The sequence below is a fragment of the Ambystoma mexicanum genome, chromosome 12, assembly GCF_040938575.1.
Source record: "Ambystoma mexicanum isolate Mex_15411 chromosome 12, UKY_AmexF1_1, whole genome shotgun sequence".
In the NCBI taxonomy this organism is placed as follows: Eukaryota; Metazoa; Chordata; class Amphibia; order Caudata; family Ambystomatidae; genus Ambystoma; species Ambystoma mexicanum.
Window position 1 is genome coordinate 615,269,761 of NC_090936.1, and position 132,307 is coordinate 615,402,067.

A 132,307-nucleotide genomic window follows, 5' to 3' on the forward strand; every position below is an offset into this window, starting at 1 on the left:
GCCCCTGCACTGCTGGGGGGTGGGGGTGATGGTAGACATGAGTGGGGGCCTGGTGGAGGCTGCCCCTGCACTGCTGGGGGTGATAGGGGACATGAGTGGGGGCCTGGTGGAGGGGGCCCTGGATGCTGGGGCGTGGGGGTGGTGGGAGACATGAGTGGGGGCCTGGTGGAGGGTGCCCCTGGTGGCTGGGGGTGCAGGGGGACATGCGTTGGTGGGCAGTAGTGCAAGGTGACATGTGGGTTGGCTGGGGGGCATGGCCATGGTGGATGGGGTGCCTGCGGGACATGTGCAGGGTAGGCCCCTGTGGTGTGGGCCACCTGCAGGGGACATGGAGGGTGTAGAGGGAACACCTGGGAGGACCCACATGTGCAATTCACGTGTGGTGCTCCCCGCGCACCCCTGGAATACACGTACCCTGATGGAATCGCTTGTGATACTTCCTGCGCACCCCTGAAATACACGTACCCTGCTGTTTTTGCGTGTGATACTTCCCGAGCACCCCTGGAATACACGTACCCTGATGGAATCGCGTGTGATACTTCCCGCGCACCCCTGAAATACACGTACCCTGCTGCTTTTGCGTGTGATACTTCCCACGCACCCCTGGAATACACGTACCCTGCTGTTTTTGCGTGTGATACTTCCCGCGCACCCCTGGAATACACGTGCCCTGATGGAATCGCGTGTGTTACTTCCCACGCACCCCTGATGTACATGTACCCAGGACAATCGCGTGTGGAACTTCCCGCGAACAACTGAAATACACGTTCCCCGCTTGGCGTTTGCTGTTTGGCAGCCCTGTGAACTGGTCCAGGGTTAGCGCAGCCCTTTGCGATGATTTGGGGATTTTGAAGGCTTTTCCTTGCGCGAGGGCGTTCTTGGGGGCGTAACTGGCACTGCTGCAGGGTCGCTGCGCCACTCTGCGCTACGGCTGGTTTCTGAGGCTTGAAATCCATGAATACGCTGTGCGATGGAAAGGATTTTTCCGCACGCGGCTGGCGCAGTGTATCGCACGGGGACACTGTGCGCCAGCCGCGTGCGCCATTTTTGTGCGAATTTCTATGAATTACCCTGAAAGTGTCTCTTCAAATGTCAGTAGAGTTTTGTGGGTGAAACATAATATACATTGCTTTTGTTAACCCACCCATCACGTTTTGTTTTCCTGACATTTTTCTGTGAGCAGTGATATTTTTAGGCTTTTTAAAGCAGTTTTTCATTTGCACACACATGTGCAGGGTGTTTTTGCTTTCAATGTTTAAAAATCCTGTTTTCCAGGTCACAGGGATCTTCGATTCCTCCTTCTTTTGTAAATTATACTGCTGCTTGTCCATTGATAATGACATGTAGGCCCCTTTCCACCTGGCTCTTTAATTTTATGTGAAAAAGAAAAGCAAAAGCCAGGCCGTTCTGTTGCAGGGTTTAAATGCCTGTCATTCATGTGAAAGGGACTTCTTTTTGTGGCCTTTAAATGCACTGCACAGTACGAAGTGATTATTTCAAATGCAGCAATCAAAATTGTTGGATGTAGAATAGTGAATCCAGCAACCTTTAAAATATTATTTTTTTTCCTAAACGTTTTTCCTAAACGTTATATATGAGTAGGGAAGGCTGCGGGATGCCACCACCATGAGAACAATAAAGGGTGATGCCAGGGCAAACTGTGTGTAAGGCTCATGGAAATTTACTGTGCACAAATATTTGAATCCCTTTAAATCTCTATAATATATTCCATTGCAATTAAATGGTGAACAACATGATACTGAAGCTACACAAATCTACAATGGGAGAACATTTTATACCATGAATACATGCAATCTTTCAGCAGCATCAAAAAGAAATGCTGCAACTTCCCAAACCCAGCATTGCAAGATCACAGTTCAGAAGACATACTGCTGTTTTTATCTGATTATTAAGACACTTTTCTTGTTTAATCTTAAAAAGGATTGCGAATACAACAGCAAGGGGCCTGGGGAATGTCTTTAAAAATTATGACATTTGCACCACCTCAAAACGCATTTGGTGTGAATGGATGTTTGCATCAAAAGGCTATTGCTTTGAAATGTACCAAGGTAGCGATGCCCACACAGCAAATGCCAAAACCAGTGTTCATTCCCAAAGCAATGGTGGGTTTGGAATAGCACCCTGATCATAGAGTCGTGTCTCTGTTTTTTTTGTTGTCTTAAATGCACGTCATCTATGTAAGAAACACACACATGAATGTCCATTTTCTATTGTTAATTGGCTATAATAGCTGTGGCAGCATGCAGTTTCTTTGCAAACGTACTTTGCACAATTATTTGAATCCCTTTATATATCCAATATACTTCATAGGATTTAAATGGTGAACAACATGACACTGAAGTTACCAATTTACAATGGCAGAATATTTCAAAACCGCTACATGCAATCATACAGCAAGACCAAACAGCAATGTCACAACTTTCCAAAACACTGGATTACAAGATCACAGTTCAGTAGAAATTCTGCTGTTTACTCCTGATTATTAAGCCACTTTTCTTGTTTAATCTTAGAAAAAGCTTAGGTGTATTGCAGTGCACTGAGACAAAGAAGCTTGAAAGACAGGTGCAATAGAGACAAGCACCAAATGAGGCAGCCAGCAGACCCTGGGCAACAGGATGTGGGGAGGAGGTTTTGATGTCACTCACTCCCACCCAACAAGATACTGAGAGGAGGAATACTAGTGAGTTCCCATTTCAATATTCACTTAATACTGAAACGAGGAAGAGGACTAGTGAGTTATAATCTCAATGCTCACCTGGTACCGAGACAAGGAGGGAATGCAGAGCAATACCGAGTCCACGCTGGAAAGAGGTCAAAGAGGTTATTGCAAAAGGCGGAGAGGCGAGTCTGGGACTCACACCCAAACTCCACGCTGGAAAGAGGTCAAAGAGGTTATTGTAAAAGGCGGAGAGGCGAGTCTGGGACTCACACCCAAACCGTACATGTATTTGTACGAAGGCTGGGCATGAGTGTGACCAAGTCTACAGAAAGTGAGAATACAGCAGGAATGGCGAGTCTGGGACTCGTACCCAAACAGTACACAGACTTGTACTAAGGCTTGGCAGGAGAGTGAACCAAGTCTACAGAAAGTGAGACTGCAGCAGAAAGGTGGGTCTGGGACTTGCTTCCAAACAGTACACAGACTTGTACTAGGGCTTGGCAGGAGAGTGAACCAAGTCTACAGAAAATGAGAATACAGCCAGAAAGCCAAGTCAGCGACTCGCACTCACATCATACATGGACTTGTACTAAGGCTTGGCAGGAGAGCGAACCAAGTCTACAGAAGGTGTAAAGCTGCAAAGGTGAGTCTGGGACTCGCATGCAAAATCATATATGGAACTTTACTAAGGCTTGGCAGAACAGTGAACCAGGTCTACAGCTTGGAGAGAGCCTCCATGCAATGTCTTTACAGTGCATCACTTAGTGAGAGGGAACCAGGACTGCACTCAAGGGTCAGGCATCCATGCAGCTTGGAGGGAACATCCAGGCTGCACATTAATAGCACATCACTTGGTGAAAGGGAACCAGGTCTGCAGACAAGAGTCAGGGACCCATCCAACTTGGAGAGAGCACTAGCTGGTGAGGGTAAACAAAAGCTACTAACCACGGTCTAGGTTCTGCTGTTTTCTCCTCATTATTAAGCCCCTTTTCTGGTTTAATCTTAAAAAGAAGTAGCTAGACCGGAAATAAGTCCCTAGTATGGGTGGTTGCGCACTACTTAAATAGTTGGTCTGAAACTGGATTGGACCAGGTGGTTAGCTGCAATAGTGAGGCAAAGAAGGGTAATTTTCCCGGTACCCCTTCCAAAAAGAGTGTACTCATGTATTAGGAAATGTCTCACGAGTTGCACTCACCACCACATGTATGTTGGAGATGGTTTTAACATCGGTGCATATACATCCAATTTATGTTTACAGAAACAAGTGACAAGGAGCTGTATAAGTAAATATAATATCCATCAGGTAGTTTTAAAGGTTTATTCACAAGCATCACACGTCATGCCAACATGTGTTTCAGCCCTCTCTGGGCTGTCCTCAGGGCGTTTAGATGGGTGATAGTAAGAGTTCACTATTAACATACATTGTAACAGAGTCAAGTGGCATTGTAAAAGTTGTCACGTAATAGATTGAAAATGCTGTTAAAGTGGTCCCTTCATCTAATCTCTTAGCTGATTTTCTTGTTCTTTTTCCCAAAGTTAACAGCAGGTGCAGGTTAAATGCATATTGCAAAAAGTCACGCACTGCCGTTTCCGTGCTGCAATTTGGTTTTAATTTCTAAGTCTGATTGTAGCTGCTTCACTTTCGCCGCTTCAATGCGTTTCTGGTGCTGTCTCCAGCACGTCCGTGAGTCGTGTGCACATTAAAACCAAATTGCAGCACGGAAACGGCAGTGCGTGACTTTTTGCAATATGCATTTAACCTGCACCTGCTGTTAACTTTGGGAAAAAGAACAAGAAAATCAGCTAACTAAGAGATTAGATGAAGGGACCACTTTAACAGCATTTTCAATCTATTACGTGACAACTTTTACAATGCCACTTTACTCTGTCACAATGTATGTTAATAGTGAACTCTTACTATCACCCATCTAAACGCCCTGAGGACGGCCCAGAGAGGGCTGAAACACGTGTTGGCGTGACGTGTGATGCTTGTGAATAAACATTTAAAACTACCTGATGGATATTATATTTACTTATACAGCTCCTTGTCACTTGTTTCTCTAAACAGAAATTGGATGTATATGCACCTATGCTAATCCTAAAAAGAGCTTAGGTGTATTGCAGTGCACTGAGACAAAGACTCTTGAAAGACAGGTGCAGGAGAGACAAGCAAAAAAAAGAGGCAGCCAACAGACCCTAGGGAAGAGGTTGTGGCCAGGTGGTTTTGCTGTCACTCACTCCCACCCATCAAGATATTGAGACGAGGAGGAGTACTAGTGGGTTACCATCTTAATATTCAGTTAGTATTGAGATGAGGAAGGGGACTAGTGAGTTATCTCAATACTCACCTCGTACTGAGACGAGAAGGGAATGCTGAGCAATACTGAGTCTGCATTGGAAAGAGGTCAAAGAGGTCATTGAAAATGCCAGAAAGGGGAGTCTGGGACTCGCACCCAAACCGCACATGGATTTGTACTAAGGCTTGGCAGAAGAGTGAACCAAGTGTACAGAAAATGAGAGTGCAGCCAAAAAGGCGGGTCTGGGACTCACACCCAAACAGTACACAGATGTGTACTAAGGCCTGGCAGGAAAGTGAACCAAGTCTCCAGAAAATGAGAATACAGCCGGAAAGCTGATTCGGGGAGTCGCACCCACAGCATACATGGACTTGTACTAAGGCTTGGCAGGAGACCGAACCAAGTCTAGAGAAAGAAGGCGTAAAGCCGCAAAGGCAAGTCTGGGACTTACATGCAAAATCATATATGGAACTGTACTACGGCTTGGCAGGAGAGTGAAACAGGTCTACAACTTGGAGAGATTCTCCAGGCAACGCCTTCACAGGGCTTCATTTGGTGAGAGGGAACCTAGTCGGCACTCAAGGGTCAGGGTTCCATATAACTTGGAGAGAGCATCCAGGCCATGCCTTAATAGTACATCACTTGGTGAAAGGGAAGCAAGTTTTCACCCAAGTGTGAGGGACACACAGAGCTTGAAGAGAGCGTCCAGGCAACTCTTATACATTGCATCACTTGGTGAAAGGGAACCACGTCTGCAGTAAAGGGTCAGGGACCCATCCAACTTGGAGAGAGCATCCAGACCATGCTTTTCCATGCACTTGCAGGCCAGGGTAAGCAAAAGCTACTAACCACGGTCTAGGTTCTGCTGTTTTCTCCTGATTATTAAGCCACTTTTCTTGTTTAACCTCTTAATTGCCAAGGACGAGGTATCTCATCCTTGACATTACTTCCGTGGTGCCAAGGACGAGATAGCATGAAAAAACTGTTTCTGGCTGAGGGACAAACTTCACAAAGGAAACCCCCACTTCCAGCTAGGATGTCACACCTCCCAACTAACAACCCCCCACAATAGAATTTTGTGCTGAAGGTGTCGAAGGCCCACTGTTCCCCCTACTGGCTGGCCCTGAAGGCAGTTAAAGCAAGGTCTTCAAGGAAATGTCATCCTTGGCTGGAGCATGACTAAAATGTGTGAAGACTGGGGGCACCAACTTCAAAGAGATTCATTAAAAACATCTGGTCACAGGCTGGCCCAGGGAGAAGGCCCAGGGAGATGGATGGCTGTGCTGGATGGAGCAGACCTCCCGTTTGCTGAAGAGGAACACTCCCAATTAATTTAAAAGACTTATCATTTAGGAACTTTGTGCACTATTTTTGTGTAATTTCCAGGCGATTTTGGGGATGTAAAATGCATCTACCTGTATCTCTGTGAACTGTAATGGCCAGTTAGACTAGGTTTTTGGCTGCTCTGAACATGTTCAAAAAGTGAGAGTTGGTGAAAAGGTGGAACATGAAGGTAGGGATATGCTTAGTAACTTACATCTTCATAACATTTGCATCTTATGGAAACAACATAAATGTGCCTCATGGCTATGCTAGATCATACATATTTGGCGGTCAGCTAATCTAATTCTCCATGATCAGCTAAAAAAGAAAATATGTTTAGTATGGCAGTTGCTAGTACAATTATGAAATTGTAATACATAACTAGTTTTTGCCAACAAGTTGAAAGGGGAACAAAGGATGATGACAAATGGGAATAGACAGATGGTGCTTCAAACCTCTAAACCAATCCTGACTTGGAGGTGGGGTTGAGAGGAGAGATAGGAGTAACTGTCCAATCCTAGTTGCAGGGATTATTGCAGGGTATTTGCCCAAGATTGTAAAATTGGTGATGTCATTTTTGCTATATAAGGGGGACCGCACTAGGACAGGGGACACACCAAAACCGGGGAGACAGAAAAGGGAGAAAGACAGGAGGGAGGCTGCTGAAATGTACCATCAGACAGCTGTAGGGAGACACCAGAGAAGATTGCTGAGAGTGCCTCTGGGTGGAGCTGTCTATTTCTAGGAAGGTCTCAAAGCTGACTGGGTCCTCTGGTGGAGAGCGGGTGGCCATCTTTGAGGGTGGAGTGAACAGACCACTGCCCTTTCTTTCCAGTGTGTCCTGAGATGCAGCTGGCTTTCCCGGACCTTTCAAAGAGGCTTGCTATGTAAGTAGAACTAATCCCTGGAAAACCAAAAGGTCGGAGGAGTTTGCTTGCCTTGAATCCTTCCCCTTTATAGTGGCTGCAGTGGATGGAGGGGTGGGGGTAAAACTATGTAGATCCTTAGACTATGTAACCAAAAATATTAATTTAATTAATTCCCCATTTGGCAGAACACTATGGGGTGAATTTTGTTAAAATTCGAAATGAACAAAGCTTCCTTCCCAGTGTGCGCTGAAAACTATAGCCTATAATTTTATTAGGTAATCCTTGTTGTCCAGCTGACCCCGACTTCTTTAAGCAAGAGGGGTGTCTTTGTTCTTAAATCAGTCCAACTCTTTATATCCAGCATCCCCAACCCAGACCTTTCAGTAAGGTAGGTCTTGAAATCCAAAATTCCCCAAAGCATTCCAATTTTTCTGTCTGACCTCCCATCCTAGACCAAAGCAAGGGGATTGGGGGGAGGTTAAAAACAAAGCAATAAATCACCCTGTGTTTCTTTTAAACCAAATTTGTGGGTCAAATTATAATTGGCATATATATTTTTACCAATCTTGAAATCCTACTGCTAGCCTTTGAAGCCTGCAGGAAAATCAAATTGCACAACGTTACATAAGAGCCTTCTTTATTGATCAGTGTCATTGTTTTGTGAAGTGAAATTTATAGAAATAATTGTGTTAGTATTCTTTTTAACTTACGTTTGTGATTTAATTTTGCTGAGACAAGTTGACTGTGTGTGCCACGGATAAAGTGGAGTTTTTGACATCTTCATGCTAATTTCTATTATTTTTAATTTAAATAAATACCAATATGTTTCCCGTACACTGGCCTGGTTCTTGGCTCATTGTTAGCTCAGGGGCGAGGGATCCAAGGGGCACGATATGTGTCTGAGATAGGGCTAGAAAAGAATCTGTTAAACAGTTTGTTGAACAACCACTTGAGTGGGGAAGGAAGGGACTCCCCATGTTGAGGCTGACTTCTCAATAAACCGTTACAGTACCCTGACACTCTTTGTGTCGTCAATGTGCTTTTGGGTTTCTCCAAAATGGCAAATAAGATATGCTCGATGAATAACGTCATTGAACACCTCATTGTAATACGTGCAGCTTTTTCAATTGCGAAAGCAGGTGCAGCTAATGCTTGTTCACAAGGGTAATGCCCTTTCATTACTGGGTCTAAAATCCCACTATAGTAAGCTAACGGTTTATGTCAATATCCTAATGTTGTTGTCTGTGTGAGTACTGCTGTCATCACTTCTAATAATTAATAATAATAACATTTGAATGTGAGAATAAGTAGAATTCCTCATTATAGTCTGTAATCCCTACCACAGGGGCTGTACAAATTGCCCTTTTAAATTCTTCGAATCCTTCAGTCATCTCATCTGTCCATGTTATTTAACTTTTACCTATGTGTGCTTCCTTGAGTCCTTTTAAAAGTGGTTGAATATTTGTACTGTAATCAAAAACGCAGGCCCTGCAATAATTACATAGGCCTGCAAATTGTTACATTCCCCCTACTGTCTCAGGTTTTGGGGGTTTTCATGATCACTTCTGCTCTCTTAGGTGTCACCTTTCTCCCCACTTGAGAGATTCATTTCCTATGTACAACAATTCTTGCTGGAAATATTGTAATTTCTCTTTGTCTACCTTGTATCCTTTCTCTGTTAGTAATGTCATTAGTCGAACTGAATCTTTTCTGCATCTTTCCTTTGTCTCACTGCACACTAATTCATCTATGTACTGCATTATTGTGCTCTCAAGTTGTACATTACCTGAGTCTATCTGAAGAACCCCATTAAAGATGGATGGCGAATCACAGTACCCCTGAAGTAATCTTGTACGTTTCCAGTGGTGGTTTCTATATAAAAACAAAGTCAAATTTTGTGAGTCTTCATGAAGTGGAATTGAAAAAAAAACATTTTTTAAATCTATTACTGTAAAATATTTGGCTTTGGCTGGGTTGTTACATAATACCGTAGCTGGATTTGGAACCAGCGGAAACTTTGCTTCAACAATATTGTTTAGATGGCATAGATCCTGAATAAATCTCCAAAAAAACCCTGTTGCTTTCTTCACCGGGTACACAGCCGTGTTACACAGCGATTTTGATGGTACCAATATCCCCTGCTGTATTAAAGCAGAAATTGTTTCAAATTTGTCTTCATTTGCTTCTCTGGAGATGGGAAGCTGTTTTGCTCATGGCAAAATTGCTCCTGATTTGAGTTTTATTTTAACTGCTCCTGCTCCACTTAATAGACCCATGTCATATGGACTACTCCCTTTTCTAGATCTTCCTGGAAAAAGGGTGGTTTCCTTTTTACCCATGCCATTCTCTGTGGTATCTCCCTATTCTCAACTTTAATCCAATAAGTGAGACTTTTGAAAAATACTAATTCCTCATCTGAATAATCATCTCTTAACCATTCTTCATCTGTCACGTCTGTTAGTCTATATCCTTCACTAAGTGCTATTACTGCTCTCCACCCTCATCATCTGTCCCATGAACAACCACCCTTTCCTCTCTTACCACTGCTGCTTCTAATTCTATAGGGATAAGCTGTCCTTCCTTGTCATCCATAGGTATTTCTGGCCTAAATAAAAATTTGTCAGGTATTCTCCACAATTTACAGACCAGTCTAGGAAGCCATGTCAACAAAGTATTTACTCCATACAAAAATACTTCTGGCTCTAAAGAAACCCCTCATAATGGCTTGTGGCCTGTAAATGCTAATATGAATTATCTTACATTTATGTAATGTAGGCCTGGAGTGGAACACAATCCCTTTGTCAGTGAAAGATATTGTCATTTTTAGTTTTGTCAACAAATCACGTCATAATATGTTAACTGGTGTCTGCTGAGAGTACAATAGTGGCATAGACATGCCATGTTGTCCTATGGAAAGCGGTAATTCATCAGTAAAAGGAACCAAACTTGTAGCCCCAGAGAATTCCTGTACAATCATGGCAATCCCAGACATTGGGTACTTTCCCCCTCGAACACAGGAATAAGTTGCTCCTGTGTTTACAAGGAATGAAACTGACTTGCCTCCTACCGTTACCCTGAACCTGGGTTCCTCTTGTTGATCTGGTGTTGTCACAGATAGTACTGAACACATCGATTCATTCTGTGGGCTTTCCTATTGTGGGTATAACTTGACCTCTGTACCTGTAAAAGGATTTCCTCACACTATGGTCACACTCCCTATCCTGGATGTGGATACTTGTAGGGCTTCTGTATTTGCCTTCCATTATGGCATCTTTGCTTTTTGCATTGGAGTGTACCTGGTTGTTGTGTCTATACTTATTGTGTTTACATAGGCGCTTGCTGTGGTTGCCCTTCTGGTGATTGTGTTTGCAGCAGTATCTGCTGCTTTTGCGGCACATGTGTCTGATACTGCTTGTGATCTTGGGCATAAGACTCCTGCGGTTCTATATTATACTGTGGAGAATAGCCCATCCCCCCTCTTGAAGCTTGCCAGTTCTGTTGCATGCCCCCATACTTCTACATGTGTGGGCTATATGTCCTATGCCAGCATTGCTGTGGTTGTCCTCTATTAAATCTTCCTCCCCCATGATGGTTTTGAAGTCTATCTCATCCTCTAGGTCCATTCCCTCTACTTCATGGCCAAAAATGGTATCCACCTTGATCTATAGGGTACCCTGCATTGCTTGGCTGAACTGGCTGTAATTGTTATGTGGCTACGCCTTCACCACTTGTTAAAACTGCTCCTTTTATGAAAAACTTTGACAACTTTTTCTGAACCAACTTTGCTTCCTCCTGCTTTCTATTCTCAGCTTTTTTCTTATTCTTCTCTTGTAATAGTCGACAATGATGTACGATGGTCAACTGTATTTCTGACCATGTCTTTGCTTCGATCCCTACCTGTTTCTTCATCTGCCATTGTACTGGCACGGGCAGTCTGTGACATATAAAAATAAAGCTACTGTTTTATCACACAGTTCTCTTGTCTTAAGACACCAATGTTCTTGAATCTCCTTAATAAAAGCAACAGGGTCTTTGTCCTACCCCATTTTCCTTGTCATAATCGCACACATGTCTGATGTGTCTGGATATTGTACTCTGAGCACCCTCCATATATCTGCTCTACAATTGTTAAATGGCACTTCATCATGTGTTGTGTTTTGCGCTGTCAAACTTGCATATCACGCTCGTCTCCAAATGTTGTCAGCTCTCTCCCCTAAAATAGCTGCTAGTAGGCCGTTTACATCTGCTAACATCATTCCCGCTGTCATTCTTTCTAACTCATTAATCCATTTCCTGCACCTGCAGTAAAACTAGGAAATTAACATTTCAAATGTTCTTTATCCATTTGTTGCCCTGGTATATATTGTGGTTGTCGTCCCCCTTTCTCTAATAATGGAAATTGCATAAATCCTGGCCCACAAACATATCCACCTATGCTCCTTGTCTTCGAGGTGGGGCTAGTTTCACCCCCTGCTCGTCTTCATCCTGGCAGTGACCTTAATCTACTTAAATAAGGCGGGGACATATCCCCTGCAGTATGCAACCATGCTTGTGGTCATTCAGAATATGGTGTAGGTTCTGGTGGGTTTTGTTTTGGGTCTTCTAAGTCTGACCACTTGTGCCTCCTCTTTGTGCTTTCTTGTGTTCTTCCCTTTCTTCATCTGACATCATTATACCCCAAATGGTTTGACTGTCATCCCTTTCCTTATAATCAAGATCTAGTTTGTTTATGGATAGTATTCTATGCTTGTCCATCATTACGTCATTCAATCTGCCTCTTGTTTCTTTCGGTGGATATCCTTCGATATTCCTTCTGGTCTCATAACCCTCTTTCTCCCTCATTTGCCCATGTAGATCCCCAATCCTTTTTCCTATGCCTTCTGCATTATGCTGATCAGCCCATGTTTGTATTATTGGTATCCACTGCAGCTCCCTGCGGGGCTGTTGTGACTCTCTCTCTTCTTCCCATTGCTCTAGTGCTTCAATTGGTATTATACATCTATTAACAATGTAGCCTACTTCGTCATCCCTTTGTCCCCAACTCCTTCTCATTTCTTCTTCCCTTTTCCTCAACTCCCTTTTCTCTTCTTCCTCTTGCCTTCTTTGCAACCTACGTTCTTTCAATCTTTGTGCTTCTATGTCTTCACGTTTCTTCTCCTCTATTCTCTATTTCTCTTTTTTCTGTTCTTCATACCTTCTTCATTCTTCCCTTTGCTACCTCTCTTTTTCCATCTCCTCGTTATATACCCTTTCTTGTTCCTTTTCTCGTTCCTCTCTTTCTTTGACATTGTCAATACACTTTCCATCTAATTTGACTAATATCTGTCCTCCCATCCTCTCGTTCTGCACTATTATCACTCTGTTATCTCTGTCTTTCTCCACTTGTTGTCTCTTAGCTTCTTCTATCTCTATTTGCCTGTCCCTTCTTTCATCATGCTCTTTATGTTCATCTCGTGTGGACATATATTTTTGCTCCTTAATTTTGATCTCTTCCATGTTATCCTCACTACTATAAGCCTGGGGGGGTGTATGTTGGATTAACATACCACACCGCTGTTTTTAACCCCTTTAGAGGATAAATTCCCTCTTTGTCTTCAGCTGTACTATTGTTCTTAGGAGGAGTCGAGGGCGTTATGTTCTCCTCTTTATGCTTATTAAGCAGCCACTTCTTCTCAGGCGGGTCTTCTCTCTCGCTCCAATACATTTTCCATAGCTCTCAAACAGCTAAACTTTTCTGTAACGTCTTCCCTGATTATGCAGCATCTAGGAATGTTGTCATGTGTTGCAATACTGTTCTTGATAGCGAACCTTCTTGAGGCCAGGGCATGAACATTTTGTCAGCTGTGCCTTTTACCCACTCTGCATGGTATTTCCTAAACTTAGGTATGCATCTCGATAATGTTTTACACAAGTGTAAAAAGGGAGTGCCCCCCAAGATGACAAGTTATTTTTTTAACTGTCAATACTTAACAGTTCTTTTGTATTCTGTTATTACTTTGATCACTTACACCACAACAATCAATTAGGGAAAGCACCATCAATCGCCGCCCATTTCCCAAAACAATTCTTCAAACAATTTTCGAGCCTACACAATAATATTCTTTTTACTTCTTTGTTTGTAGTTCTATCGATTCTTACTATCCTGTTTTTAATATTGACAATTTAAAAATCTTATTTTATTCTATTTTTCAATTACTGCCCTCCTATGATTGATTGGCACCAAACGCTTGTTTTTTTAGGATCTAATAATCAATCAAATGTATAACTATCATTGTACACTTTGAGCCTACAACCTATATTACCACACCTAATACCAAATGCATCACCTTTTAACATTAATATTTTCACTACCCCAAACAAAAATGTGCAAAATTTCTGCTATCGTCTACCTTACTCTTTCTAGTAAAAGTATCTCATCTCTATTTTCCTTCACCTTGGAGTGTGTTGCACATCCTTCCTTGGCTTGGCCACACTAATCACTTAAATAACACTCTGTTCCGGAGTTTGATGCAGTCCCTTCCATTCTCCTTGAGATTAGGAAACAAAGTATCTCTCCTTAATCAAATCCCATTACGTTTCCCACTATATATATATATATGCAATATGATCCCTCCCCTTTTATTTGCCACGTTCAATGCTTCTACTTATGTCAGTTTGTTCAGTTCGAGCCCTTCGGTATTGACTCTTCCCCAATCGACCACTTTGCCTTCAGTGCGCATGGCACCCATGGGGACTGGACAGGATTTCTTCAAAGGGGTGCCTGCCGACCGTCTCGTTTTACATGTTTTTCTCCACTCTCCACAGGAAACTCAGTAGTCTTCCGGCTGATGGGGGAAGACGTCAAGAATCCGAGGGTCTGGATCTTGAACCAGTTGCACCGCTACCGCAGTGTGCAGTAACAACTGGAGCATATCAAGTGCTGGACGGGATTACCACAATAACCGTTTTCAGGCCCAAATATCCCGACATACTCAAAGAATATGGCAAAGTACTACCTTATTATCAGTTCAATAAAGTAGGGCAATCGGGCATGCATAACAAAACGCCGCTCACACACTCTCGAATGCATTTCAGTTACGCGAAGGCTTTATACCTCAATATACCTCAGCTATGATGTCACCCTACGTGGCAAATAGTGCAAACCTATCGGGTGGAGGGATAGGTTAAGGGAACATATAAACATATATATATATAGCTTATTTAGGTGTTAGCAACATCATTGGCTGCCCCTTATCAAGTAGGCATGCCTGGAACAAACGCTAACTATGTATAATACAGATAATGATATGATATGATATGATTGTGTATAGGCGCTATATAAATAAACTATGTGTTTCAAAGGGCTTCAAGGCAAGGGATGGAACAAGGGAAAATACAATGAAATTCTTACAGGCCATGAACAGTAAGGATGTGAAATTAACGATCGTACTCGGCCTGACGATATTTCAGATAGTGCAAGAGCTAAGACATAGATAAGGAAGGGAGGGGGATAGTGGGAAGGAAATGGTAACAGACAGGCGACTACCGTACAAGGCCTGACAACATTTCTGGTAGAGCCGGAGAAAAACAAGGAGGTGAGGGAGAGGGGTGCAGAAAGGTTGGAGAGGAACAAAACAAACGACTATCATACTAGGCTTGACGGCATTTCAGATAGTGCTGGAGGGGGAGAGGGGTTGGGAGGAAAAAACCACTAAGGGGAGGAGGGGGAGGAGACAGGCAAGGTTGCTATCATACTAGGTCCAGGGACAATTCGGATAGAGTAAGTGCGTAGAAGAAGGTAAGGGGAGGCGATAGGAAAAGGGAGAAGGGAAAGGAGGAGAGAACAGAGAGTTAGCAGTCAAAAGAGTGGAGAAGCAAGAGGGGAGAGTGAATACAATTGCAGAAGTCAGTAGTAACACATAATGTTGCAAGCCAGGATACAAGATGAAGATGGGAACAGCATGATTCAGAGCCACCATGAGTACAAAGGTGCAAAGATGCAAAGGAAGTCCAGCATGAGAGTGGAGAAAGGGTGACGCACCGTGAATGAATGAAGTCCATAAAGGTCAAATCCAGCATTGGCCACAAGACAGTGATGGTGAAACCAGAATTTATCAGGACAGACTCCTGCAGACCTAGGCTTGAGAGGGGTGAAGGGGGAGCAGAGTAGAAGAATCAAGCAAACAGGCAACACCTGTGTGCGAGAATGGTGGATAGTAGAATAACAGCAGTGGATTGGCTTCTGCAACACTGTATAGTCCATCATCACATAGGCAATCCTGATTGGTTGGCACCCTCTTCCAACCTTGGACATTCGGCTTGTTAGCAACATGTATGCAAAACGAAACCCAGGTGAGGGGAACAACGTCAGACAACTGCCCATTTGGCTGATTAGCCTACAATCTTTTCTTTACTTTATATTTCTACCACGCACCAGGTACTTGAGGGCTTAAGGGCACCAACATAAAACAAAACAGACATGCACAAAACATATGTAAGAGTGGAAGATTGAATTCACACTCAGAGAAGAGCGGCCTAGAATTCGCAGAGAGAGCCGTGAAAATTAACAAAATAGTAAGGTTTTCAGTTTCTTTTGAAGAGGTCAGTAGATTTAATGTCCCTGAAATCTGGTGGGAGGTTGATCCAGGCTATAGGAGCCGCTATGTTAAATGCTCCCTGAAGAGCTTTATTTGTTCTACATTGAGATATTTTCAAGAGGTTCATATTGTTGGATCTGAGCGATCTCATGCTCTGTTTCTCAACTATGGTCTTTCTCAAATAGGCTGGCATTCGGGCCATAACGCATTTATGCATGATTAATAAGATTCTAAAGACAATTCTGGATTTAATGGGGAGCCAGTGCAGGCTCCGTCTGCTGGCCTCTGACACATGATCTCTCCATTTTAGGGCCTTCACCACCTTGACTGCGCCATTCTGGATGACCTGCAAACGGTTTGTCTCTGCCTGTGTAATGCCAATAAGTAGGCTGCAACAATAATCTATCTTTGAGCCAACTATTGCTCTTGCAATAGTCTCTGCATTTATTTCTGATATAAGGGGCCGGAGGTGCGCAAGCAACTTGATAAAGTAGGTCAATGCGGATACCAAGTTGCTCACCTGAGCTTTCATGTTCATATTCCGGTCAAGAATGATACCTAATTTTTTTTACTTTCTTTTTTACTTCAATATTGCAGTTTGCAATATTGAAGCTGTTAAACAATGGACCTAGCTTGGCTAGCCCTTTATCTGTTCCCACAATCATAAGTTCTGTTTTATCATTATTAAGAGCTAAACCATTCAATACTATCCAGGTGTGAATGGTATCATAGGCTTTATTGATGTTGATTTCGTCTGTGGTGTGTGAGCCTGTTATGGGGATGACACATTGTGTGTCATCCTCACAGTTAGCAAATTGGATGCCCTCAAGTTCAATCAGACTGAAGAAAGACACCATAAAGATGTTGTAGAGACACAGTGAGATACATGCCCCCTGGGGCATCCCATAAACCAAAGAAACAGTTTTTGCCTCAGCCTCCCAACTGGTGACTCTGCACTGTCTTCCCCTCAAGAATGATGTAACCCATTGGGCGGCCTGATCAGAGAATATGGCAATTTCCTTTAACCTGGTGATCAGGATGGGGTGAACCACAAGGTCAAAGGCTGCCGAGACATCCAAGATCATAAGTATGGAAATCTGGCTGCTGTCCATAAAATCCAACAACTGCAATTTCAGGGCAAAGAGAGCGGTCTCCGTCCCGTGACTTGATCTAAACCCTGGTTAGAACTTGTGTAAAATCTTAGAACTGTTAAGATGTAGTAAAATCTGATTGTAGGGAACCCTATGCAGGATTTTTTAAGAGAAACTGAGTATTAGTGATTGGTCTGTAGTTTGTTGGTGTAAAGGGTCAGAGGTCTGGCTTTTTTTAAATAGGGGTGATACATGCCTTCTTTAAATCCTCTGGAACATAATTTTCCACAAATGACGTGTTATCAAATTTGGTGAGAGCGGAATTAACACGGAAGAACATTCTTTAATAATCACAGAAGAGCAAGGGTCGCCGTCGCATATGGTAGCTCTAAGCTGCATAATAACCTTAGTCAGTTCCAACTCAGAAATGGGTGAGAAGTTAAAGGCCTGCTGGGTGCCAGAGTTGGCTGAAGGCTCGAGGTGCTCTGGATCTTTATTTAAAGTAGGTTTTTTGGCCTCAATGCTGTCTTTGATTTTCTCTAGCTTACCCATCATAGCTGTCTGGATAGCTGCACACCATGCCCCATCTTTCAACAGGGGTTTGCTGTTTGGCCCTTTTGGATGTTCTTGTTCTTTTAAGAATTTAAAGAGTTCCTTACATTTTGAACTTGAGTTTATGATCCGATCATTAAATGACTCTTTCTTGGCCCTCAGGATTGTGATTTGTAATGCCTCACTGCTTTTTTGTAAGTTTCCAAACTAACGGGATCACGATTATTCCTCCAGGCATAAACATATTCTATTTTTTAGCTTGGAGCTCTAAAAGGTTTGAATTAAACCAGTTGTAACATTTTTGTCCCACCTGGCAAAGTTTTTCCTTTAGTAGTGCCAATGCTTCTCTGGTTTCCTTTCAGGATCCAAGAAGCGAACTAGTCATCTCTTGTAAAGATTCTGATTTCAGAATCTCTGCAGTGAGTGTAGTGGTTTTAGGTTCTCTGATGTTAATTTCCTACAATTTCTTACTAGAATTGAGACTCTATCAACCCCTGTTTTTTGTGAAACATTCATTGCTAGTCTGAAAATAAATGCTAAAGTGGTCAGACCAAGGGCAGGGCAAGATTACGAGGTTGGAGATGTTCATATTGTGAGACGCCACCCAAGTATGTCCCTTTATGTGAGTGGGAGCTCTACTTGATTGTACAAATCCTAGAGTATCCAATGTCTACTCCAGTGTACCTGCCATAGCATCACGGTCACTGCCTAACCAAAGGTTGAAATCCCCTAATATAATCATTTTCGTATTGGGTTTAAGCAGGGGTATTAAACGGTTGCTCAACTGATCAGGGAAGTTGAGTCCTGCAGCAGGTGCTCTATATAGCAACAAAAAGGTTAAGGGTCATTTCAGTGCTAATACCTATTTTCACAACTAGTAGTTCAGATCCTGGGATGTCTTCAACTTTGATCTCCCAAATCTTTATGACTGATTTAAAGATCAATGCCACGCCACCCCCTTTACTCTCTCGCCTGTCCGGTCGCAGAATGCTATACCCTTCTGGTATGGCCAGATTTAGAGATGGACCAGCTGCCTCTTGGCTCCATGTTTCTGTAAGAGTGCATATGTCTATCTTGCAATCTTTAATATGAGTAGCTACTTCCAAGGCGTGTTTAATAAGCGACCTGGTATTCAATAATATTATTTTCGGAATGGGACGAAATGTATGAAAAAAAATTACCGACCCCACCAAAAGACCTAAAACACACACCACGAAAAGTTCTAACTACCAAAAGTTAAAACTTTTTGTGGTATGTGTTTAGGTGTTTTGGTGGGGTTGGTGTGAAAATAAAATTTAAAAAAGGCTGTGGGGGGCTGGGGCGAGGGGGGATAGAACAATAATTTATTTTTAAAACATCCCGCTCACTATACTCCACAGGACACGCCTGCATGTTTGCATGGGAAATGTACGAACATTTTGTATTTGTGCATTTCCCATGTAAGCATTTCCGTTGCTGCAAAATCAGCTGCGAAAAAATCACATAGATCCATTATTTTCAGTGTACATGTAGGTTGAACGATTATGCTCCTCATTTTATTTTCCAAAGTGACTGATATGGAATTCTCTTGTGGCCCGCTGCTAATGATGCGCTCACGACTGTGCACAGTAGATTGCTGTGCTACTGGGTGGCTCTGGCCTATTACCAGGGAAGTCAACAACTGCAAAACTCCTCCTGTGCTTTCACCCTCACACTCAATATGGGCCTTGAAAGCAACCTCATATGGAGGTGAGGGTGTGTGAAGCTACTGAGGTGGAGTCGTGAGGGTGTTTTTACTAGTACCAACAGATGTATTCACTATGCACTCTTATTTGTCATAGCTAAAAGATGGTTTTATGCTCATTTTTGTAGCACATATGCTTTTTGTGGATTTAAGGTGCGGGTGAGATAACAGTCAACCCTGGCATATGAGCTTTGAAATATATGAAGACAGAATAAGTTCCTAATAGAGGAACTCTCGTCCCCTGCACTCTTTCACTAGCTCAAATAATTGAGCCAAGCAGTTTAGGGTATGTTTTGAAACAATTTTATGTAACATGTATAATTTTTCAATTATTCAATTGTCAAAAAAAAAAAACACATTTTTCAAATGATAATGTCAATGAATAATTTCAAGATCACTATTCATTATAGTTTTCAGATATGTTTTCATTTTCAAAGGGCCCCAACGTGTTTCGAGAAATCATCTCTTCTTCAGGCGCATTTTATACATTCCATTAACATCTAGAAAAGAAATTTCAAAATACATACAATTACTTTTTTCTAAATAATATGTTTCTAATCAATTCTTCACATTTTTTATGTCAAATAAATATTAGATACATATCTTTCCTGTATTTTTGCTTACACATGATTAAAGTTCATATCAACAAATTCTGGTGTTTGGTATCCTAATTAATCAACTGCTGTCTATCATGTACCATATTCCAATACAGAGAGTCCAGTACTAGCCCTTCTGTAGTTGTGTTATGTTTCTATACTACTGGCCTGGAGGGTCTATTGCATAGACCAAGGTAATCGACTGCAATATAAATTTACATATTACATTAAATTGTGTCAAAACATACCCTAAACTGTTTGGCTCAATTATTTGAGCTAGTGAAAGAGTGCAGGGGACGGATGTTGTTACTAGTGTCATATACCGTGGTAGGAGGCACTGGAGCTTTCCGTTGGTTCAATAAAATGGATGCATCTCGCTTAGCCGGTGGTTTTCTGAAGGCAGCCAGTCTAGCTTTTGCGGCATTGATGACGTCTAAGACTTCCATAATGCCCATAGTAAATTCTAGTTGAGGAAGAGCAGGCGATAAAGGAAAGGGATAGAGACCTACTTCCTTCCCTGCCCTTCACGGACTGCCACAGACCGCTTGATGTTCTCACAACGGTGCTCTTGCGCCTGATTTGCACATTTCAATGGTGCAAGAACTACCAAGCCACCTGGGCAGGGTAGGCCAATACAATGCGTATGAAACAAATGCACACAACAGAAGAAGCGTTCAGGAATAAAAGACCTAGCTGCACTATGAGCTTAGCTAAGGACCCTAGTATTTCTAAAATACAATAAAATTGAACGTCGCAGATACTGGAGCAAACATCCCTATCAAAATGGATTTAAAAGGCACGATGTGGCATCCTTAATCTTTAGCAAAACAAATAGCCTAGGTCTCTCTCCTTGGGGTGTTTAGCTTACTATTAAAAAAACTACGTCCATTGTGTCATCATGGCCGCTTTACCTGTGTTAGATTTTCTACTGTAGCAAGCTTCCATATTTCTCATCTACCTTGCATCTCTTGTCACTTATCTTCTCAGTATACATGATTTCTTCATGTCCACATGTTCGTTTTCTTTGTTACTTCAGTCACATCTTCATTCTTTAAGTATTTGTATATCGTTTCAGTGCGCCATTGTGTCTTGTCTTCATGACGTTACTTTACTCATGTCAGACTTTACTTATAGTTCTTCTATGTCCCGTGGTGTCTGCACACTTCCTTCTACCACTCGGTTCGAGGGTACATTTGGTACGGTTGTCTGAGCGCATAACGTCTTTCATATCTTCGATGCGGTATTGGGATGATACCAGGTGTCATTCACAGTGCTTTCTTGCTGGTCTTTCAATATAACAGAGGTGAGGAGGTGGGCTCTATGAGTGACGTGTACATCTGCTTCTCTACACACCCCTGGCGAATCCCTGTCCTCCTTCCACGTTCAGCTTAACAGTGTTGCAGCAACCACTTATAATTTGCCCTGATGACATGTTCAACATGTATCCTTTTTGTAGGTGGTCCCAGGTGGAGTTACTCAATATCACTGGACCAATTAGAAGACTAATCCCATGTAGAAAATATATGCTACCATACACTCACCCAATTGTATGCCCCCTAGGTTTTTATCAATGTATCATTTGTTTGTGACATCATATGACAGTAAAACTCAGTGGCAAGCCTGTGTTTGGACGGGAAAGCACTGGGGATCAGCCAATTTCCATGCTTACCCCTGTTTTATTTGGGTATTATTAATAAAAACAGTATTTTTGACACATTGTTAAACCATATTCGCATAATACCGTCTGGTTATGAACATTGACCTAAGCACATTCGCATTTTACAGAAAAAACGCGTTTAAAATGCCCTGAACAAAGTTGACTTTGCCGCCATCTTAGAACCATCTGCCATTTTGATTCTAACTCCTGCTTTCTGTCCTAAAATGGTAAAATGTGTTTTTGGCTGCAGCTGAGCAGACTTAACTTTGAGCTATGTCAACATTAAGGCTGCTGAGAGCAGAATGTTTGTTCAGTGCAAAGAAACCTTGTAGCCAGAATGAACTGCAATCTGAGTGTTGTCTGCACCCACAGCTTCATCCTCATTCAAACAATGGAACAGAATACAAAGTCACTAAAACCGTGTGCTTTGGCAGAAACCCTTTGTGTTAATCTCTGGCTTACTTTAAGTTCAAGAATAAGGAAAGATCAACATGGCCGAGTTAAACAAAGTTGTTACTATTATATTGTGTCTGTAGGAAAAACATGTCTTAAGCCTGAAAACAATATTGTTATATTTGTCATGTGAACTGGGCATGAACCCTTGTATGTAACTTGTTTGGAGAAGGGCTGGGTAATGACCAGGATGGCGTATAAATAGAGCACGCTTTCAGATATCCAGCACTCATTCCCCTCACGGTGTCTACTGGCACACACAGCGAGGTGTTGGGAGCCCAGATAGCTATCTGATTTTGCCTTTGAATCTGTACAGAAATAAAGATACTTGAATCCGTGATTGGTGTATTTAATTTTGTGGTACTAAGCCTTGATATTTCTTTGGTCTTTCAGATGGGGCCCGAATAGGGACCCTCAAGATTGATGTCCCCTCGCTGAAAAGAAGACGCGGCTATCGGACCGGGATCGGAGAGTGAAGGAGCCCCTTGCAAGAGACGTGACACCTCAGCAATATTGCACAATCCGATCCCTGGATGTGAGCAAGCGGTTCGAGAGGCTATCTTGATGAGGGTCCCCATATTGAGGCGGGCTCTTTGCCGAAATCGCCAACCACGAGGATCCTTTGTAATCCGATCGGACCTCCTTTGATGTTGAAATCAGGTGAGTCGTGCCCTGATTCCTAAGAATCCTGATATTGGTTGCAGTTTTGTTCTCATGAGTACAAGCGACACCAGGTAACACCAGTAATCTGACATGTCTGGGAAATTGTCTTCCTGTTTCAGGGTATTATTCCGCAGAGATAGACAATCTTTGGGACGAAGCCAACCGGCGCCACCCGTTGGGTCGCCGGCTTGTTTAATGTATGTAAGTACGGCCTAAATAGTATCGTAGAATATTTAGAATATATATTGTTGTAGAAAAAGGCTAGGCCTGCAGCATTTGATGTAATTAAAGACTGGAGAAAGGAAGCTATGTGGCAACTCAGAAGTAAAGAAAAGCATGCGCGTAGGCACATGACTAATGCTGAAAAAGCACTATTGTATGATCAACAGAAACAGTCAGAATCTATTAGAAGTATGGAAAGGGCTTTTTCACTTGATGTACAGAACATATATCCGTCTCAGGATTTTCATGCAGCAGATGAACTCATTAACAAATTGTTGAATGAACATAGAACTGTTGCAACTGCACTTCCTCCCTATGTGCCTCTCCTGTTTTACCTATTCCCGCTGTTGCGCCTCCTTTTGCTGCTGTTGCTCTTCCTGCCATTGTTCCACTTCCTATTGTTGTTCCCCCTTCTGCATCTCCACCCTTACCGACAGTTGCCGTTCCCTTAATTCTATCTCCATCGCCAGAGGTAGTGTCTCCACTACCTATTGAACAAGATTTGCCTGAACTTTCTTTTCCAAGTGGTTCTGCTCCACTTGCAGTGATTGAAGGGGTGGGAGCTGATTCAAGAATAGTAACTCGTAGCACAGTATCCAAAGCTAGAAAAAGAGAATTGTATACATGGGCTAAGAAATATATAGATGAAGGGGAAGAATCAGCGGTTTTAGTTGCAATTTCTGCCCAAGAAAGTATTCCCGAACAGACTATTTTGATAGAGTGGATGGGAACGCATTTAGCTGATATTTGGAGTGATCTGACAGACATGAATGTCCCACAGGGGTTAAGGGATTTGAATGTGCTTGCTCGCTCAAGGGACACTGCAGAGAAAGTACATGAGCATGTTGAGAAGGTATTTGAGTTCAGGAGGGAGCTAGATCGGTTACAGAATGATGAAATAGATGGTAATACACTGGAAGCCTCATATGTGCAGAAATTATTTCCTCCTTCGTTGAAACCAATGAGTGAAGAAACGCGTATTTGCACAAGAGACGCTCTTAGATGGATTTCAGATGTTTCAATTTCTCCCATTGAAGTGCATGACACATTTAGTCAGTATGCTCTGGCAATGCAAAGGAAAGTGTTACAGGTGATGGTAGAGTATTTACAAGATGAGTTTATGAAGAGAAAGCTTTGTTGTCCCACAGATTTGATGGTCATTTATAAAAGAGCATTTTCGCCCGATACTACTTTGACTACTTTGACACTTTAGCTTTGTTGCTTAATATGTGTTCAGAATTGCCTACTTTACAATTGTCGATGAGGGAGGTTCCTCCAACATTTGTTCCTAAAGTAGAAATTCCAGCTAATGCCGCAACAGGCTCATTCCGTGTGTGGCAGTAAGGGATTAACGGCGCCGGTAAGGGTTAATGACAAGACAAGACGTCCTTTGCGGTCCCGCAAGGGGACCAGGGAGCTAATAACAGGCCCGTTATTAGCTCCCTCCCCATTCCCATTGAGCCCTATGGTGGCTCGAACGGGAATGGGGATGGGTTCCTTCAATGAGGAATTACCGGGTCCTCCAAGGTTGGAATGGCCCAGTAATTCCTCATTGAAGGAACCCTGACCCAATGTGGAGGCAGCCATGGCGCTAATAGCACCATGGCTACCTCCAAACTCGTAATGAGGCTCTATGTCTCACAGTTTGTCCATGTCCCATTTTCTAGACAGGAAGTGAATACCATTAGACAAACAATTCCTGATATTAGGAAGAATCCAACAGGATTTTATAAAGAAATTTAATCTGTCTTGCATTCATCAGTTTTCACGTTGGGTGATATAGATTTATTGCATCCCATGATCCTTCCTGCTGATTTATGGAAGCAGATTAGAACTATAGATGATCAGGTAGGGATGGGTGATACATGTGTTAATCTGGTACGGATAGATGGAGAAGGGAAGGCTGGTGAGAAACCACCACAAGTGATACTGATGTTGCCAGACAGAATAGTAGCTAAATTAAAGACTCTGGTTCCTGAGAAAAGAATTATATGGGATAAACTTTCAGCTCGAGTACAACTGAAGTGACAGGGTGCAACAGAATTCTTTAATAGATTTGAGCAAGCATTTTTAGACTTTAGTGGTCAAGATTGGAGTATAGAGTCAGGGAAAAGGCTATTTGTAGACAAGTTTGTACGCAGATTATTGCCTACCATTCAATCGCAGGTTATGACTTCTGAAACCGCTTGGCAAGCGAAAGCACAATCTGAAGTATTACATATGGCTCAGTACTATGAAAATAGAGTTAATTCGGAGAAGGAAAGAGTAGAAGAGAAGAAGGGAGACTTCGAAACTAGAGTACTTTTGCAGCAGATCGCTAGAGGAGCCAGAGGTGGGAATACACAGTGTAGAGGCCAATTTACACCACAGAGTAATGCGCAAGTGGGTCCTGTACACATGCACCAATGTGCCTATTGCAGACAAGAAGGTCATTGGCGAGCACAATGCCCGATCCTTCAGCAGAGATCAAATAATACATATGGTTTTATGCGTAGACGGTCCAGAGGCTGTCCTGGTAAAGGGGGGCCTGGTAAAAGTCAGTTCGCTCAGAATCAGCAGTCATCTTTACAGGATAGTCAGCAACATAGTGTTAATAGTGGGAACATTTTCGATAATCCTTCGACTGTTTATTTTTCTGAGGATCTTGCATTTGATGACATACTGTTCTGTTAGGACATCCCAAAGCAGTGTCTGGAACCAGTATCTATTCCCGTCGATCAGAAAGGGCCCTACGTTGAAATGAAGGTGGGGAATAGAGAGCATCTATTTTTGATAGATACAGGAGCACAGAAGTGTTCTATTGATCATTCATGGGTTCCAGATATTCCCATGTCAGGGCAGAAAAACATTTCTGTAGGGTTTTCTGGTATGCCAGTGGTTAGTCCGGTCTCTCAGCCAGTACTGATTTCACTGGGGCCATTTACTGATTCATGTCCATTTCTTTTGACAACAAATTGTGGCGATAATTTGTTGGGATTGAATTTGTTAAAAGAATTGAATGCTGTAATTTACTGTTCTCCCCGGATGGAGTGCATTTAACGATTTCGCCTCAACAAACTTCTATTCCACAATTTTTGTCTAGACCTTTACCACCTGAATTGAATAAGGTTCCGACATCTCTATGAGCAGTCAATGACAATGATGTAGGTATTTTGCAAATGGAACCAGATAAAATTGTATTGAAACCAGGTGTTAAATGACCGCGTATTCTGCAATATAAGATTTCGGTTGAAGGTGAACAGGCTTTGAAGAGTATTATTTATGATTTTGTACACATTGGTGTGATTGAGGAAATTGCAGGGAGCGTGTGTAATATTCCGATTCTACCTGTGTATAAGAAAGGGGATAATGCTATTCCTTTTCGTTTTATTATTGACTTACGCGTTATTCATAAGGTTGTTGCCCCACAGTTTCCGATTGTACCTGATGTTACTACAATATTGACCATGATTCCAGCCCCAGCTACTCATTTTAGTGTTGTGGATTTAAAGAATGCCTTTTTCAGTATCCCTGTACATGTTGACAGTAGATATTTGTTTGCGTTCACCCTAGCGGGACGCTCGTTTACATTTACTCGTGTGCCACAAAGGTACACTGAGAGTCCAAGCATTTATACTAAATCATTGAAGGAACAGCTTGATACACTTGAGTTTCCTTCCACCTGCACGTTGTTGCAGTATGTCGACGATCTACTTCTAGCTGCAGACTCTGAGGTTGCTTGCAAGGAGCGCACCGTATTGCTGCTTATTCATTTAGCAGAACATGGGCATAAGGCTTCATTAAAAAAGTTTCAGTATTGGCAACAGGAAGTCACCTATCTAGGGTACCTCCTATCAAAGGAGGGAAGAAGACTGACACCTGAATGGATACAAAGCATTTCTAGCATGTCTGTCCCAAATACACAGAAAGAGGTCAGAGCCTTGATAGGTATGGCTTCATACTGTAGACAGTGGATCCCAAACTTTTCATTAATGATAAAACCTATGTTGGCATTGACAAAGAAGGGCATTTCTTTGCCTTTACCGTGGAACATGGATTGCCATAAAGCTTTTGATCTGCTCAAAGCTGCGTTGTGTTCCGAGCCAGTTTTGGGCACACCAAATTACGAAAAGGCCTTTGGCCTCATTACCCGGTAGGCGGTGAGCCATGGCGCTATTAGCGCCATGGCTCATGCCGGTAAAATACCGGCACCGCCTTGGCGGAAATGGGATTTACCGCCCCATTCCAAGGTTGGAGGGGCGGTAAATCCCCTTTCCGCCATTGCCCTTCCCCATTCCCATTTCTGCCCCATAGGGCTCTATGGGAATGGGGAAGGCGCTAATTACGGCACCGCAATTTTGCAGTGCGTAATTAGCTCCGAGGTCCCTTAGCGGGTTGGATTTTAACACCTGCAAAAAGCAGGCGTTAAATCCCCCAACCCGCAAAGGGACCTCGCAGTAAGGCGGTAGGGATTTACCGGTACCGGTAAATCCCTACCGCCATCCGTGTAATGAGGCCCCTTGTGTTGTATGTGCATGAATGTGCTCTGGCTGTGTTGACACAGGAACATGGGGGCAAAAATAGACTGCAGTTATTTTTCCTCCACGTTAGACCCTGTTGCATGCGCTTTGCCGAGATGTTTGAGAGCTGTTGCTGCTGCAGCTGCATCTGTAAAACAAAGTGAGGGTATGGTTCTGGATCACTCTTTAACCGTGATGGTACCTCACTCTGTACACATTCTATTAAACAGAATGCAGATGCAACATCTCACATCAGCACGACTAACAAGTACGAGCTGATTCTATTTGCACTGCATATCCAAATTAAGAGATGTTGCTCATTAAATCCGGCTGAAGTATTGCCTCTAAGGCACGAAATTGATTGCAGTGACAAAATGTCACATGACTGCCTCTATACCACAGAACAAGATACTAAGGGCAGAATTGATCTAACGGATACACCTCTAAAGAATCTACCAGGGGGAGCTGTTTTGCGATGGCTCCTGCTTCAAACTTCCAGATGGTACATCCCCTGCTGCTTACGCAATCACTACATTAAGCACTATAGTGGAGACCAAACAAATTCTGCATAATCCTGCGCAGGCCGCAGAGATTGTTGCGTTGATTAGAGCTTGTGAGCTTTCTGAAGGGCGTAGTGTGAACATATATACGGACAGCCAATATGCATTTGGGGTAGTTCACAACTTTGGTCGATTATGGGCATAGTGAGGTTTCTTGACCTAGCATGGAACTAAGATACAGCATGGCACTCTAATAGTTTGGCTACTCTCAGCACTTGCGCTTCCTACTCAGTTAGCAATAATGAAGTGTGCAGCACACCAGAAAGTAACGGATGATGTGGGAAAAGGAAATGCTTTTGCTGACAGAATAGCCAAACAGGCTGCCACCGATTTGCATTCCAAAATGTATGTGACAAAAGGGGTCACTAACACTTGTGTGATAGATGTAGGAATTGGTTGCATAAAAGAAATTCAGGCTGACGCCACTCCAGATAAAATTAAACAGTGGACTGAGGGTACAGCAAGTTTATATGATGAGGGTTGTTGGGTAGACACTGAAAAACTAAAATGGATGCTGCCCAATGCTTATGTTACCGCTATGGTGACGATGGCTCACGGTCCAACTCACATATGTGCCAAAAAGATTTGGAAACTATTAGAACCTGTCTGGGTTAATGTAAATATTCCAAAGACTGCTGAGCGCCTTGTCTAAAATTGCATGGTATGCTCACAGCATAATATTGGCAAAGGAACACCGACACCAAAGGGTAGTTTTGGTCCCCCCTCTATGCCTTTTGAGGTCATACACTTTGACTTTATCAAAATGGAGAGTTGTCAGAATTACAAATATATATTCGTAGTCATCTGTGCCTTTATTAAATGGGTTGAAGCTTTCCCTCTAAGAGATGCCACAGCAATGTTGACGACGAAAGTCATGCTTAAGGAATATTTTCCTAGGTTTGGCTTGCCGAGAGTCATATGGTCTGATAATGGTCCACATTTTATCGCTGCTGTCATCCTGTAAGTATGCGCAGGATTACAGATCGATAAACGGTTCCATTCAGCCAGGCATAAGTGCCAGACTTATAGAACGCCATATTAAAGAATAAGATTGCAAAAGTTTGTGCGAATAGCAATTTGAAATGGCCAGACGCCCTACCAATAGCCTTATTGTCGATGCGGACGACCGCACAATCAAAGACAGGGCTCTCTCCTTATGAAATATTAATGGGGAGACCAGCCAATATATGGAGGATCCCAAAGCCCAATTACTGAAAGATGTCGAAAATGTACTTCTTTCTGACTATTGTGACCAGTTAACTCAGAACTTGTATTTGATTCAACAGGTGCGAGAAGCCCTCCCAGTAAAATACGAGGGTCCAGGTCATCGACTCCGACCTGGTGACTGGGTGCTTGTAAAAGCATTTTAAAGAGCCTCCTGTCTCGCACCACGCTCGAGAGGACCGTATCAAGTCCTCCTGGCCACACATACTGCTATCCGAGTGACCAACAAGAAGAACTGGATCCACGCGACCCATGTGAAGAAGATTCCTTTTTCTTTGGCCTACGAAAAAGACGAGGAGAAGGGAATTGTTGACCTTGATGGTCACAACAAGCCTGTGCTAATTGACACTGAGGGTGCCCGGAAACCCTTCCTAAGCCCGTGGGGCCTGCAGAGATTGTTGCTTCTTCTGCAAGTTCTTCTTCACCATCGAGCAATCTTGCTTCTGCCTCTTCATTGTCTACATTGCCCTCAGGAAACAACGACACTCTGTTTGCAGATCACACCGTACCTGGAGTCTTAAGGTACGATCTGCGACCGAGAAACCAAATTTACAGCACAGCATCGGCTGTGCCTACAAGAGACCATCATTGAGCCAGTCCCTCGTCACTCTTCTGCTGAAAAATAATAAGAGGCGGGGACCGGCAAAGTTACCTTCAAGCAACATAGACCACGTGGTCTTGAGCCACATGACAGATGAACTAAAAGAGCCTAACGGAGAGGCTTCTAAACGGACTCTGAGAAACAATGCCCATTCCTTAACCCACTCGTACTGGAAAATATACTGGTCACTTATCTAATGATTAATTGGTCCATCGAATGTCATGGTCCCTGAGGACCCACTGTTTGCTGGTCACAGTAGTAATTTGTTTAATAATTATATTTACACTTGGGTTTTGGTACCTGGAAAAAGTGCATCCGCTTGATATTCTGCTACCCACTGAAAAAATCCCCACTTTGTCTCCACCCTTCATGCATCTGCACACTCGTCCTCCTCGAGACTTCCAACATAGAAAGGGTTACCGTAATAATACTCTCTTAATGATTATGAACGCTGCCCATGAGATTCTGAACAAAACGAATTGCTGGGTGTGTTTGCGTTTGCCACAACATGGGGAAAAGGGACTGTGCTGGTATATTCATCCTCTCCCTTTAACTACTGCTTGCTATGCCTCGCTTAGGACATTATTCTTTGGCCGTTGGAATGATAGTATTTCTGGGAACTTTGACGGGACAAATCTAAATGAATTTGAAAAGCGAGTCTTAGCACCTCTGGGATGTTCTCTCTTTGCAAATAGGAGCAAGCTCAATGTTGCTTCTATTAGGCCTTCTGACAGATTTTCTAGGCCTTTCCAATAACTGATTTCCTATACAAAGAGAAGGTTCTCAGCCAATGGGTACCTTTGAGGGTTGTATTAACATTGTGAATCTAACCAGTGAGGAAAGACTTTGTATGTAGGAGATCCTGTTTATTTTGTTTGTGGCAATGAGGCCTATCCATGGTTAACCAGAGATTGGCAGGGTACTTGTTACTTGGAGATATTGTTGCCAGGAGTATATGTTGCTACCACCTTTGAATCTCTAAAGCTTGTCCCAGGCGGGATGAGAATGGTGATACTCCTTCACAAGTCATGGGTGATGTTGCAAAATCCATTGTGCCTTTCTGGGGACAGATAATGAATTCTGAGGATATCAGAAGACTAGCAAGGGTACTGTAGAAGACCATCAATAGGACCACTGATATTTTATACAGCATGACGCTAGAGCAAAAGGGGTTACCAGACATTTGGTCGAAAAAAATTGCTCGACCAGACAAATGGTCGAACCAATTTGGTCGAAAACCAAATGGTCGAATTTTTTATTTTTTTTATTTTCACCCCTTTTTTTATTTTTTTGGGGGGGTCCCCCCCAACCCCCTTTTTTTCTCTAAAAACCCCTTTTTTTAAAAAACGAAAACCCGAAAAATAAATATATAAATAAAATAAAAATTCGAGCATTTGGTTTTCGACCAAATTGCGTCGACCAAATGTCATTCGACCAGTTTTCAGTCGACCAAATGACTGGACACCGCAAAAGGCAATTAGATTAGTGGCCCTCCAAAATAGGATGGTGTTAGACATCATCCTAGCTGAGCATGGTGGGGTATGCAAAATGGTGGGATCTGCATGTTGTATTTTTGTACCCGACTCCTCCCCTACTATATTCAAGCCAATTCAAAATCTACATGCCTTGAGTACTGAAGTACATGTCCCATAGGGAAACTGGAATCTTAGTGCTTGGTTCTGGGACTTGTTGCGATGCAGTCCATATGATAATTCTTGGTATTATACTGTTTTGTTGTTGTTGTATGCGATGTCTCCCTGTCATATGTTCTATGATAGGAGGATGTTGTGCACAAACAATAGGTACATTAGGACCTGAGATACATATGCCTGAAAAAGCTACCAATGCCTTAGTAATGCAGGATATTACCATCAAAGAGTTAATCGCGATTAAAGTTTTTGAAGAATGTGATTCAGGATATACCGACATTGATGCATGGTTTTTGAATAATACGAATGTTTGAGTAATGCTCTTGGTTTAGGCCAAAAGGAGGGTTTGTTAAACCATATTCGCATAATAGCGTCTGGTTATGAACATTGGCCTAAGCACATTCGATTTGTACAGATAAAACACGTTTAAAATGCCCTGAATAAAGTTGACTTCGCCTCCATATTAGAACTATCCACCATTTTGATTCTAACTCCTGGTTTCTGTCCTAAAATGGTAAACTGTGTTTTTGGCTGCAGCTGAGCAGAGTGAACTTCGAGCTATGTCAACATTAAGGCTGCTGAGAGTAGAATGTTTGTTCAGTGCAAAGAAACTGGTAGCCAGAATGAACTGCAATCTGAGTGTTGTTTTCACCCACAGCTTCATCCTCATTCAAACAACAGAACAGAATACTAAGTCACTAAAACCGTGTACTTTGGCAGAAACCCTTTGTGTTCATCTCTTGAAACTGGACTTACTTTAAACTCAAGAATACGGAAAGATCAACATGGCTGAGTTAAACAAAGTTGTTACTATTATATTCTGTCTGCAGGAAAAACATGTCTTAAGCCTAAAAACAATATTGTCATATTTGCCATGTGAACTGGGCATGAACTCTTGTATGTAACTTATTAGTTTGGAGAAGGGCTGGACAATGACCGGGTGCTGTATAAATAGAGCACGCTTTTGGATGTCCAGCACTCACTCCCCTCACGGTGTCTGCTGGTACACACTGCGAAGTGTTGGGAGCCCAGCTAGCTATCTGATTTCGCCTTTGAATCTGTACAGAAATAAAGATAATTGTATCTTTGAACCTGTCATTTTGTGGTACTAAACCTCGATATTACTTTGGTCTTTCAACATTATGGGTCTCTTTTGTTTTTTAGTTTGGGATGCTCCTTGCCTGTCCCCTGCGTACCCGCATGGGGGGCGTATTCCCCAACCTCAACAACAATATTAACAATTGCACTATTTAGTGTATTCCGTTTTAGCAACAGGTAAACCCCAAAAGATGAGATCTGAACTATCTTCACCTTCTGAAAGGTGCAGAAGGTGTGCTATTTTGGGACTCCCTGGTACATCCACTTTATCTGATATCGAGTAACTGTACTTGCCTACATAGGTCATCAAGGGGCCAGCAAGACGAAAACCAGGTTTCAGGAAATTGTCTGATTCCCCAATTTGGAAAGTGGGGTGGATTTCTCCCAAATAGCAACTAAGTGGTGCCAAGCACCTGGTACACATGGAAGACACCACCCATTGAGTCACGAGAGAGGACTGCAAGCCCCTGCAAAGATCTGAGGATAGACTTCTCGAACTGTCCTTCAGCCAAGGCACTTCTTGGTGATACTGGCTGAATTTCCTCAGTACTCAGAGGTTAAATTCATCTCCTCAATGGGCGTGTGAGACATTGTAGTGGTGATGAAGGACCTCTTTGCAGCTAGTGGCTTGCTAGAGACAGCTAGGTCCTACAACGGGCTGCCATTCCGAGGCAAGGAATTTTAGGATTTCATGAAACAGTACGGAATCAGGCTGACCCTGGGCCAATGGAGATACAGAAAGATTCATGAAAACTATCAACAAAACATTCTGCATCACCTATCGGCAAGGGGAAGCGCTGGAGGATGCTGCTCTCACAATATTAATTATGGCCTATCTTAGTATCCCACACACTGCCAAGAGAGTGGCATAAACTGTGGGTTTGTAGAATCGAAAGATACAATCTATCATACCTGAATGCCAGTCAAGAGAGAGCATAGAATTTGACGCAATGTTTGGCAGGCAAAAACAGATAACAATAAAGAAACTGCCAGGCAACACCTGAAGGATTTTCCGGGTGCTGATTTGCAACCATAATCAGAGACCTAGGCTAAGCCTACCATATGAGAGGACCCCATGGGTTGTTATAGAAAAAGATAACAGCCTTGGATGCATAGTCTAGGATAATGAGAAACTGAAACCGGTTAAAAAAGTCGCTGAGACCCGCGGAGGACCAGGAGAGTGAGGGCCACCAGAGTGAGCATCTGCAGGGTGGAGTCCAGCATTACTCGGACAAATTAAGATGACACAATGTTAAAGTACATTGGCCAAGAACATGAAATACCCCTGAGGAGTGATGGAACACCAGGTGAAGAAAACCTGAGAGAGTTTGGAGGAGCAACCCAGTTCGGTTTTAAGGCATATTCTAGAGTTACATATGTTTCAATTGTTGTACCCGGGATGGGTTGTTGTGAAGGAAGACGCGTGAGTAAATCACAAGAGTTGACCAAATAACGGGACTTGTGCCATGCTGGCGCGGCCATTATCCAGCTCCCTGGTGCCTGCAAACTCCTTTGGTGAAGCATAGACCCAGCTGGCTATGCTGCGCCTAGATCATGGAGGAGTTTTCTCTCTGTGTTTAGATGTTATGGGGGGAGGCTGTACCCTCAAAGGGACGTGGGAAGATAAGAGAAAAGGTGTGGGAAAGACAGACATGCATGCAAGAAATCAGCACAACTGAGTTGCTGTTGAGAGAAAAATACATAAGGCAACTATAGTTTCTGCTGTCAGAGCGTAGCTTCCTAGACACATACATGCAGAGGACGACCCACACACCTGGCTGTGCTGAAGAAAAAAACATATAGGGCCTCATTATAACATTGGCGGAATGGGTTAACGGGTGCCGCTACTGAATGCGGACCTGCTAAACCCATTCCGCCTCGTTATGAGGTCCCCTCTCGGGACCCGATGTGGATGTCTGGTTTTACCAAACGTCCTTACCGGGTCCCGTGAGGGGACCAGGGAGCTAACAGGCCGGTCGTAATCGTCCCGTTGTTAGCTCCCTGCACCCATTCCCATTTGAGCCCCTCTGGGGGCTCAAATGGGAATGGGGAAGGTCCGGCCCAGGGTTCCCTGTAAGGGGGATTACTGGGCCCTCCAAACTCGGAATGGCCCGGTAATTCCCCATTCAGGGAACCCAGACCCGGTCCCGGTTTTGGTGGCAGCCATTCCCTTATTAAGGGCTGGCTACTTCCAAAGCAGGAATGAGGCCCATTGTCAGAAGCTGCGACCAGGAAAGCGTGTTTAATTAAATAAGGACAATCCATTGCAGCAATGGCGCGTGTAAAGTTGAAACACCCTGACACAGAAAGGGTTACGATTGGAAAGGAAATATCAGTACACAGTGATTGCGCAGCAAAATAATATCTGGACAATGCAGCGGTTTCTTTCCTGCCGTTTCCTGCATATCAGCGACTCTCTCCGAACGCACGCGGAAGCAACACATGTAGCAAAGCCTGTGCAGGGCTAGCGACGGGAAACGATAACCAGTCCCTTCCAGGCAGGTCCACGAGCGGGCGTGGCTGCCCTTGCAGGCAGCGGAAAGCTGGCTCCCATGGCAACGGGAGGGGTGCGGGGAGGTCATGGGAGCCAGAGAGCCTGAAGCTGCAGGTGGGAGCTAAAAGCATACTGAAACAGGCGCGCACGCGCAGGTATTTCTATACTTGCGAGGATGAAACAAGGCAAGGTAAGGTACAGCCTGACATGTTAACCTGCTGCCAAAATATGGCAAATCCAGCATCCAATGTGCAGGCACTTGCATGTTATGACTAACTTGCCCGGTACAGTCATTATACATTAGGTACGCCTGAGCTGTATGTCACGCAATGCAGCGCTTTAAGTGGGCTGGGGCCAGCCGGGCCGGGCCCCGGCAGTCTCCAAAAAGTAGGGCTGAGCCCGGGCGCTGCCAGGGGCCTCGTCCCATCACATCACGGCGGGACACATTATCCCACCACGGCCGCAGCCACGATGGGAGATGCGCCCGCCATTGAGTCAGTCAAGCTGACAGAATTGCCAGCCCGCCACAGCGCTGCTGTGGCTGGCTGGCACTTCTGTCAGTCACTGTAATTTACACTGTGACCCTCGGCGAACCTGGACACTGCGTGACATATTTCTATATTTTATAAAAGATGGCTTGAAAAGTACACAATTCAAGCCATCTTTTATAAAGCTTTGCCGACGGACAAAGACTCTTCGGGCTTTGTTCGTCTGCACAGCTTTATAAAAGATGGATTGAATAGTGTACTTTCAAGCCATCTTTTATAAACATAAAAATATGTTGCATATTTCTATGCTTATAAAAGATGGCTTGCAAAGTACACAAACCATAGTAGGGTGCGCACATAAATATTTAAATGGTTACTTTTCAAGCCATCTTTTATAAACATAGAAATATGCAACATATTTCTATGTTTATAAAATTGTCCTGCAAAGTATACACACCATAGTAATGTACACATACAAATATATAAATGCTTACATACATTTATGCATTTGTTTGCGTACCGTGTTATGTTTTGTGTAGTTCTCAGGCCACGCCCATCATGCAAGCCACGCCCCCAAATGAGGGGCCCAGTTTACCCCACTTAAAGCCCCGATTCTATGCCACAGCTATTCGAGACTCCACCCACCTCCCTCACCCACATGTTAAAAAAAAACCTTCAAACGCAGGATGAGTGATCAAAACCATAATCTTGATATAATGTGCACGGTTAGACTTCTCCTTGCCCCCATTGCACCTCTAAGGTGCACCCCTTCCCCATGGCCAGTAACCAGCAGCTTGCACATGAGCAAGTGTACACCCCTACATATGTTGCCACAGGTGCTGATTGCATTATTTTGCTGCAAAACAGCCCAAATATCCATTAATGCATGAAAGAAAAATACATTGGAAACTCTTTTCGTTCGCAAATAGTTTTATTTTTTATGTAACCATGCCTCCATAGCGTTCCCTTTTAAATCCACGGGTCTTCATGTGTCCTGCTCTCCTGTTGTGATCCACTGCCCTGCCTGCTCTGCCATACAGGGCTCCTGTGAGCTCTTGTAATGTTATTAACACTCGCAAACAGCGGCCATCAGTCATAACAAAAGCGGGGGACGGTCCTCGCACAGGGATCGACAGGGCCCTGGTTCCCAGGTTGGAAAACAGCTTTTGATGTTCTTGTGAATGTCTTTAATACCCGCGAGTGAAGCCAGTTTGCAGCCGTGCACCCCTAACCCTCTTTACCTTGAAAACCCAGAGGTTTCACGCTCTTCCCTGGAGAAGAGCTTTAAAAACGGGAGGCTGCGGCTAATCCCAGGCGGTGGGCAGGTCTGATGCGAAGTGCTGATCCAAAGGCTCCAGGTCTGCCATTTCATGCCAGTGGGGTCCTCATATGTGTGAAAGGCAAGTTTACGTAAATGCACCGTCAGTGGCAAATTCCTCAAAACTGTAGAAAAGAAAAACGTGTCAAAGATTGGAAAACTGCTCTTCAATGAGTGGGTGAGGGGACGTGATTGTGCAATAAACGGCATTCCGCACTGCCATCAGGCACTTTTCTTTTGCCATCATGTCCCTGACAAGTGTGTGGGTACTTTCTTCAATACATGATGTGTTGCTTTAGGTCAGTGCAAATTGTAATCCTAACGTATGTGAGAGGATGTGACACCCTAAAGGGCTCCAGCACACGCAGCTTGTAAGGTGATCACTGCAAAGCGCACATCCAAAGCCCCAAAAAGAAAGTAAAATAGAAAGGAATAGATTGCCATGTTATAACACTGCTGACTGCCAAATGGGGGTAGTTGCTCGGGGCCCACTGAGACTCAAGGCCCCTTTCAACTGAAAAAGTTGAAAGGCCCTGATACCGTCCCAGTTAGTATGTGGGACTTCGACCTTGACCGGATACTGGTGGACCTTTCTGTGGAGGATCTTCTGTGAACATGTAAGGAACATTATTTTGAATATATAATGATATGTGTACTGCTCTGTGAATCTTGCTGTTGCAACAGCATACACATTGTTGTACGGGGGTTTTGGAGTGGGTGACGCTGTGCTTTGCTGTATGCTGCGAACCCGACCTGGATCATCCTTGACGCTCACTAGCCTGCGGGGGAGTCAGGGTATTCCACCCTCACTCTCCATATTGGGAAACTGGCTTTTATCCCTAGTTCTCGCATTTGCCCCCATGCACCAGAGGCCTCCTAGTGTTCCTGCCCTCCTGGTGTTACCCAGCCCTGCTTGTCTGTAGCATTCTGCCTCTCCTTTTGCCCCAGCCTAATCATGCTCTCTCCTCGTTACATCGGCCACACTGTACCGGCACTTTCCTATTTTGCCCTGAGTCTGTCCTTAGGCCTGCATATTTGGTCTTGTGTTTTTTCTTCCTCTATCATGAAACGGGGGCTGGCACCAGGACCTCCCCCTGAAGGGCCATACGCTTGACACCAAGACACACTCACCTCGCTCCAGCTTGTGGTATGTCTAGGGTTGCTGCTCGATGCCAATGTCTTGTTCTGGTTGAACGGCAGGGAGTTTGTTGACTTTTTGTCTCCTCTTCATGGCTGCATGTATGGATGCTCTCATTAAGTGGGATTTGCCCTTGAAGACCACTCTGTTCCGAGGGATACTGATCAGGGAACTGCAAAAGGGGTGAGGCCGGGTGGTGGCAAACTATTCAAGTGGAGAGAAGGAGGCTTGGCCCGCACAGGGGGCTGATCACTGCATCAACCGGGAATGTATTGTAAAGGATCTAAAGAGGAGGCTTACTATGCCACCAGGGGATTTGGCAAACGATTTAAGTGGAGGAAATGAGCCAGTCCAGCGGAGAGGTGGGGTTGACCATTGGACCACCAGGTTATTTGTGTGTGAAGCATTTAGAGAGGAGGCCTGCTATGCAACCATGGGATTTTGATGGCTATGAAGAGGAGGTGCAAAGAATGGGGTGGGGGGACAGCATTGGAAAGTTGGCATTTTAGAATTAAATGGGAATGAAGGACAAGAAGAGGATCGAAAATTTGATTGAAAAGGATTGAAAAAAATCAGATCATATCTCTAAAACCAGAAGAGATGCTCACTGGCTTCCCATCAAGGCTAGAATCCTGTTCAAGACTCTGTATCACATTCAAATGCCACCATAGCAAAGCACCCATTTATCTGAACAAATCCATTGCCAAAAAAGAATCGGTCAGAACATAAGTTCAAATAACCAACTCCTACTAGGGTTGCCCCGTTTGAAGAACACTAGAGCAGGAGGGAGTAGCTTCCAATACCTAGCGCCGAAACATTGGAATACCATCCCGCTTAGTATCAAAAAAGAAGAAACACTATCTGGTTTTAAAAAACTGTTAAACACCTGGTTATTCAACCAGTAATGATAGATCGGATATAGCCCGTTTCGCTGTACAGTGTAATTATTCAGTGATTAGTGATCTTTACTCACAAATGCATTTGTATATGTCTTGTTTCATAAGCTGTCTGTAACCTCGCCGTGATACCTCAGGGTCCTGGGCGTGTAATAAATGTAATAAATAAATAAATAAACATAAATAGATCCCACTGGGCCATCAGGGTGGAAATGCATGGCCATTATTTAGAAAGGAACAAGAAAACCACCACTGGGCCACCAGGGAATTTTGGGACAATATGGCAGTGAGATGGGCAAAGCTGGGACCTGTGAGTTATTTGATTTCACATCTGCAAATTATTTGTTTTTTTTATGACGCTGCAGCAATAGACTGTACATCGCTGTTGATTCGAACCGCTGATAACGACGATGGCCTAGGGACGGCATACAATCCACTTTGCATGCATTTCCTGTCCTAATATCACTGCCCCATGAAAGAACCCGTGCATAAAACATATTCCACCCTCAATCGCACTCCTCGTAGGGATATTTCACATAATCATTGTTCATGCATCAAGATACCCATGATTGGCGTGCTAACAAACCCATCGCTTCCCTTCCTTGTTGATGCTCATACAGCTCAAACCTCAAGCCCTTAATTGGCAGCCTTAATACCGCAAATGCTGATAGACCATTGGAAAAGGAGTCTCATCATCCCAATTAGTGTCAAGACATTCATTGTGCAATTTACTGAAACAGTGCATAGTAAAGGAACAAGAAATATTGTATCGGGATAGTTGCCTGGATTATCGTGGATTAGTTGGGAAATGGCTGGGCAAAATTGTTACATACAGTTCCACCAGACGGGGAAGCAAACTCTCTGATTTCATTCCACTTTTCCCCAATCCGCTGTTCTGCTACCCGCGCTTATTGAAAGGAGTTGAGTGAAGTTTCTCATGCCGCTGCGCAAACTGAAGCGCTGTGTGAAGTTTCAGTGCCGCTGCACGAACGGCACAGAGGTGCGTGAAGCGTCTCATGCTGTTGTGCGAACCCCACATGAATCGAAAAGAGCTGCCCAAAGGTTCTCATACCGACGGCACAGAGGTGCGTGAAGCGTCTCATGCTGTTGTACGTACTCCACAAGAATCGAAAAGAGCTGCCCAAAAGTTCTCATACCGGTGCGTGAACCTAGCACGAATCAAAAAGATCAGAACAAAGTTTCTCGTACCACTCTGCAAACCTAGTAAGAATCAAAACAAAAACTGTGCAAAGTTTCTCATGTAGCTGCGTGAAACTAGTATGGATTAAAAAAAAGCCAGCGTAAAGTTTCTAATGTCCCTGCGAGAAACTATCACGAATCAGGGAAAATCGTGCAAAATTTCTTGCGTTGCTACATGAAGCTAACATGGATCGAAAAAGAACTGCACAAAGTTTCTCATCTCGTTGCTAAAACTAGCACAGATTGCAAAAAACCTGCACAAAGTTTCTTGTGTCGCTGCGTGAACCTAGCACAACTCAGAATCACACACAAAATTTCTTGTGGCACTGCGCACAATTAGTACAGTTCAGAAAAACCTGCACAAAGTTTCTTGTGTCACTGCACAAAACTAACATGGATTGAGCAAAAAGACCCATGCAAAGTTTCTAGACTCGCTACACAAAACCAATATGGAAACGAAACACTATGCTCTGCAGGAATCCGCACAAAACTGGGTAAAATTTCAATGGCGGCAGAACCGTAATGCTGATTTCGCGGAATGGACTGAAGCGGATTCCAGTGCGAATTCTGCACTTTTCCCCTACATGGGCAGAGATTTATCCCACCCCTAGTTGGGAATTGGCCAACTTTCCCAATGCATAAAAGCATTATATACTGGGAAAGGGCCAATATGTGGTGATCGAAATAAAGAATTGATGAACACACATTATTATTAAGTAGCTCAGAAAGCTGCGTGGGCTTAGCTGGGTAGGATCCTCTAGGGTAAGCAGCAGTTAATAACTAGCAGCAGTTTCAATCACTGAGGTCTTGTGGTAATGATAGTATGCACATGGACGGATAAGAGCAAGTCCCGATTAGGCAAACTATGCCTACAGCAGACCAGAAATGATGCAGCAATCTTAGCATATCAGCTCCAGGGAATAAATATCATGGGGGTGTTACTTTGTTGTCAATTGCTCGCCAGGTTATAATGTTAAACTTCCATGCAGATCTTGAAGATAGTGGAGAACTGATCTGGGGCGTCTCAAACCCCTGTGGAAGATATGAGTAGCAGAGTTATAGCATGTTTGTTACATATCAGGAAAGGAACTGCACATCGGACTAATATCAGTCTGGAAATATGCTGTGGATAGTAAGCCTCAGCACTCAACATATTAGCCACACAGGAGTTATGCTGCTGATGTACAGACTTACTAATGCTCCAATGGTATATGGCATCACATCGGGCTTGGAGGCACAGTCATGCTAAGCAAAGGGCAGGGGCACAGCTCCCATTTGTAAGTTCAGTGGGCATGCCAACCAGATGCTCATCAGGGCTGCTGGAACAAGCCAGTAGTGTGCTGAAGTGAGTACATGGGGTGCGGGAGGTGGGTAAAGGGCGGACTGAATTATTCCAAGACAATTAGAAACACACTGGGACAAAATTTATGGATGCAATAGTAGGTTTGGGGATGGGGGAGGAGGGGTGTAGCAAAAGTAAATAGGCTGTATGCTTAGTCCCAGTGTTCAAATAGCTCTGCATTCTCCTTGACCCAGTCGGTCGCCACCAACGGGGCCCCAGTGCCATTCCCACACACCCACTTTCCCTCCTGGGTGTATGGTTTCACCGCAGGCCAGGAGCTGCTTGTAGGTGTACAGGCAGCAACAGACTTGAATTGTAAGCCTACAGGGCCACAGACATTTGGAAGTGCAAGATCTGTCCCCTCCAAAGCGGGTTCTTGGAAAAACTGCGCCAGTAAGAGAGCCACCTTTTGTGGCACTCGGAGTGGAGCAAGTGAAGCTCATTTGAGCAGCATGCTGAACGCCTGATGTATGTGTTATGACTCTTAGTGTTTAGGAGAGTGTATCTAAGATAGTCTAGAGTGCCGTTGGGGGGGTGCATTGAGACTGAAAGAGGGTTTAATGGCTTAGTGGCTCTGGGGGCACCAGCTGAGGCATCTAATCTGGTCACACAACTTCTCCAGAGTAGGTAGACTCTATTTAGCCACCTACCAGGGTAGGCATGTTGCGCTCTGGAGCTATTACCTGGGCTCCGCAAGTCCCTATTGTGCCACCTAACGTGGTCTGCCCATCGGGTGAAATAGAACAGAGATTAGCACCCTGGCGAGGGGAGCCAGCCAATTAGGTGCATAGAAATGTGGGTTTGAACCGCTGGTGAAAGCCTGCGTACCATCCCATCTGACAGCTGGCACCCCCGCCGCACCATCTTTCTCCCACCCTCCATTCTGTTCTTCATTTTTTCTCCCCCTCCAAACCCCCAACGCACCGTATCTCTGCGCTCCTTTCTCTCCACTCATGCAGGCCACCATGGAAAGGGCTTCCCTTTCCATGGCGGCCATCTTGGAAAATCCTTTCTTTTTTAGTACCCCGGGTAACAGCTTTAGCAACCCCGGGTGCTAATAGCCTTAATCCCCACTTCAAAGGACTGGAACGGGGGTAATGGGCTTCGTGTGATGTTGGGCAGTTACCTCCCGTTCCAGCCCTTGGAACGGGGGATTAACGCCATATAGGTTAGAAAGGTCTTATTGCGTCACAAATGGACCGCTAGCCAATTTATAAGTAACGTAAACTGTACTTTAGGTGACAAGGAGGGAAATATGGACACATGAATGAACAGAGGTTTTCCCCAGAAATAGGATAAGCTACTGGGCGTCCCTTCAGGCGGCCACCATGTTGGTGGCAGGTGGATGCAGGTGCACTCTCCTAATGTTGCGGCATCCTTCTTAGCCCGTGAGTTTAATTATTTCTGTGTTCGATTGCCCTTGTGTGTTTGTGCGTATGATATTTTGTGAGTTTGGACAATGAGGGGTGGAAGGACAGCGGGGCCATGAGGGCTCCATGACTTCCCCACAATTCCATTGAACTCCACTCGTACCTGTTTGCTATTTGTGAGTAATAGATTCCTGTCAGGCCGCTGGGTCTGCTGGGACTTCAAGTACCACTTTAGGAATTAAACGGATGTGAAAAGGGCGCCACACCCAGCATTCCCGCACGCGGGTAGGGATTTTTGGACATCAGCCCCATGGTAACATTCACAGGGAGATACTTGCCTCTTTTGTAAGTCGTCATTCATTTGCGGGTCAGTTTACTTATTTCCGGGCTGACCGCGCAACCATGTACAGGAAAACTTAGCATCGTCATAAGTGTTTGGAAAACCCTGAAACACAACAGTATGCGCCATCTGCACGTGGAAGAACCCACTTCTCTTTCTGTCGAAGGGGGAGAATATCAGCGGAGTCAGTTCCCTGTCTTGCCTTTTCAACAGGACTGGTATTGCGCTTTCACCCTTACATTACCCTTACTTTTAATCTTCCTTCTCCTCCAGGTAAGGGCTCCGCCCGATCCAGTATTTGAAGGGGATTTGGAGTCCCTTTTCACGTAACCACACGAGGCCCTATTATTTGCCCCAACATGTACTTTTGCCAGCAATCCAGTCTTCTTTGAAATCTAGGGTTTTAATTGGGCTGGGGCTAGCTGGGGCTCAACCCCAGGAGGCTCTAAAAATTGTGTTCGAGAGCGACAGGGCCCTGCCAGCGCTCTGTAAATTCGCCTGCTAACCCCAGCCCACCATGCTCCTAGAATCCAAGGCCTTTTCACTAAAGCCTGAAGCTCTCATGTGTACGTGAGAGCTTAAGGCTTTATTAAAAAAGCCTTGCCTTTTCATTGTATCGCCGCGCCAACCTCGTGCCAGACACCGCTTTCATTAGAGATGCATGGGTGATGATCCCTGCATATCCAATGAAAAGGGCGTCTGTCAGGGGGTCAGTGATACAATGAAAAGGGAAGGCTTTTTTTACAGCTTGAAGTTTTTGCATATAAGCGAGAGCTTCAAGCTTTACAAAAAAGAGCCTTGCATTTGCATTGTGTCGCCGCGCCGACCCCCTGTCACGCCCCTCCCTTTCATTAGAGATGCAGGGATCATCACAAGGTGCCAGGCAGGGGGTCACCATCACAATTAAATGACGACGCAACAACTAATAATAATTTGATATTTTATAGCGCTTTGATCCAAAGCGCTTTACGCAGCACAAATTTACATACATTATTATTATGACCTTACCTGACTGCTGCCTGTTAGGCCAAGGCCCTGGTCATGTCCAGCCCTAGCTTTGCTAGCGCCCGGGCGAGTCAACAACATTTGTCGCCCCAGCCCCCTGCCCCCAAATTTGTAGTTGCTCTGCAAAACAGAGTGCTGCTGCCAAACCAGCAGCTGCGCTCTATTTAACTAAGTGATTAACTCCCTGCTCCCAGGAAGTCCACGTGGTGTGTGTGATGACGGAATAAAGGTAGGAGACGCACAGCACAGGAGCGCGGCTGGTTTAGCACCCCGCTCTCCTGCTGGTACGCCCAGCACCGCAAGCAGAGTGGGGCGCATTTAGCGACTTCACCCACTACGCCAGATCGGGGGGAGTCCTTGAAAGACTCACTAGAGCTAGTGTGACAGGTGGGCTTTTGTGGCAGCCCGGCCCTAAAGCCGGGCTCGGCTCTTTTGCAAAATCGAGCCGGGGTTCTTACAGGGATGTGGACTAACAGGCAGCATTCAGTGTATCCCTTCAATTGCAGCACCGACCCCCCCTGTCAAGCCACGCCCCCTTAGAGCCCCGGCTGAAGTCTGAAGGTCACTTAAAGCGCTGGGGTTACAAGATGGAACTAGAGTCCGCTGGCCGCCGGCGCCATGATACATTTTGCTGATTTTTACCACTAGGTTATAGCACCCCTTTAACAGAAGGGCCAACTGCGAACATTTCCCGGTGGGCAGCCGGACTTTAGTCGTCAACATTAGGTAACCATATCGTGATGAGTGTGGGAAGGGGAGGGGGGGTGTGCTAAAATGGAGCATGTGTGGTTTGGGCGGCCCGTGTGGGCTAACGGCGTGTGAATGCCGGATAACCAAAAGAGTGCGTGTATGTGTGTGTAGTAACTTGTGTGAAAGTCGTCTTTCTAACCCCTATGCATTGGCAACGGACGGTCCTAAACTGCTTTTACCCAGGAGATGTTACACGAATGTTCAGTACATCCACAGATGCTGATGGTTTTACCCTTTTGATATTGTTTTAATGTCTCAGGTCTACGTGGTGGTATGTTTCCAGGCATCCTAGCACCCGTGTACACCGCGGCCCTTCAATTTAGGAAGCATCTCTTCAGCTTGTGCGGTGCATTCTCTTATTCCTTCCCCTATCGTCATCTTTGGAGTGGATCCGACTCGTTGAACAACCGCGACCCCTACTGGACATTTTAAGATTTTTATTCTAGCTGGAGCTCTATGAGCTGGGAGCTTCCAAATGTCGCATTTTGTCTCCTTCGCCTGCTGGAACAGGTCCTGTTTTCAACGGTGTCCTTTTTTGGATTGTTAGGACCTGGATGTGTAATTCCCATCGTGCCTTTTTCAAGCAAATGCCTTATTTTGGAATAACACTGCCACATATGGCTTCTTTAGTGCTGCTGCATTTAGTATGCTGGGAATGGCTGTACTTCCCGACTGTATCCCATCTCGCAGCTGTTTGTTTGTTTATTTCAGTGGTCGAAGTGTACGAAAAGAAGTAGTGGAGCTATGTTCCCTGCTGGCCTGCACCCACTCCCCACAAACCCATCATCACGTCCCCTCCCACACACGATACACACCATCAAACACTTGCAACTGCTGTTTAAGGGAACGTTCAGTACACAGAAAGGCAAATTTCAACTTCTTCCTACACTTATATTTTAAAACAAAACCATTCCGGAACGGTTTCTTTTAAAAATAAAAGTATAGGAGCTGTAAAAGGTAATTCAAAAAAGTAGAGGAGCACCGCTCCCGCTCACTTCGACCACTGGTTTATTTATACCGCGCGGCGAAACCTGAGGTAGCTGGGCGCTGTAGATGTCACCTTTATTTCTTATCCCTCCTTTCACTGTATCGAGTGCTGCCATACTTGGTGCTAGTAGAACCCTGCCTGCCGTTACTCCTGTACAGGGGAGCCGACTTATGATTTTCCCGTGGGGGGCGGGCGGCGTGCCCAAATACAGAAAGTGACATCACTGGCAGTTATATGACCCAATGTGCATGTAGTCGCCAACTTGGTGCGATGGCGTGAGGGTGCGGCGCAGAACAATGGAAAACATTGGCTAGTATGTACTGTATATACTGAAGTCAAGTAAGAAGGAGATTTAAGCCTTCCAGTTGCATTCCTGTCCAGTAAGCCATCATCATCCAGGTTGTAGTAGCCCTCCCTCACAAGGCAGAGCAACACAACTAGGATGGGAGAACGAAATGCTTGCTAAATAGAAGGTACAGCTGCAAGGTGGAGTACCACAACCAACACCAAAAAAAAGTTCACGATATAAGGGAAAACAAGAAGTAAAGAAGTTTCCTGATTAAAAAAGGACAACAGTGTTTTGTCATGATCTACACCATAGCCTGCATACCGCAGAATCACCATCACCCCAAAGCTGGGCTAAATGCCCACCTGAAGATATGGCAGGTTTTTAGACCGTATTGCTGTACCAGAGGAACCCTCTGGAAGTTGGTCACTGTAGTGCAAGATACTACTACCCCTGAGAACGGGGCAGACTTACTATTGGACAGCAATATTGTTTTGGGCCCACCTTCTGTGTGAATATATATATAGATTATGATTTTTACCCATTAGTTGTGTTGGCCTCTAGACTGCATTGCTGTTGCTAAAGTGGGGCCTGGGGGTCCGAGAAGATGGCTATTTACAGAGACAAATTTATAAAATGCCCACTTCCTCACCATACCAAAAGGAGAACCAGCCACCCAATCCTAGTACCAGCTGCTCATACATCCCCCCCCCACCTGGACCTACAAAAAAATAACAAATGCTATTCCTTAAAGCACAACAAAGTAGGCCACATCACACACTATGGAAGTCATGAAACCACGGAGCTGTTCCCAGAAGGAGATGTTACCAACCAAGTGACCCAACTGCTGATCAGGTCTGTAATCTCGGCTTTCACACTTAGCGCATAGTATGTGTGATCCCGTGCACATTAGCCCATAGTATGTGTAATCCTGTACACATTCTCGGTGTGCCTTGCTACTCTTATTGGCAAACCGTAAAAACATAAGCAGTGTATTAAACAAAAAGGGGGCATAGATTGCTTTCCTCGCAGTCTGCCCGCGTTTCAAAGCATCTGTTGCTGAGTGCTGTTTTTCCTTCCACTGCTTATCCCCCCTATTTCACCACACTCGGCTGCTGAGCCAGACAAATGCTTTAAGTGTCTAGGATTACAATCTTGGGAGTGGGATGTGGGGGCAGGGGGAAATATCCGTAAAACTCCCTCCCCTCCCCACTTCCTCGCCAAGTGCATAAACATATCAGTAAATGATGATGAGGATTAACAACTGTTAATGTATAAACCTGTTTGAGCACCGACCATTATATAGTAAACACGTAACATATATTGCGATGGAACGTCAAAATTGTACGAGGAGCCAGGGAGCACAATACACTTCACGGGCATCTTTCAGGTGGCGTGTGTATCTGGCAATTTTAGTGAGAGACTAGTGAGTGAATGAAAGCGCGCCTATTGCACACATCACAGTAATAAGTGGTCTCTGTGCGCTATTGTGTAATAAGCAGCGTGGCCCCAGTGTGGCTCCTGTAAGAACGATGGAGTTGTTGAAACTGCACAGCGCGCATTCGCAGGCTGTGATGTACCTGCTCTCTTAATAAGGATCTCGAGCGGAAGAGTAGTGACCAGACAGCAAACATATCAGATATGTCCAGATACTCGTTGCAGGCTCCTGATGCAGTCAGCACACTGTGTACCCTACCTTTGCTCGGGTACAGGACTGACACCTCACATACTGCTGTGCCAGCCCTTGGTGTCGCGAACAACATAGAATGTGTTCAAAGCACGCCATCAGTGCGGCAGAGAACATGTATAGGCCTGAACAGCCGTGAAATAGAAAGACTGTTGTTTTCATTATATGAACTTAAAGGCTGGGTACATCTCTCTCCAGCGTGGGGGGTGGGGTGGGGCGGCTCAGCCCTGACTTGATTCTGCCGGCGGGTGCCCGGGCCCCAGAGCACCCGTGTACTCGGCGTCCCTGCTCCTGTCCTAACTTAGAAGCCGTTTACACGGGTTGCATCCTATGATTACATCTGTGGATGTCCTTTTCCATTACCTCCTCCCAATTCTCAGCCCAACCCGCGGGCCAGCGACCGCGTCGCTGCTTAATGATGCCAACTCCCCATGCTTAGCGTGTTAGCGCGCAACTGTAACCCGTCTGTATTGCTCTGGGCCTGTTGTTCGAGTAGATCCACCCCTTTTCCAGTTGAGCTCTCCCAGTACACTCACTCGGGCTGTACTACTGCTGTGTGACTAAGACCCATGTACAGCTGCGCTTCAAGTGGGGCGTAAAATCGAGGGTTTGGGCTTTACTAAGGGGCATGGCTTGAATGTTAGGTGTGGCCCTAAATAGTGATGGCCATGGCCTAAAAAGGGCACCTCCGGACCCAAACAATAATCCATGGGACCCGGCAAACATTTACTTTGGGCCTCTCTGCATTCTCTCAGACAGCACCGTTTGCATACAGTCTGCATATTGTAAACTCATTTTATTTATTTATTTATTCATTTGTATTTGTAAAGCACACTAGCAACCCAGAGGCATTGAGGCGCTGTTGCAAGAGAGTGTCTTAGTTACATTATAATTCTTTGCTCAGGGTTACAATGAGCGTGGAGCCAACAGTGTAGGGGCAGAATGGTTACATACACGTTACATTTAGGGTGATTAAGTGGTTACATTTCCCTGGGATCTGTAAATTCATCACTGTCTGCATATATGAGCAATTCATTCAGTGAGTAAATCCTCCTCATTTTGTAAATAATGTACCTATGAGAAAAGGGAATGGGTACAAAAAGCAACGGTGTGGTTTCCTGGCAATTTGCACACAATCAAAGAGCATTTTGGGGACATAAGTATGACCACAGCAATTTTTATTAGAGGTATAATGTGATAGTGATTCAAGCATGAAACTCTTCTGAGCCTGTAATGCACACTGGACTCTGCTCTTTTCATATAACACAACACTCACCCTAACAGTAGAGTGTTGAAAAACCACAAGTTAGGTTTACTCTTTTGGACAGTGGCAGTGCATGGTTGTGCTGTTTGTTATTCTTGACTGCTAGCTCCTTACTGCCAGGAGCACAGCTCAATGGAAATCTAAATTGAAGTTTTCTTTAAACAGATCCAAGGGTGGGGGCTGTGATACTAATGAGACAAACAAACAGGTGTCCACAAACTTGCGGAACAATCCTATCCGCTGCATACATATATGTAATGTGACCCAATCAACATTCAAGGCCATGTAAGTAGTCAGTCAAAGTCATACATTTTCTTCTCAAGAATTGTTTCACTCGTCAATTTCATTTAAACAATCTCTTATTTATGAGTTTAAGTGGTATACACAATGTGGTTTACACCATTATTTTTTCAACAGGACAATTATAAAGATTATTAACACCAACAATCCCTGAATCATATACTCTACACATTTCCTGACATCTTTTACCTTCTTCAGGAGCTATTGTTCCTACTTTCCGTGCGCCAAGCTGCACACTGATCTACAAAACTTAAAATAGAGAGTACACTTATTTAGGGAGATAATCCATGTAAATCCATGTTTAGTATCACATCAAACAGATTATCATGGTCCTTTTCCTCAATATTCACCTGGTGTCAGTCAGGCAAACACAGTCCAAACTGTGTATATTATGTTCTGGAATGCTGGAGCATCTAGTTGCCTCCGATAAACCAACACTGCCTGGTAGATTACAATAAAGCGTGCCGTATATTTGTTCATACCTAATGTTGCCTTAGGTCTATAATTTATCCCAAGCACCAATCTCACCTTCAGCGGTTGATATCCGGTCATTTTACAGTATTTGGATCTTTCTGTTAAATCCACCTGAGTAAGTGCATGCCCCAAGCTTTCCTTAGTTCCACCCTTGTAGGTTGGTATATGTTGCTGAACCTAAATGGGGGCGACTGGTCAAAAATAACTGCATGCTAGATCTAGCTGTAGCACCTGAGTCTAAAGAATCATCTCAAACAGAGGCATGGTATCATACATATAGTTAATGTTAAAGGACATTTGTACCGCGCACTATCCCCACCGGAGTGGTCCCCTGGCGCTCTGGCGTTTCTGAAAAAGGAGGGGAGGATGAGTTAGTGGGACGAAGCAGGAAAAGTGCAAGAGAGCAGTGATGTGCTGTTGGCAGCCTCAGCCCGGTGGGTCCGTTGGCTGGGCCTGGGGTGTTTGCGGCCAGTAGACGTTGTGTACTGTTGTGCACGACTGTGTGTTTTTGTTTCATTGTTGCAGTGTAGTGAAGTTTGTGCGGTTTGTTGTGCTGTAGGTTTGGTTGAGTTTGGTTTGGAGTTTGAGAGGTGTATGCAGAAAAGGAAATTGTTAGAAGGGTTGGTTAGTTTGCGTCTCTATCCTGAGTTGAGGCGCTCTGTTTGTGTGGTCTCCCCTGATGCAGCTCTGTCCAGATCTGGGTCCGACTGGCATATAAGTTTTCTTACTCTTCAGGACACCACCTCTAACATGCTCTCTCAGTGCTCCCCTTATTCTCCTTTAATACTCCTGTGGCAAGTGCATCTGCCAATGTCAACCTCTTAGGTAGTGTGGTGATTGTCAATATCTCGTCAATTCCATACCACTATGGTACCTGGCGGTAACTAAGGGCAGGCTGGTGGGATTGTCTGGGGTAGTTGACTCAGTCTCCGTGCACGCCGTCTGTGTTCCAGTCTGTCCGGTGTCACCCGTCCAGGTGTCGTGTGAGTTACCCTCTCGGTCAGGGATGTCTGTATCCTTTCCGGTTCAGTCACCTTTTTTTTTTTTTTTTTTTTTTTTTTTTTTTTGGTTTCTAGATTTAGTCTGTGGTGTTGAAGAGCCAGGTTTTTAGTGATTTCCTGAATTTTTAGGTGAGCACGTCATTTGTATAGATCTTACCCCAATCAAGGATAGTTATTCACTTGGACTTCCTGGGCATATTCACTTTGGTAATGGTTCCCCAACGGGGTATATTCAGTAGCAGGTCACTCGTGGAGAACTGTTGGGGTAAATATCTGTAGCTAAGTATAGACGTCAATTTGAAACAATGCACCAGGGCACTGTCTAAATGTATTTCCCTGCTCTTATCTTTAGCGTGCATCTGAAAGTTAGTGCATCCAAATGCGAGCGCTTCAAAATGGCTGCTTAAGGGAAGCTTTGCACCCCTTTCCTCACTGTTATCTTAGCACAAGTTGGCAAGGTAGCCAGCCCTTTCCCGCCATCCTTACTGATCCTCTATAAAATGTTCCAGTCTCCCTGTAATTTCCCTGGTGGGTCACCTATCCTCCCCAGAAATGAGTCCCCCTTAAGAATGTCAGCTTGTAACTGGGTGTTGGAAGAATCTATCCTTCTTGTCCCCCATGGAGGTGTATGGCTAGTTCCAGGCAGAGCTTTAGACAACATAGACCTCTATGTTGTTGGGAGGAAGAAAAAGCATGTGGCGAAATGTTGAGGAGGTTAGATGCCAGCTCGAGGGACAAAGCCGAGGTCTAGCACCAGACCCACATTCATAAGTGAGTTCCGACGCGGGAAGGAGGAGAGCAAGACAGGAGGGAGAGGTTATAGGTTCAATACTCCAAGGCAGGGGAGCATAACTGATTTTGACAGAGGGCCGAAAGTACCTTACATGAGGGCTATAGTGGGCCGATAAGTAAAAGTGGGCGGCGCGGTAGGCGGGACATGTCAGGAGGCTTTTTCAACCCCCAATTTGTATTAAACACATGGAAAAAGAATATGTTTTTGAGGAGTAACGATTTTTATTGCATTTCAAACTTACATTTTGTACTACACATTTTCCATTGTTATCATTTATTTCAATGTAGTTATTGTATATCGCCTGTTTAATTAAATTATATATATTTTATTGACCCTTGATTGGACATTCCGTTATTTTGGACTGCTATAGTTTGCTGTTTGGGTTGCCCAAGAGGAGTATGGCCTTCGTTGAGTCAGATTTCCTCAAAAAAGCAAAGGATGTACATCTCCTAACTGTGCCTGTTTTAGCTTTATTATTGGTTCACTCTTGGAGTGCAACACTATGCCCCATGGCTCCCACCCCCAACCAAACACTATGCCCCATGGCTCCCACCCCCAACCAAACACTATGCCCCATGGCCCCCTCACCCCCAACCAAACACTATGCCCCATGGCCCCCTCACCCCCAACCAAACACTATGCCCAATGTCCCTCACCCCCAACAAAACACTATGCCCCATCACCTCCAACTAAACACTATGCCCCATGGCCCCCTCACCCCCAACCAAACACTATGCCCCAAACACACTCGAGCATGCACCCATACAGACCCGAACCCCCACCCCCCAACTCAGCACACACACTCTCAAACATGCACCCATACAGACCCAAACCCCCCAACTCAGCACTCAAACTCTGAAGCATGCACCCATACATGCATATCAACATACACAACACAAACACTCAAAAACAAACATTCATACACATCCGACACGCCCCCTCCACCCCCCCATCTCAACATACACAACACAAACACTCAAAAACAAACATTCATACACATCCGACACGCCCCCTCCACCCCCCATCTCAACATACACAAACACTCAAAAACAAACATTCATACACATCCGACACGCCCCCCCCCATCTCAACATACACAACAAAAACATACAGCAGAACAGACCCGACACACAAACACAAACACACAGACCACTTACCGGAGACGTGCTGGAACGCTGGCGAGGTAAGTGGAATCGTACTACGGCTGGCGTGGCGAGCAACGCTGAAATGCCTTCCGGTATCAAGCCTTACTGGCCACGCCAGCCGTAGTGCTGGCACTCCATTGGTGCAGCACACATGCACTACGTGGCTCGTAGGAGTGATGTGGTGCGTGTGTGCTGAGCCAATGACGGCCAGTGTTTTGTCTGGCCCGGAAGACACCAAAGACTTTCCTAATGGAGGGCGGCCGATGCTGCTTGCGGGCCGCCCTCAATTAGGAAAGTCTTTGTGCCTCGCGGGCCAGAAAAAACAGCATGGCGGGCTGCAACTGGCCCACGGGCCATATGTTGTGCACCCATGCTCCAAGGCAAGCAGGCAAATCAGAAGCCAAGCAGGCCCCTACACTGCCTTCAGCCCTACATCACCTCTGGAGATAATGTGGAGCCTGCTCAAGAAGTGCCTCAAGCTTAGTAGTTGCAATGGGTTGATTATAACGTGCTTAGTACCCAGAGGTTTCTAAGCGAGGACCTGGGGATTGAACTTGTGTTGCTCCACGTTGTCTTGCCTAAAGACGAGCGTTGCCCCTGAGCTATCCTACCGAGACTGCAACAAGAGTGCATAACACGTCTTGGCGAAGCTATCGATCCAGTGTGCACCCAAGGATAGCCACTGCACGCTTGAGCAAGATTATCCAAGAGACTGTGAGTGACACTGGGGTGAGAACTGGAGAGAGGCTGTGTGTGGGCCCTTTTTGAAGACTTGTTTGCCACTCTGTCCCTTACTTATTTGCCTAACCTTGCACATAGTCATGGATAAAACTTGTGAAATGAATCCTCGAGATACATCATTTGTGAAGTCCACTTGGCTTTGTGGTAGGAGGCATATTCCGGCTACCGGTTACACCCCTAAATGGGGATGTTTTAAAAAAAAAAAATAAGGTTTTAATTTGATTTGTTTTAAACCTGTAAAAACAATACAAGGGAACACAGGTAGGAAGCTCCAATATGTTCCAACCACAATCAAGTTCAGTCTCTTGATCATGTTTGGCAAACAACCTTGAAAGTCCACATCAACTGGGAAATGGGGCCCCCATGTTAAAACTCGTGAAACTTGAGCCGTCATCCGATGGTACCCAAGGTACGTCCACCAGGATTTAATAGGGTGGCCCCAGGCATTCAAGGGGACCGCACAGGACATTCTACTCTGGCATCTCGAGAGGTTCAGATTAGGGGAACAGACAACCACCACATTTCAAAAACATGTTATCAAGACCACAAACGTTATTTAGAAAAACACCCTGCTATAGTAAGAAAAATTAGGGGGTGGCATTTCTCTCCCGCCCTTAACCCTTCAACCTGTATTGTTGTCAGGCGGCTTCTCAGTGGGAATGGATTTCAACATATTTTCTGCCCCCATGCCTCCCAAAAAACATAATCCTTCCCATTCCAAGATACCCTTGATATTTAAAGACTGTTTTACCTGCAGCCTTTTACCTTTGTTATTCGTGGTTGAGATGGAGGTTATGTTTGTAAGAATTGTTATTAATCCATCCACGGTGTTCCATGTTCTTTTTGTCTACCATCCCCCTTCTTTTAGTCTCTCCGCTTTTGAAAAATCTTTTTTTGATGTGGTACCAGAGTTAGTCCTAAATTTTAAAAATGTATGTGCATCGGGGGATTTTAACCTGTGGGCTGTCAGCAGCCCGGGTGTGACCTCTTTCTTAGCTGAGATGGATAGCCTTTCATTGGAACAATGGGTGGTAGGACCTACCCATGAGGAAGGATACACTCTTGACCTTACATTTGCTCCTGCGCAGCTCTTGCGCGTCTTACTCTGTCACTTGTTGACTTGGTCGGACCACCCTGTCGTACCTTTTGAAACTGTCTCGGCTGGCCCTTCTCGTCTAGCTCGTGCCAATATAAAAGGTTTTCAGAGAAACTGGAGACGGTGGAGTCGACTACATTGGCCTACCGCATCACCTCAATCTTTGAGGAACTCAAGGATGGCCCTGTGCCAGAACTTCCATCTGTTTTGCGATTTGTTAAGGCCTGTTCTTTAACGGCTGATGAGCTGGCTCCCATAAAATGGACATAAAATGGCAGCGTACATCTGCTGCCTGGTTTTCGACCGAGCTACGTGCATTTCGTTAAGTGGTGCGCCAGGCAGAACGCAAATGGCGGACTGCCTACAATTTACGTCTGAAAAATGAGTTTAAGAAGCAGCTTTCTTTATACCATAAAGGCCTTAGAGTGGCAAAAAAGGTGCGCATTTTACTGCCACGATTCACTCTGAAGTTAATGTGGCAAAGAAGCCTTTTCAAACAGTTAAAGAACTCTCAAATCCTGGCACAGTTTCTATCGAACCTGGGTCTCAGATGCTGTGTGAAAATGTGTCCCTTTTTTTCACAGAGAAAATTGAGAAGATCACGGCTAGTATTGCCAACATTATGGTGGGGGCCTCAAAATCTGTTAGTGCCAATCTGACATCTCAGGTGCCCCCGGTTCCTGGCGCCTATTGACTACTTTCAGCCTACCGAGTGCTATGAGATCGTTCAGATTGCTACCCTTCTCAAATCCGCATCTCCACATGATGATATCCCTCCATCCTCTGCTTCAAATGTCCACCCTGTTTTGCTCTTGCTTATGTTTCAAAAATTGTTGAACAGATTATTTACTCTCTGATTTCCACTTTTGTCTCTCATAACTCTATTCTTTCTTTTTTTCAGTCTGGCTTTCATCCTGGCTATTCCACTGAGACTGCTCTCCTTTCTGTTCTGGACTCCTTACACTCTGCACGTCATTCTAAGCACTCGTCTCTTCTCATTCTTCTGGATCTTTCTGCAGGTTTTGACACCGTTTATCATTCGCTTCTATTGTATGCCCTCTCTTCTTTTGTTTTTTCTGGTTCTATTCTTTCTTGGTTCGAGTCATACCTGTACCAGAGGACTTTCTCAGTCTCTTGGGCCGGGGCTTCTTCCAACACATTTCCGCTAACTTATGGTGTTCCAAAAGACTCTGTCCTTGGTTCTTTCCTCTTTTTTCTCTATACCTCCTCACTTGCTTGCATTATTTCTTCTTTTGGGCTATTCCGCCATTTCTATGCTGATGACACTCAACTCTTTCTATCCTTCCCACACTTCACTGATGATATTCACAATAAGCTTAGCGCCTGTCTCCTTGCTATTAAATCTTGGATGACGGAGCAATTCTTGGAACTGGATGCTACCAAGACTGAGGTTATTTTCTTTCCATCCACCACTATTCCACCTCCTCTTCCCATCCCCTTTCACATCATTTCCCCCAGCTCAGTTACCTACCTCCTCTGCGGCCCGTAATCTGGGTCTTTATCTAGACTCACATCTCCCTATCCACGTTTTCCTGTTGTTTTCACTTGCATAACATTCAGAAAGCCTGTCCTTTTATGACCTTTAATGGGTGTCCAGTCAACTGGTCGACAACAAACTGGTCGACTGCAATTTGGTCGACACCATTTGGTCGAATGCCAAATGGTCGAATTTTTTTTTTTTTTATATATGTGTTTTGTGGGTTTTCGTGTGGGGAAAAAAAAAAAAAAGAAAAAAAGGGGGTTGGGGGGGGGGGGGACCCCCCCAAAAAAAACAAAACGTGGGTAAAAAAAAAAAAAAAAAAAATTCGACCATTTGGCATTCGACCAAATGGTGTCGACCAATTGTCCTGTCGACCAAATGTTTTCGACCATTTGACTGGTAACCCCTTTAATGCCACTCAACTTCTGGTATTTGCCTCAATCTTTTCCCGGCTGTTCTACTGTTCTTCTACCCTCTTTGGACTTCCCTTATCTCATCTAACCCCTCTGAAATCTGTATTCAATGCATCTATTTGTGTCCTATTTCTCATTGCTCCTTGTGACTCCATTTCTTCCTCTCTGGTTGATCTGGAATGGCTTTCTTTCCATTATCATCTTAAATGTAACTTTCTGTGCTTAGTTTTTAAATCTCTTCTTGGTCTCGCACCTCCATATCTCTCTTCTCTTGTTTCACTGTACATTCCTTCTCGTTCACTCAGCTCCCTTTCCCATTCGCTTCTTGTCGTTCCTCGTCCCTCCTGTGCTCAGTCTTGTTTTTGCTCATTTTCTCTTCTTGTCCCTCTACACTGGAATGCTCTCCCTCTTTCTCTTTGTTCTATTTACTTTACTTTAAAAATGTACAACACGCTCCTCAGAACCCGAAAGGCATATGAGCATGACAAGGACTAACAAACAAACATAGAAACATGGAACTCAGTTTATGGGAAACTGGGGGGCATGGTTATCATGGAGGCAGCTAGCAGGTTAGTTGAAAAGATTATGTTTTTAAGATAGATGGCTTTTATATTTCTCTCTATTCTACTTTCCGCGTCTCTTTGAGATCTTATCTTTTTTCCGGTTAACAAGGTTACTGCAATACAGATTTCCTCTGTGTTTTCTATTTTGAGCTGCATTTTATTGTACCGTCCTGTTCTTATGTGCAGTGGTTTGGTGTAAAGCGCTATATAAAAATCAAATAAATACGAATACAGAGATACAAAATACACTTGTTTAAATCTACAATTACAATTCTGAGTGACTTAATAGTGGAGGTAACAAACTCTTCACTGGCCTTTGGACAGGTTTCGACTATCTTGAAAAAGCACTGGTGATCCTGCGGCTGAAAAAGCCATATTTACATGCAGCTATATTTTCCAATTATAAGCCGATTTCCCTGCTTCTTTTCCTTATGAAAGTTTTAGAAGCAGTCATTACCCCTCACCTTTGATCCTTTTTGAAGGAGCACAGTATTTCTGACCCTTGTCAGATGGATTTTCAGACTAATGGGGATCAAGTCTATCCTTCTGTTAGTTCTTGATGTTCTAACAATGATCAAAGATAAACACAGTACGGCAGGCTTCATTTTATTGGACCTGTCGGCCGCCTTTGATACTGTTGATCAAGTCCTTCTTTTATCAAGTTTGCAGAACACTGGCATTTCTGGGCTGGTTCTGGAATGTTTCTGGCATTTCTGACTTCCCATTCGCAACTGGTGCCTCTTACTTCGTTCAGGTCTTCCCCTAAAATGGTGACATGTAGTGTTCTGTTTTTTTTATCCCTTCCTTTTCAATATATACATCCAGCCATTGGCAGCTCTCATTTGCTCATTTGGGTTTAGATTTTACTCTTACACAGATGGTACCCAAATTCTGATCTAGATCATGCAGGGACTGCTGCCCAGCGGAGATCCTGTTCATCAGCGATTACCTGGCTCAAACTTAATGGCGAGAAGACTGAGTTCCTTATTATTGATGCGACGATTGCATCAGAGAGCTGGACCTCTGACTTCTGGCCATTGACATTGGGGCCCCGTTGTGCTCCATTCGAGGTGGTTAAGAACATTTGCGCAAAAATCTCAGTTTCTCTGAGGATGGCGCAGGTAGTTGCAGCTTGTTTAAATGGTAGCTTGGACTACTGCAATGCAACCTTCCTGTCACAACTAATATGTTTACTGCATTGTTTGCAGGTTCTGCAAAATGCAGCAGTCTGCCTGGTTGAAGGTACCCCTTTTGTACAGCATGTTTCCAATGCTCAACGGGAACTTTACTGGTTGCCTGTGCAAGCCCAAATCCATTTCAACGTCCTGTGTATCATTCATCGGGCTCTCAATGAGCAGGGCTGGTTAACCCTACAGGATAAAATTCTATTATACTTTCCAGGCCTTGCACTCTTTTCGGCAGGGGTGGTACTTCTGAAAATATCTGACTATCCTCGGGAAAGGGTAGGTGACCGGGTGTTTTCCATCTCGGGCCCTAAATTATGGAATACACTACCAGTAGGGCTCTGCCACTTGCAAGATTTTGGTCTCTTTAAACAGAGTTTGAAGACCCATCTGCTTGCTTAAGCTGTGTGTTCTCTCTTTCCACACTTCTGGACAGCGCCATGATGCCTTTGGTGAAAGTGTGCTTTATAAATGCATTGATTGGTTGATTGATACCCTCAGCTTGGCAGGTCGGAGCAGACCCGCTTTGACCCCACAGTCCAAAAAACCTTTCTTTACTACATTCAGGGTCCTTCTTTACTCCTGTGAACCTGCAATACCAAAGGTTTCTTAGGTGCAAGATCCTGTCTCTGGCACCGGAGTCAAGCCGTATCAAAAGCGTGGGACCAACCACTGATGCCGGTGTTGCTTTGGATATAGATGTTATCAGCCTGTAGCATTTGTCTGTATAGATTGGGTCTTCTTCAAGGTCAAGCAATTTAGGGAGTCGGGTGGTGACAAAGTCTATAGGGCCATCGCACTCCTCTCCTGCTGGGAGACCAATAATTTGTAGCTGTGTGGCCTGCATTGCATTTTCAAGAAATTCAAGTCTGTCCTCCGATATTTTGCTATCCCTTACCACCGACTTCACGGCTGATTTTCTGCACGAGGGGTAGTGTTTGCAAGCACTGTTGATCCAGCTCACTGATCTTTTTTTCCAGTGTGGATGTTCTCATTTCTACCTGAGCCACCCTCTCCATCAGCTTGTCAAACTTGCCTTCCAACCGTGACATTGACTGGTCTTTCTGACATAACACCGCCATGACACGGTCCTGAGGTGTGGGATTTTCCAGACTAAACTGTCGGCTAGAGTGTGCAAAATAATCAGCATCTTCTACAATGTTTTATTTTTTACTTTCCTGACGCCATATGTCTTTATCTCTTATTTAAAAGCAGGTCCGCAAATATGTTTCACAATAAGGTCAGTCCCCCACCTGTCTGCCTCGAGCCTCAGTGATTGTAAGGTGCCAAATATGACAATATGCTCCAACCAACACCTAGTCATAGTGCTCAACAGTGCACTGAATCAACCATCATGCACAAGCTCTTCGATGGGCAACACGCCATTTATTAACCACTATTCACTGTCATTGTCGAGATATGGGCTCTGATCCACTCCACGCTACACTCCACTCTGGTGCTGCTGTTCCCTCCGCATGTACGGGAGCATTCCTTGCTCACATGCATTGTTCATAACTCACAGCAGCGGCCTGCCATGGTTGGCTTGACCCAGGCTCCCTTTTCCCCAGCTGGGCTACGCAGCTCCAATCCAGAGGAGCAGTGAGTGAGCCATATTCCGAGGGTCCCGAGTCCCAACCCTCACCATGAGTCAACAGGGGTTCACCCACAGTGGAGCGTCACAATGGTTGGACTGACGCACCCCTCCCAACTCACCCGGCACACACCCAACCTGCACCCTCGCTGCTTCTGCCACACTGCCCTGCAAGCACTCATGGCCCTCTAGGCCCTCTAGGCCACTTCTTATATCTCAGCTCCGGGGAGGCAAAACGGTCTGTCATTCCAGCCGCCGCCGTGACACAGCATGTAGCTCAGTGTCCAGAGTGACCTTCACAACTACCCCGATGCAGTACAACAGCCCCTCACCATGCAGGGCCTAAGCTCGCAATGCAGAGCTTCACCTTAGAGTTGCCATCTTTAACAGGCTCACGAGCGACCCCCATGGGGAGCATTTTTAATAGTTAATTTACATGGTGTTCAAGTATAAAAGCACTTTGAAGTTACAAGTTTAAAAGCTACTTATATAGGGAAAGGGCCAGCTTTGCCATAAGCATGCCAGGTGGCAGGATTAAAGTGGCAAAGTGGGAAAGTGACCAGAAGAATGGAAATAGTAGAAAAAGGAAACCAGAGGCCAGGTTAGGGCACTGTTTGCCAAAAAGACCATATTGAGTTATATTTAAGGAAACCAAGAGGTATGTGAGAGGTGGCCCGCAGCCTTGTGGGTACGTTGTTAATATTCTTGTAGGGGGTACCAGAACCCCACACCCCCAAACTGGATACAGATAGCATGATAGGCTGATCAATGGTTCCAGTATTGCAAAAATCAGAATTATAGTGCTTTTTGAAGGAAAAGTGTGCATATAGGGCGACATATATTTTTAGGGGCAGAATGACTTGGGAAGTAAAGGGTGTCTCCAGTATCACACGCACACCATACATACATAAAAATATAATTTGAAAACTGGATAGAAAAAGAGTTATGCTCAAAAGTAAATAACACCTCACTGTTTGGTAACCGAACATCTAGGCTGAACAGGCTGATGTTTTTTCTAAGATGGATGCCAAATACAGAATGGCATCTTGGGTGTAGGTGTCAAAAGTCCTTACTCATGCAGATAATGAATTAATTCCTTGGCAGCAGTTCACTGTAGATAAGCATGTCTTCTATGGCATATTTGACATTTCTTGGCAAGAAAAGCAGACATGATTCATAGTAAATCAGATAAGCGAATGGGAAAGCTACCAATTAGACAGCAGAGCTGCTTACTTAGCAACAAATAAGATGAGTTCTTGAGGTTTCCCACAGTGTGAGCTGCCAAGTAAATGTGGTAGGGTCTCGAGAAGTAGATGAGAAGTGGTTCTTGGCAGGAGCTAATGTAATTATGTTTAGCTGAGTTTGAAGCAAGCTTATCAGTTTATGTGTCATTGAACCCATGCTTGCCAGAGTGAGCTAATGGGGGCTTTGTGAGTGACATATAAGCCAACCAATCAAAGACAGGGAGGGCTTATATTCTAGTTAAGAGAACCAATTAGAAATGTATCCTGATTTTGCATGAAGTATTGCATCAGCCTGAAAAGGTCTACATAAGAAAGCTGATTGTAGGAGCTCAGTATGCGGCTTCCAGTGTCTTCTGAACCTGTAATAAAGATGGCTTTGAAGTCTCATCCGGGCGTTCGTTGCTTTGTCATTGTCCAGTCTCCAGTGCCAGAGTCTGCAGATGTCATAAACTGATGAAGAGCAGAGGGTCCCACTTTACATTCTTATGGATAGGGGGTGGTTTAGAAGTTTTATATTTCAGCTCGATGTTTAGGGCAAATATGAATGTAGGTCAAGAAGACAGAGGATGTTGGAATTTGTAATCTCCAGCAAATGCAAACGTGTAACAAATTAACCAACAATGCTGATTTTGTTCTGCTTCTTCCCAACCATATATGTGACAGCTAATTTTGCCATACCTATGTGTGATATATGACACAAGCGCCTACCTGAAAATCTGGATTGTGGTTCTAAAGATTCTGGTCATGCCCTGGTTCAAGGCCTTTAACATCAGTTGCTCTAAAAAAACAAATCATTTTTTCCTATTACCTTGCAACACCCTGGACTGTGGAGTCCCTCAAGGCTCCTCCCTATACAACCTAATATTTAAGTTAAATATGCCCACAGCTGACATTTTGAACAGTTGAACATCAGTACGAAATGTATGGTGACAATGCACAACTTATTTTGGTAACAACTCAATCCCCCGACTGAAATCCCATCAAACTCCCAACCCATTAATAATATCATCCCATATTGATTAAAAGCCACTCAGAGCTAGATGAATCTTAAAAAAGTAGCTCTTAACATTGATAAATCTGAGATTCACTTGCAGAGCTCCTCCAACCCTTGACTCTACCGTTGACCCTGTCTCCTTCGGTAGGCCCCGCAACTGTTCTATAAAATCACACTGCAACCTTGGGTGCAATTTGAAATAAAACTCTTGCTTCAATATAAAATCAACCAATTAGTCCATTCTTGCAGCTGTCATCTCAACCTAGCCTGCCACATCAACCCTTTCCTTCCACCTATCACTGTGCTTCCCTTCCCTCTAATGCTGATTGGGTCTTTTCGTCCGGATTAAGCCCTGCTCGATTTTACATGGACATTGCTACACTCAGTTTATTGATGATCATCAACACTTGCGGAACTTGTTAAGTGCACAGTATCTGCCAATCCAAGGGCTTAATTATTTGGTGGTTGGCAGTAAATTGAATCTGGAAAGATATGTTCCAGACGGATACAAGCTCCTGGCGGTTCCTCAGGTGCTGCTGTTTTCAGGGTAATCCTGCATGTGTTTTTTGACACTATCTCTTGTTTTTGCGAATGTCTCTGGGAGATTCAGGGCCTCAACACCATAGACCAAACTTCAAACAAGTGATTGATGGAAGGTCCTTCCTCGTCTGTAGGGTGACTGCCATCTTACGTGCTCATAGGAACTTGCCACTCCACTTTAGACACACTCTTGTGGCTTCATTCTTCTGTTTGCGTTTTGGCATTGCCTTGCTGTGCTGTTTGCTAAGAAATCGTTTAACCTGTTGCTGTGCGTCTTTGTTGGATTCTGTCATCCTCTGTCACTGCCTACTCGAGGCTTTCCCCGTGGGTTATAGAGTACTGTGTCACCGCTTCTGTGGAATGATCAAGAGGCCAGGCATTACATTAGCGAGAGGAAAGTGAAGTGATAAAAGGACACACTGCACACAGAAACGAGAACAGAGGTTGATGTCTGTTTCATAGCCGCAAATTTAGAAACTTATCTGTTGTGTTGGGTGTCCTGACCCACGTTTAAGCTATCATGCCACAACATTTGGTGCTGTGGGCTTAGAAAATTCAAGATGGCGGAAAACCCACATGTGCGCCGAAATCCAGGAAAGCTGCGCAGTTTGTGCGCCCACCAAAATGGTTGCCTCACTTGCCACCCACCAGTGCGAGAATGAAAGGCCGGGTTGCCATGAGGGAAATGGGTTGCCAAAGGAAAAACAGTAGCGCCGGTTAGCTTCAAAGCGCTTTAAAACCACCATTGGACTACCCGCACAGTAGTCTGAAACCATTGGGAATGGCAATGCTGATTGCCAAATGCAACTTAGAATTGTGGGGAATTAATTTGTTAAATCCCAAAAATGGGTGCAGTACCAGTACTCACCACTATCCAAAAGCCGGCGTTTTAAAACCACCCTGTGTTTCTCTGAAGGCAGGCTCAAAATGCCTATTTTCAAACATTACAATATGTGCAAAATATTCACTGAACACCAGCAGACATTTGGCAGAATGGAGTTTTGTGTGCCTACAAAATCTGGGAAATGAAGAGCCCAGAACAATGCTTATAACAAAACTGGCTGAGCTATGGAGTCAGCAGTTTAAGTTGCACTGGATTTAAAGACACTAAAATCGAAAATGTTTAGATTAAATGAGTGACCTATGTTTGGTGTCACATGCCTTTGTAACTGTTGAAATGTCATAGTTTTGCACTTAGAATCAGCATTCTAGCTGCATGTGTAAAATTGCAAGTTAATTTAAAAAGCAACAAAAAACATGACAGTTAGCTGAAAGTCTGGCTTAAGGAACTTGATTTTGCTTGACAACTACCCCCATCAGGAGTGAAACTTGAGTCACAGCTGTGTTCCCAGGACTATCTGCCTTTTTGCTGGCCACACTAAGAATATACCATCTATCTGATAATTGAATTACCTGTGCTCTGCAGGAGAGTGAACAATGCAACTCCCTTCACCCAGGCAGAGGGTTTATTGAGAGGATCATAAATGGCTTCCTCTTGAACAATGAGCCTTTCAGGACCCAAGCAAATCTTATATTGCAGGGGTCGTAAAAGTGGCTTACTCTTGGCAGAAACTGGGAGGGGGGGAAACTGGAGACAGACGCTGGCTTGGCAGAACTGGATAAACCAGTATTTCTACCTTGTGCTGAGAGGAAACCACACCCCTTTGTAGCCAGAATATTGTTTAGAAAAAGATGAATAACTCATGGTGCGGACATGTGAAAATTTTATAAATGATACCATAATTCTTGTGATTTTTCTGCCCACAGTTTAAGAGGTTTTTAGAACCGGTGGTATGTTCAGGGGGGTGTTAGCGGAAAAGTGGATATTACTCAAAATGTATGCATGTGAAAAAGTCTGAAACTTCATCAGTTAATGTCCATACTCCCTGCGCACATGTATGTAAAGTTGGGTCAATGTCAGAAATTGAAAAATCAGTTAAAAAGTCAATTATGTGCCATTTCTGAATGCAAGCTCTTAGAAACAACAGATTTGGACAGAGACATGGCTAAATTCAGCCACACCATGTATATGTAATTTCAAGCAACTGTGTAACTGTGAAATATGTCTTTTGTTATCAAATATAGAATGTGTGCAATCTGACAGAGGAGTGTCCTATCTGCAAGCCATAAAATGACATCACTCTGACACAACTTAGCTTCGCCAATCAAGTGAGGAATGGAAATTTGACCAATGACAAGTGAGAGGGGCAAGTTTAGTTATGACCAACATACCCACCCACTCTCAAAACACATAAAAGCAGACAGACAGGACAGATAGGGACCTTCAATTCCATTTGCTGCAACGCGCTCTGCCGGACCATACAACATCCAGAGATCCAGACTTCAAATTCATCAACCTCCAGAAAGCCAAACTAGAGGCTTCAATCTATCCAGAACTAAGAGACCAGACCAGAGAGCGAGCAGTTCCAGAGACCAGACGCTGTGCCCAGAGAGAGACCAGAGCCCAGTCTAAAACCCTGACCAGATCCGTGATGAGGCCCATTTAATTCAAGAATATAGTGTGAGTACCCAGCAGAACTGTGTAGAACCAATCTCTTAGTTTAAATTCATCTAATTCAATCTATTTAACCTAAGTAGAACTGCCTGATAGCTCCAAATCTGTCACCTGTCATTCTAGCTGCAAAATCTGTCACTTGTCATTTTGAGCTTTTAAAATCTCAAATCTGAAAAACGACCGTTATTTAATCACTCATATCTCCGCAACCGTTTGTGACTTGCAATAACTTTCATCTGAAAGGTTAGAATCGTGGCTTTCCTACGAACCTAGAACCGCATTCCTACCCCCTATAGTTTTACCGCAATCGCGTAACACGCATCCGCGAATTTTACCGCGATTTGCAAATTTCTCCACATGTAAAATCAGCTGCTGCTTGCCTTCCATTTGCCAGAAAATCGTTTGCCTCATAAAAACTATCCCTGAATCATTGCAAGAGTGAGCCTGAGCTAATATTAACTAGATACCACTCACCCTGAACCTCTGAAAGGGAATTAAAAGCATTTTAGCATATTTTTTAATTCATTGCCAGCACATATCAAAGCAATTTGGGCCTGTGTTTTCAAACTTCTGTAGTCTAAGCTTGCTGGGGTGAACTGAATCACATTTGATTGCATTTCTGAGGACTGTGTGTTTTCCTTCCACTTCATTGCCTTGCATCAAGGGGGGGAGGGGATTGCCAGAGAAAAGTGATTACATTGTTTTGTTGAAATCATATTGAGTATTTCTATACTGCATTTCATTCATTGAATATTGCATCCACCTGAGCTTACATAAAGCATTCTGTACCACCTTCTTCTTTTGTTCCTATTCACCTGTGTGCTATCTTATCCATTTCATGTCAACTCCTTATTGATTATAGAGAAGCGTGTTGGTGCCAGATTCTCCGTTGTTAATCTTTATCATATCAGATTAAGTGTGCTATTCAATTATTAATTTATTGTAAAGTTTGATATATATATCTATTGTTTAAATTATCAAATAAACCTTTTAACTTGCAAAACAGAACTACTTCTTGGCTCAGTGGGGTCAGGAGGGTTCCAAGAGAGGGGTGTTATATAGGGGTAGTCATCCAGAACGCATGAACTGGACATAAAGATATATCAATAAGGGTTTTCATTCAGTATTATAGACTAGGCGTTGACTTAGCTGTAGTGTTGAATTGAATCCTCTTACAGTTGGATAGAGTGTGATGCAACATCTTCTCTAAGGCAAAATATATTTTGGGAAGTTTGTTCATGATCTTTATTTTATTCTGAGATATTCCGGCCATGATTATTGAACCATGCACAAAATGCATTGATTTTGGTCTTGATTAGAGTAATAGTAAAAAAACATTAATTATAAGGTGAACCGATATTTGCAGGATATGGGTCAAATTATTTATAGAATTCAGTTTTTCTTTAGGTTTTGCATTTATATTTGTAATGTGTCTATATCTGTAATTGAATCTATATCTATAATTTTGATAAGCAATTTTTATGGCATAATTGTGAAAAGTGTTTAATAAACTAGAACACAAAATAGGAAAGTATAAAGTTGAAGTAAGGTCAAACCAGGGGTGGCATAACTAAAGACATACCTTGTAAAATTTCTGGTGATTGTACTTTTTGTATTTGTTTCCCAGCATCAACATTCTTCAAGTTTTTTTATATCCCAGAGGTGTGCATTTGTGTCTTGTCTTGCTTATGTTTGACATGCTCACGGAGTCATAGTGACATAACTATTCTACTCAGGAAATGTACCTATTTGGGTATTCCTCTTATAACTAGTGGATGTAAGACCACACTAATGCTGGAGGTTTATTTCAGAGCTGATAAAGTTATTCCTAGAATTAAATGGTTGAATTCTAAATATGGGCGTTTCTCCCTCATTCCAGTCATTAAATATTATAAAGGAAAAGTGATCCCCAAAAATGTTTATGGCTTGGAAATTATCTGCTCCCTTGATGTTGAGGAATTGGGCAAGGTGCAGGGAAAGATTTGGAGAAAAGTGCTGCGTTTGCCCAACTGTAGTCGTGCAGCAGTGATTTGTTTTCCGTTGAGTCTTCTCTCACTCAAAGCTGGAGTGTATTGGAATACATTGGGCCTCATTACGACCCTGGCGCTCCCGGAATGAAGGGGGCCGGTACGGCACCGCCGATTAGGAGCTTCCCATTGCGGGACCCAGATCATACGTCTGGTAAAACCAGACGTCTTTTCCGGGTCCCGCTAGGGGAAGAGGGAGGTAATAACGGGCCATTCGTAATGTGTCTGTTGTTACCTCCCTCCCCATTCCCATTGAGCCCTATGGAGGCTCAAATGGGAATGGGGAATGGTTCCTGCAAGGAGGAATTACCAGGTCCTCCTATGTCAGAATGACCCGGTAAGTCCCCCTTGCAGGAACCCGGTAATGGAGCCCGGTTTGGATGCAGCAGCTACCTCCAAACTCGTAATGAGGCCCATTGCGTTTAAACAGGAAGGTTCTAGTCCCTCCGCCCAACTCTCTCTTTTAAAAGAACTTTGCCCAACATCTGGAGACCAATATGAATGAAATTACCGGTCAATGGATGGCAAAGTTGAATTTAATTTTGACATCATTTGGGAGCACTATCAAATGATTGGTACTGCAACTGAAGAGGGATGGGGAATGCTACCACCTCCTCCTATCAAATCCATGACAAGGAAAAACACCACAATCACCCCTTCTATTTTGGACAGATTCCCAATGGACCCATGATTGATAAGTACATCGAGAGATATCCCCTCAGCCAGCCATACCAACCCAGGGATGTACAGATGTATCCCTGTGTGGAAAGAGCCACAGGCCATGACTAAAGACACCTCCATGGACAGTCTTGACTAATGCACCAAGAAGCCATGTTGCTGACGTTGTTAGAGACACCACGACATAGCATCGTTGGACATGAAGCACATGTGCTATCCACACTTCGGCGCACAAACCTGCACTGGACTACATGAAGAACATGAGCGTACAGTTCTATAGTTAGAGGACAGACACATATACATACTGTCATTGCTTTTATTATTTTGCCATTTGCCAAATGCAGCCACACAGAAACTGCAAGAAGCAAGAGACCCTGAGCAAAGCTTACTGATGCATACATGCGAATCACCTTATAGAAATGCAGGAGCACCTATGGGACCTGACAGGACCAAGTGTGACTAACCTATGGAGAATGTAGTATAGCATGTGCACTGTAGAAACTGTATTACAATGGTTTAGGAAAATGACAGAAGGTCACAGGCCTCCCAGCAAGAGACGAGCTGAGCTGATTCAGGCTGGACAGAGAGCAAGATGTGTGAGACAGGACCTGCATCGAAGGCCACGAAATATGGATGACATTCCAATCCCCAGACAACAAAGACACCAGCTGCAGTAAATGCGAATTAATCCTCATAATTCAGAGCTGCACAGCTCAAATTCATGGTCTCTGAACACGTGGCGCGGCTGAAGTAGGCAATGGACAGTGACCAGCGGTGGGAAAGAGAGCCGGTCTCAGGCTACCAGACTTAAACCGCAACAAATATACCACAATGTGAGTCCTGTGTTGCACTGAGCAGGAGAGCACTCTCATAGACTAAGGTGCTACACACAAGTTACAATGCAGACACAAAGTCGTTCTCATTACCTTGAAGAGGAACACAGAGAGCTGAGAAAACCTTTGCGGATCCCAGGCCTGGGGACATCAGTTCTAGCCAACCACAGCTTAGTATCCTAGCGGTGGGTAGCAATGGGCAGGAACCAATGGTAAGTCCACCATACTGCAACATTGTTATAGTTGGGGACTTGGTGATGGACCAGGCCAGCCACCTGACATGCAAGGGCCATAAGAATACCATCTATAATGTCCACTATAGGTGGTAAAATACTCAGTACCCAATCCTTTGGCCTGATAGGTTTTCTGGAGAAGGGCCCACGTTGTGACGTGGTGCTGACGCCACACTAGAGTAAAACCCGCCTGCGAGCTGAGGACGGGCGTGATGTGCATGGATTTTCCTTGTTCCTGTGCTGATCCCTGTTGGTTTTGTTTGTAATAAACCACAGTTTGAACTTGCCTTTGACTGAGTCCTCTGTGTATCCTGTGGAGGGTGTTGGGCTCTCCAAGTCCACATACTTCCAGTATCACTCTAGCATACCTGGGAGTTCTTCCAAGCACAACCACACACTGTCCAGAAGAGATTGTGGGACTTTGGTTGGCTAAACTCTGTACAGGAATTATCTAGGTATAAATTGCATGATGAGATGAAGCAGGGACACAAAAGGTGGGGTGATCTCCCCTGTATCTTATTAAACACCCCAATGCCAATTTAAGCTGCAGTTTATGAGAGTGCACTTTAACCTTTTACATTCTAAAGTTATTCTCCATATCCGAGACAGCAGGGAACACCCAACACCCTACTGTCGTTAGTGTAACCTCTCTGAGCCTGAGACATTGAAACATCTACTTATCTCAAGTTCGGCTTTGTTACAGATGCACAAGTGTTTTGCTAATCATGCTTATGCGCACTGCGAAACTTTATCAGTCATATTTTCTGTGCAAAATCTACTCCTCTAACATTGGCTCTCTTACATTTGTTCAGGCATACTTACTTTTTAAATTAATCATGGTATACGTTTTAATATTGTAGGTGTTTCAAATGTACTGGTTGGAGTATGTAGGAGATTACATATGTTGTGAGTAGTTGCTTAGTAGAGGATATTCTATGATGGCGTTTTTATGACAAATTTTGCTATGAATATGAATGTTAGATTTGTATTGGAAATTTTAAGTATTATGTGTATTTGTTTTTTTTAGAGAATGCATTTTTTTCATTGTTTTCTGAAAGGTTTATTTGTACCAAACAAACAATAACACACGTATTCTACTTCTTTCTTTCAGCCTCCATCGTTTGCTTTGTTCCCTATCACGAAGGGACCCTTCACCCCCTCTGCGTTTTTGTATCCAAGAAGTGTGGATTGGTAACAATTGTGAACCTATCCTCAAGAATTACCTCACAGCCGTCCAGGAAGCCATCTTCCGGACATTCTGATGCATGGTTTCACCAGGGAAAAGACAGGCACAACAAATCGAAAAGACTGGTAAGATGCTGGGGCCTTGAATTAATTACAAGGGAGGCTGACTGCTGTGGTTTGCTTGTATGTCAGAAAGATGATTGTCTCAGTGCATCACCAAAGGCTCGTGGGCAGCTGAGTACACAAGATGTGGGGCTGGCTCCTGGTGGTCATGCACAAGGTAAAGTGTGCTGATTAATGGGACATGGTGGTTAAGGTGGAGCCAAGGGGCTCCCCCTGGCTGGTGTAGCAGGTGTCATGCAGGAGGAATAAAAAGAAACGTCTTTGTACTTGTGCGTGCATGTATATTTGCTAGCGTGTTAGGCGTTGTTTGTGCACGTGTGTTTGTGTGTGCGCGCGAATGCATGTCTGTGAAGGACCGCAGTGTTTGCTAGGAGAGATTAGCTATGACTGCGATATTTAAATAGCTGGGCCATATTGTAGATATTGCACTGTGATCAGAACAGGCGTGTGTCCTTGCTTCCCAATCAGTGCATTTTAGAGGGTGAGCAGGTTTGGGCACTCAGCCCCCGTCTGGGGGTGGCACCGGGAGAGAGAATGGAGGGTGCTAGGAGCCCTCTATGTCCCCCATGGAATTGAGTCACAGGATGAACCTAGATGTGACATCTTTTTTACCCTTGTTGACCTCATATGGGGTCATGCTGCATATGTGCAACACACCCTAAACAGGGTTACGATTCATAAAATAATAAGCTGCTACTAAGGTAGACAACAAACTATTTTGCCAACTAGACGCATTTTACTTGGGTGCACCGTGAAATGCCCTGGGTGGGGTTTTAATTTGATAGGGACCCATTCAGTAGAACCAACACGAGACAAGGGCACTCTCTTCCTATTCTTGTGCAGCCCCATAGAGCCAATGATGACTGGCATGCGCCATTTATAGCCTCACACCCCAGGTTTCGTATGGCAAGCAAATGCCCTATCTGTCCAGATCAAGGCATGATAATCCATCTACTCCTTCCTGACCTGAAGTCCAATTACTGCATTTTTTTTTATTATTTCGCCTGTTTTGGTTTTTGATTCCCTTTATGTAAGGGGACACCGCACTCCTCCCCCCCAACACCTCCGAAACCCTCGGTTTTCCTCTAACCTCCCCACCAGGGGCGTTGCTAGGGGGGGGCTAAGGGGGCTATAGCCCCTGATCTTTTGGTTGTAGCCCCGGATAGAATCTCAGGAGCTACAGCCAAAAGCCTAGCTAGCCCCCAGTCCCAACAGTTCTGACATCAGCTTAGCCCTGGGTCTTTTCCTGACCTAGCAACTCCCCTGCTCCCCACACATCTTTTCCCAAACCTCTCTTTGGTTTTGATTCCTGTCGTTGTTGTTATCGAATTGCATTTTTAGAAACCTGTGTCCTGAAAGGGCAATAGGTGACATTTCTTAAGGACAATGGCAGCATCCCCTACTCCTAATTGTTGCCATAATATGCCAAATGTAAACGCCCACATTCAGTCCTTACTACCTTATGCCTGTTGCAGCCTCGTATGCCAGGTATAGCGATGATGTGTAAAGTACATATACTCACCTGTCAAAGTGCAGCCTAATTGCCAGAGTGCACCCTCATTGAGCACCACCAGGCAGTGGGTTCATAATATCAAGTGTTATTGCAGCGCTTAGATACCTGCGGGTTTGTAGCTTTTGCGCTTTCCCTTCCCTCTGTCACTTATTATTCACTATTACGCATTTCTCTTAAGAACCATCTCTTGCATTTATGATGTAAACTAGTATAGTTCTCCACTTTAATTTTATTCTACTGTAAGCGTGTTATGTACAGCGCTTTGGAGTAAAGCGCTATATAAATTCCAAATAAAACAAAAAAACAAAATGCAAAATACATAAAAAAAGAAATCCCTCTTTTGTATGGGGTAGTCGGGGCCCGATTCTTAACTTGGCGCAGTAAACGTGCTAAAGAGCACGATACAGTGTGCCAAATCAGGATGCCCAGGCTCCACCGCAAGTGGGCCTGGGCGTACTCGTAGCGCACGGCAGTGCACCTTCAGCATTGCACCTGTTTTTGTCACAACGGGTGCAATCCTGACATCTCAGCAGCATTTTTGTAAAATAACGACATATTCGTTTTTTTACAACAATGCTGCCGAGAACAGTGGTTTTCACCATGCAAATCTATGTTAAGGAATAGCGTTGGATTAAGCTTTGGGTGCAGACATGTCTCTATTAGGATATATTTAAACGTATCCTAATGGAGACATCTCTGCACCCAATGCTTAAAACATATGGCACTCCTAGAGAATAACGGCACTAATATGGTACTGTATATGTGCGTGACTTTAGCGCACAAACAAAACTGGAGGAGTGCCACAAGAATACCAGTCTAAAAAGCCAGGTAAGGAATGTGACGGTTGCTAGGTTGGTTTCCAACCCATCCTGGCGACCAACACATGTATTCCCGAAAGTGGTGCATTCCTACCAACTTTGGAAGAATGCGCCACCTTCAGAATAGGTCTTAAGTACCGAAAAGGTTGTTAACACTTTTAACACCAGTTGAAAATCGGGCCCCATCTGCCAACAATGCCGGCCTCAATACGCATGGCTCTGTAAGAAAAAGGTGGGCAGGGTGTGTTAGTCAGATAGCGGAAAGGCAGATGCAGAAAAGCTGTGGTGTTGTTAGCTGCATGTACTCCTTACCTGTGTGACGTTATGAATTATGCAGGATACAGCATCACAGACGCAGGTGCTGCCCCAGGATTGCCATCCAATACCAGATCATTTCCCATATTCATTACATGGTCCCCATATGTAATGTGAAGCCTTGCATGTCTAGCCACTGCCATCAGGTGTTAAGCAGGGCCCCAAGTCCCCCGGAAATGCCATCCAATGCCGGGCAATTGCACATAGGCAGGATATGGTAAGATAGCTCAGCGGGTTAAACGCTTGCTGCTGTGATCTGTGTTTGATCTGTAGGTCGCAGGTTGGAATCCCATCAAGACCAACTCAACCATTCATCCTTGCGAGGTCGATAAATGAGTAGCAATTTCGATTGGACATATATAATTACTATTATTACCCAATGTAACAGGCTTTAGATTAAAGCGCTATATTAAAAAAAATGTCTTATTATAACAAATTATTATATGGTCACCACATGTATTGTGCAGACTCCAGTTCTAAAGGTGTGGTTTGTCTTTTACAAATTACTTTCATGTATATTATGTATTCATCAGACTTGAAAGTTGTGAAACATGCATTCGTTATTTGTAACAGAATCGTCAGCAGTAGCAACCCCCTTTTATTCAATGGTGTGTTTGGATACTCTGGCGGTTAAGGATTAATCAAATGCTTGTCTCTTGTCCGGAACTGAAAACCCTCACAGAACGTTTCGAAGTATGTGTGAGATGCCTGAGGGTGAAGGGCGGCTCTGATTGCAGAATCATGGCCTGTGGTATGAATGGTTACGCTAGCTATTCCGTGAAACAGAGGGGCATCGCTAAATTGTTAATTTATTTAGTTATGAGGCGGGTTTTGAACATCAAGGATGAAACAGTGGATTAGTTAGGACTTCATGTTTTAGAAATCGGTTGATAGCAGCGTCACGAATTGCGTGCTGCATTGTGTTAGACACTTGGTAACAAATTAGAAATATGTTAGTATTCTTCTAAAGCCTTGTTGATAAAAGTTATATGCAAGGCACTGCTGTTTCATCTGAAAATTAACATCTTGTGCCCTTGACTTGGCGTAGAGGAATGTGCCCGCAACATGTTAGCCACTGCGCTCCTTGTTGCCGCTCCTCTTCGCACTGCTGTCTGCTCAGCACTGTTCCAGTAACTGCCCTGGGGTGATGGGGTGATGCGCTCTCAAGGCATAGCTCCGTTGTTTCTAAGCTCTCACTCTTCCTGTCATCAAAAACGAGTTGCTTCCACATTATCCGCTTTGCCAAATGGACCCCCCAACTGTACATGCCATCCAGGAAAAGTTGGTCTTTTGCTCCCACCGATTCTTTGGTAGTGCTGAGCCACGAGGGGTGGCTGAGTACCAAGAGCCGAACATGAACCGAACCAGCAAAAGACAAACGCCCGGCCTCCTGCATGACTATCAAAAATCACTTGCAAAGGTACAGTTTATGAATGGGAACACGTAGCATTCAAACTCGCCTCTCCAACGGTTGGAGAATGGGGGTCCCGGGGGGAACGCGAAGCGTTTCCCCCCGGGGAGTTTTTTGGCGCTGCACACGGCCAGCGAGTGGCCGTGGGGGGACAGAGCGCCTCCCTAGGGGTATTTAAGGGCTCAGGGAAGGTTCGGGAGGCAGGCGACAGTTAGGACTTGGTAATTGTATCAGTCCTGTCGCCCGCTCCCGAGCCTTCCCTGAAGCTAGCTGGGCCTGTGGTGCTTCGGTGTAGGGTAGGTGAGGAGGGTTAGTTAGTTCCTGGGGGTGGGCAGGCAGTTAGGATTTATTAAAAAAAAAAAAAAAAACTTTGGGTTGGCGGTTTTCGCCCAGTGGGGGTAGCATAAATAAGCTCTCCTTACCTGAGCTGCCGTTTGGCTCTCCTTACGCGGTGGGGCGGCGGGAGCGTGGGGGCGGGTTGTTGTCTTCGGGCAGTCGTTGCGAGGGAGAGGGATTTTCTCCTCGTCGGCCCCTTCTCGGGCTTCTTCCTCCGTCGAGCGGGAGGGGGGGGGGAGTGCAGGCCTGGTTGGGCGGCACATTAGGCTTCCGTGTGGAGCCCCAGACACTTTCCTTTTTCTCCCCCCACGGTGCCGGGCCTTCCCTGCCCGTTTCCTCTGGTTCACGGGGGTTGTGGATCAGCAGAGCCCAGTCGGCCCTGGCTGTTTGAGTTGCACAGGCGTGGTGACAGCCTCCTGTCCGAGGGGGCTGGGCAGGCGCCTTAAAGGGGCAGCGCTGTTTTTTCTGAGCTGCTAGCAGTGCGGTGCAGCTCTTGGGCCACCAGGGGGCAGGGCGGGCGGTTCTAGAGTTTAGGGGAAGTAGGGGTGTTCATCAACAGCAGTAGCAGGGGGCTCCTGGGGGTGTGCAGTTAGCAGGGGTAGTAGTATAGGCAGGAGAAGGGGTACTTTCTTGGGGGAGGGGTATTTTTAGGTGGGGGGGCAAATTTTTTTAAAAAAAATAAATAAATAATTCTTGAATAAAAAAGAAAAGAGAAGTGCTATTTTTGGGGTTATTTAACCCTTAGTGTTATTGGGTTATAGCGCAATTTCTGTTGTTTTTTTCCCTCGGCTAGGAGTAATTTTCCACGGGTAGGTGCCGGCTCGGGGGCAGATTTAGCTAGTGAGCGTCAGGGCGAGGTTTAGTGCGCTCTCCGATTAGTAGTGCACGATGGTGGGCCAAGGGGTTAGCAAGGGGGGGCTGGTTGATGCTAGGGCTCTTAGGGAGTCCCTGGAAATCATCAGCGGGGCATCGAAGGCCCAGTTGGAGGGGGCGGTGGGGGAGGTCACGGGAAAGGGGGAGATAAGGGGCGGTAGACCGCAGCGTAGAGCGGCAGCTGATGGGGCGCTTGCGGCAGTGTTGGCTTGCACCCCTACGGCGGGGATGGGGGAGGTTTGGGAATCCAGGGGCAGGAAAATGAGGAGGGAGATAGACAGGAGGGCGGATGAGGGAGTAAGGATGTCGGGGGGGGGGGGGGCAGCCAGGGAGGGAGGGAGGGAGGGAATGATAGCCCTGGGGAAGATGGGAATACTCAAGAGGGTGGGGCTCGAGGGAAGAACAGTGGGGGCAGGGATGGGGCACAGAAAGGGGTGTCAGGGCAGAGGGGAAGAGGGGGTAAATACCTTCAGAAGAGTGCAGGTGGGAGAAGGAGGGGGAGGTCCCCTTCATTTGAGGAGGGTAGAGTGGGGCACGGAACGGCCCCCCTGGGTAGGAGGAGTGAGGGCAGAGGGCGCTGAGCAGCCCCCGCTGTTCAGATGGAGGTTGAGGGTTTCAGTACGGCCCATCCTCGGTCAACGCAAGGAGAGCCTAGAGGGCGCAGCACAGCCTCTAGCAATGAGGATTTCAGGGTGGAGGTCGGAACGCCTCGCCCGAGAGAAGAGGACCAGGTAGGGGTTCCCACAACCCCGCCGAGAAGACGTCAAAGGAGTGGCGGGGCGGACGCCCCGGGCTCGCAAGAAGATCATCAACTCATCTCGGGCATGAACTCATATCCACAATGGTATTTAAGGGGTGATGAAGTTGGTTGGGAGGAATATGTGGGGCAATGGGAATTGGAAGATTACAGGGCGGAAAGGGAAAGGGTGGAGGAGAGAAGAAGTTCAAGGTGGGATAGGGAAAGGGAAGTGCAGGGTGGACGGGGTGGAAGGGGTCAAGGGAACCATTGGTTGGGTGAGTGTGCTGCCATGTTTTGTCCTCGCAGTAGGAGCCCTCTAAGAAAGGAGAGGAGGAGCAGCGGTGTGGACGCCAGACCACAGGCGGCAGGTGTGGAAAGAGGTGAGCGGGAAAGGGAATGGTCATCTGCATGGCAGAGAGGGGTCGCAAGAAGTGGGACAGGGGATGAAGGGTCTGGACTGCAAAGTGTAAGGAAAGAAGTTGGTGTGCAGGCCATTGGGGCCGCGGGGGTTGAGAAGAGCATTTGCTCAGTGGAGGTCCAAACGGACAAGGTGGTGGAGCCATTCGTGCTCGAAGTGCATGCCGGAAAAGATAAGGAGTGTGAAGGGAAAAGAAAGGAGGAAAAATTGCCATACATGGGGATAACGAAACCATTGGGGGCGCACTTGATGGCAGCGACCAGGGAGAAGATTTGGGCGGGGGAATTTGTGGATGTCTTTAAATTGCTCCATAGGGAAGTGAGAGCAAAGGAGGGGTCTAAGGAGGAAGAGAGGGAACTGGCTTCACGCCCAAGGGTCCCGGTGAATATTGAGAATTGGACGTCAGCGTTTATCATTTATGCCAGTGTGTACTGTGAAAAATTCCCGGAGCGTTGCGTGGCCCTGCTTAAATATATGGACGTAATTAGGAAGGCTTTCACGAGTTTTGGGTGTTTTGCCTGGGTACGCTATGATGAGGAATTCAGAGCGAGGATGGTGGAGGACAGTCAGGCGGTCTGGGGGGAGATAGACATGGATCTTTGGCTGCAATGGATGGCTCCAACGAGGCCTGCCCCGACATTGCACACAGCAAGTGGGCTGCCTGTGCCTTACCGGCCCTTTCTTGGTCGCCCCGCCCATGAGGGGGCGGGGGGAGGAGGTGGAGGACAGCCCTCGACAGCATGTTGGGCGTTCAATAAAGAAGGCTGCACGAGGAGGATGTGCAAATTTAAACAAGAGTTCAGCAAGTGTGCGGGTCGGCATCCAGTTACAGATTGTTTTCAGGTAGGGGACAGTGGGTCAGGGCGAGGAGCGGGGCAAGGAGGTGGGGGGGAAGGACCGCATGCCAGGTAAATTGGGGTGTGCTGGTAGGTAGGGCTCAGTTAAACGTAAAAGGAAGGGTCGGGCACAAGGTTTGATGAAAGGTTTTTGTGGGCGACTTAAAGGGGGTAGGAGAAGGGTGAGGAGGAAGAAGTGTAGGTAGGGGAGAGAAGCAGGGGGATGTAACTGTGGAAATTGTTAAGGGGTGGTGGCCGTCATTTGAAGGGCATGGACGACGGTGGCGAAGCCCTCACTCTTGCCGCACGACAGGGTGAGTAAGCTTGAGGCTGCGTGGACGGAGGTGCGGGTGCGCCTCTGGTGCAGCAAAGGGGAAGTGATGAGCTGGGGCTGCATGGACGGGGGTGCACTAGGGCCCCTGGTGCAGCTGGGGGAAAGAAGTGGAGCAACGAAGCAAGGTGCTGGAAGAGGAATTTATGTAGAATGGACTGCATGGACGGGGGCACAGGTTTGGCCCCTGGTGCAGCGGTGGAGAGGAATAAGGCAGAAAAGGGGGCCTGCATGGACGGGGGTGCACTAGGGCCCCTGGTGCAGGTGGGAAACGGGTGGTAATGGACGCAAGGATCTTGAAAATTAGTGATAAGGAAGGGACTGCATGGACGGGGGTGCAGGTTTGGCCCCTGGTGCAGTGGCGGGAGGAGCAATAAAGTAAAGGGCCTGCATGGACGGGGGTGCACGTGGGCCCCCGGTGCAGGGGGGGCCATGCAGGGTCAATATTAATAAGGTGATGGAAGGTGGGGGGGTCAAGGGGGAGCAGGGGAGTAATAGTTTAGAGGAAAAAGGGGGTCTAAGTGGGTTTAGGTGTATTGTTTAAAGGTTAGGTGAAAGGGGCGAAATATAGGGGGACGGTAGGAGAAGACCTGAGGTGTTTCTGGAGAGGGTTAAGGAGATGGCCAGAAAGGATAGGGTACTGAGGAGGTGTTACTAGTGGTGTGGGAAAGGTTAGGAGGGTGGAACTCATCCATTTAGGAGGGGTGCAGCATCTGAAAGTAGCAGGCTGGAAGAGGAGTAGGTGAAAAAGTTGGGACGCTGGGAGTAAGGGAGATACAAAGGGTATGTCAGGGAACGGGGAAAACGGAAGGTCTTTATAGAATTTTGCAGTAGATAGCAGGAGTGTTGCATTTATTAGGATGTTGTGGGTTTGTAAGTGATTTTGTAATTTCTCTTTCAGATGCTGCTAGGAGGTCCGGTCAGATGTCAAAAAGCTGGTTTGTGGGACATTCTATGGTTAAATGGGCGGGGAAAGAAGCTGAGAAAAAGGTTGTTGGCAGGCAACTGGGGTGCAAATATAAAGATGTTGTGGTAAGATGTCCGGGTTTGGGGGGCTGGGCTGGGATTAGTTGATTTCTATTTTGGCTGGGGTGAGGGAAAGCTAGGGGCCTCCAAATGGGGGGGGGATTAGTTTTGCTGGGGAAAATGATCTGGTAAGGGATACGGGAGGGGCTCTCCTTAGGTTCTGGGCTGGGAGACTGGGTAAAAAGTTTGAGGTAGAAAAGTTTGGGGGGGGGGTGGGGCAGAAAGAACTCCTTGGGGAGGGTTTTTTTGGTGCCGGGGGCATGGCCCCTTTTGTAGGGGGGGGGGAGGGAAGCACAATGGGGGAATGACACGGAAAAGGAGGGGGTGGCGCTGTTTGCACAAGCAGGTCACCCCGGGGAACAGGTATTGAGCCTGGAGGGGCATGGCCCCTGGGAGAAAGCGGGACGCCTGGAAAAGGGGCAAGGAGACGGTAGGATCCAAGGGATCATTAGGGAGGAAATTGGTTATTTAATTATTTAATTGTTGGTGGGAAAATGAAAATGTTTAAGTTATTTAATTAATTGTTCAAACATCTCTTTAGCTTGTTAGGCCATGGAGCCAGTTAAGCGTTTTGATTGTAAGCTTTGGCCTGTCACATTAAAGCGACCTTTTCCACTTTTAAATGAGTCTGGGTTTTTGTGCAGTAAGCCAAAAAGGATGCTGGGGAATGAGTGCATGATTGCAAGCAGTTCTTTGAAATGTCACTAGGTGGCAGTGTCACTTAAATAAACTGTTTTAAATGAGGGTCATGCTTGGCTCGGCTCCAGTTGGGCTCGCCTTTCATAATGACACTTGAGCAAGCATTTCGCTCCAACCACGATAGAAACTCCACTGGCTCCCTCACCTCTGCACATTAAGGCTGGCTCAGTATATTCCTGCAGCGATATTTGAAGAGAACACCGCCAGTGGTAAATACCGCTCTTTAACAAGTGAAAAATCTGTGTTAATCCTCTCATGTCTACTGCCGCCCCAGAGGTGTAGGTAAACATTGTATACAGTCTCCAGATGTTTTGATATGTTTTATCCTGTCCCTTTAATACAGGGGAAACACGTTTTCAACGGGGCCAATGAAAGAGGGTGAAAAAGTGGGCATTCATGAATGCCACAACCTTATCACTCTTAACTTGTAATCTTAGAACAGTAAATATTGACACATCTCCCTTGAATAGAAAAGAATTGCGGTATGATCAGCTGCTATAGAAGTTTGCAGTGCCGACAAAATGTTGCGATAATGCATACAGATTAAATAAAATAATGATGGTGATATTTCATTTAATCACCATCCATTACCCCAGCCGCGGTGGAAAAGCTGTAATGAGGGGGATCTTCAGATTAACCCCGGTGGTGATGGTAATTACTGTTGGCGGGGATCCTTTAAAACAATCTGCTAGGGCTGTTATGAGGCCATTGCTATGCAGGGTGATAATAACGCCCACATCATGCAGCTGTTGTAATCTGGTCATTATCTACCGCCCACCGGGGGGAAATGGCAAACTTCACCAAAGACTTGATAGAGCTGTTTAATTTCCCAAATGGCCCCAATTGTGCCACATTAGTTGTAGGAGGCTTCAAATGATGGCTGCATGAGTCAAGTGTCAAAGAAGCAGTTATTCTAGAAGAGGCACTCCAGGAAAATAATTTTAAAATAGGGAACAATGAACACACAGCAAAATCGGGTAACATACTATATTGGGTAATTTCTAGAAATCTTAGTGTAAAAATGAAGGACACTGTTCCTTGCATATTGTCAGACCATTGTGTAGTACATTTCACCATCCTTCTAGAAGGCATTCCAGAAAAAATACTAAACCCTATCAAGGTGGATTACAACCGTAATTTCAAAAATATTAAACCTTCCCACCTACTTGCATTCAAGATGTCATGTCTAGTACGGTGGATACAGACTCCACCGAACACATCGTTGAGATATCCAATTACTCCATGTCTGTAATGAGGGATAAAGTTGCCCCCCCATCAGAAGGAAATTAGATGGGGAGAATTGTAATCATAAAAAGTGGTACACCTCAGAGCTTTTTGCGCAACATTTTTTAAAAAAGGAGTAGTTAACCAGCGTGAGTAAAACACCCCACCGACGCCAACAAGACTAAATGAAAGAATCTTGAGCGGGAATATAAATCTAAAATAGAAAGACTCCTTTAGTGAGTAAATACACAGGGCAAACAACAAGTCAAAACAACTATTCAATTCCTGTGGCAGGGGAGTAAACCGAGAATCTCATTTGAGATGTTGATACTGCCTAAGGAAAAAGGAGCAGTGGGCCTACCTGATCTCGAAAGTTAGTATGTAGCCACTCAACGCGTTTTAATTCCACACTTGAGGAACCACACACATTTAGTGGGTCAACCTGGACAATCATAGTTGACTATGTGTTTTTGTGGGGATTTGAAACCAACAACCAAGTATAGATTTTAGGCAAGTCCTTCTCGCTGATGTCCTTATCTGTGAAACCATGTTCCTTCCTTCCTAGCTGGTTCTCAGAAGCTAGACTTGGGGAGTGTTAAGAGTATCGATGGCGTCTTCTAATGTACACCCATGTGCACGATTTAGCATCCAGCTCCTTATGAAGCCCCTCCTGAGATGCCCCTCAGACATTAACAGGCAAGCTATGTTGGATCCAGCCTTGGGTACTGAAGAAAATGGACCACCTTACCTTCTATGCAGATCTGGGGACTAGACTGTGTATTCTGTTATCAGGCACTACTGTACTGATAAGCCCTCCCTCGCAGTATGACTTCACTGCGGAACTAAGTACGATGACTACTAATGTTATATGGCAAGGCTTACTTTAGGACTATACTTAAATTCAGGGTATATCTAAGAGAGTACTATTGAAAACAATAATTAGCAACTTTCCAACACATAAGGAGGTGTTTTGTCACAAGAGTCTTCTTGCATGGCACCATATAAATGTCAAATAGTCATGTTGAAGAAACATTGGGTTTGAAGGCAGAACCTTAAGAGAATTACAAGCCGATTCATGGAATAAATGTGCGCCGAAAATCCCGGCGCAGAGGGGCCAATGCGTGCGCTGCGCCGAAAATCAGCGCAAAGCGCAGGGAAACCAGCGCACGTCGATTCATGGAAGTCCCTGCGCAAGAAAAGCAGAGGACGTGCGCGGAAAAAACGCGCGGCGCAGGCCGGCGCACAGGTCAACCAACGTCGTGCGCCACGGCCACTGCGCCATCACTCCGAGCGCAGCGCACAGCTCTAAAGTAGGCGGAACACAGGGCGGGACACTCGGAATGGGGAATAAAATGGGGCACAACACTCGGAATGGGGAAGAATGTGGGCGGCACGGGGAAAGTTCAGGAGGCAAGTGCGCGGAACGCCCACACGCTCGCATACAACACGTATTCATGGAATAGAATAGGGCAAAAAAGCGCACGCTCAAAGCAGCGCACAGGCACAAACAGGCACAAACACGACCGCCACAAGAAAGCAGGCGGTAGCGTGTCTGCGCCTGCAAGAAATGTGCGCTAAAAGGCGCGCCAACAAATAGCACCTATATACAGACATGACCAATGTACAATACTGTTGCCCTCCTGGACAAATGACGTACAAAGGGGTACCCACAAACACAGACACGCGCAGAGAGAAAAAATAAACGTGTGCGTGCATACCGGGGTGCGCGGTAAGTTCCACACGCGATATGGGCGGGTACGTGGATTGCAGGGGTGCGCGGGAAGTTCCACACGCGATATGGCAGGGAACGTGGATTCGAGGGGTGCGCGGGAAGTTGCACACGCGAAATGGCCGGGTACGTGGATTTCAGGGGCGCGCGGGAAGTCCCACACGCGATATGGCAGGGAACGTGGATTCGAGGGGTGCGCGGGAAGTTGCACACGCGAAATCGCCGGGTACGTGGATTTCAGGGGCGCGCGGGAAGTCCCACACGCGATATGGCAGGGAACGTGGAATCGAGGGGTGCGCGGGAAGTTGCACACGCGAAATGGCCGGGTACGTGGATTTCAGGGGCGCGCGGGAAGTCCCACACGCGATATGGCAGGGAACGTGGATTCGAGGGGTGCGCGGGAAGTTGCACACGCGAAATCGCCGGGTACGTGGATTTCAGGGGCGCGCGGGAAGTCCCACACGCGATATGGCAGGGAACGTGGATTCGAGGGGTGCGCGGGAAGTTGCACACGCGAAATGGCCGGGTACGTGGATTTCAGGGGCGCGCGGGAAGTCCCACACGCGATATGGCAGGGAACGTGGATTCGAGGGGTGCGCGGGAAGTTGCACACGCGAAATGGCCGGGTACGTGGATTGCAGGAGTGCGCGGGAAGTTGCACACGCGAAATGGCCGGGTACGTGGATTGCAGGAGTGCGCGGGAAGTTGCACACGCGAAATGGCCGGGTACGTGGATTGCAGGAGTGCGCGGGAAGTTGCACACGCGAAATGGCCGGGTACGTGGATTGCAGGAGTGCGCTGGAAGTTGCACACGCGAAATGGCCGGGTACGTGGATTGCAGCAGTGCGCGGGAAGTTGCACACGCGAAATGGCCGGGTACGTGGATTGCAGGAGTGCGCGGGAAGTTGCACACGCGAAATGGCCGGGTACGTGGATTGCAGGAGTGCGCTGGAAGTTGCACACGCGAAATGGCCGGGTACGTGGATTGCAGGAGTGCGCTGGAAGTTGCACACGCGAAATGGCCGGGTACGTGGATTGCAGGAGTGCGCGGGAAGTTGCACACGCGAAATGGCCGGGTACGTGGATTTCTGGGGCGCGCGGGAAGTTCCACACGCGATATGGCAGGGAACGTGGATTTGAGGGGTGAGCGGGAAGTTGCACACGCGATTTGGCTGTGTGCTCCCAGGCATTACCTGTACACCCTCCACGGCCCCTGCAGGCAGCACACACCACAGGGAACTACCCTGCACACCTGCTCATGTCTCCCACCACCCCCACCCCCAGCACTGTGGGCAACCTGCCAGCAGGCCCCCACCCATGGCCAACCCATGTCTCCCACCACCCCCACCCCCAGCACTGTGGGGAACCTGCCAGCAGGCCCCCACCCATGGCCAACCCATGTCTCCCACCACCCCCACCCCCAGCACTGTGGGGAACCTGCCAGCAGGCCCCCACCCATGGCCAACCCATGTCTCCCACCACCCCCACCCCCAGCACTGTGGGGAACCTGCCAGCAGGCCCCCACCCATGGCCAACCCATGTCTACCACCACCCCCACCCCCAGCACTGTGGGCAACCTGCCAGCAGGCCCCCACCCATGGCCAACCCATGTCTCCCACCACCCCCACCCCCAGCACTGTGGGGAACCTGCCAGCAGGCCCCCACCCATGGCCAACCCATGTCTCCCACCACCCCCACCCCCAGCACTGTGGGGAACCTGCCAGCAGGCCCCCACCCATGGCCAACCCATGTCTCCCACCACCCCCACCCCCAGCACTGTGGGCAACCTGCCAGCAGGCCCCCACCCATGGCCAACCCATGTCTCCCACCACCCCCAACCCCCCATCCACCTGGGGCACCCTCCACCAGGCCCCCACCCATGTCCCCCTGGCCCCTGGTCCTGACGATACACAATAATGGCAGTAATGACCAGCATACCCAGCACAAACACCCAGGCAAGGATTGCATGCACCCACATAGTGAATGCAATCACATGACACAACCCCAAAGGCAAGTAAGCAAAAGAACACATGTCCGCCACACACACATACACAATGGGTGCAAGTCAATGTCAAAACCCATATCATGGCATGTAAGAAACCAAAGAAAAAATGACACAAGTGTAAGATAATATTAAAATGTATTAAAAAATAAAAATAAAGTAAACTCTGACAACTATCTGGTAAAGCAAATAAAAGGTCCATGTCCGGGAACAAAAATGAGAAACCAAAAAACAAAGGATAGAAAAATGAATAGATTTTGTCCAAAGTAAACACATGTAGAATGAAATGAAAGATAAACCATTACGACATGGTGTGACCAATATGAAAGTAAAAAAATTTATCTCACAAAAAATAACTATATTTACAGGATTGTTCAAGGGTCCATGAGCCCAACACCACAAATTAAACCTAATACTAACTATTTAAAAAAATATGTACAAATAAGTGGCCATTGTCCAAGCGGTCCAAAAAAAAAAAATTAAATAAAGGAAACCTAGCACTAACTAACTAAAAAACTATATACAAAGGCAGCGGGCTAGTCCTGCGGCTCACTTGGTGATGCTGGCCAGGGCATCCTCGAACTCCATGTCAATGTCCTGGAGGCGGGACTCAGTCCTGGCCCCGAGGTCTCGCAGGGACAACCCCATGTGCTCTCCAAATTCCCTGCGAGCCTCCTCGAGGCACTCAGCCCGCCTCAATGCCTGATGCATGGAGATCTCCGCCCTGGCCATGGCGAGCCGCTCCTCTTCCGCCCGCTGCCGCTCCGCACCTATCCGCTGGCCAAACTCCTCCCACACGGAACACACCGCCATGCCAGGGTTGCCCTGCCCTCCGGCCGATGCCTGCCCCTCCGATCTTGATGGCCCTGAGCCATGATGCCTCCCACGTCGAGCCCGCTGCTGCCTGCGACGCCACTGCCTCTGCCAGCACGACGGCATCCAGGCTGATGGTAACCACCGCCGCCGTCGTGCACGTGCCCTGCCCGATGATGCCGGCACATCTTCCATCTGCTGGGGTCCACTTGCTGTGTCGTCCACCCCTGCTGGACCTCCGACTCCCAACTGCGGCAGGGATGGGATCCCCACCGAGCTGGCTGCATTGGTCGGGGCAGGTCCACAGGGGGCCATGGTGGCATCTGGGCCGGAAGACGGCAAGGAGAACGACTGGTGGATAGCCTGCACAGAGGAGGAGAGGGCCGTCAGATTGGCCAACACATGCAGGAACCCCCCGAACATGGCCGATCCCAATTGGGCCACGTCGGCACGGTGCACTTCGTGATGACGTGCGTGCTCCTCCCGGGAAGCACGCACGGCATCACGAATCACAGCCGTGCGCATCGCGACCCCAATCAGGACCTGCTCCACGCGGCCAGGGGTTCCCACGGCCGCAGGTGGAGGGGAGTCAGTTGACATGGACATCCCCTCTACCTGCGGACGGGCCTGGGACGGGGCATCCCTGCTGGTGCATGGTGGTGCACTCACAGGGTCAGGGACAGCGACATGCACAGGCCCCTCCACGGTGACCTGTGCTGCCTCCTGCCCCTGGCCCTGGACTGCACCACTTGCACCAGCAGGGATGCTCCCACCAGGGCCCATGTGTGCACCAGTGTCGGCCTCCTCCTCCTCTGTGCAAACCACCAACCTGGATGGCTCCTCACCGTCTCCCGCCGTAGCAGGCCCCTGTGGGGGCTCACCCACCCCTTCCGCTGCAGCCGTGGGGGCATCCCCGCCGCCTTGCTCCACAGCGCCGTCTCCGCCCTCTTCTTCACTAGCCGCTGCGTAGAGGGAGACAAAGAACACAAGCATCAGGCTACTGTACAATGGTCCCCTAGACAGGAAGCAATAGCAGATGAGCACCCCTGTCAAAGTACACTTCCATCATGTCCCTCCACAACACATGGGTCAGTCCAGGCAAAACACACACAGTAACAGGCATGGTGCATGCCATGCACATTTCCATGCATGTCCAATTGACTCTTGAAACATTCAATGAAATGTAACTCACATGCATCATGGCTCATGCATATCACATGCACACACTACACCTCAGTCACATCCATCTGGCCACAATCACACCAAACACAGGCAAAACAAGGGTAAGGTGGGTGCGTCACTGAATCTGTGCATTGTCACACACATGAGTCATGCATCCATGGCATGCACAAGTCACAGACATGCAGGTCAGGCACACAGACATGGCTACCATATATGTACCTGGCATCAGCACCCATCCTCACCCCCATCCATGTCCAGGTACAGAGACTGGCATGCTCTCATGTCCCAAATCTGCATAGTGCTCCCCATGCCGCATTTCTACACATGCAACAACCATGTGGGTCACACATCACTGGTCGCACATGCATTACCATGATGTCCCAGCACACATACATGCATACATGGCACATGGCACACATACAGGCAAGTATCATAGAACCAGCACACCGCAACATGCCCTGTCTCACACAGTGATGCTTGGACACTTACCGCTCAACTCCAGACGGGTCTCCCTCTCAAGGATCTGGGCGTGGAGCGCTGGGCATACGCGTTCCAGGACCCTCTTCTGGATGGAACTCATGTGGCCCCGGCCCCCCTCCACGAGGCGCCGGGCCTTCACAAGGGTCCTGGACCTCAAGTCCTCCCAGCGCTTCTTGATCTTCAAGACGTTGCGGGTTGCCACCCCCTCCGCGTTGATGGCAACCACACAGTCGGCCCAGATCCTCTCCCGTCCTTCCTTGCTGGCGCGGGACGATCCAAAGAGGGCATCATACTGCCCCAGGACATGCTCCACCAGGACACCAACTTCGGTGGCAGTGAAGCTGGTGCCCCTCTGCCCCTCTGGCCTGGGGTTGCCACTGGTGCCAGATGTAGAAGTGCCCGACATGGCAACCCCAGAGGCAGGTGTGGGTGGGCAACTGGGTCCTGGGGCTGGGCTGTGGAGCGATGTAATCCCAGTTGGGAGTCTTCAGTTCCAGCAGGGGTGGACACAGCAACTGGACCCCTGCAGATGGCTGATGTGCAGGCACCAAATGGCAGGGCACGGTGGCAACAGGCAGGCAGGCAGCAGCAGATAGCACGTGGGAGGCTGCTCAGGGCACTTGGGGGGCAGTAACTCGGCCTTCGGGGCAGGAGCGTGGTGTTCCGTGTGTTTTCGGGTGGCCAGCTTGATACGGAGTGATTTGGCACGTGAAATTCCTGCACGTCAGCGTGAAATCCGAGGAAAGGCCCTTAGCGCGTAAGTGCGTCAGCACGCATACGCGATTCTATTGGACCAGAGTCCCTCATCGCGTAAGCGCGTCTGACGTGATCCGCACGGGCGTTCCCCACTCAGCACGTGAAGACGGAGCACACGTGGAAATCCTGCACGTCAGAGTGTCATCGCGTGTAATTGGCCAAAAGTGCGCGTACACGCCATTGGCCTATGTACGTGTATTTCATCGCGTGTAATTGGCCAAAAGTGCGCTTACACGCCATTGGCCTATGTACGTGTATTTCAGGGGCGCGCGGCCACTTACACAGGCAAGTACGTCAGCGCACCTGTATGCCTGCAGCGTGGGAATTTCCACACGCGATTGGAGTGGGAACTCGATTCCAGGGGTGCGAGGCTCACACGCTGCCTACTACACGCGCAAGGCATTAATTTGCGCACTTTTCAATAAACAAGCCAGATGCCAGGATGAACATACCGTTCCTAGCAGCAGTGGCAGTGGGCTACCAAAGGAGGATGAGGAGGAGAGTCAGGGCCAGAATATTCACACCCAGAACCAGCCTATTCGGGATGCCTGATGACCAGGTGTATGGGAGGTACAGGTTTCCAGCACACATCATACTGGACCTGGTCAGTGAGTGGGAGGATGACCTCACATCACCCACCCTGTGCTCCCAAGCACTCAGCCCCCTGCAGAAGGTCCTGAATGTACTGCACTTCTTGGCCACTGGATCCTTTCAGCGGACAAGTGCCATAGTGGGTGGTGTGTCACAGGCCACGCAGTCACGCTGCCTACACCAGGTCTTGAACATCATCACTGCACGGCCTTCAGTCCGCAGGCACATATATCTCCCCAGGACTCATGCAGAAAGGCGGACGTGCATCCAGGAATTCTATGGTGTGGCTCAATTCCCCAAAGTGCTTGGTGCAATTGACTGCACACATGTGGCTCTACGTCCACCCAGGGCAACAGAGCACATCTATAGAAACCGCAAGCACTGGCATTCCATCAACGTCCAAGTTGTATGCAATGCCAAGGGAATCATCACATCAGTATATGCCAACTATCCAGGGTCCACCCACGACAGCTTCATCTACAGAATGTCTACCCTATGCCGGGACCTAGAGGCTGGCCAGCATGGAGATACATGGCTGCTTGGTGAGCATGAATGCCACTCCACATGCATGCATGTCAGATACTGGGTCATGACACAACACCACTAATGATGCCCATCACCACCTCCGCAGGGGACAGTGCCTACCCTATCAGCCCCCACATGATGACCCCAATCCGGAACCCCACCACGCCACCCCAGGTAAGGTACAACACAGCCCACATTGCTACACGGGGCATAGTGGAGCGCACATTCAGAGTGCTCAAGTCACGCTTTCGCTCCCTTGACCGTTCTGGCGGGCAGCTGTTATATGCTCCCCGAATAGTGTGCAGGATCATAGTGGCAGCATGTGTCCTGCACAACGTTGCAACACGCCGGGGCCTGCCCGTGGACATGGTGGTGCCCCCACATCCACAACCACATGCACGCCCGCTGCGCATGGGAGGGGAAAGGGCACGGGGGGAGGCAGCCCGTACGCAACTGGTGGCCAACTTCTTCACCTAGGAATCACAGTGCTGGCTAGTGCACACTGCTCTGGCACATACCATCTGACAATCAATGATGACTCTACCTGACAATGTCTGAAAATTACTTGACAATGAACTGTCAGATACACATCAGCCTGAGATTGTTAACATGGAAGTGTCAATATGTGTGCACCCCTAGCTACACATACACCAGCTATGCATCACAACGCAAAGACACAACTCCATCAATCTAAAATGCATTGCCACAGGCGATTCACTACATGACAACATTGCCATGTCACCCACTCCCTTCACAGTCCCGCCACTGAGGACACCATGTCATGGTATGTGACAGCAAACAAACTGGCCATCACAACATGACACCAGTGTCACAAATAGCAGTGCCCCAAATGGAACATAGTCGCACTTGAGCAGCTAACCGCCCTGGAGCCACTACTACACACCTGTGTAAGAGTAATTTCTATCAAATTACACACCAACCCACCCTGAAGCCCACCCAAACAAGACACATTGCATGTAATCAATGGTAGTCTCATTACCTGATTCAGCTGGTATGTCCTCACCGTCCAGATGTACAGTGATGGCGCCATGCAAAAGTGTCAGTGCACATCTACCGACATGTAGTGTGACTCCAGAGAGTATGCCCTTGTGAAGATCTGTGTGAAATACCTGCAAAACATGAGCAACATATGTAAGTAGAGGCACATATCATACCATCATGCATAGTTAGGTGCAACAACAATGAACACTATGAATGTCTACACAGTATTGACTATGGACTGTCCAACAGCTCATGGGAGTCCAATGTCACCGTGTAATTTGCTGTCACTTGGGCACACCCTTTGCAAGCCCATGGAAACGGAAGCAGGAGGGGTGTGGATGTCTGCTACCCAAGCATCGAAACCAAACTCAGGACAAGCCTGCATGTGCCCAGCCACAATACAGTGTATGCCCAGGTACCCACACAAGGCAACACTCTTGCAAAATAAAAATGAAAAAGAGAAAAAATGGCCATGAAAGGGCCGGCGGGGGGGGGGGGGCCACCTATGAGGTCCGAGGACAGGATGCACGCCACAATCCACCTGTGTGGATCATGGGAAAGGAAAACACCCCATAGGCTCGTGGCCCACACGGCTACTCTGTTGTGGGAGATGAGTCGCTATGGCTCTGCCCAGACCCTGCAGCTGACTCTGGAGGTGGGGGAGCTGCCTCAGAAGATGGTGTGACAATGGGAGGCAGCCCACGCAAAGCACGAGTTTGCTCCTCCATGGCTGCAAGCAGGCGGGTCTGGTAGTTCTGGTTCTGGGTTATAATCATGCGGAGGTCCCCATGCAGTAACTCCCGGGATGACCTGACCTCCGCACGAGTTGCCTGCATCTCGGCCGAGAGCGTCCGTGTCAGACGCTCCAGCTGCTCCTCTGTCCTTCTATGGGATGAAGCCTCAAGCTCTAACAGGGTCGACCTGAGGTGACGGAGTTCTTCCCTCAGGGCTTCCCTGTGGCGCTGGGACTCCATGGAAAGTGATTCCCGCAGAGTCGCCAGTGCCGCCCGCCTGTCCATGTTGGACGCCAACATATCCTCCCTGTGTGCCTGGCAGATGGACTCTGTAGCCTGCTCCAGTCGCTCCATCAGCCTTTCTGGGGGGACAATGGAAGTGGCCACCCTATCCATGGCCTGTGCAATCATCTCGGATGATGCTGCCTGTTGGGTGGCCATACCGTAGATGGATTGCTCCCATACGGTATTGCCAGGTGGCATACGGCCACCACGTTGACGGGCACCACACCTGCCTGGGGCAAGGCGGACTGCGCCTTGCTGTGCCGGCAAGGCCTCAGGCTGCAGGACTGCATTCCCTCTCTGATCTGCAGCCCCAGGAACAGGATCAGAGATTGGGTGGTGTGGCCCTGCATCCGTAACCACCGGAGGCTGATCTGCCGACACTGACATCCCCATTGAGGCCAATGGCCTGGCTGCAGGTGGGTCGGACAGAGGAGATTCTCTCCCAAGAACACTCACCTGCGACTGCACATAGGTGTCATCCTCCGAGTCTACACCTGAATACTGCTCGGGGGAGGAACCCCCAGAGACACCCCTCGACAGCACGGCCTGCAGCACTTGTGGGTTTTCACCCACAAACACACCACGTCCCTCACTTGTGGTAGGTCGGCCCGGGTTGCCCTCCTGGGACGGCTCCACCACCACATCCCCAGCATCAACAAGTGCTTCGTCCCCTGCAAAGACATGAAAGAGAAAAATGGAAACAGGCATTAGCACCATGGCATGCAACAAGGGCTGATGAACAACATAGGCAGTAGTCCTACGACACATGTCCTACATGACTGGGAGTCCTCCTATGCATTCACCATCACTGGGTCTGTAGGGGAGGCTCAGGGCATACTATGTACTGATTGGAGAGCAACGCCTGCTCACCTTGATGCCTAGCACTGCCATCACACATTGGGCGGTGATTGCCATGTCAAAGGCACATGCCATCACACACATGGCATGTGACATAGCCACCAAGTGAAGAGGGAGAGGAGGGCTACTTTTTTGGATTTCAACCACTCTGGTCCTGACATTGCATCGTCACATCAATTAGTATACATGTTGTACATGGATCTGCTAGTCCAAATTGGCAACGATGCACAGTGCCTTGTCTACATCAACATAATGCAGTAAACATTGTGATTCCACCTCCCCAACACCTGTAACGGAATAATTTTGCATTCGTGAAGCACCGGTCAAGTAATGTTTGTAGGTGCAGCGGAGCACTGAGGGGTGGTGGGGCAGAAGGGGATGCCAGTCAACAATACTACTGGTGTCATTCATGTCACGCAAGTGCAGGGGTGGGTGGCACAATGAAGTGCAAGGGGGAGTGGCGCCTGGAAGTGCTGTACAAGGTAAGTAGGACTTGACGTCAAGGGCAGATGGTGTTAGGCGCAGACAAGTGCTGGGGGGGTGGCCTATAGGGGTACAGAGACAATCATGCTGTGCTGTGGGCTCGGAGGGGACAGGGGAGGTACACACTGCTTCTGGCTCGGCAAGGTCCTTTCAGATTTCTATGTGTCCTGCAGAGTTGTCACATGCCGCAGATATGTGCCCTTGGATTGGGGATCTCATCTTGGTGAGAAGGGTGAGGCGCTATTGCCTTTGGAGCATGTGGCAGGCCAGTTTGCCAGAGGATGGCCATGATGCAGGACATTCCCTCTCTGCCACCCGGCACCTGTGGTTTGGGTTCCCAAGATCCGAGTCATGCCAGGACTCTGCATTGGCATGGGGCTTCAGACAGGTGGTCATGACCGTGGCTAAGACATCCAGTGTACCTGACATGGAGTGGAGCATGGAGTGGGCCCTGTCAGGATGGGAGTGAGCCTAAGGGGGAGCTGGATGGGGGGGAGATTTTGGCAGCATGAGCCTCGACTGACACACACTTCATGGGTCGGAATACCAAGAAGGTGTGTGACAGTGGTGAGGGTGGCTTTGCCTGTGGGGTGTTGAGGGTGAGCTGGGAGGAGAGGAGAATGTGATCACTCCAGGAGAGAGGAGTGCAGAGATGGACGGAGAGGGGAAAGTCAGATGAGATCAGAGCATCAAGAGTGTGCCCTGCAGAATGAGTAGGGACAGACGGGAGTCTAGAGGGTGAGAGGGAGTTGCTGAGGTCACAGAAAGGTCACGTGGGGGCGTCAACAGGCATGCAGGTGGATGCGTACCGCACCAAGGATGAGGAATTCTGTGTCTGGGGACATGAGTGAGGAGGAGAGGTGAGGACACTCAGAAAGGAAGTAGTACATTTGACCAGTTTTCCCAGACACAGTACGCACTGTTTGAGAATGTCAAGGTGTGGTGGACAGAAACCTCACACAAGCCATTCCAGAGTGGAGTAGGTCTAAGTAGGTGTGACAGTGGCAGGAATACCCTCAGGGAAGCCAAGGGCACACCCCCCCTGCACAGTAGTGGCGGGCCAAGGAGAGGGTCAAGGATGCAGACAGAGCTGGCCGTCAGACATGTTTCCATGAGACCAAGGATGTCAAGGTGCATAACCTCATGTAAGTGACAGTTATCGGAGGAATGCCTGATGCAGCCGCAGTGAAAGGAGTGTAATTGTGGAGGAGGTTGACAGCCTTGTAGGACTTACGGGGAGTGCTAGAGATCAGAGGTGCCGCATGTGTAGGAGTTGGAGTGGGAGGCGGAGAAGGTTCATGGGAGGGTGCAGGGAGGCAGTGCAGGATTGATGAGGAGAGAGGAGGGGGGACAGCAGGAGAGGTAAGGAAGTTGATGAGATGTGGGTAGCATTTCTCAAGGAGATTGAGGTTGGCCTAAGGGCCTTGGACTGAGACGCTCCCATTACCATGCACATCAATAGTGGTATCTGAGGATTGGAAGGAGGCCAGGAGTACACCCCAACGGGTCCCACCTATGATGGTGGAAGAGGAGCAAGGAGAGAGGACAGGGACCATGTGAAGGGTCTATGGGACAGGCAAAGGCATGTATGAGCAGATGTCAGTGAGAGTTAGCTTAGAGTAGGCTCAGATGCACTGGTCAGCAATAGGGTGGGTCGCATTGGAGGGCAGGCTGCCCTCATTTGACTTTTGGCAAGCAGGTGTCGTGCGTAGGGCACGATGGTCTGAACTGTAGAAGTCATGGAAGATAGACCATGAAGAGCAGCATGGAGTGTGAGGGAATGGGGCTTGAAACCAGACGGTACCAAAGGACCCAGGAAGGAGGTGGATGTCAAGGCTACATCCACAGTATGACTGCATGTTGGTAGGCATTTATATACAGAGGACGCATTAGCATGTGGTATCATTGCATGTCAGGCATGTGAAGATGAAACTTGAATGGCTGGGGGAAAGGAGAGGAATGGTATGTAAGACATCAGATGAATAGACAGGGGAGTATGAGCAACAATGTAGTGACAAAATTACTAATCAAGGGCAACTTCCATGGTGTTGGCCCATATGTGCACTGTTGCCAGTAGGGATAGTGCTGTGGCCAGATGGTGTTGCACTGAACATACTATCAACTCTGCCACACACCCCCTTGACAGGCACCCAACATGAATGCTTCACACACACACCATGCACATGGATAATACACACATGCATGTGCACTCACCGGATGATGCCTCGTAATCAGGGAGGTCTCCCACACCTTGGAGTTGTCCCTCGGTGACGTAGGATCCAGCTACGGACTCGTGTGGTGTGAGTTCTATTTCCTGTGCTGGGGACCCACCTCCAGTCACCAAGGTTGCGGCATGACTTGAGGCCAGCTTATCCTTTGCCCTGCGCTTAAGGTCATTCCAGCGCTTCTGGCAATCACTAGCTGTGCGCCTCACTACTCCAAGGGCACTTATTCTGTCAGCAATGGTCTGCCAGTGTGCCTGGCGTCTGGCATGTGTGGTCTTGGACCCTGCAACGATGACCATTTCCCTATCATGATCTGACACATACTGAACAAGTGCATTAAGTTCGGCGTCTGTGAAGCTTGGCTTCCTTGATGGGCCGGACTGTGCAGCCGTGTCTGGGGCATCAGCCTGTGCCGGACGTGCACTCTTCCTCTTGCGCTTGGAAGGGGGTGGGGATCCAGAGTGTCCTACGCCGCTGTGGACACTAGGGGCAGGAGCCGTGGTGGACTCTGTACTGGGTGTGTGTGATTGCCCACTCAGCATGGGAGTAGGTGCAGGCATTGGGGGTAGTGGGATGGGGTCAGGCCTGATCTGAGGTGCATGAACTAGGACCGACACAGTCTTGGCAGGGTGTATGAGAGGTGGGTTGGATTGAGCCACACCCTGGCTATGGGGGCCAGCAGATGACCTATCTGGCATAGATGCGCGTGCCCTGATGACACCAATGTGCACCGGTGCACGTGCAGTGGACCTGCTGACCTGGATGTCAGCGATGGAATCACCCTCGGACAGGTCTGGTGCCACAATGGCCTGGTCCGACATGGGCTGATCAGGGTTGGTATCAGCCACATGACTCTCAACTGTGGGGGGGGGGGGGGGGCATGGGTGTCCCTGACTGTTCCTCCAGACTGGGGGGAACAGGGGCGCCCTGCAAGTCACAACCACGTCCCCTGTTGGATCCTCCACGGCCACCACGTGTGGCTCGGCCACCTTTGCCACCCTTACGGCTTGCACGCCTCCCAACCATGGCACTGATGGTATTGTGCGTATGGGAGTGGGTGTGCACAATTGTCCTGGGCAATTGGGTGTCAAAGGGGTTGGGTACCAGATGGTATTCGTACCCTAGTGCAGTGGCAAGGCTATATGACACCCCTGGGGAAAGATGACGGGTCACGCAACGCACAGGCACCCCAAAAAAGTTAAGGAACGTGCACAATACCCCTCCTAGACCACGTGTGCTGATGGAAAACCCTGCACTACGCTGTGGCATCCAGTAACACAATGAACGTATGCGTGTCACACGCGGCCTAGATTGACCTCTGAAGGGGTAGGCTACACACGGGGCAAGCACAGATGTTAGATACGTGCGTGACTCACCGTCTGCCAGGTAAAAGAGCGTGAAAAAATAGCACTTTTGGTTGGCAACACCCCCGCCAAAAGAAGAGGTGTACGCTGTCTGAGGAGACAGGACAACTGTAGAAGGGGACACTGTTTGAGGGAACAGGCCCAGGAAAACCAGTACAAGAGGAAAAAGAGAAAAGAGCTGTCAGAGGTAACAGGGAGTACGAACTGGAAACGCCGTGAAGTAAATCGCGTGTGAAACGACAAGAAGTACCGAATTCACCCACTCGCTCTCCACGAAAAGCACGTACAAGGAAATTGTGTTCAACACTACCTTTTATACAGGCCCACACGTACATCGTCACTTACGGCGTGTACGTGCTTGGCCCATTTTCACCAATCACACGCTTTGACACTCCTGCGTGTAGCTCTCTTTTCACCAATCACACGCTTTGTCACTCCTGCATGTGGATCCTTTTTCACCAATCACGCGCTTCGACACTCCTGCGTGTCGCTCACTTTTCACCAATCACACGCTTTGTCACTCCTGCATGTGGATCCTTTTTCACCAATCACGCGCTTCGACACTCCTGCGTGTCGCTCACTTTTCACCAATCACACGCTTTGACACTGCACGTGCAGGTAACTATTGACGCACATATGCTGGTGACGGGTTTTCGCGCGATGAGTGTGGGGTTTTCAGGTGCAAAATCACTCCCTATCAGGCTGTCCACGCGTTCTAACACGAAAGACCACGCTCCTGGCCAGGAGGCCAAATTTAAGTCCCCAAGAACCCTGAGCACGCTCCCACCTGCCATCGGCTGCTGCCTGACTGCCTGCTGGCCACGTGCCCCACAGTGCTGGTGGGTGGGGGTGGTGGGAGACATGGGTGGGGGCCTGGTGGAGGGTGCCCCTGGTGGATGGGGGTTGGGGGTGGTGGGAGACATGGATGGGGGCCTGATGGCAGGTGCCCCTGCACTGCTGGGGGGTGGGGGTGGTGGGAGACATGGGTGGGGGCCTGGTGGAGGGTGCCCCTGGTGGATGGGGGTGCAGGGGGACATGATCAGGTGTGCAGGGTAGTCCACTGTTTTGTGGGCTGCCTGCAGGGGCCGGGGAGGGTGTACAGGGTACACCTGTGGGGGCCCACCCAGCCTATTCGCATGTGATAATTCCCACGCACCCCTGTGATACACGTACCCTGGCCAATCGCGTGTTGAACTTCCCGCTACCCCTGTAATACACGCACCCTGCCTGTTCGCGTGTGATGATTCCCGCGTACCCCTGTAATACACGTTCCCTGGCCTATCGCGTGTTCTACTTCACGCGTCCCCCTGTAATACACGTTCCCTGGCCCATCGCGTGTTGAACTTCCCGCTACCCCTGTAATACACGCACCCTGGCTGTTCGCGTGTGATAATTCCCGCGTACCCCTGTGATGCACGTTCCCTGGCCTATCGCGTGTTCTACTTCACGCGTCCCCCTGTAATACACGTTCCCTGGCCAATCGCGTGTTGAACTTCCCGCTACCCCTGTAATACACGCACCCTGCCTGTTCGCGTGTGATGATTCCCGCGTACCCCTGTGATTCACGTTCCCTGCCTAGTCGCGTGTAGTACTTCCCGCGTACTCCTGATTTGGAGATTGCCCGCTTTGCTTTCCTTGTTTGCCTGCCCTGTGAAGTGGTCCGGGGTTAGCGCAGCCCTTAGCGATGATTTAGCGCTTTTGATGGCTTTTCCGTGCGCGAGGGCGTTCTTGGGGGCGTTACTGGCGCTGCTGCAGGCTCGCTGCGATTCTCTGCGCCACGGCTGTTTTGGGAGCTTGAAATCCATGGATACGCTGTGCGCGGAAATCTGTTTTAGCGCACGTGCCTGGCGCAGACTATCGCAGGCGCACGCTGTGCGCCAGCCGCGTGCGCTACTTGTGCGCTGGATTCTATGAATTACCCTGTTAGTTGGAAGAGTACTTTCACAAATGCAGCATATGTGTTAAGCACATGTGTCACATGTACCACCAATTGGCCTTTCTGCGTAAGATCAACATTGCCAATCTACCTCAATAGACTTAATTGTGAAACTCCTTTCAAAGAGGACAACACCAGAGGCCTTATAATCGAAAGCTGAGCCTAAGCTGTAATTACATGTGCATGCCAACCATACCTTCAATTAAAAATGGACACAACGATATGTCCAGAATGTTTTTAATCTAGGTTCCCTAGGTTTAATAATCTGAAAAAGAAAGTCAACATTCCCCTCAAATGTTTCATTAGCAAATGCCATTGTGCTATTATCCCCATATGTAAGGACAGATGGAGTGTGTAAATCAAACCAAGGAGCAATATATATATATCATGTTCTTCAACATGTTCATGCTGATGGCCCATCATGGTAATGGTTACTTGTAGAGTGTGCATACACCAGAATTTGGTTAATTTATGCTGGTCTCGTAGTAAAACAAGAAGGAAAGCACATACAAATGTGTAGCCCATAGAAAAAAGCCAGGTGTTCAGCAACAAGTGAAAGTGTACAAAAGAAGGGACTTGTTTAATTCAAGTAGGAAGAGAGTTCCAGAAGATCACTGCTTTGACAGAAAATGAACATCCTGCAGCGTGAGTTTGGTGAAAATGAGGAATGACAAGAGGAGAATGTCTCGAGGAGTGAAGATGGCGAAAATGAAGGTAAGGCATGAGATGGGTATGTAAAAAGTAAAGACCCACAGTAAAGAGTCATCTATACACACTGCAGAGTGAGTTAAATTCAACAAGCCACTGTACTAGTAATCTGTGGAGCTTAGCCAGATAGAGATGTGCATGGATTGACAAAGACCAAACACAAGACGTGCAGTCAATTTCTGAAGTATTCGAGGCTTCTGATTAAGGGAGCTCAAGAAAAAGAGAGTTAGAATAGTCAAGGAGACCCTGAATAAGTGCGGTACTGTCAGATGTGTGAGGTGTGAGGAGAACTGTAGAAGAAGACTAAGGGAGAAATGACAAGAAGACATAAAATGGTTTATTTTGGTATGAAAAGTTATATGGGTTGATAAAGATAAGATGGTTATCACATTTAACCAGTGGCAACTATTGAAATGTTAAATTGGAGGGCCATAAATGTTTGCAACGCATTTTCAGGAGTGACCAAGTGTAGCGAGGTAGCAAGAGCCAACCCAGGGGCATTCAAGGGAGGTTCTCCCTGTGAAACCTTTTTAAATAATGGGTTAAAATGGTACATTTTACAGTGCACTTTTTTGTAAAAATTGGTAAAGGGCCACACAGTTTGCAATCGCATTTGTAGGGTAAATCATGAAAATGTCCAATAGATGCAAGTGACCAACAATGCATTGAAGGATTTTCCAACACATTTTCATGATGCCTTTTCCCACAATATATACCAGCATGAAAAACATTGTCATTCTGGCTGTGCCCATACATTGTCATGCTGGCTGCATCAACATCTGCCAGCATTCTCATATCAGAACATATTCATGTTTGCTTTGCGCATAATGCCAGTATTGTACTATAACCAAACATGTCCATTATGGCTCTTCCAATATATGCCAGTATCCCCATGCCATGCCACTGTGTCTGAACCTGTCTCTGAACCTGTATGAATGGTTTGGGGGCCATTTGACTGCATGTTGGAGACTGCTCTAAAAAAGGACTCCTTTTTTAGGCTCCCTTGAAGCAGCCTGCAATGGGTGGGATTATGCTGCTCATTTTAGGGTTCCACTCCCTGAACCCTGCATGGCATATACCCCCGACCACGTCCAGTCCTCCATTTTGTCTTTCTTTGGTGGGGTTCACCCGTATACCTTCAAATGGAGTTTCCCACCTTGCCGCCCCTTCCACACTGCATCCTCTGCATTACACCAGTACTTCCCCGCCCACGCTAGTAAACATGACACCTTACTATCCCCCACAGCCTCCCTCCAGGACCCCTTACGCACTTACTTGCTCCTCCACAACCTGTGCCTTCCTGCTTCTGGGCTGCTGCGGGCGTGTTCTGGTGCAGTATCTGGCCTTCTCGAGGTGGCATCTCCTGGGTGGTCTCTTTTTGATGTGCCTTGGAAACATGATCTGAAGACTGCATGCCTATGCATCCCATGTGCTTTGCCCTGTGTGCAATCTAGCCATTCCCAGAGCACTGGTACCTTTACGTTCCTGTGAATGTATTGCTAAAGGTTGGCATAACCTGGCGAGTGCTCCATACTTGCCATCTGTTACATTAGACACCTGAGAATGGCATACCTCCCTCTTAAAAATGCTTCTATTCAGCTGCCACATCTAAAACACTTTGGGATGTACCGATGTGTGTGAATGCAGCCCTGGGGAATGGGTGCAAGGAGCGTGATGAAGCACTTTGTGTTACATACTGTTACTGTAGACTGATAGCTGTCCAGAATGAACACAACACCAGCACTGTTGTGTGCACAGCCTGGCTCTGCTCTGTATCATGTCCTTTGATACTATCTAGTTCCAGCGCGTGATCACATTTGATCCCCTCGGTGGCTCTGCACTGCCTCTACACGTCCTCATTACCCATATCAAATAGTCTCATTACTTGTCTCCACTTCCTCCCTGTGTCGCATGCATGCTTCCACGCTCAACAGCTAGCAGGTCCCTTAGTTGCCTCAACCACACAACTCAAATTGACACCTGAGGCAGGTTTATGGAATACAAAATGGCCACAGGTTTATTGACATAGGTTGCAGTTCAGGACATGCGTTAGCAGGGTGTCTCCCAGGCAGGCGCTGAGTTGCAGTTTACTTTACAGCTGGCAAGCTAACCCTTTAGTTGCACAATGTCTCCTGCTGGCAGTGCTGGGCTGGCCTACATGGAACTCTGGCTATTTCGCCTCTTTACCTTTGGTCTCTTTAGTGTAGGTACTGCTTCTTTACCCTCTCTTCCATTCATCCCACCACCATCCTTCCCTCTCCCCTCCTCACCCCACATACCCTTGAAGAAAAGAAAGTGTTATGAAGCCTCCATTATGTTGCTCCCCTCTCTTAACAAATGATACAACTCCGTTTTTTTTGTATGGTGAGCTATTGTTTAATCTCTCTACAGGAACAAATGTACTTCAAAATTCACTATTTCCCCAAATATTCTCCTGGGAGAACTCCCTGCCCTGCTCTCTAAACCCTTCTAAGAGGAGTTATGAATGCTCACATGGTGTAATACGGTGGCACATTTCCCGGGCCACTTTTGGGTCCCAGTCCCCACCTGTCAGCTGCTATTTGCTGGGAGCTATAAAGGAGAATAATTGGTGCACACCAAATGATTCAACGGATGAATTTCGATAATTTTATATGTACATAAAAATAAAAGGTGCAGGGGAGGAACAGTGATCCTGGCACAAAATCACTCCATACTACTAGAAACAAGAAAGCAAATTCGACTTTCGAATCCTCCCGCCCCCTGGACACCATCAAATGCTGATCACAGCAGCTACTATTGATATTTCACTAGGATCATTTGTCAAAAAATAACAAGTCAAACGAGATTTTTCATAAAAAACTGTATTCATTTGTTTACAGGCAAAATACATTTTGTATACACTGTATATTATGTACAGAGGTTGGCAAAAAATGTGAGTCCGTTCTTTATGGCGACGCATTTCGAGGAATGCCTCCCCTTCTTCAAATGCCTTAACGGACTGTGGAATAAATAAAATGCAGAAAACTAATATCAGAAATAAGACCAGACAAATCATACATCAAAGTACAACCAAACAGTTGGTCAGTTAGTGTTCGCAATCTCAATATTTACTGCAAAGCCCCAATCTCAATTAGTGGTGAGTTGGTGGTCCCAATCTCAATATTTACTGCAAAGCCCAAAGGTTTCAAGTTATCATTTTGTTCACCCTAGATCATAGATATGTGGAAAGGCACCTCTTTGGAACATCATATATTCATCAATGACTTTATATTACCAATTCTGTTTTCAGGATCCTAACAAAATGTGCCTTCTGTACTGCACTCAATTTTCAACTTAACAAGTTCAGAGCCTAAACCATAAGCTTCTTCGTATAAACATTACAATTGAATTGTACAATCAGCAAATGTCTGTCCTAGACTGATAGATATGGAGCCAACTTGGTTAATCCTGACCCGAGACGGAAAAGGACAGTCGACGAGGTGTTTACCTTAAAAAAAGTGCAAACTGTTTTTCATCATGTTTAAAATCCTCTTGCCAAACACACAACTTGACTACTGTTTCCAGGTCCTGGAACGGACGCGTCAGGTCAGTCGGGTCTGCATGAAATGTAAACTTATTTCAAGATGATACCGCCCATGAGACAGAAAACTGGAACGTGAAAACAATAAATATCCATGAATTCATTGTTCGTAAACTGAAAATCAGTGGAGATCTCGATGTGCGTATTTAACACCCTATACTCTAATGTGCTATAATGGGCTGGTAGGTGAGCTCACCTCACTAATGCTGAACCCCGTAGGACATGGGATGTAGTCTCAATGATATGCTGAATGATTACACACGATCAACCCCTGCAGCTACAGGAAGATGTGCTCATGGCACTCTTACGGATTGCTGAGTGCCTATGTCCGAATGATAAAAGTAAAAAAATATATAGATATAATATAAGAATGATTTTGTGCTTGACCACCCCTTGTGGTCTTCAAATATACTTATTTAAAGAAGATTTATTGATGATATTTTCGGGGTTTGGTGTGGCACCCAGGAGGACCTAGCAACATTCTTTAAACACCTCAATACAGTACACCCCCGCATAAAGTTCACTATGGAAATCGGCACACCCATACTCCACTTCTTAGATCTAAGTCTTGAAATCATTAATGGCAACATCATCACCACAATCTATCATAAACCTACGGATGCGAATAATTTACTTCATTATTCGAGCTTCCATCCAAAAGCAATGCTAAAGAGTCTACCCCATAGTCAGAAGTTAAGGCTAAAAAGAATAATATCGGACCCAGCTGGCCTTGATATTGAATGCTCCACACTTGTTGAGAAATTTAGGAAGAGGGGCTACCCTGAAAGTATACTGAATGAAGCTCAGGCGAGGTCTACAGGAGTGACAAGAGCTGAATTTATGAGACCTAAAACCTGAGAAAAAGAGAGACCCATTTATTTATCTCCAAATTTTCTTGTCAGAGTTTTCAGATCAGTAGAACCATCAAAAAACATTGGAACATCCTGCGCAATGACCCGCTCCTCTTGAGGTTATTTCCAAAAGCCCCCATGATGTGTTTTTAGAGAGGTACACATCTCAGAATCTCAAAGATAAACTAGTCAGGGCAGAGAAGCCTTCCAAGGGGAAACAACTACTCTGTAAAACAAGAAAGAAAGACACATACCCGTGCCTCAGTTGCACACACTGCAACAGCATCATCAAAGGCAATTTTGTAGCTCACCCACACACGGGAAAGAAGGTGAACCGTCGTGATTACTCAACCTGCCTGACCGCAGGCGTAATATACATGATAAAATGCCCCTGTGGCAAATTGTACGTGGGCCAGACTGAGACCAGTAAAAGAAAGGTGGTCTGAGCACAAATCTAACATAAGGTGAAACAACCAATGTTCACCCATGGCGAGGCATTTTGCGGAACAACAACATACTTTAGCCCAAATCAAATTTCAAATACTGGAGGTCGTCAAACGACCTCAGAGGGGTGGCAGCTATCCTTCACTCCTACTCCAAAGGGAACTTTACAGGATCCATTTATTGGATACTGTACAGCCGAGGGGACTTAACGAAGACCATTTGTTGAATTGTTTTTTGTGACATATGGATTAAAGTGTATTTCTAGGGACCACCTGCATGTCTTTCGGTTGTTGTAATGTGCTTTATGAATGTACTCTTGGAATGACGTACTAGTAAGATTCCTGAACTTGAATGGTCAAGCCAAATAGCTTCAAATCTGACACAGGGTATGTCCCGTTAAGTGATATGACAATGAGTATTAAAGAATACATGCATTTAGCCAAGTGCGTGCAATCTCCTCTATGAGAAATGTGTCTATGTATGCATAATGTTCACACTATATTATTCATGACAGTGATGAGTTTAACATCTGTTCTTTTCAGACAGGATCTAAACGTGTAATATTGTTCAGTAGGTTTACCGCGTGACATAATATAATTGAATGTACATTGGAAGTTAGAACACACTGAGTATCTCTTGGTAGACACTGTACTTAAATAGTGAATTGTAATGAACACGTTTTTACATTTCCTGTACATATGTGAGCCAATTTGGGGTAACCAGGATCTAACCGTATCTGAGAGATTAGCATATTCTAATTCGTTATATTTATTTGGGCCTCACTTCCCATTCTGCTTCACAAACATTTACCCTTACTGAGCAAATAGTCACTCCATTTAATTATTTTTATTGCCATTTGTCATTTGTACATCTACACCCATTCATTCGGGTCACGCTCTGACACTCCTTATTTATTTTAGTGAAATGTTTCCACACTCCAAGATGGAGGACTCCTCGGAAAGGCCTTCTTTGCTGGTGTAGAACCTGAAGATAGATGGGCATGAATGTGTCTTATCCACAACCAAACTGTTTAATGTTGAAAAGATGAAAATAATACCGGTGCAAAGTCCTTTTAAACGCAGAACATTTTCTTTTTCAGTGGGAAGTTCTGAGCTGGCAGCATAGCAGCACTGCCTTTGAGTTCTTTTCTTTGGGTGCACATGAACAAATAAATGAAGCCATTCTCGGGGTGTTCCATGTTCCTTCTTGCCCCATATGTGCTCAGCAGAGCCAGCGCAGCCATTACTTTGGCAACTGCTAAGACACAGTTTTGGTGATGCAGGGGAATATGGGCTCAGCAGAGCCAGCGCAGCCATTTTGCTTGTAACCGCTGAAAATGCAGTTTGGTGGTGCAGGGGAGTTCTGCTTGCCTCGTAAATGTACCCCACAGGAGTAGCCTTTGCTGCTGCATTCTACATCCATCATAGTTCTTTGGTAACATAGCCCAGCATTCCAAGGTAGATGCTGTTGGTGTAATCTATTCTCGACATGACGAGGGAAAGGACGGTGAGTGTTCTGTGTGGGCAGGTGAGGAAGGGCAGTATTCATTTGATTGGACATAGATGTAATTTATTTACTACTATATTGACTTGTGGTTCTGGTGTTAGGTCATTGTCCATTAATAATATTCAGAGATTTTTAACTACTTTGGAAGATTTTGTTTGGTTCTCCATTTCATTAGGCCATTGAATGCAATGTTGAGTCGATGGGTTGTTGGGTGTGATCACGATTTCTCTTTTGTCCAAGTTGAGTTCAAGGCTGTTGGTGCTCACCCATCCATTTATTTGCATGAGGCAGTTGGTAAGGGTTTGATCTAGTTCTCCGGTGGCATTGATTAGATCGATAATTTGTGTGTCATTTGCACAGTAAGACTGGCAGGAACATGAAAGAGGGGCGGGGGGCATCTTTTTGAAGCTGTTTAAATGGCTTCTGTGACTCAGCCAAAGACAGCAGCAAATGAAAAGGAGTCAGTGTTTATTAAAAACGTGAAAATGCAACGTGGGTTGATGGCCAGGAATCACAACACTGTTAAAATGTGTATTTGCGTTGTTAATATATACATGTGCATGTGTTAGTGGGGAGACAGTGGCTCTTTATATAATCTGATGGGCCCTAGATCCATGTTTGCTCCACATGAATTTTTAATGAAAAACAAAAGATGTCTGGACATGCTGCTGTCTGCAGTAAAGGTGTCCAAGGTATCTTACTTGACTAGCTGAATCCTAGATACATTTGTATTCCATATGCTTTGTTAGGTCAGGACAAAAGGTAAAAGATGAAAGGAGTGCTGTGGCGTGGGAAAAAATGTAATGGAAGTGTACTTACATGTTAAGTGAAGATGCGCCAGTTAGCAAAACAAACCCTCTGGTTTGTAAATAGAAAAACAATTACTGGAAAATGTATTTGAATGTCGTTAACAGCGTACTAAAATACTAACACCTGCTCACATGGCTATGCTGGAAAAGGTTAACTTGCTTAAAGATGGATTTTTCCAAATACTGTCAATTACAGAAATTCACATGGCTAAAAACTTGAACCTACTGAATTGTGATTTGAGAGCCAATGAAGGTTAACTTTGAAATAAAACGTGAGGAATTAGCTATGGAACAGAGCAGGATTTTGTTATCGGTTGCAGTAAATGTGCAAGAACAGACCTGCTACAATGCGCATTCACCAAGGAAGTCCCATTCATGGAACAGTTCTATTCTACAATGGCGGAATGGACTAAGGGCCATTGTGTGGAGAATGGAACGTTGTTCAGACTATATTATGGGATTGAAAATACCTGGGGTGGGTGGCCAAAATTCCCTGTAAGATATGAATCTGCATTCGCTAAGGGGATAGCTCTGATTGGATGGTTACCTGAATGTGTCTACCAAAATGTAAGCCATACCAAAGAACTATAAAAGTAAACACAGAGGGCTTTTTGGTGTTCCCATGGAAACTGATGCTGATCCGAGACCCAAGGTGGATCATATCTGATTAGGAAACGAAGAGACGTGTGTGCAATTACACTGGAGACTTTGCAATCACACTGGGCCTTACAATGCAGCTGCTGACTTCTATCACACAGCCAAGGGGAGTCAGAGGAAGCTTGGAGGAGGGGCTGAGATTCGGAGTGTACTACTAGCTGGCATTTGATGTGGGGCCCCCTGGACATTATCCGAAGCTAGCGACCTTCAGAGCAGGAAAGAGAGATGCATGCAAATGTAAGTAATCTTAGTTGACAGTATGCATGAAAAAGAATTGAGCATTATGGCCTTTTTAGTCATGGAAGCGCGTCATGAAGTGGATGGGAAGCAGAGTAACTCTTACAGCAAATAACAGAACCAACTCAGGAAGATGGCAAGTTCAACTGTTTTAATATCAAGTATCTAAAACAGGGAGTTACAACAGACACAATGGACGTCGCATAGCATTCTCTCGAAGCATTTCATAAAAAATTATACTTATATAGTGAAAACTCGTCATACGTGATGTCATACTATGTGGCAAATAAGAAAAACCTATGGGGGTTGTGGTTGGCTAAAAAGGATCATCTAAGTATACTTTCTATAAGGTGTTGGGTTGTGATTGGGTCTCTACTGTCAGGTGGATAACTCATGCCCACCCCCAGTGCAAGTCATCTTTGACACTTATTAGAAACACGGTACATCATTGGGTCTCAAACTATAAGGCCCGTTATTATGTGGCCCTCTACAATTGGTTGGCATGCTCGTGCCCTTCTGGGACATTTGCCGCACTAGCAGCACGTAAGCTTTACCCCGGGTGCCAGGAGGTGGACATGAAGTTACCTACCCACCCAATTAGCCCATCATCTCTCATCACCCATGCCTTCTGCCATGCAGCTTGTCTTTGAACATGGCCTTACAAAGTATCCTTGCTTATGGGAATATCGTGTGTCAGAATATAAGGGAGTGTGAGCATGCACTATTTTAGTTCTGGAGCCGCATGCCCAAATTCTATTTCCATCCATAGCTCATGACAGGAGACCACAATTCGGCCCATTTAGCAGCATTTAATTTTCCTAAATGAACAAAAGTTGGCACTTATGGTGTTCTTTCTTTGCACCTTGACAAGGGATGATTCAGCTTCTCACAATGACTTCCTTCGAGAATAGATAATCAGTTCTTGGCAGCTCCAGCCTTCACACCAGGCCAGAGGACCTTTCTTGATTCTTCCATGATCCCAGCTGCTTCTTTGCTGCGACACAGCAATCAGCCCTTCTCCACGGGTTTCAGCTTACTAAAGTTGTGACACTGATGTACAGCTTCTATATAATGGTGGCTTTGCCTGCAGTCTATTCACTATGTATAGCTAGCTTCTATGATAACTTAGTCTACTTGAGTTACTGCATCCGGACAGTTATTGAACGGCTTGCATTTTATGCAGTGCTCTTCACACGTGCAATCTTCATTTTGCATATTAAAGTTTACCCGACTCTTTACTTCGCCATTAGATTCTATAAGGTCCATACATTTGCTTCTTCTGCCAGTCTTCTCAGTGCACCACGTTTGTCTCTTGTGATGTCACCAAACTTCTTTCTTTCATTTTCATATTCCTTCGGGGACCTGCTCCATGAGATTGTCATCTCTTCGAGGATACATCAGAAAGGGTTTTCTTAATGGATACCTTTTCTCAAAGGCTCTCTGTGGAATAGTCATAACTGCTGGTGTCATGCATGGCACGATTTCTGGCTTCCAGCATATAGGTGTGAAGGGGCAGGACTTCCTGCGGGGGCACCTCTACACTCCCCCCTCTGGTTGATTCATCGACCACACCTTCATTAATCTCCACATTTTGATTTATTGTCTTGAAAAGTGCTTCTTTGGGGTCCAGATCTTTACTACTCCCTTCAGGGATCCTGCTGACTTTACATGTTCATTCACACTCCAAGTCATGTAGCTGCACTATCTATTCGGATTACAATAGACCCATCGTCCTAAGTATTTCTTATGATTTCTTGGATGCAGGAACTTTGTTCCCTCAGGTGCTACAATGCTGGCCTCTATATATCTTCTGATATCTTCATCTGTCAAATCCTTGGGTCCCAACCCTGATTCGACATTGATCATAATATGATATGATATGGCATTTGTAACGCGCCTATACACAAGTGTTTCAAGGCGTGATGAGGCAAGGAAGGGGGATCAGAGGGAGGACAGAGACAACAATCTTACTAGGCCAAAGGACAATGAGATTGCATAAGTGCAGGGAGGAGAGAGGGAATTGTGCCAGGGGAAAGGGGATGGTGGCAGTGCTGTAGATGGGATCAAACAATAACAAGATGTGCAGCCAGCAGGTGACAAGTGCAAGGGTAAGTGCAGACAGCAGGTGTCCAAAGGTGCAGGTAGATGGACTGTAGGGTTACAGATACAGACCCAAGTGCAAGGGTTGCCGGGCGGCAGTGCGGGTGTGCAACTGAGCCGGCAGGGACCTGGGCCTGAATTCAGAGGGTAGCTAGTGCATTATCAGACAAGACATCCGCAGGGTAGAGGAAGATAGAAGGCAGAAGCAAAGAGGAAGGTCTTGAAGTGCTTCCAGAACTGGAGAGACTTCTCCTCCAGTTTCAGAGAGGCAGGGAGCCTTTTCCAGATGGAGGCCCCAGCCGAAGAAAGAGATCTACCACCAACTTGTTGCTTGGAGAAGCGACTGACCCTGAGGGAGGGAGTTGGAGATGGAGGAGTGAAGAACTTGAGTACGAAGGTATTTACGAAGAGAGAGTTGGAGATATTGAGGACCCAGGCCCCAGAAGGCCTTGTGGACAATTCAGAGGGTCTTGAACTTAATCCTTGCAGCCACTGGGAGCCAATGCAGAGATTTCAGTGCTGCAGAGATACGATCCCTGGGTTTGAGGCCAAGGACAAGTCTCGCAGTCCTGTTCTGGATAAGTTGCAGAGGGCATAGAATAGAAGCAGGCAAATTTAGAAAGTGGCTGTTGCAGTAGTCCAGCCAGAGATAAAGAGAGTTCTAGAGACAGTGAGATTTTGGAGGAAGGAGAGGAAAGGAAGAATACCTCTGAGGAGGTGCAGTTGGTAGTTTGACTTCTTAGAAATGTCAGAGATGTGAGGAGAAAAGGATAGTGTGGAGTCGAATATGACCCCGAGGTTCTTAGCCTCACAGGTGAGAGCAGGAAGAGGGAGGCCGGCCAGAGAGTGACAGGAAAGGAGGGTACAGGTGTGCTGATGAGGAGAATATCTGTCTTACTGGAATTAAGGCAGAGATTGTTGGTATCACACCACTCCTGGATAGCAGACAGACAGTCAGAGATGAGAGAAGGAGAAGAGATGGCAGAGGGGAGCCTGAAAATGAGTCTCATCCACAAAGCACTGAAAGTTGGAGCAGAGAGCGGCAATTTGGTGGGCGAGAGGTGCCAGGTATTGGTTGAACAGCCAGGGAGAGAGGTTAGACCCCTGTGGAACACCACAGGTAGAGAGTGAGATAGAGGAAAGGAAGGACCCAAGTTGGACCTGGGAGGGTTGATCCGAGAGGAACGAGGTCAGCCAGGCCAGGACCTGATTGGTGATACCAAGGTTATCACGGAGATGATTGAGCAGGATGGCCTGGTTGACTGGGTCAAAGGCAGAAGAGAGATTGAGTAAGATGAGGACAGAGGTGAAATTAGAATCAAGGTTAGAGATCAGTGTCCGTGCTTCTGGCTACTCCTACTGCAGTAGGAATCTTCATTCCTACTGCCTTCTTGGTTGTCTTCTTACACTATGTAATTATTATCCTGATCACACAGAATCCAAACATCACCATCACTAATATTGCTCCAAGAGACTTGAAGATGTTCACCATCCATTGTGGAACCTATGAGAAAATAGATGCAAACCAGCCATCTTGTGCAATGTCCTCTGTCTCGTCCTCCATCTGGTTGTGCAGGTTTGTCAGCAATGTTATGGCCTCTGTCAAGGTCCAATTCTCGTCATCGTGAGGAGGTATGAACGTGCAACATGATGGCCCAATTTTGGCACAAACTTCTCCTTCCATCGCAGTGATCATGTCAAGGACATATCTATTCTGTAGGGTCATCAGTCTTTTGGCCCTCAATTCTTCTTTGATTGCATTGAATCCCTTTATAGTGGTGTTGATGGTCTGCAGAAGCTCACATCTGGTTATATGCAACCATTTAGCATTCACCATCTTCTGGTTCGCAGGCATAAAGATAGTCGTGAATATTGCAGAAGTCTGGCTAAACAACCTGTGCTCATATGGAACAGCATCAAAGGCCTCTATTGTTTTCACAGAGAAATAATTCTCTCTCTTTTTTCGATTGAGAAATTTGAGTGATCTCCTTCTCAAATGAGCATCTGCTTTCGGGAATTCTCCAATGTTCAGGTCACTCTGCGCAATCACTAACGCTGGAATATGGATGAGCACCAAGGAACATATCCCTCCCCATTCCTTGGGCAGCTTCATGTAGGCCCTGGGCCCACAAGTCCAATAATGATCGATCAGGACTGCTGTTCCTTCCTTCATGCCTGGTACATCAAAAATTCAGCCACACTGGTGATTCTCTTAAACTTTCCTTGTACCATTATTTCAGAAACAGTAGGATGCATTCTTCAGGGGTAGTATCTGCAATGGTCCTCCCTTATCGTCGACCCATGTCAACAATCTTGCAATTTTCAGCCATTGATCATTGCATTCTTTTTCTGCATTTGCCACAACTACTTCCCACTGCCCGGTTAATGCTGCTGTTTGCACACAACCAGTCCATCATCCCATCCTTCATGAGTAAGCACTGTTCCTTTGATTTGTAGTTGACCTTGTTCCCAGCATTCTCGTATTTCCTTCCCATTCTTACCATTGCATTGCAGAATCTTGTTTTCTTCAATCTTGATTCCTGCTCCATTTATTCCAGGCTCTTTATATTTTATTATTTGATGCTTTGTTTCTGGCTTCTCTCTTGTCTTTAAATCTTGCACATAATTGTCTTCTCTTTGAGATGTCACTTATGGATGCTGTTCTGCCTTGGAACTGTCCTCTTGTCAGGCAAAGTTCGAGATGTGTGAGGCAAGGTGCTTTTTTCACTGATACTTCTGGGCTATGAATATTTTAGAGGTTCCCAAAGCATAAGGTATTAGGAAACACACGTAGCAACTCTCCTTAGATGTGCTCTCTCCCACCTTTCTCATGTGCTGATCCTACACGTTATTACCCAAGTGTGCTGCATTATCTCGATCTGTGTTTATCCCTTCATTATCTTCCTCTGCACTTCTCCTAATTCTCCAATATGCAAAGTTTGTGTACTGAACACAAAGTGAATCAAAAGTGGTTTTCATAGTGGGGAGAACCAAAGGGACATCTGCCTTATTAGGACCAATGTGATAGAGAGCATTAAATGGGAGAAACAGATGGATAACAAGTGTGATTGTACAGGCGTATACTATGCACAATCCCATGGGCATCCACCTCTCTGTCCATCCTGGGATTTGTCAGGCTTCTTCATTACATAAAATTGTGCTAGCTTCAACATTCCTCATTTTTATTACCATCATTTAAGGAAAAACACTTGCATTCCTGCAACTGCAATATCTGTTCTATTATTGCTTTGAGCAGTCTCCTAATCACAGGGCCATTTTTAGGATCCTGTAAAAAAGTGCGAACATCAACGTGTCTTCTGATAAGAGCAGGATAAGCTCTAAAGATAAATACAAAACCAGCAAATACAAGCCTGTGCACATCTCCGTCTGTGAGCACCATACATTTAACCAAACAGAAACTCAGTGAGAAATTAATCTAGATATTGCTCTTCTTTCCAATCTTCGAACTCGATATCAAGTTCAGGCATATTTGTTATACATCAATATTTTTCTAAAGTTCATCTTTCAAAAGATTCCTAAGGCTCTCAGCAAGGTTTTGCACTCCTGCTATAATTTCTATAAGGCGTGTCAGACAGAGCTCTAGTCCATATGCATATCATCGATCGAGTCTGCACATGCTGAAGTTCTTCTTCTTGTCTTGCTTCTGGATCGGCAGCAGTGGGAGGGGCGGTCTGACCGTTGTACAATTTTACATCTTTCAAATGAAGCCAAGCTCACCTGCCTTGGACTTTCACTGCTGAGGGGGTTATATTTTCAACACAAAAGGGGCCATTGAACCTGTGGCTTGTTCCACTTCCGGGTGATGTTTTTGATCAGAACGGTGTCACCAACAAATAGTTTAGGTGGTGATGATAGTTCAGGAGATCTGGTTGCTGTATTGTCTTCATCTCTGTTCTGAGACTGACTCCCCTGATGCTTGAGTCGATCTGAAATGAGAGAGATGTTAGCGGTCATAGATGTCAAATATTTATTCAACTCATCACCTAACAGTTTCCATGTACTCAGGGCATCACTTCTACTCCTCGATTGAGGTCTAAGAGGTAGTCTCATTCGCCTCCCTGTTACTAGTTCATGTACAGTGAGGTGGTGGTCCGACCAGGCTGATTCCGTAGGGCATATAAAGCTAAGGGCAGGCAATATAGCCATCCCTTCTTCAAAGTGAGTTTGATTTTGGCAACCCTTTCCTTAAGGAGGCCTTTGGGTCTCTCACATATCCCGGTTGCTTGCAGGTGATAAGCAGAAGAAAACTTGTGTTTAATATTCAATAGAAGCCCTATCTGTTCAAATACTTCATTAACAAAATGTGGACCATTATCGGATCTCATCACTTCACACACACCCCATCTTGGAAAGACTTTATGTACTAAAAACATGGCTGCGCTATTGGCGTCATGGTGTGTACATGGACCTGCCTCGATCCACCTATAGAAAGAACACACCACAACTATCAGATGCCTATATCCATTACATACTTTGAGCATATCAACATAGTCAATATATAAATGATGAAAAGGACCACTTGGTTGAGGAATAACTCCTCTAATCATTCTCAGTGTATGCCCAGCAGTAAACCTCTGACACACGATGCAATTCACTACACAGAATGCAACGTGCTCCAACAAGTTTGGAACAAGCCAGTCTTTCGCAATCGTTGCAGCAAGACTCTCCCTAGTTACATCTGCGGGGTAATGCAGCTGTTGTAGAGTGATCTTTAATAATGCTACTGGCATCACCGGCTTTCCAGTGCTGTCCTGTCACCATAATGCTTCAGTGGGGGATAAAGAATACCCCCTTCACTTCCATAATTCCTGCTCTTCCTGCAGTGCACTTCCTTGAATCTCCATTAATTGGATCTTTGCCAAATGATTAAACCCTTCTCGCATTATCATGGGCGTGGCTACTTTCTCCTTTATACTTGGAGTATCAAAACTAGACATATCTGAAGAACATGCAACCCTTTTGGCTTCTACGTCTGCTGCTTTGTTCCAGCAAGAGATAAAAATCTGTTCACTTAGTATGAGACGCGCATTTAATGACCGCTATCGCTATGGCCGCCGGGAGCTGTAGTGCCTTAATAAGCCTGTCCAGCATGTTCCACAATAAGCGTCATAGAGCAGCCCATTACAATACTTGTAGACTTCTCAATTGTGAACGTCCTTTCATAACTGGGTCTAAAATCCCACTGTAATCCGCTAGAGGTTTGTACGTCAATGTAGTCCTGTGTAAGCACTGCTGTCATGACTGTCCCATTTGCGTGCGAGAATAAGAAAAACTCCTCCGCATAATTGGGGATTCCCAAAATGGGAGCTGTGCAAATTGCTTTCTTCAACTACTAAAATCCTTCCCCAATTTCCTCAGTCCATTCTATTTCTTCCTTGTTCACCTGTGCTTTCTTTAAAGACTGCAAGAGAGGTCTTCCGTACGTACTATAGTCAAATTACCTAGCCCCAAAAATCGTCCCGGGTCCCTCGGTAACAGCCCTCGCTTCGTTGAGGCTTTTAACTTGGGCCGTCATGCCGCTCCCACCCATTCCAGCCCCTGAAACGGGTGCTTAATGCTATATTCATATTTGTTTTTCTATGTATGGATTGTTGTGCAAAAATGCACAGTAGACTGGATATGTTATAATAAATGAAAATGTCAGTGAAGCAAAGGTAAGCAGGCCACAATGCATTAATTATCATTGTAGTCCGAAACTATTTCCAGTGTTTTAAAGGTGGCTTCCACAGCATTGAAAGTTAGGAAGCCACCTTGATTTCCTCGATTTAGTATTTTAAATGTAAGAAAATACTATGATTAAAACATCCTTGGTGTTCTACGTTAGATGCCATGATGGGGAGATGGAGGGTCTTAGACCTGTTAGGGATCCTCTGTGCCAGTGGTGGTACCATTGAGGCCATTACTCATTTCCTGTTTCTTCGCCCCTTAAATACGTGCCCCAGGTCCACTTGGCTAAAACTCATGCTTGGTGTGGCTCATAGACATCTTGAGACTGTGGAGGTTTTTTTTTATAAACAAACCAGATTGCAGGATGTGATTTTTAGGGTAGCACATATAAGGCATGGTGTCAGAGAGAGATATTTTTGAGAAACATTTTTTTAAAAGATTTTGTTATGTATATATTGATCGTGTCAGGGAGCACATACTGGGTGAATTTTATATAAGTTTTTATCATTCGTTTTATGCTATGTATTTGTTATTATAAGCTTTCAATGACAAATGCCGATTAAAAGTAAAAAAAAAAAAAATATTTTGTACATCAGAGGTATCGTTACCCTATTTAGGCCCAGTCAGGGTTAAGCGTTTTGAATTGACAAACTCCTTTATTTGGATAAATTAAGTTTCAAAGAATGATGGCCAGATCACCATCTTGGTTTGGTTAGGGTGACCAGATGTCCCTGTTTTCCCGGGACGTACCAGAATTGGGCCCTTGGTTTCACCCGTCCAGAGAGTTGGTTTAATTTAAAAACCCTGTCCCTGTTTTGGGGAGATGGAGGGTGTTAGCCCCTGTTTTGGGGGAGGGTAGGGTGACAACTTAATTTAATAGGCAATAGTAAACGTGATTATGCTTTTGCAATGTTATTACACTTTCACAACTGGCCATCACGAGAACAGGGAACATTTTTATGCTGTCAGAATGTTGCCACTACAAAAGGGACTCGAACCCCAACCTTTCAGATACCAGCCAGATGCATTACCTAACTGTGCCACGGAGACCACCTCGGAAAAGATAAACAGCAAGTCCTGTAACATCAATCAGAGCAAAAGTTTGTTTTTTATTGACTTTATACATAGTCAAAACTGCATCATTAATAGACAGGAGCAGTGGTGGGAATACTGTGGGATTGAAGGGGGGTTAGGAGGTAGTCCTCCTTTTTGGTTGTTGGTCGTCCCGGTTTTTCGTCTTGAAAATCTGGTCACCCTAGTCTTGGTGCACTATTGTACTGAAGAACTGGAGAAAGTTCCCTGAACTCTTTCCTAAACGGAGGCCTTTACAGATATCAGATGCCACTTCTCTCAGGGACGTCATTTGGGGGTTGGGGGTCGCCAGAGGTCGCAAGAGCGACGGCTGGCGATTGGCCAGCGACCCCTGTCAATCTCTTGCAACCTCTGGCGATTGACCAATCAGAGGAGGAGGGGGCTTGGCCACAGCGTGCTGCAACGCTTGTGTTGGCCTCCATTTTGATTATTGCACATGCAAAACGTGTGTGGTGCTTCTCGTCTCGCTGCTGAGGCTGAGTTTGTTTTGTCCAGGAAGGCAGGCAGGCTGCATCCACGTCGATCCACCCCCACTGATGGAGGCCAGAGTGACCAGTGACTTCGACTCGAGGTGAGTGAGTCCAGCGGTGGTCGCCGCCGACGGCAGGCAGTACCAAATTTATTTTACTGACATGCAAATATGTGCCGGCGGCGGCTTGCAAGCTGCCGTCGGCACCTATTTGCACGTTAGTAAAATGAATTTGGTGCCGACGGCAGCCGCAGCACCAAAGCGGTCCGTGCTTCGCCGTCCTCCCCAGGCCCTGCCTGAGACCACTGGCATCGCTGTGGTGCCTTGCCGCACCTCTCTCCCCCAAGCAGGAGCACGAGGGCTCTGTGATGTGGCAGGGCCAGCCAGCGCGTCTGTTTTCTCTCCGCTGATGGCCAGGAGCAGCCTTTCGTTCTCCAAACAAAAAATGAAGAAACAAAGAAATCGGGAGTCCTGATTTCTTTGTTTCTTCTTTTTTTGTTTTGCATGTGCGCTGGGATCTCCGTCAATCTGAGGTTAGCTGACACTGGGTGATCACTCAGAACCCTATGAGCCCATCCAGAAAACAGAGGCTGGCTCTGCCAAAAAAAACCTGCCTTTACCTACTCCTTTAGAAATATGGACCTGTAAGAACCACCGAGATTAAGTAACCCTTTCTGGTCTCCCCATCAAAGTGTGTCATGTATCCACTCTGCTGAGCTCCGATGCCCATCCGCACAGAAGCCTGGTCATGCCATCCCTGCCAGCTAGAGCCCCTAGGACCAGACGTGTGATTAGGCATGCCCCACACTTAAAATGTATATGTGAGGAGGAACATTTTAGTGTGCAATTCGTACCTAGAAGGACGTTCAAGTATGCCGCTGAAATAAAAGTTGAGAACATCCTTAATCGAAAAAAAGTTGAAGTAAAATTCTGCGATGTGTATTGGACCAGCCATGATAAATAGCAACAACAACAATAAAGATAGTTAAAAGGACATATGAGATCAGACAATTATCTAATGCCTAATTTAAAACAAATGAAGGCCCGATTATTATTCGTAAAGAGGGGGAGGAAAAAAGCCATCCACGTAAAAAGTGAAGACTTCTTTGTACCTAAAAAAGAGTGGGGCGCCTGCAGAGCCTCAGAATTGACACCAGGATCTCCCCTATCCCCCACTCTACCTATGGCCGTAGCAAACAAACACCGGCAGGCAGTGGGCCGGTCTAGGGACCAGTGCACCTGCACAGGGAGACCGGCTTCAGGCGCAGCAGCGGGGCAGTCTCTTTGGATAACAAGATAGGGATGGGAGGGAGGGCTTCTATTGGGGTGCCTTTGCCACAGCAGTGCCCTGGTCAGGGAGCTCAGCCTACGGGTTCTGCATGTAGCGTGCCTGGCACCCCTGCACAGCATCTGGATGAATGCCCATACGGGAAGGGCACTGCACCTTGACCTTGCTGCTGGAACCCTGAGTCTTAAGCACTCAGCAGCTCTCAGTGTAAATATATATCGTTTTTTTACACAGTTAAAAAAAATCTAAGCATGTGTATACCTAATGTTTTTTTCAATATTTGTGTACTTTCATTTAGAGCCCCATAGGCCTCCACATCCTCCCCAAATGGAAACAGATGGCCTAGAGGGGGTTAGCCTACCATTACAGTTAGAAATGAAACTGTTGCACAAACAAAATAGCTTCCAGTTCCAGCAGCCCCAATCCATATACCCGGTTCCCCTGCGCTTGCCGGCCCGAGGCCAGCCTGCTACTGCCCTTCACTCTCTGGATCCTCAGTTCTGCTGTGTTAGTACACTGTGCACCCACAAATAAGTCATGCATTGCAAAGACATGATACCATTCAAACAACATTGTTGTTGTATTTGCCTCCTCCGACCACACTATCCATCCTTTTCAAGAAAAAAGGTTAAAAGAAAGTTTTCACGAAGCTCCACAAAAGTTAACTAATTCATTCTGATAAACATAATTATTAATAACTGAGTTTTAGTGCGAAAAAATATAAGGATCCCAGAGCAGACCAAAGACTGCCTTCATATTCTTCCAGCCATGAGGAAGTAGTTAGAGAAAAACAGGAAGTAGGATATTGTCTAGCCGGCTTGTTGCCTGCAGTGTATAGTATGCTCCTCGCTATCGTCCTTTTAATGTGGAATGAATTGGTTGGTGTGAAATAATTTCAGCAAACAAGGTTTTGTTGCAGTATTTCTCCATATTTCACTAGGTATATATGTCAGTGGGGTTTGTTCTTTGGTTACATATTTGTGGTGGTGAAAATAGAAACATGTTCACAAATTCACTTCAGAAAAGCCAACATGTTTGACGTTGCCAATGCTTGTTTTTCTTGCCTGAAGGCTTCACCTCTCAGTCAGTGTAATTTAGATCCTCCATTGCTGGTATTATCCTTGACTGAGCTGGGATATCCCGTGCTGCTGGACTGAGAAACCTAAATAAACTTCCCCCTTCCCTACCATCTCCTCTGAATAAAAAAGAAAGAAATCATACTGTGTACATGTCCAGAGCTTCATATATCTTCTTAACATTTGAACATGAGAACTTAAATACCCACAAAATCCAACTTGTAGGCATTCAGTCATAACTTGGTGAAGGTTGCAAAGTTTTGTCATAAACTTCAGAGTGTATGAAGGCAATGTTCTGCAACTTCACACAGCCCTAGACCACAAAGTCACCTTCAAGGCCCTTTGCATCACCCACCGCATGATTCACAGGTATGGTCATAGGATGAGGCAGGTCTGTGAATCTCTTTCTCTGTGTAACAGAAGATTATGTAAAGGATGCAGATTGCTCAAAGGCTAAGCAGGGTTCTTACAAGCGACTGTCTCCATGAAAGTAGACCTGAATTAAAAAGGGGTAACCCGATAAATGTTCCTGAGTTTGAATCAACAGTGCAGATGTGGGGTAGGTCCTGCACAAGCCTAGACAATGGGAATGCCTGGAGGGGGGGGAGAACTGGGGAATTGGGCACCTCAGTGCACAACCAGTAATACCATGGGCAATAAAGAACCAATGTGAAATAACTATAGAAGAAAAAAAGCACATTCACAGAGAAATTAGGTAGTAGGAGGCTTAATGTGCACACAGTAATGACAGCAGACACAAGGCGATGACAACCTTCTTTCTTTAAGCAAGAACAATGAACGAGTAATAGGGGAACACACGATCCATTAGTTGTACACTGTAAACGTCCAAATTCATTTTACTAACAAATATGTGCCGGCGGCGGCTTGCAATGTTGTTAAGCTGCCGCCGGCACATACATTCCTAACCAGCGCCTCTAGGACTCGTACTAGTGACTGATAGTCTCCCTCTTTCAGCCTGTAGTTCCCCCGCCTGTGTTGTGATATTCAGGCACTCCTATTTCACATTCAGAAGAGGCAGGAGTGCAGGGATCCACTGCTCAGCACACCGGATCACCACCTTCCACACCGGCCGGTGGCCACAAAGGTCATTTGTTGCCTGGTTCCCCTAATCCCAGCTTCCCAGTAGTCTAGTCAGCTGGCTGGGCTCTCTTTCTCCATCATTAGTGAATTCAGGTTTGTGTGCAGAACATCCACACTGCTCAATGTTTGTCCCTACCCCATTCCCTTCACTGGAGCCTATGTCTCTTCCAGGGTGGCTCCACCACCCCCCTAAATATTTTCCAGCATGGACTGATGGACACTGAGAACTGTATACACTCCAAGGCCACACATTGCTCACATTTGCCAATTCTCTCACGGTCCTGCAATATACATGGGCGTCCCTCACTATGTACCCCATTCATTCAATCCTTCGTCTGGGGGACTTGCACTGTAGAGGTTGGTTGCTCTACAATACGGCAACCTGTGGTAAGCAGAGGGGCAATGCTATGGTGTGCAAAATGAGCAGATGAGTGGTGCCAAAATAGGCGGAAAGGTCAGGAGAAAGAAACTGAAGTACAGAATAAGTGATGTCGTGACAGGCAGATGCGGTGTGATTGTGTTACGCTCTGCCACTTGCCTTTGTTAGTGGTTCACCTAAGGCCTGTCCCAGCCAGAGTGCAGGGCAGAGTCACATAGCTGTCAGGTCACTTGATTGGTCTGAGTCCAATCAAAGTATCACCTACCAGCCCACTGTACAGACAGACTATGTCCTGCAGCCTGCCTTAGAGTCACATAAATTACCTGCCACTGTAAAAAGCAGTAGGATCTGTCACTGAAATCTGTAGGTGGTAGGACTGCTTAAAAAGCAGTAGCCTACTGCCTAAATCTGTAGGGTTGGCAAGTATGTTAGAATAATTAATTCAGTGCTGGCACGGCAGCGGCTTAACATTAGGGAAAGTAAGCAAGCCGCTGATGCCGGCAGCACCAATTTCATTTTACTAACGTTACATTTTGTCTTTTATAGATCATGTGGGGGAGGGATTGAAGGCATTTTTACTTCCTGCTGTAAGATAAGCCATCGCCGGTTCCATGTGCCCCCAGCCAGTGTGTCCATGTGCCCCTCGTCACTGTGTCGATGTGCCCCTTGCCCCTCGCCACTGTGTTTATGTGCCCTCCTGAGCCCATCTTACAGCAACAGTTTATGCAAATTAAACTGCTTAAATTAACCACAGGCAGATGAAATCCAAGTCATATGTGGCCTTCAGCCTATACATTTTGCAATGCATTTAACTAGGATTTTACATTGTGACATGACATTATGTAAACTACTCCTTGCCCGAGCCACACACTCAGCCTGGGCCTGCTGCGGCCTACAGAGCTAGTTCCTAGAGATCCTAGGGCAATGGTGCATAACATGCATCCCTCTGAGTTACAGAAGGTTAATGATGAATCGTTGCTGGGCCTGAAGTCAGTCTCTAGGTCTGTCATGTGCAAAGCCTCTGTGGTCCAGTTTGTCTTTGCATGATGTGTGCACCCCAGAACTCTAAAACTCTATTAAAAATTAATATGGTCTGGTGTTGCACAAATGAATCTTTCTGATATTTTGTTATTATTTTCAGACCTGCATCTTCGTGTGGGAGTTCCTTCCTTTCTGTGTTCTCAAAGCCAGCAAACAGTACCACCATTGAGCAGCTGACATCCAGCCTTATCTGTGACCGCTGTGAGAGTTAAATGAACGTGAAGCAACATATTGGAAATGTACAGCATATGTTAATGATCTGATCTGTTAGTCCATATCTATTTATGCATTGCAGCCTTGTCATAGTTGTTCCAACATTAAAGATGGCTGTCTCTCTTCCATTTAATCAGAGAATACCACAAAATTAACTTCAAAATGTATGACACTGAACGCATGCTTCACTTCAGTTTTTTCGGACCCACGGGTTTCCTTTTATTTAGGGGCATAGTTTGAACAGGTTGCAACTGTTAATCTCTCAAATGTAAAGTATAACCCTGACAGATAGGACTGACCTAAACGTAAGCTATGAAAATAAATACTTGAGATCACTGCTTAGGTATGTACTCAGTGTTCCAGATAAGATTTTGAAGTGGGACTATTGTATTCCCTATTTTGTAAACTTGGAAGTAAAATCATTTTTAGGGAGTAAAAATGTAAATCCTGTTCCCCACGGCAGTATTTTGTAAGCAAGTAAAAATGCTTTAACTGAAAAACAGAAAGGTTTTTCTAATAATTATTTTGCACCTAGTTACTCATACACATTAAAAGATCATGTGCATGTCTACCGATCGAGCAGTAATAATAGTACTTTCTTCCTTTGGAACTACGTGCGCTACCTCTCCAAACATCCATGGAGCTGTGTGCGTGAAAGCAGGGGCTCAGGGTCTACAGTGTTTGTTAAATCTGTTTTTCTTTTTGGGGAGCACTCACCTATTTTCAGGGAGTACAGTGATAAACTTGTAAGCCAAAGCAATATATTTCAGATTTGTTTCCTCTTTGGTATTCAGCGGAAGTGGTCCTCCAAAGAAGAGTGAAGCACAAAAGAAGTCGGGAGGACACGGAGGAATCCATCATTTGCTTGAATAATAGCTTCTGATTTAGCAGTACTAAAAGAACGAACATGTCTACACCTACAGGAAAACCCAAGGATCCAAAACAGAGGTCAATCGTTGATATGTTATCTCCAAAGGCAAGAGGAGCTGGCCCACTCCAGGCTCTGATTCAAGCATGCGCAAGAGGTCTGGTGATACCTCAAGTGGCAGTTCAAACACAGCTGCACATGTTGTCCAACCATTGGCCAGCACATCAACTCTTGCTGGCAGCGAAGCTGCTTCTTCAGGTGCAGACAGTGTATCTACATGTGCTGACATTGGTTCACTATCTTCACATGCTGACTCTCTGTCTACAGCTCCACCTTCCTTGGCTGACATAGCATCGCCTTCATTTGTGGTGGCCACTGAAGGCTCTTGTTCACGTGCAGACATTGCTGTGATGGTTTCACGTGATGCTGATGACCTAAGCAACACTTCAACTTTCCTGGTTAGCGCTGAGTGCTCTTTCAACCCTGATGTTGAAGATTGTTCTTCCCGTATTGGCATGTTTGATGATCCCCCCCACTGTTGCTTGCTCTCCCGACATTTCACTCCTCGGGGAGAGCACAGGCAGCTCTTGGCTGCAGAGCGATAACAGTATGCAGATGTGTCTAGCTGAGCAGGGCATTCCAAGAAGATCTCCAGCTCCCAATTTAGATGACAGTGTGGTGACTGATCTGTCACCAAATCCATGCAGTGACCCGGTACAGCCTAAACTTCCTACATACCCTGTAACTGGTTCCCGTAGGTTTAATGGAGACTACCAAATATATCCTTGGTTGGAGTATTCAATTCTGAAAGATAAAGTATACTGCTTTGCATGCAGACATTTTGGTTATAATTCTGGAGGAGGGGGGCGTGCATGGGGCAATGTTCCATTTGTTGACATTGGCTTCGCTAAATGGGAAAAGACACGTTGTTCTTTAAAGATGCACTCAGATTCTGATAAGCATAAGTCTTCGGTTGTAGCTTGGGCAGATTTTAAGCATGTACAACAGACTACAGGCCCTCAACACTCAATTGTTTCAATGCTAGAAAAGGTTGGGGACCAAGAGATTGAAGAGAATCGTCAACATGTGCTGCAGTTACTAAAGGTTGTATGTCTTTTGGGTCGTCAAGGACTTGCTTTCCGAGCCACAGATGAATCACAAGACTCCCACAATAAGGGACATGTCATAGCAATATTGTGTTTGCTGTCTGATAATAATGAACTTCTTAAAGGAAAAATGGCTAGAAGATATGGGCACTACACATCTCCTGAGTATCAAAATGACATGATCTCAGTTGTGGCAAATCTTACATGTCAGAATATCGCTAGGAAAGTGACAAAGCACTTTGCAGTGTTGGCTGATGAAACCAAAGACATTTCACATAAAGAACAGATGAGCTTTGTGATCCGGTTTGTAGATCAAGATGGGAACATTCAGGAAAAAGCCATGGGATGTTACCACATGGAGAAGTTGGATGCCTCCAGTTTAGATGCAGCCATTAACAAATCTGTATGCAATGCTGGCCTTGACTGGAAGAACTGTGTGGCACAATGCTATTATGGGGAATCAGTTATGAGGGGCTGTTTCAATGGAGTGCATGCGAAAATAAAAGAAATTGCTCCACAGGCAGTTTACATTCACTGTCATGCACATCGTCTAAACCTTGCGTTAGTGCAAACTATCACTAACATACAAACAGTGAAAGATTTTTTCTCAACTTTGCAGGCTGTGTATGTGTTCCTTTCACAAAGTTCTCCTCAACACGAACTCTATGTAAAAGCTCAAACAGAAAGCGGTCTGGCAGTACAAGAATTAGAAAGACTTTGTGGCACTAGATGGTTTTATTGGTATGCTTGCGTTAAAAAAAAAATACAGGCTCGATTTGAAACCATTATAGTTGTTCTCAGTGTAATAGAATCATCACAACAACGTGACAAGCAGGCTTGTTCAGAAGCCAGAGGCCTTCTCCGAAATATGCAGTGCTTTGAGTTTTTGCTAACTTTGTTAAGTATGGAATCAATTCTGAAAAAGATTAGTGCGTTATCTGATGAACTTCAGAGAAAGAATCTTGATTTGCCAGATGCGAGTAACCAAATTCAAGTGACAAGAACTTCCCTTGTCAACCTTCGACAAGAATGCCATTGGGTGAAAATCATCAATGATGCCACGGAATTGGCAGAAAAATGTGGTATTGAAACAGTTGAAGACCACAACCGCAGAGCTTTACCAGTAAGGCAGCACCAACTAAGCAGCAAACTAAAAGAATACCTTGTTGGTACTACTGTAGGGAAGAGGCCTGGACATTATGAGCACTCTGAGGATCGAATGCCACAGACTGAACGGATAAAGCAAGAGGTGTTTTTCTCCACCTTGGATAGGTTTGTAAGAGAGTTGGATGCTCGTTTTATAGATAACATGGGGCTTACCAAGGCTGCCGGCATGTTCAATGCAAGGGCTAAACATTTCTTGGAGGACTCATCTGCAGATGTTCTTGCTCGGCACTACCTAGGGCCCAAGCAAATTATGCTGGACTGCATTCAGGCCTTGACATTGCAAGGAGCTATTTATCTGACAAGACTTTAGCAGGTATTCACTCTGTCAGGTACTATCTCAATGAATATTCAACAGGTTTTTCTGAGGTCCTAAACCTGTTGGATCTGGTTCTATCATTGCCGATTACAACTGCAACAAATGAGAGGTTCTTCTCCTGTTTGAAAAGAGTTAAAAACTATTTGCGAAATAGATGTGGAGACAAGAGACTCAGTGATTTGTTGGTAATGGCATGTGAACCTATGGAGGTTGACGAGGTAAATTTAAGTGATGCCATTGACCGATTTGCTGACATGCGACACAGGAGGTATCCTCTGAAAAGATGAACCATTATATTCTTTGACACTGTTAGATTATAGCTCAATTTTCCAGTTAGGTCTTTCTTTTCAAGTCACGCAGACCTAATCAGTACCACATACAGTCTTCAACACCATCTGCTACTCTCCTACACTACCAGCCTCTTCTCCTCATGAAGTCAGCCATGATACATCGCTCATGCACTACAACCAGTTTGGCTTATCTTCAAAACACTGCATGGTATGCTGTTGAATTTTGTCAACATCCTATTATTTACCAGTGAGCTAAGCAACAATGGACCATTACGTCAGAAACATCATGTGTCTTTAAAATGGCAGCATCTGCCACACCGCCGGCATTCTACAGATTTTCAGTCTAAGCAACAGCAAGACATTCAATTAGTCTTTTCCTGTGAAGCCAGACAGGCACTACTAGTAGCACAGCCACAGGCAGCTGTCAACCACCAGTCTCTTAGAATTTGAGTAGCCTCCATCAGCATCTTCTTGACAAGTCAGCCAGAAGCTGCAGCACAGCTGGAGTCTTGTGTCATGAAAACATTTGCTATCCGATTCCCGCCCGGCTCTTCTTCATTTCCAGTCAATGAAGCAATGATGAGCCATCTAAGCAGGAACTTCCTTTAAGCCAGTCACCAGCTGCCCCACAGCTACAGTTCTGTCTTCACAATGCCAGCACCGTATCCTTCATTTGTAGTCAACCAAGCAATGATGAGACACACCCAGTCAGTGTCCTCTGTTAAAACCAGCCCGGCACCATCAGCATCACAGCCAGTATTCTGTGACCTCAAAACAGCACCTGCCATACTTGCAGCCTCTTCTCTGCCAAACACCTGCAGCTCCACTACCGGAGATCTGTCTTCTTGATCTGTTGCCATTGAACACTCACAGACCTCTCCTCTAGTTTCCGGTCACCTAAGCAACAACCTGCCTTCGAGTCAGAATCTTACCTCACATGCCATTGAAACAGCAGCACCGGCATGTCTGTCAAGCCACTGTTATGCTCAATCTGGTACGAAACTACATTTTAAGTCTTATGATCAGAGTGAAGGAAGAGCAACTGTTGGGCATTATCCCAAAATCTATATAATAGTACTAATTGTTGGAATTTGTACCATTGTGGAGAGGTGCGGGGTGTGGAGGAGAATGAACATGTAGGAACAGAAACCTAGGCACATAAAGAGAGTTGGTGAGTGTGGGAGTAATGCAAAATGCAGCCAGGATTTTTTCCCCTATAAAATATGGGGATAGGACTGATGAGGCTTTTGGTACTGAAGTGTGTATCACTCAGTAATGCACTGTATGCCTTGAACACATTTTTAACTAATCTTTTGGCAGCCAAAATAACACAAGAAGAAGAATCATTAAAAACTGAGGATGCCATACATGTTTTCTGGTGAAATATTCTCCCTCTCCCCTTTTATCCTGGCTTTCCCCTATCCCATGCCTGCCTATCCATCCCTGTCCCCCCAGAATGTGATTTCGCTCTGTAGTCCTGTTGAAATAACAGGGCAGATCCACATAAAGAGGGGATTGGGGTTCATACACTTCACGTGGCAACACGGACCTTGACACTGCTACATATGATGATCCATTCTTGTATGAAATGTCACAATACACTGATATCGTAACCATTTTTTTCTTAGTGCACTGAGGGATAATGCTTTATTAGGCCACTTCTGTGATGTCATGGTGGGGGCGTGGTCAAATGAAATCACTTCCTGTGGGTGTGGTCTAACGATGTCACTTCCTGTGGGGGTGTGGTCAAATGACACTTCTTGTGATGTCACTCCTGGGGGCGTGGCAATGTGATGTCACTTCCGCTACCCCTAGCATTTTGGTGAAACGACGTCCCTGACTTCTCTCCTCAACAAAACGGGCTGTGTTGGAGACCTTGTGTAGCACTTCTGTTAAGAGGTCCAAATATGAGGAGAGGTGTGTGTGTGTGAACATGGCAATATATCCAGGATCAACCAACCGGAAAAAAGCCCATTCCTTGCCCTGCATCTCGTGGTTTGCCAGGTTCTGAGGGATTGTTTGGGAATTCTTCATGCCAGCGGGCTGTTAGTGAATTGAAATAAGCCGTGCGCCAGTGAAGCCTTATAGTTCCTCCTGCACCCTGGGCGCCAGTGGCCCTTGACAGAGGAACTGGGTTGGCATCAGCATAATTTCATCAAGGACAATGGGGTTTGATTAAGTTATGTTATGTTACTTGGCATTTATATATCGCTTTATATATCATTAGTATGACCTCAAAGCGCTGGTAGGCTGAACGCTCTTGGGAACCGTAGTTCTGGTCAGTAGAGAGGGATAGAGTCATAGTGCACCAGATATGTGTGCAGCTGATGCAATTGCCGGATGGTAGCTGCATCCTAGCGTTAGGTGTGTTGATGAGGATAGATGTTTGCAGTCTGGTGGGTGGACAACCAGACTGGGTTCTGGCTGTGTTAGGTCTGAAGGACGCATATGTGAGCAATTAGCCGGAATGTGCTCAGCTAGCTGCGTTTTATATGGTGATGGGTGATCATGGGATCGTTTTCGGATGAGGACAGCTAGGCCGAATTAGTCAGGGTGTAGCTGTGTTCTAGTTGAGTGATTTGTATAGTAGAGACTAAGCGTAGTGATGTTATGGTTATATTTAAATGTAAAGTGCATGGGAGCAGGCACTTAAACAAGATGGCAGGGAGCAGAGCGACACACGGACACAGAGATGGGGGCAGGGCTTACGGCGATAGGAGAGGGATACCGATAAAAAGCAACAGCAAGGGAATTGGGAAGCAGGTTAACATTTGCATTTGTATTTCATCTGCTCTGTCCATTTCATACACTTTGTCCGTTCTGTCCATTCCATCCACTCTATCCATTCAGTCCACTCTATCCATTCAGTCCACTCTATCCATTCAGTTCCCTCTATCTATTCCAACCACTCTTATTCGTTCCATCAATTCTGTCCATTCTATCCACTTTGTCCATACCGTCCGTTCTATCGATTTCATCCACACCATCCATTCCAACCATTCCATCCACACCATCCATTACATCCATACCATCCACTTTAACCATTCCATCCACTTTATCCATTAGGTCCATTCTGTCCACTTTATCCAATCCATCCATTTCCTCCATTCTATACATTCCATCCATTCCGTCCACTCTATCCATTCTGTCCAATTCTATCCATTCCGTCCACTCAGTCTATTTAACAAATTCATCCATTCCACTTGTCATATCGATTTCATGTATTCTATCCATTCTATCAGTTTCGTCCATTCCGTCCATTGTCTTGTCTTTCTATCTAGATGGTTGATTCACTACTGGCTAACATTCATAATTTCATCCAAGAGCGGCGCATGCCAACGCTCACAATTTTATCCAAGTGAGGTACATGTCATCACTTACATTTCTATTTAGATGTGATGCAGGCTAATGTGTATGATTCCATCTAAGTGGGGAACATGCTAACATTCACAATTCCACTGAGATGGGATGCAGGATAGTGTACACGATTCCATCTAAGTGTGTTGCATGCTAACATTCAGTTACATCCAAGTGTGGCACATGCTATCCTTCACATTCTATCTAGATGTGATGCTATGTGATGATGTGACACAAGCTAAAGTTCATAGTACATCTAACTGTGGCACAGGCTATCATTCACATTTCTATCAAGGTGTGGCGCAGGCTGAGGTTCACAATTTCATCTAAGTGTGGCATTGCTATGATTCACATTTCTATCTAAGTGCGGCTCAGGCTAAAGTTCACAATTCCATCTGAGTGTGGGGTAGGTTAAAGTTCATAATTTCGTCCAGTGTGGCACATGCCATCATTCACATTTCTATCTAGCTGCGATGCAGGCTAGTGTTCGTGGTTCCATCGAAGTGAGGCACATGCTAAAGTTCACAATTCCATCAGAGTGTGGCACATGCTATCATTCACATTTCTGTGTAGGTGTGGCGTGGGCTAAAGTTCACAGTTTCATCTAACTGTGACGCATGGTGACATTCATAATTTCATCTGCGAGTGGGACATGCTATCATTCACGTTTCTAACTAGATGCGACAGGGGCTAAATGTCACAATTTCATCTAAGTGTGGTGCAGGCTAGGTTCATGCTTCCATCTAAGTGTGGCACATGCTATCATTCACATTTCTATTGCGATGCGATGCAGGCTAAAGTACACGATTCCATCTAAGTGTGGCAGATGCTATCATTCACATTTCCATAAGGAAGCGATGCAGGCTAAAGTTCACGATTCCATCTAAGTGTGGGACATGCTAAAGTATGCAATTCTCTCTAGATGTGGCATTTGTTGAGATTGACAAGTATGTTGGTATGCTGTGAGAGCCAACATTTACAATCCTGGCATGAATAAATTCAGGCTGATAGTCACAGATATTTCTAAGTATGCCTTGGGTAGGTTTTTGGCAGTCTATGTTATGGAAAGGTAAGGTAGAGTGGGAGGGGCTTTACAGAGTAGAGTAATCGCTCTACACCCCACCCACACCACACTTACAGTTTTTGTTGGTGTCTGTTAGCTGCTGGCTTCACTGGCTTTTACTGCGGACACCTGCAGACACATCTTGGAGCCACCGCTGTAGGAGACGCCCTTTGCCTCTGGGCTCTTAGCCGAGAGGGCTGCCGGGCAGAGGGATGCCCACAAAGGGGCAGTTATGGCCAGGAGAATTAGCCAATCAGAAAGGGGGCGAGCGCACAAACTAGGAGGGGGAGCGGGGAAGGGGAACGCAGCCTACAGGGCCTGGGGGCACAATTTTAAAACAAAATGGGCCAGGATGTGGTCGCGGGACCCTCCGGTCTCACCTGCTTTACTAAAACAAATGTGCCAGGTCCAGCACGCCCGTCAGAAGTGAACATGATTAGACTGCTTGCTTTAGAACTATTGCACAGCTCCCTTTAAGTCACTGAAACAATGTGCTTTACCCTCCTAGAAGGGAGCTTATTTCCGGGGTTCTCCTCAGGAGAGTGGAAGATCAGAGCATAAAATGAGCACTATTTGAATATTATAAATGGCTGGTGCAAGGTTCAAAGTGATAAACTGAAGTCGGGATACTTCAATGAAAGGAAGTAAACAGAAGGGAGCTGCAACTCCACATGACTTGCCATGGAATGAAGAGTAGTTAAGCGGAACCTACCAATGTCAATAGGTCACAGGGATTTTTCAAGAATGCTATACCTTGCTGAAAATGTCCTTGAGATCTTGTGTGGCAGTAGAAGTCAAATGTGCACTATTTCCCAATTCTGCATGCTTTATAGCTTCGCCGAGCTTCGAGTTTCAGTTTTGAAACTCATGTTTATGCCTGTCTTTGTCTGGCGGTAATTAGCCCTCACAAAAGCATTGCTGCATACAATAATTTCCAATCCCAAGGAGTCCTTTGGCACTTCACAATTAAGCAATAACCTCCCGTTCCACGGTCTGAAGCAGGTGGTAATTGCTATTAGCACCCAGGGTTTCCAATCCAGAAACCCGGTGTGCTAAGGGATTGAATCAAAATAATTTCTTAATATGGGCGCCATGGCAGCCACACAGCGGCAGCAGCAGCCTGGTGGCGTGCAACACCAGTGCTGAACCAATGAGGTAAGTGAGGCTGGGTGTGGGAAGGTTGGGAAAACTGAAAGGAAAAGGGAGGGTGGGGGAAGATGGTGGGGCGGGGAATCAACCATCGGGTTTCACGTAACGTGGGCTTGGATCGCTAAATTTAGCCTGCGATTCGAACCTGATTGGTTGCTACCCCTGCCCCGAGTGCTAATGGGAAATAATGAAGGGTCTACATGACTCGCAAACATGGTGGCCCTTCAAATTACTGCACGTGTACTGCTTTTAGTAGCGTTCGTCAGTATTTCCACAGAGAATACCAGCAAACTGGTGATCAGGCCCTTGGTGTCCTTTATTCAGGCACCTAGATAACAGGCTGAAAACAGAAACAAGGTGAAATCTGCTCAGATATAAAGGCGTTTTAGGTTAGAGTCGTGCTGTGAAAAAATAAAATGAAAAACAACATTACTTTTAAGGAAAGATGTGTTCGTCGTCAAGGCACTTGAAATTGTAGTGTGCAAACGTCCAGATGTCAGAACTTCTGCTGAAAGTAACTGCTGAAAAGCCAGGTACCTGCAACAAGCAGAGTATTGTGGAAATGTTTAGGTCCACCAGAAACAGCACTGCTGTAGGATAACTGGGGACACTTCTGGGACAGGTCTAACCCTCTGAAGCCTCGTAACCAGCCTCCTGGCTGTGGCCTGCTGCGGAAGAATGGATGGAAGGTTGCTGGAGAAGCTGCCAGGTGGCCTCCAGATATCCTGGAGACACACACTCTGGTCCCAGCGCCTTGTTTGCTTTCAATAGGCCACTTAGCTCTTGCTTGCAAAGTAGTCATCACTGATGATGAGAGTCTGAGAATTGGTGATATGGTCTGGAATCCTATGGGCTACTAAGTGTCCTGTCAGTGGTCCATGCTTCATTTTGTTTTTTCATTATTTATTGTGCATTTGGTAATTCAACCTTTTACACATGAACAAATATAAAAACAATGGATAACATAACTCGTAAAAACAAGAATATCACATGAGACCATAACATTCAATGAGTAAAAACGTCCATCATCTGATAGTAAAACCATATAACAGTAAAAAGAGAAACATCAAAGTTTAAAAGCTGTGATGAAAGGGGGATATAAAAGCATTGGGAATACATCAATGTGGGTTCATCGAGGGTGGGAAAGAGGAAGGGGCTATACGCCAAATTGTTAAATAGGTATAGAGATAGTCAAGTAAGCTTGTCCTGGATACAGTTCCAAATGTGGTTTGCAGCCACCGTAATAACCCCGGATTTATCGCAAAAGATGGGACTCCAAAATTGGTCAGACCCATAATCACCAAATTTCTCATAGCTTTTTTTTAGAGTACAAATTAATCAAGAGGCTACAATTGGTAAGCACACATCGAGCGGTTTCAATATCTTGATTACATATCCTGCATAGTCGGTCCTCCGTGTGCACCCCAGTCCAAGCATCTATGTTGGCAAAGACTGGCAGCTGTTTGGCACGCAAGTATAGAATAAATCGTATAAGCGGGTAAATGGCACTTAATAAAGTAACTACGAGGTGTGTAAAGGAAATTACCTTAGTGAGTATATTTCACATACTTGGCTTTGACTGTCAGATAGGTTAGTTAAGGGACCACATTCTGTCCCATTCCATCGTCCTTTTCACGTGACGAGAAAGGTGGAAATCGATGAAGGTTCCTGGGCGGGTTATTCAGCCCTATTTCAAATAAATGGCTTCTAACCATGCAATTCAACTTAATGAACCAACAGCTGTTATATTGTCTCTCTCGGTAGTCCATGCTTCAAGGCCCCCAGGGGTATCATCATGGACTCCCCATCTCGAGCATTCGATTGTGAGACATCAGGGAGGAGAGCAGATGCTTACAAAAAGGTGATACCAACTAACATAATGGAACATCTCAAGGCCATCGTGCATCCACAAGTTGGCGTATCGTAATACCACTACCACACTAGTGGGGTAACTCACTTTCTCTAAGGGAAACTCTTTATTCTTCGTTTGATTACATTTCTTCTTTCAGGTCAACACACCGACAACTATACTTTCTTCCCAACAATCACTATCACTCTCACTTATGTCTGAATTTCCTTACGTGTTGTGAGTTGGATCTGTAGATTTTTGTCTCCTTAACTATTTCTGCATTCCCCTTTCCTCCTCTTCTTGGCCCTGTTTCCTTTTCACCTCACAGTCCACGGCCTGACTGC

The 132,307-nt window shown here is 45.9% G+C and overlaps 1 long non-coding RNA gene across 1 annotated transcript; it reads left to right on the plus strand.

Moving 5' to 3' along the window:
* Nucleotides 1-34,764: 34,764 nt before the first annotated feature.
* Nucleotides 34,765-121,319, plus strand: LOC138513030 (uncharacterized). The gene is made up of 3 exons (XR_011281660.1): nucleotides 34,765-35,017; nucleotides 69,877-70,076; nucleotides 120,686-121,319. It is a non-coding gene; the product is annotated as an uncharacterized lncRNA (long non-coding RNA).
* The last annotated feature ends 10,988 nt before the right edge of the window (nucleotides 121,320-132,307 follow it).